At 45.4% G+C, this 112,500-nt stretch overlaps 5 protein-coding genes across 14 annotated transcripts in view; 2 read left to right on the top strand and 3 right to left on the bottom strand.

Annotated features, from left to right (window-relative positions):
• The window catches only part of LOC133409737 (zinc finger protein 135), a 29,321-nt gene extending 23,628 nt beyond the window's left edge, over nucleotides 1–5,693 (bottom strand). The window contains exons 1-2 of one of the 2 annotated variants that reach the window (XM_061690152.1): nucleotides 5,613–5,693; nucleotides 4,188–4,796 (exon numbers count right to left, since the gene is read on the bottom strand). In XM_061690152.1, the coding sequence (XP_061546136.1) occupies nucleotides 4,188–4,765 (578 nt within the window). In that variant the 5' untranslated portion in view covers nucleotides 4,766–4,796; nucleotides 5,613–5,693. Of the gene's footprint in view, nucleotides 1–4,187; nucleotides 4,822–5,612 lie in introns of both variants that reach the window. The other variant, XM_061690153.1, reaches the window with a different exon arrangement.
• Nucleotides 5,694–15,369: 9,676 nt separating this feature from the next.
• On the bottom strand, nucleotides 15,370–29,640 carry ncoa4 (nuclear receptor coactivator 4). 3 transcript variants are annotated; one of them, XM_061689716.1, is made up of 10 exons: nucleotides 29,457–29,640; nucleotides 28,258–28,372; nucleotides 24,275–24,415; nucleotides 22,570–22,661; nucleotides 22,047–22,155; nucleotides 21,492–21,569; nucleotides 20,677–21,411; nucleotides 18,822–18,986; nucleotides 18,641–18,736; nucleotides 15,370–15,744 (listed from the first exon to the last, which is right to left on the bottom strand). In XM_061689716.1, exons 2-10 carry the CDS (start codon nucleotides 28,369–28,371, stop codon nucleotides 15,739–15,741), a joined length of 1,536 nt encoding a protein of 511 aa, XP_061545700.1. In that variant the 5' UTR covers nucleotide 28,372; nucleotides 29,457–29,640; the 3' UTR covers nucleotides 15,370–15,738. The 3 variants fall into 3 exon arrangements, with proteins under 3 accessions (XP_061545700.1, XP_061545698.1, XP_061545697.1); XM_061689714.1 differs by lacking the exon at nucleotides 15,370–15,744 and adding an exon at nucleotides 15,751–16,937; XM_061689713.1 differs by lacking the exon at nucleotides 15,370–15,744 and adding an exon at nucleotides 16,945–17,183.
• Nucleotides 29,641–30,636: 996 nt separating this feature from the next.
• On the top strand, nucleotides 30,637–40,102 carry yipf3 (Yip1 domain family, member 3). Its single transcript, XM_061690041.1, has 9 exons — nucleotides 30,637–30,896; nucleotides 36,581–36,790; nucleotides 36,874–36,980; nucleotides 37,057–37,102; nucleotides 37,179–37,271; nucleotides 37,346–37,477; nucleotides 37,773–37,886; nucleotides 37,978–38,101; nucleotides 39,538–40,102. Exons 1-9 carry the CDS (start codon nucleotides 30,825–30,827, stop codon nucleotides 39,642–39,644), a joined length of 1,005 nt encoding a protein of 334 aa, XP_061546025.1. The 5' UTR covers nucleotides 30,637–30,824; the 3' UTR covers nucleotides 39,645–40,102.
• Nucleotides 40,103–44,158: 4,056 nt separating this feature from the next.
• On the top strand, nucleotides 44,159–53,872 carry dnph1 (2'-deoxynucleoside 5'-phosphate N-hydrolase 1). Of its 3 annotated transcripts, none has more exons than XM_061690312.1 (4): nucleotides 44,159–44,367; nucleotides 52,618–52,680; nucleotides 52,771–52,858; nucleotides 52,933–53,872. In XM_061690312.1, the coding sequence occupies exons 1-4, from the start codon at nucleotides 44,232–44,234 to the stop codon at nucleotides 53,024–53,026; spliced, it is 381 nt and encodes a 126-aa protein (XP_061546296.1). In that variant the 5' UTR covers nucleotides 44,159–44,231; the 3' UTR covers nucleotides 53,027–53,872. The 3 variants fall into 3 exon arrangements, with proteins under 3 accessions (XP_061546296.1, XP_061546295.1, XP_061546294.1); XM_061690311.1 differs by having other exon boundaries at nucleotides 52,748–52,858; XM_061690310.1 differs by having other exon boundaries at nucleotides 52,618–52,858.
• Nucleotides 53,873–54,449: 577 nt separating this feature from the next.
• Nucleotides 54,450–90,922, bottom strand: tjap1 (tight junction associated protein 1 (peripheral)). 5 transcript variants are annotated; one of them, XM_061689307.1, is made up of 11 exons: nucleotides 88,394–90,922; nucleotides 79,961–80,210; nucleotides 75,565–75,725; nucleotides 71,551–71,579; nucleotides 70,096–70,257; nucleotides 63,199–63,265; nucleotides 61,846–61,875; nucleotides 61,301–61,408; nucleotides 60,682–60,765; nucleotides 57,481–58,104; nucleotides 54,450–56,203 (listed from the first exon to the last, which is right to left on the bottom strand). In XM_061689307.1, the coding sequence occupies exons 3-11, from the start codon at nucleotides 75,685–75,687 to the stop codon at nucleotides 55,739–55,741; spliced, it is 1,692 nt and encodes a 563-aa protein (XP_061545291.1). In that variant the 5' UTR covers nucleotides 75,688–75,725; nucleotides 79,961–80,210; nucleotides 88,394–90,922; the 3' UTR covers nucleotides 54,450–55,738. The 5 variants fall into 5 exon arrangements, with proteins under 5 accessions (XP_061545291.1, XP_061545290.1, XP_061545292.1 ...); XM_061689306.1 differs by lacking the exons at nucleotides 79,961–80,210; nucleotides 88,394–90,922 and adding an exon at nucleotides 78,744–78,966; XM_061689308.1 differs by lacking the exons at nucleotides 61,846–61,875; nucleotides 79,961–80,210; nucleotides 88,394–90,922 and adding an exon at nucleotides 78,744–78,966.
• Between the last annotated feature and the right edge of the window lie 21,578 nt (nucleotides 90,923–112,500).

The following is a 112,500-nucleotide window of genomic DNA, read 5'->3' as shown; positions in this document are numbered from 1 at the left end:
GAAGGCTAACCGTTTAACAAAGACTGATTGTCATTGTCTCAAATTCTGTACAAAGTTTAAACCGTACACTCAGGACCAACATTTGCAGTTTAAAGATAGAAGTCCTGCCCACATAGATAGGGTTATACACACACCGGCCGGGCCCCATGGGTGCAGGCCCGGGCACCAGGCGCTTGCCTTCGAGCCCCACCTCCAGGCCTGGCTCCAGAGGGGGGCCCTGGTGACTCGCGTCCGGGTCAGGGAAACTGATGTATATTATTCATCATAAGGCTTCATTTGAGCCGTGCTTTGTCCGATCCCTCACCTAGTGCCTTTTTGTCATGGGTGACCCTGCCAGGGTCATAAAGCCCCTGACAACTTAGCTCCTAGGATCATTGGGACACACAAACCCCTCCACCACGATAAGGTGACGGCTCAAGGAGGGGATCTATAGGATAATTGATTCTAAAAAGATTCGATAGTGACAGCCCTAGTTACAAATACCAAAAAGCCTGAAGAATTCAATCTCATAAGAGGGACTCGTCAGGGATGTCCCCTCAGCCCGCTACTATTTGTTTCTGCAATGTAGTCTATTGCACTCAAATTGTCATTGTTAATGAAGGGGATTTACAGAGGAGCACCAATTATATCTATTTGCGGACCATATGTTATATGTCAGTTACGGTTAACAATGTAACATATTGTTCATATGCTGAGAATATTTATGGAATTTGTGGGGTGCAAACCATCTGGGAAAAATAAAACGTTACTCTAACAATGAGCTGGCATATTTGATAACAAACAATTCACTCCCAATTAAGGTTTCCAAATCTGGGCATTAATATTGTAAGAGACATGGGGAGGAAACTCAACCAAGCAAAGTTCTCTAATTTGTTAGGGAAAAAAAGGTTTTATTTGGAAAAATGGACAATACTGCAGTTATCTCTGGCAGGGAAAGTCAACTGTATTAAAATATTCCCCAAATTCCTCTCTTTTTCAATGTCTCCCTTTATATACATCATATTTTTTAAGAATATCATTAAAGCGTTCTCTTTTATTTGGAACGGTAAAAAAAATTTGGAAGGCGGCTTAGCTCTTCCTAGTCTTTGCCACGACTACTGGGCAACCAACATTCAAAAAGTCCTTTAATGGCTTAAAGCCCCTGAAAGAGACTCGTGTCACCTGGGGGAAACTCATGCACAGCAACAACCCTTTCTGATCTGATCACTTCAGGTCTCTTTCCCTTCCAACATTGAAGTGAACAAAAAAAAAAAAAATCGACTTCTTATCCACACGTTGAAAATCTGGGCTCATTTCAGGTAAAAGTATGGATTCAAAAATAATCTTACCACTATCCCAATATGCAACAACCATAACTTTATCCCAGCTAGCTTAGATCCTATATTCACATTATAGGAGAGATGGGGCATTTCTACATTTAAAGATATCAACGGTACTTCAACTTTTGAGGAAACAAACAAATTTGGCCTCTCTAAATCTTGTTTATTTCTGTATTTTAAAATTAGTCACCTCATCTAACATCAATATTCAAAATTTCCAGGCGTACCCCAAACCTCAGGTTAAGATGACAAAGGTTTCGGACAAATCAAATAAATAGATTTCACAAATTAGAAACCATATACTGGGTCTTAAAAATACACATTTGGTTAAAATCAGGACACACTGTGAGGAGGACCTAGGAAGAGCAATAGGAGGAGCAATCTTGAAACATGCACTTCAAAGGCTTAATGACAGTATCTCATGTACAAAACATGGCATTTTCCAATTAAAAATCTCACCTGCCCAAAGGCAGACTGGCAAAAATGTATGCCAATATTGAAGAAAATTGTGACAGTTGCAGCAACGTCTCTGCCCTAACAGCCATTTTTGGGGTCATCGATAAAACACCTCTTTTAGGTACAGCATAAAAACAACTGCATTTACGAAACTGCTTGCACGTATACAGATTCCACTACGAAGTCAACAAAAACTCACCCAAAGCTTCATACCAATTGTAAAAAAAAAAAAAATATTTTCTTTGAGGGAGTCAGATAATAACAATCATTTGGGATCCCCATTTTGAAGTATCAGAAATCACTCACGAAACTGCCTGACTTGACAATTATTATTAATGTTTCTCTTATTTTTTTTCTGGATTATGAACAAGACAACACCTCCCCAAGTTTAAAAATGTTGCTTCTGGACTCTGCTACGTATTTTCTGAACCCTGTCACATTTGCATCTGTAATTAAGAATTGTGCTGTAACACTGAGGACAATCTGGTTGTACTTGTTGTTGGTTGCGCTTTTTATTTACCGTTTGAAATAATAAATAAATAAATAATGTGGATATTGTTGTACGTATGCATGTGCTTGAAATAATAAATAAATAAATAAACTACAGAAACTGGCTCTAGGGACGTGGAATGTCACCTCTCTGGCAGGGAAGGAGCCCGAGCTGGTGTGTGAGGTCGAGAAGTTCAGACTAGATATGGTCGGACTCGCCTCCACGCACAGTTTGGGCTCTGGTACCAGTCCTCTCGAGAGGGGTTGGACTCTCAGACGAGGTGGCTGGGGCATCTGATTCGGATGCCTCCCGGACGCCTCCCTGGTGAGGTGTTCCGGGCACGTCCCACCGGGAGGAGACCCCGGGGACGACCAAGGACACGCTGGACAGACTACGTCCTTCGGCTGGCCTGGGAACGCCTCGGGATCCCCCCGGAAGAGCTGGATGAAGTGGCTGGGGAGAGGGAAGTCTGGGCTTCCCTGCTACTGCCCCCGCGACCCGACCTCGGCTAAGTGGTAGAAAATGGCTGGCTGGATGGATGGAAAGTGCTTCACATCGATTAACCCCACCCCCCGCGCCACTTGTCCACAATGACAGACAGGAAGGTTGAAATAAAAATAATACCGTAATTAAACTGAGGCCGAGTACAGAGGAGCCAGGTGACGCAAACCCATCTCAGGGAGCCGTCTGCACCAGGACCGGCCCGCAGGTCGCCACCAAGGAGCCTCCGGTGCAGCGGCGCAGCGAGAGCCGACGCACGATGACCAAGGACCTCGTGAGACACAACCACGGCCACGGCCCACCACAGCTCCTGGTGCGGAGGCTGCTCTCTGAGGAAGCACTGAAACTGTCAAATATCAGGAGCTATCTACTCAAAGATAGGAAACAAACCTAAAAACTGGATAGACTATAATGGTAAAAACATACATAACAGCCCTAAAAAATATAAAAGAAAGTAGATAAGATACCAAAAAAAAAAAGTTTGGGAATTTTCTAAAAAAGCATGGAACGAGCACTTCAAACACCTCTAAAATCCTCCAGAACAAATAAAACTTGAAGAAACAATTTGCTGATAGACGTACACGAGCTCTTCTGCCACTCTTCTCACCAATAATTTTCCATTAGTGCTCTTCAAGTCGACTTCTTAGGGCAAGTGGCACCGTTTGAAACGTCACGTTTACTTTGACGCATCCATTTTCCATACCGCTTATGCACGCAGACGTGCTGGCGCAACCCTGGACTGGTCGCCACCCAATTGCAGGGCACATATAGACAGACAATCGTTCACACTCACATTCACACCTGCGGGTAATTTAGATTATTCAATTAACCTACCATGACTGTTTTTGTAATGTGGGAGGTAACCAGAGTCCCCGGAGGAAACCCACACAGGCACGGGGAGAACATGCAAACCACCACTCAAATTCGGCTGGTTTTTGGACCAGGTTTTCTTCAGGGAATATCACTCCAAAAACTTCCCCAAAAAGGCAATTTTTTTTTCCATCTCAATTTCTTTTCTAGACAATCATCCAATTTTCAAAATTATTGATGCACTGCACTCGGGTGGAAGTGGCCAATCCAACCAGACTCACCATTTTGACGCACTGTCATTTTTGGTAAATCTCGTCACATTGCTAATTGTAGTGATCGTGAGTTGAGAGTCAAAGGCAGTCGCAATCATTTACTCATTCCTTGCTCCCTAATCACTCCAAAGGGTTTTTTAGTTGACATTTTGGGGAACTAAGAGGTCCACAAGTTGCAGAGGCCAATTCAACCACACTCAGCATTTTGACACGCTGTCATTTTTGGCAAATCTCATCACGTTGCTAGTATTAGTACATGGACCTTAAACTGGATACCTAGGCAATGGAAGAAATATTTTCCATAGGGCGGGAATCAGGTGGGGAAAGAAATACACCAACCTGCTGCCCTTGAAGGTCATGCCGCAGTGTTGGCACGCGTATCGCGCGTCCTGGTGCGCGGGCTCCAGGGCACGCTTAGCGGACGGCGGCGCGGGTGCTGCAGCCATCTTGGCGGCGTGCGTCTGCTGGTGACGGTACAGGCTGGAGGCGTGGCTGTAGCACTTGCCGCAGTAGCCGCAGCGGTACTGCCGCCCGTCGGGCTCCGGGTCGGCCCGGTCCGAGTCGGCGTCGCCGTCCGGCTGAGCGCCGCCCACCTCCACCAGGATCTGGTGGTGGTGGTCGTCGTCGTCGTCGGACTCCATCTTGATCTCCACGCTCTGCTCGGTAACCTCGCAGGGGTAAACCTCCTCGTAAGGCACAAAGAAGGCCTCGTCCGTCTCCATCTTCAGCTGCTCGCCGCCGCTCAGCTCCGACGGCTCGTCCGAGTCCTTCTTGACGCACGAGATGGTAAACTTGGAGCCCACCTCGGCCCACTTGACCACATACTCGATGGGCTGCGTGTCCAACTCCACCGTGATGAAGTCGGCGCCCAGAGCGTCTGCCTCCGACACCGTCAGCTGTGCCTCAGAGTCCTCCATCGTCAGGCGGCGAGGCTGGCGATCCCAGGGGCTGAAACAGAGACAGCGAGTCGCCCCTCACCGTCAGGAAAAAGAGACCGTTGATTGGTCGCCACGTACTGGCACAGCACTATGGACAGGTCACCACTCAAAGTCAGACCACATACAGACAAACTGAGATTCCCGCTCACATTCATACCTATGGACAATTTAGACTTTTCACTGCATCTAACGTGCCTGTTTTTGTCCGTATTCGAATGTGTTGATGGTAGGTTTGTATTTACTCATCATAAAGAAGCTTCTCGAGATGCACAGCAGCAAACGTCCACCATTCGACACTCTGCTTCAAATCTCTTTTTTTCGAGCTGCCGGCCTCTGAAAGCTTTCCATCGTGAAAGCTTTGTTACCCTTTTTGCGCTCGGAGCCCAAACGACACACTTGTCATCAAGTACTGCTGAGAAGGCTTCTCGGACTAAGTGATCGCCGCCGTGATGTCACCATAAAGCCCCGCCGCGAACAGGCAGGCAGCGAACAGCGCATCCATTCTTCAAATCGCTCTCATTCACAACTTATTCAAGGTTATATCGAGCGCCGAACATTCCAGAAACCCGGCCAAATTCACAACAAACGTTAACGCGCGTCGGGAATGTCGGCGTTGTCGCCGTAGCGAGAGGCGAGACCAAAATGTCTCTTTTGCCAATGAAGTTCCGGGGCTCGGCCGGGCTCGGCGGCAGTGACGAGGGACACGGCGGAAGAATTTTTTTCTTCTTCAATTTGTGGCTTGTGGCGGCTCGTCAAGCGACCGAAAAAGTCGCCAAGAGCAGCGCGCCGATGCACTTTAACAAACTTTGGCCTTTTGGGAACTCACCGAGCAGTAAAACGTCAAATGAGAACCTTAAGGTTGCCGGCGGAGACGATCACAATAAACAGGAAGAAGCGGACGTGGACACAAAGCATTGTGGGAAACGATTAAATGGTTCCCAGTACCGGAAGCGCCCGTCAAAGTAAAAGTATTCTCTCAAGTGGGAAGTACAGTATCCATATCAATGCCATAAACACTGCACGATTTCTGAGCAAGTAAATGCAACAAGATCGACGTGCGGACATGATTAGTAACTCATGAGGTGTTGACATTGGCGCAGGGAGAGACCGTCGACAGATGAGTGCTCCACATATGCTAATAAGCGCGATACTCGATGTAACATTGGCTGAAGGTGTCCCGCATGTCTTGAAGTCGACAGCGGATTTCAGCCAATAGTTTTTTGGTGTTAATTCGGAAACAAATGACACTCGTGAAGCGGCACGGCAGACGACTGGTTAACACATCTGCCTCACAGTTCCGAGGACCCAGGTTCAAATCAGGCCTCGCCTGTGTGGAGTTTGCATGTTCTCTCCGTGTCTGTAAGGGTTTTTTGTCCGGGTACTCCCGTTTCCTCCCACATCCCCAAAACATGCGTCTAAATTGCCCATAGGTGTGAGTGCGAGTGGTTGTTTGTTTCTATGTGCCCTGCGATTGGCTGGCGACCAGTTCAGGGTGTAACCCGAAGATAGCTGGGATAGGCTCCAGCACGCCCGCAACCCTCGTGTGGAGAAGCGGTACAGAAAATGGATGGATGGTTTTACAGTGTCAACGTGAAGAAGTCACATGAAGCTCATCAAGCTTCTCTCCAACCAATCACAGAACTCCATACATTCATACATGACTTTTATTTTAGATTTTTTTTGAGGGTGGGGGTTGGGGGGGCAAACAGGAAAAATGATGAATAGGAGTTTTTTGGGCGGAATAAATGGTGAACAGAACTTTTTTGGGGAAGGGCATGATGTCGAACAGGACCTCCTGGAAAATGTTATCTGTGTGTCCCGCGACCCTCGTGAGGAGAAGGGGGTCAGAAAATGGATGGATGGATGGTTATTTGTATGCTAGTGCTCATACCTTTTGGTGGCTTCCATTTGATAGCTGCCGCTAAATCACGCAGTTGATTTGGAAGCTTACAATTCCAACCGGGATGCTAATACTTGGGTCCTGAACGGGAAAGTGGGGCCCCGGACTAGCAAAGCCAGGCCACGTGAGTCCAGTCAATGCTGGCAGGACTGGACGAACCCCTGCAGGATGTGCACCGCCTCTGATTGAAGCAGCTCCCGCATAGCCTGCGCCAACGTCACTTGTGATTGGCTGGTGGTGAAGACAAACTACTGGTGCGACGCTTTGGGCGTGTCTCAATTTAGGGTCTATGTTGTCAGGGGCCCGGCCTACGCGGTGGACGCAGGCCACGCCGTAGACATCGATAGACGCTGCGCTGGGTGCCTGTGTCCGCCCCCTCCTCCGATATGTCAGAGTGCCCGCCGCACTGTGGCAGTCATTACCGTCGTGTCGAACAGTCCAAGTCAGCCTGGTGGCTGTCAAGAATCCAGCTATCCATTTTCAATAGCGCTAATCCCGTTCAGTGTCTCAGGGCGCTGTACCCTATCCGGCTGACTTCGGGTCGCCAGTCAGTCGCAGGGCACATATCGAGACTGGCAAGCATTCACACTCACCTTCACACAGTCACTGAGTGGGAACGGAATCCATGCCACCTACATACAAGTCGCGCAAATGTGCCACTACGACACCATCATTGACTGCTGTCAAAAATCATTGGATACAATATTGACGTAGCATACTTATAGCAGCACACTTTTCAGCAAATTGATTGGTGACACTGCAGTACAGTGACCATTTGGAGCGTTGATATACAACAACATATGTGCATTAGTGCAAAAGTTACAATCGTAAAAATACAGCTACACACACAGACACACACACATTGTATCTATATCTATATAGATATAGATATATATATTATATATATCGACTTTACACCCATCTGATCGGTCTGATTGGTATCGGCCGATAATTAGCATTTTATGCTGATCGGCTTTCATGTCATAATTCGCTGAGCCGATCAATGACGTCGAGCAATATCAGAAAAAAGGAACACGAAAAGCTGGAGAAATACTTAGGACTGAAGGAAGAAGTACAGAAAATGTGGAGGGTGAAGGCAATAGTGGTCCCCGTAGTGATCGGGGCACTAACCCCCATGCTGGGAGGATGGCTCCGGCAGATACCGGGAACAACATCTCCATCCAGAGGAGCGCAATACTGGGAACAGCTAAGATCCTGCGCAGAACACGCAAGCGCCCAGGCCTCTGGTAGAGGGCCTGAGCTTGAAAGAGAAAGGGTTTGGATGGGTCAGAAAACGATTAATCAGAATCAGACTTAGCTTTATTGGCCAAGTATGTTACAAGACACACAAGGAATTTGTCTGCGGTAGTTGGAGCCACTCTAGCATGACAACGAACAGCCACTATGACAAAATATACATTTCCATCCATCCATTTTCTGTTCCGCTTTTCCTCACTAGAGTCGCGGGCATGCTGGAGCCTATCCCAGCTATCTTCAGGCGAGAGGCGGGGTACACCCTGAACTGGTCGCCAGCCAATTGCAGGGCACATATAAACAAACAACCATTCGCACTCACATTCACGCCTACATTTAGGACATAAAAAACACATATATGGAGAGTCATTGAACAATTAATGTGTATCACTAGTGTGGTGAGGCAGATATAATGGCATTGTGCACGATGCATAGTCCTCAAGCAATTTAGAGCAATTTAAAGTGACTCATAGTGCTATGATCTGGAAATGGTGCAAAGAGTTCTCAAACACATAAATGGGCAGTAGTAATCAACAACAGTATGCAAATAGTGCAGCGTGATGAAACAGTGAGTGTACAAATAATGTAGACGTGTCCGACAGAGTTGTGGAAAATTGTCAGTCATGTCAATCAACTGAGGGAAGAAGCTGTTGGAATGTCCACTGGTTTTAGTTTGCATTGTTCGATAGTGCCTACCTGAGGGAACGAGCTGGAATAGGTGGTGACCATGATGTGGAGGGTCCAAGAGGATTTTGCATGCCCTTGTCATAGTTCTCAAGAGTGGGTAAGTACATGCTGATAGTTTTTGGCAGCCTTCACTGTCCGTTGCAGTCCGATTTTGCCCTTCTTTGTGGCAGCACCAAACCAGACTGTGATAGATGAATACAGAACCGATTCAATGACTGCTCTGTAGAACTGCCTCAACAGCTCCTGTGCCAGGCCGTGCTTCCTCAGAAGCCGCAGGAAGTACATCCTTTGCCGGGTCTTTTTGAGGATGGATTTGATATTGGGCTCCCACTTCAGGTCCTGAGAGACTGTAATTCCCAGGAACTTGAAGGTCTCGACAGTTAAGACAGGGCAGTTGGACAGTGTGAGGGGCACCTGTGGCGAAGGATGTTTGCTGAAGTCCACAATCATTTCTACAACCTTGAGCGTGTTGAGCTCCAGATTGTGTCGGCCGCACCAAAGCTCCAGCCGCTCCATTTCCTGTCGATACGCAGACTCGTCACCATCTTTGACGAGGCAGATGACTGTGGTGTCATCTGCAAACTCCAGGAGTTTGACAGACGGGTATGTTGAGGTGTAGTTATTCGTGTAGAGAGAGAAGAGCAGCGGTGAGAGGAAACATCCTTGGGGGGCCCCAGTGCTGATGGTGCGCGTGGATGAGATGGTGTCTCCCAGCCTCACCTGCTGTGTCCTGCCCGTCAGGAAGCTGTAAATCCACTCACATATGGCAGGCGAGACGTTGAGCTGGAGGGGAGGAGTTGAGAGATGCTGGTGTTGAACGCAGAACTGAAGTCCACGAACAGGATCCTCACGTAGGTCCCTGTGCCGTTGAGGTTTTCCAGGATGAAGTGCAATCGCGTGTCGACTGCGTCATCCACAGACCTGTTTGCATGATAGGAAAATTGCAGGGGGTCGAGCAGGGGTCCTGTGACATTCTTGAGGTTATCTAGCACAAGGTGTTCAAAGGACTTCATGACCACAGATATCAGGGCTCCAGGCCTGTAGTCATTCAGTCCTGAAATTACAGGTTTCGTAGAGATTGGGATGTTTGAGGCAGGATGGAATGTCACACAGTTGCAAAGATCTATTGAAGAACTGTCTAAAAACTAAATATATATATATATATATATATATACACACACACACACACCAGAGGCGTGAAGTGGGGGCCTTCAAAGCCTTCTCTGTTGGCCTAACCCTAATCAAAAACACTGACCTGCATTTACAACTTACATAAAATTGTATTAATTTATTTCCCACCGTCTCTTGTGTTAATTTCATAGCGTGTGTGCGGGCTGAGCAGCCTTCAGTCGTTTAAGGGTTTAAGTTAAATTTTTTTTGCTTCCAATCAGATTTCAGCTTCTATTTGTGTTGCCATGTGAATGTAGGGTTCCTGGCCCTTCAGACTGAAGATTGCTGACCGATCCCAAATAAACACAATAAAAATCTTCTTCTTTTCCTTTGGGCTTTTCCCTTTAGGGGTCGCCACAGCGTGTCATCTTTTTCCACGCAAGCCTATCTCCTGCATCCTCCTCTCGAACACCAACTGCCCTCATATCTTCCCTCACAACATCCATCAACCTCTGGACGTTTCCAAACCATCGAAGTCTGCTCCCTCTAACTTTGTCTCCAAAACATCGAACCTCGGCTGTCCCTCTGCTGAGCTCATTTCTAATTTTATCCGACCTGGTCACTCCGACAGCGAACCTCAACATCTTCATTTCCGCCACCTCCAGCTCTGCTTCCTGTCGTCTCTTCAGTGCCACTGTCTCTAATCTGTCCATCATGGCTGGCCTCGCCACTGTTTTATAAACTTTGCCCTTCATCCTGGCAGAGACTCTTCTGTCACATAACACACCTGACACCTTCCTCCAGCCGTTCTAACCTGCTTGGATCAGTTTCTTCACTTCCTGACCACACACATAAATTGATCGTGTGGCTCATCAACTTTATTCCTCTTTAGTTCCCACAACTCTGCACATCACCCTTGTTCTTAAAAATGGGCACCAGCACACTTTTTCCTCAATTCTTCAGGCATCTTCTCACCCTCTAGAATTCTATTGAACAAGCTGGTCAAAAACTCCGCAGCCACCTCTCCTAGATGCTTCCATACTTCTACAGGAATGTCATCAGGACCAACTGCCTTTCCATTTTTCATCCTCTTTGATGCCTTTCTAACTTCCCCCTTACTAATCATTGCCACTTCCTGGTCCACCACACTTGGGTCCTCTACTCTTCCTTCGCTCTCATTTTCCTCATTCATCAACTCCTCAAAGTATTCTTTGCATCTATCGAGCACACTACGGGCACCAGTCAATCCAATTCCATCTCTTTCCTTAATCACCCTAACCTGCTGCACACCCTTCCCATCTCTATCCCTCTGTCTGGCCAACCTGTAGAGATCCTTTTCTCCTTCTTTAGTGTCCAATCTGGCATACATGTCATCATATGCCTCTTGTTTGGCCTTTGCCACCTCTCCCTTTGCCCTACGTCGCATCTCAATGTATTCCTTTTTCGTCTCGATTGTGCAAATGCTGCAGATGCCACTCAGGCACATGAGTGGCCAGTATTAATCAACAGCAGATATGCAAATAGTGCAGCGTGGCGAGACTACTACAGTGAGTGCACAAGTAATGTATAATTGGCATTGGTATAACAGTTCCCGTGGCAGGCCTTGCATCCTCAGAAGCCGCAGGAAGTACATCCTCTGCTGGGCCTTTTTGAGGATGGAGTTGATGTTGAACTCCCACTTCAGGTCCTGAGAGACTGTAATTCCCAGGAACTTGAAGGTCTCGATGGTTGACACAATTGCAGTTGGACAGCGTGAGGGGCAGCTGTGGCGAAGGATGCCTCCTGAAGTCCACGATCATCTCTACAGTCTTGAGCGTGTTCAGCTCCAGGTTGTGTCGGGCGCACCGCAGCTCCAGCCGCTCCACTTCCTGTCGATACACAGACTCGTCACCGTCTTTGATGAGACCGATGACTGTGGTGTCATCTGCAAACTTCAGGTGTTTGACTGCCAGGTGCGTTGAAGTGCAGTCATTTGTGTCGAGAGAGAAGAGCAGCGGAGAGAGGACACAACCTTGGGGGGCCCCGGTGCTGGTGGTGCGTGGAAATGAGGTGGTGTCCCCCAGCCTCACCTGCTGTGTCCTGCCCATCAGGAAGCTGTAAATCCACTGGCCGATCGTTAGGAAAGTCGTTTGACCATGTCCCTCGGGAAGTCCTGTTGGGGGTGCTTCGGGAGTATGGGTTACTTAACCAGATGATACGGGCTGTTCGGTCCCTGTACGACCAGTGTCAGAGTTTGGTCCGCATTGCTGGCAGTAAGTTGGATTCGTTTCCGGTGAGGGTTGGACCCCGCCAAGGCTCCCCTTTTTCACCAATTCTGTGCATAACTTTTATGGACAGAATTTCTAAGCGCAGCCGAGGCGTAGAGGGGGTCCGGTTTGGTGGCCTCAGTATCACATCGCTGCTTTTTGCAGACGATGTGGTTCTGTTGGCTTCATCAAGCCGTGATCTCCAGCTCTCACTGAAGTGGTTTGCAGACGAGTGTGAAGCAGTTGATATGAAAATCAGCATCTCCAAATCTAAGACCATGGTCCTCAGTCGGAAAAGGGTGAAGTGCCCTCTCCGGGTCAGGGATGAGATCCTGCCCTTAGTGGAGGAGTTCAAGTATCTTGTGGTCTTGTTCACGAGTAAGGGAAAAATGGAACGGGAGATCGACAGGCAGATCGGTGCAGCATCTGCAGTGATGCAGACTTTGTATCAATCCGTTGTGGTGAAGAAGTGGCTCTGCTGAGGCTGTTGCTACTTAGTGATGGGCACGGCAGTTCTTTTGAGTGTACTGAATCATTCAAATCGGTTCTTTAAAAGCCTTCGTTCAAAAGGTTCGTAGACCGAATCGTTCAGTTCTTTTTCACAAAATCATTCAAGTGCTTCCTCATTCAGTTAATGATTCACCCCTGAGGTTCACGTTCACCGAGGGACTTTGCGTTGGTGTCACGTATTGAAGACTAGGAAATAATAATACTAATAATCTAAATGATCACCTACCGACAGTATCTCTCTCTCAGCGAGGCCTCGAACACCCGGCTTCGGTTGTGAGTCGTGAACATGCGTTCGGCGAGCTCAGCTAGTCGACATCCTGGCGCGGATCCGGCGTGACTTTTCTGCATTCCACCGCCGTGGACGGCGTCGCTGACACCGGCACCCGCCACCCGGCCTTCCTGCTCACTCACATTTGTTATTGTCATCAGATTAGTGGAAAGCATCTTTCCGTGTCTTGAGAAGCGGTGTAGAAGTTTCATGTCTTATTATTATTCGGAAATAAAAATAATTTATAATCGCATTAGAGACACAGAGGGAATGATATGTATGTGTACGTATATACATTTATTTACATTTATTTTAAATATGTGTCCTTGTTTTCATGTGCTTGACTGACTCAACATTAGCCGTTAGCTTGGCGAAACTGCTGCTAGTGAAATCTATCCTCATGACCTCGTAGTAAGTCATTCCTTGCGCAAACGAATCACTCATCGTACTGGTACATCGCGCCTTAGGGGATCACAAACGAAAAACTTCAACGAACGATTCACTCTTCAGTACACCAGTACATTCGTTCAATTAAGTCCCTCCCCTGACTGCACGTGCTGCCTGACGCTGGCTGCGCATTGGTCATTCGCCGAAGTGAGTGACAACGCTGGCGAATCGCAAATCACATGGCAGGCAGTTTAATGAAGTCCCGCCGCCGCCTGCACGCTGGCTGCTCATTGGTCATTCGCCGAGGATTCAGAAGTGAGTGACAGAAGCGGTTCCGACTTCAGCGGTTCCGTTTCCGACCCCGGCCGACTCTCTCGGCTCACGGCGGCCAAGCTAAAAGAACGAATCTTTTCATAAACTGATTGAGTTCAGCTCGTTCACTAAAAAGAGTCGTTCTTCTGAACGAAACAACACTAGTTGCTGTATGGATTCCCAGACAGAAAGCCAGCCACCCCGATATCCCCAGTAGTTTTTTTCACGGCGAAAAATGTTGATCAGCCCCCGGTCGATGATTGGCTTTGGCCACGCCGCCAAATCATTTCTGGCTGCGTCCCCACAGGCGATGTCGTCAATCTTTGTCAACTGTGGGCGTGTGAAGCCCTTGAGAATCTTGTGATTAGGGGCTATCCAAATAAACGTGACTCGCTGCACTTTGGTCTTCCACGCGGTCTGGTCCTTGTGCAGAGCGCACCATGAACTGCGGTTTCCTTAGGTGCATTGGTCATTACGTGGGTATTTCCAACTTGTGTCGGTGCTGCGTCTGAGGCGCCTCCGTGGCTTGGGTACGTCAAATCGGACGCCATATTGCTGCAGACGGTCATGAACACGAGTTATGTATGCATGGCAGGGTTTACGTGAAGGTTTGAGATCTTACTCTCAGAAAGTAGATTAGGACGAACGGTGTCACAAGCTTCAAACAGTATTCGGGCTTAAGCCTTATCGGACGGTGTCACATTTAGCAGCGGCGGCCTGCGAGCCTCTCGACGCAAACTGCAAGGGATGAAGGAAGCACACACTCCACATTACACTCTCAAACGCGATCATTAACGTAAACAAATAAACATAGTTAAACTTTGGTTTTTGTCATTCGTTGCCGTTTTTTTTATTTTACTTTAAATATATATTGAACCTTTAATTATCCAAGTAAGGCAATTGAGAACATTTGCAATGCCAACCAGGGTGCCACGGCAGAGTAAAACAAAGCAGAATAAAAGCAAATACTGTACAAATACATAAACTGCACAATGTGATGTAGACTAAACTATGCAAAATAATTATTCATATTGTTCTGTCTCTCTTACATTTTACGCAGTATTTAATACCAAAATTACTTAATTACACTGGCTCATAAGTACTACGCAATGATATTTTGGATTTCATTTCATCAAATGCATTTGGCCACATCAACAAAAAAAACACAACATCTTGATGGTTCCCCACTGTTTTTGCATTCCACGTAATACAAAAGCAACATTAACAACACTACATATTTACAGCTTTAATCACTGCAATAAATGTGCTGCCAGCGGGCACGTGGTGAAGGGCTGGAGAAGGAAGCAAGCCCACTCGCGATGGGAGTTGTGAAGACTGTGTGGATCATATTTAACTTTTTATTCCCATTTGATAAAAAATAAAAGCATAATAGAAATGAGCTGTGATGGGAATAACTCAGATGATTGAGGCAGTCATTCTTCCAGTTGTTCCAACTTAAAGGACTTTTTGTGTTAAGAGCATAGTATGCTCCATGGGCCACACCATCCCATCAAAAGTCCTTGAAGATTGGGACATTAACACCGAATATTCATTAAAACGTGTTTTCTTTATTTACCTCATTAAACGGATGAACAAATATTAGCAACACATAATTTAGGTGTACATTTCACTTTTTGGTCACTTAGCCCTGGGACTTCCAAATGTAATCTTGGAAGTCCACAAATACTGCAATCATCTATGCAAAGCTGTCAATCACATGACTGACACAGTAAATTTGTGTCGATGTTTTGGTCTTTCCAAGCAGTCCAGTGTAACTTAACATATTTTGAAAGTTCTGATTCTCCAAATGTTTCGTGCAAGCTTGGGTTAACAGTGAAGACAAGTTGACACATTCAAATGCAGTGAAAGTACTTTCATTGCTAAGGACACAAAGTAGCTAGTCCATGAACCCAGATGTCAACATGTTTTATTAGGGTTAGAAGAGCACTGATCACCCCCCCACACACACACCCTTGGAAAAAGTCATCCAGGTAGGTAAATTAAAAGCATTTGTTGATTTTACAATAAAATATTTCTAGGAGCAAAATTTTTACTTCATTGTATCAGAAAGTCATGTAGGATGAAAAGTTTGAGCCTCAATTGGCAAGGATAGCATTCAATTGCAAAAATAAATGTTTCGTAAAAATATTTCTGTTAAAATAAGTCAGCCTGTAAGAGTAAATAGTTGTTGACTGAGTGATCGATAGATGCATTCAATTAACTTCCTGTTTGCGATCAAACCATGTCACAGGATTTTAAGTGAAGATCCTCCTCTTCATCAAACCTGTAATAAAAAAATAAATAATAAGAGCTGGCGAGCTTCGCATGATCACTAACAAGTCACAGAGCTATCTTAGCATGATTGCACGCAAGGTGCGAGGCATTATGAGGATTCCCACATAGCTTCCGGGCAGGACATGCGCTGCTCCAATATTACTGGCTACAGGACACGCGCCGCTGCACTATGATTGGCTGCTTTATCCCGGTAGACCAGGCCCTACTGCTTCCGGGCGGGAAAATAAATGTGTGACTTAAGTTTGGCGGCGTTAATATGTTTCACACTAACCATAACCTAACCTAACCCACCTTAGCACCAACCCTAACACTAAACCAAACCATAACAAACTTATTTGTTTTTATTTTGTACAAATGTGCTACGTTTGGGAAGCTCATCTCGTTAAATCTGCGTAGCCTGCCTCTCCCACGACGCAGGAGCCAATCATGTTGCCGTGGGGCGTGTCCTGCCTGGAAACTACGTGGGAATCCTTATAACACACCCGGGAGACGATATCATAGCATTTTGTTGTTGCTGCTGCACACACCTTCTTTCCCAGTCTTGTTCCCCAAATACTTCAGTGCAGGTGCGCTTTAACGAACCACAGCCCCTGCTAATTACTTCGTGTTTGGTTGACACTGGAGCCCAACGACGGCGGCACTATCAACTGCCAGTTGAACTTGCTCTGTGACAGAGCTCTAACTCATTATACTCCGATATCAAATCGAAGAAAAAATATCTCCGTGAGGAAAAGGAAAATGTCAAGGAATGCAATGGTTCCGTACTACAAGTATTTGTCTGCTATTTGTTGTGTGCATTTAATGAGCGACGTCTGGATCGGACGTAGTTTATTTTCGGCCATTTTTTGTTGCGTGATTTTAATTAAGAAAAATAACTGCATTGTATATAAAAATAACCAAGAGAATGTCAAGAAAAACTGGTCTTTGTTAAGATTAATTAATGTACGCACTCTCGTATTCGTATGGCATGAGTGCCTTTAAGGGGCGTGGCCTACTGTGTAATGTCAGGAGCTTGTTGGCCAGTTAGTCTGCGTGAGCGTCTGGGTGTGAGTTGTGGCCTAGAGCAGCTCGTTGCGACTGTTAGTTTTGTCCCTTTCAACAAATCGGTGACTGCGGCTCTTTTTTTCTTCTTCTTCACTTCACTTCACTTCACTTCACTTCACTTGAGCGGCAGTGGCGTATCTGAAGTTCGTAATACAAAGAAAAAAAACACTCAAAATGAAAATCGACATCTCCGCTTGAACGTTACGTGCTCTTAAGTGAAAGTCTGGCTGAACGTAGAGTGGTTGCTGGGAAGGTTGATGAGCGATCTAACGGGAAGGGGCAGACGGATGAGGAGCGATGCCGTCTTACACTAAGTCGCAGTTCTCAACTGGTAGGTTGACGATCCGAAAGGCGCTCGTGTGTGCGGCGCGTAAAGCGTGCGACCTAAGAAACAAAAGCTACTCACGTCATCTCCCGCGTTCAGGGTGATCGCAAGCAAGTCGCAATCTTTGAGAATATTATTGCATTTTATATGGGTCAGGTCCATATCATTTGAGCAATAATGCAAAAGACATACCCCACTGAATTTAACTTTGAAAATCGATTACATTTTTTTTAAGGAAAAACTTAATGAAAAAATGTCTTTACTATTCGGTGTGCCAAATGAAGTTTCATGATGTTTTGTAAAGATGCTAATGACAGTTTTGGATATATGGAATTTTTCTCCCATTGCTTAACACAAATGCATCTTAAGTGTCCCGAGAGTTCCTTTTTTGGCCTTATTATGTTGTTGCAATACACCAGATCGATTTGTGAGCCAAAGTGCCAGGATGAGGGAGCCATTTTGCATTCACACAATAAAGAAAATACAATGCTAAATGCTGTTATTTCTGAGATATGAATGCATGTGTATGAATGAGTGAAACTGTGGAAACTATGTCTTTACTGTTACTCTGGACTGTATAAAGAATGTGATGGGTAGTTAGGATTATTTATGCACTTTTAAGGTCCTACCTGGAGGAAACAAGTTATTTCGTAACCATTGGATGTTTTCAATCCGATCGAATGGCAATGACATATGGGGTCTCTCAAGGGTCAGTTCTTGGACCTCTTTTTTCAGCCTGAATATGCTTCCCTTGGGTCAAATTCTTCACCACTTTAATTTGCATATCATAGCAATGCAGATGACACAGTTATATCTAGCAGTGTCTCCAGATGACTACAGTTCAATTGAGGTGTTGTGTCACTGTCCAGAACAAATAACTGGATGAACCAAATTTTCCTTTTTTCTTCATAAATTAAGAATTTAGTTCAAAAGTTTGTTTGATGATGATTTTTCCCACAATCTTGTTGAGACTGCATCTAGATTGGACTGCCATACAATTAGCATATATATCTTTTTATTGTCGTCCAAGATGGCGGCATTGGCTGGCCAAAATTCTTTGCCTACAACGTCAAAATTAGAAAAAAACATCCACAGCAAATCAGCATATGATCACCAGCACTTGCGATTTATTTACTACCCGGTAATTGTTAGCAACAACTCAGGAGTGTCAACTCGCCTCGGAGTGCTTAGCTGGAAAGACCCGGCGGCCTGCACAACCCGACAGAGGAGCACGCGGAGGCGCTTACCAGAGGAGGAAACACGGCTGTTGGGGTGGTCTAGGGATCGAAGGATTGCCTTTACTGTGAATGCCTCCAATTTTAAATCACTAATATGTGTCTAAAAAAATAAGACTAAGTGTGTTTTTTTCAGCATGGAAGACATTTAACAATCTAAAAACCAAGGCAGCATAAAAAAAAAAATGGAAAAATGAGAACATGAAAGTCTCCTGACCGTTATTGATCAAATTATATGAAAATGACCCATAAATGGTAATCTTCCAATGGTTGCTGCTCACCTGAATTGGACGAGGCTTGTGGAGCCATTTCTCTTGGTCGCCGCCCACTTTCATGGCGGAGAAGGATTCACAGACAGAGGGCAAGGTCCCACGTTCCTGTGGCGAGTCAGCACATGCGTGGCGTCACGTCAGCACGCGCCTGGCGTCACGTCACACCGTTCGTTCGATTCGTCTTTGCTACCTGACACCTGTTCTTTAACAGCAACTTGTCATCCTGCTGAGCTGCTGCCGCCCACTTCTCCGGAAGCATCCAAGATTCTGCATCTAAAGGCTTCTGAAAGAAGGAGGTGGAGGTGCTGGAGGAAGGTTTGGAAGGGTGAAGCCACGCCTCCAGGATGGCCTGAACCTGTGGAGACCACACCCATAGTCTGTCAGCAAGAAGACTGTGTCGTCAGAGAAGCGTGCGAGTACCGGCCCTCGCTATTGATGGGGGTGAGAGAGCGAGACCTGTCGCCAATACTAAACATTTGCGTGTAATTAAGAAAATGTTTGTAATTGCCTACAGTAGCAGTTGAATCCCGAAATATAATAGCAACTCAGAATAATAGCTTAGGTTTTTATCATGCGGTTGCGTAACAATAACTCATGGGCGGAGTTCAAATGTCGAGTCTATGAGTAGGCCGGCTTGAGAGTCAACGGCGGCTGGATGGCCAAGGTGGTAAACTTCTCAAGACGATGCAGAAAAAGGTCCGGATCGCTATTGGCACTTGGCAGTAGTGCAAGTTAACAGCTGATCAGCTACGCAACATACAGTAATGTACAGGAAGTGGCCAATTAAAAGGTAAGTCCTTTGGATATATGGATTAAAATATAAATAATATCTCCAAGTCAAAAAAGTGCTAGAATGGCTAATAGGAAAGCAGTAATTGGTCACTGTAATGGTTGCAATCACCCTTGCTTTCCACAACTTTAAAAAAAAAAATCATTTCTATATAAACTGCTTTTACCATTAAGTTCTTAATGGCTATATTGGAATAAAATGATCTTTGAGAATGTTTTATTTTATTTTTTTTTTTTTTTTTTTTTTAATCTGCAGATTTTCAGGCCCATTTTACAGCGAATAATTTCACACAGAAATGTCCACAAATCGGAGGCTTGGCTGTTGCTATCGGTCTTATCGTTACTAGACTTTACACCGGTCTGATCGGCGTTATCGGTATCGGCCGATAATTAGCATTTTATCCTGATCGCCTTTCATGTCAAAAGTCGCCGATCCGATCAATGACGTCATCGATCGGCTCCGTACAAGTAATTTAACTGCGTCTTCGTCGCGCATTAATCCAAAAGCTAGTTTAGTTTTAGCCTTGTCACGTGTCTTGTTGCACAGTACTGTAACTATCTGACGGCCAATAAAGTTTTTCAATCTTGTCGGTGTCTCGACAAACAACACGCAAGTTATTTGCAGTCTGTGCACAACTGAAGTACGTTGTGGGGAACGTCATCTAAATGCTTCAACACAACAAATTTGATCGAGCACTGGAATAATGTACATGAGGAGCATGCCGCGTTCAAGCAACGCAGCGTGGGGTGGGGGGGAAGAAAAGTGTCAAATGGACTCAAACTCTGGACACCTATCCATATAGCTGGGACAGTGAGAAAGTTAAAGTAAGCATGTCATAAACAGTATTTAGTAAAGTAATTTAATTGCAATAAAGTAATTGAATTACAGTAAGTTAGGAACCATTATTTCTGTCTGTTCTAATGTTGATTTGACCTAAACTTATGTCAGTGGCCAATCCTTGAATGCCCCCTATTAGTCATTGGTGTTTTACCTTTTGTTTAAAACGCTAAGAGAATAATTTGAGATGGGACGGGCTCCAGCACGCCCGCAACCCTTCTGAGGATAAGCTGTAAAGAAAATGGATGGATGGATACAGTACACAAGTATATACAATAAATGAAGAAGTCATGTAAATAGACACATTGCTCCATCTTGTGATGGGATCGGTGATTGTTTTTTTTTTTTTTTTTTTTTTTAAACTTGCTGATCGGTGATTGGCCCCAGATATACTGATCGTGTAAACCCTAATCGTTACCTTCTGTTCTTGCTGTCTGTGCTGCAAAGTAGGTGGGAAATCCTTGGCAGCTGGCAGGACATAGTTAGCGGCCACAAGCGGGGCTTCAGCGGAAACAGGGACGCAGAGGGGTACGCCGTTCTTGTCTCGTGCGCTGCGCTGCAGCAGCCAGGCGTTCAGAGCTTCTTTGCCGCAGTTTTCGTCGCAGACGCACTCAGAGTAGCTGGAGCACGGCTCGTTGGCTCGGCAGGTTTGTGGCAGCGGCGCTGCCCACTGAAGCCACGTCTGAAGGCCGGGGATGGCAGTGGGCGCAGCGGCAGTGGGCGCAGCGGCAGTCGGCGCAGCGGGTCCAGCGGCGGCAGCAGACGGCAGGGTCTTGAGGCACTTGAGCTGGCCCAGGTTCTCGATCTCCAGCGCTTGGGCACCTTGGTGGCAGCAGGAGGAGCAGCCGGAGCCCACAAGCCAGTCTTCCCAGGACCGGCGCTCAGAAAACGGCTTCAAGAGCGAACGCCAATGCTCGCCGCCTGACTCGGCGGTGGTGGCGGGCGGGTCCTGCAGCCATTTGCTCAGGTCGTCGTCCCGGAGGGCATCACGCGAGTTGGACTCGTCGATCTTCTCGATGGAGGAGGAGGAGGCAGAAGAGGTGCCGCGCTTCTGATCGTCGGCCTTCTGGTCCCGGAGTAGCCACATCTCCAGGTCTCGTAGCTGGCCCCAGGCCTTGAGAAAATCCACCGATTCCGGGGCGAGACAGGAACCCTGGACATCGGTGGGACAGTCAGTGTTGGGCGAGTGACTGCCGCTCACAAAACATCAGAAAACATCACAGCTTGCCCTACTTTGTCTTTGTCGGCTTCAAATCCGAGTCCAGAACGACATTCCAGCAGCCAGTCGCCCAGAACCGCGCCCTGGACTTTCTGCACACAGGAGCATAAACAAACATCTCAACGTCTCTGCTAGTGCGTCAGTAGGCGGAAAGCGACATTCTGCCTCTGGAGGTACACAACGAGTGTTGGGACACACTTCTTAGAGTTCTTTCAAATTATTACCAACTCAGTTGTGAACACAGTAAAGCAGCTCATCAACTGGTGGGAGCAGACGCTACTTTTGCGCTGCTGTCTTTGCTTATCGCTCAACTCCACACAGCAACCCTTCTCCCACTTTCATTCTTGGGAGCAAAAAGAGAAGAGTGATGCCACATACGGTTCGTTGCCATGCCTTTTGCTTCTTTGGAATTTTGACTGTGTGAACACAAAGCGAACCTGGGCGGGCAGGTGGTGGCGGGGGGATTGAACAGGGTTTACAAACAATCAACTCATCGGGACTAGTGAAAGCCAATAACAGGCGTGAAAGCAGACTCGGTTAATCACTTAATCAATCAAGAGTGCGCGTACCTGGGCGGTGATGCTGCCGAACGAGGTGATGGCGTCCCTCAGGGAGCGCAAGTCGGCAGTAAATATCATCTCGGGCGTTTCCTCTGGCATAAGACTCAGAGACGACAACCTGGGGAGAGACAGACACACGCACACACATGAATGGTGACGCACCAGCGCCTCTGGTTGCAGGCGATGTGCTCACTTATGAGGCGCACGCATCTCCTGGTGACACACATGTTGCGGATCCAACAAATAGCCTTTGACTTAGCGGCCTTCGGTGAAGGTAAACAACAGCAGCAGCTTGTTTCTTAGCAGTTGGTAAACTACCTGCCAGCGCTACAACAACCGCAAGGGAAAGACAAACAAATACGAAGAGGAGCGCGCACGGCTCGCGCTTTATTTTGTAGAGCGACACGTTTTCACGCTTCGATTGGGCTGACGTCAGCGTGTTTACATCGAGCTCATTCTATTCCCACGAGAAACACAAAGTCTCATGTGAGAAGTCATAGAGTCCCGCAGCGTCAATCGATAACGTTCTTACTTGTCCATGCAGCCGGTCAGCTGGTTGCTGAGGTCGCTGCTGCTGTTGGCACTCCGCAGCTGCTGAGAGATGGCGTCTAACTGCCCGTGCATCTGAAACACATCAACACGCTCGCACGCACACACACACACGCAGGCACACACACACACACACACACACACACACACACACGAGAGTCAAGACTACATTGGAAGTTGCCAGTCACATTCTGTGAAATCTGCAGCATCTTCCTCATGGAACAATCTTTAGCAACAGCTGAAACTGAAGGGATCCGGTCTCATTGAACCTTTCAAAGGCGAAACATCAGGCAGTCCATGTTTCACTGAATTTGGTTTACAAGAGTTTGGATGATGGTGAGGAAAACTGTTGATTGCTGGGTTATGAGATTGTTTTTCTGAATGTTTTTAGCTTGTCCTGTCAAACGTGGTTTACGTGTCTGCTGCCCGTCTCGACTACGTGTCTGCTGCCCGTCTCGACTTAGACACTCGTGTATGAGAACTGCAGAACAAAGAGCGTCATGAAACACTCACACATAGACACAGTAGTGACGGCGCACACCGAGCGAGCGGCCAAACGGGACCCCAAATTAAAATGTTATCATGAGTAGCGGACCAAACGCAATTTGTTTCGCTTCCATTCCAAATTTGGATCGCAGGCAACCGGTGTCACATCATCACTGAAGTAATGGCCAATCAAAATGCAATTTTGTATATCACATGACCTATCGCACCAAAAATGACATTTACAGGTACAAGGCGAGATCCTGCCGACCAACAGTGCGCCTGTCTTCAACAAAGGTCTGTGGGCTAAACATGGACCTTGGCCAAATGGTTCCAGGTGGCGCAAATATGCTTTTATTAATATTTTTTTACTGCCGCGAGCCAGACAGTTTTGCGTCAACCCATTTTTGAGGTCGACATAGCCAATTTGTTCCCCCTCCCCCAGCCCTATCCATCCATCCAATTTTCTGAGCCGCTTCTCTTCACTAGGGTCGCGGGCGTGCTGGAGCCAATCCCAGCTGCCATCGGGCAGGAGGCGGGGTACACCCTGAACTGGTTGCCAGCCAATCGCAGGGCACATACAAACAAACAACCATTCGGACTCACAGTCACACCTACGGGTAATTTAGATTCTCCAATTAATGCATGTTTTTGGGATGTGGGAGGAAACCGGAGTGCCCGTAGAAAATCCAGGCAGGCACGGGGAGAACATGCAAACTCCACACAGGCGGGGCCGGGGACTGAACCCGGGTCCTAAGAACTGTGAGGCTGGCGCTCGAACCAGTCGGCCGCCGTGCCGCCACAGCCCTATCCACTTTCCCAAATTCGTGCCGCGTTGTACTATGGTTGACTTATTTTTGGGAAATCTTGTTATGTTGCTACTATGAGACCAACGGCGTTTCCCCATTTCCTTTCCTTGTATTCTTACAAAAAAGCTACAGCAGTCAGGACAATTAGGCTTTTCTTTTTGGGACAATCCCACAATGATGTTGTTTGTGGTTTAAAAAAGTAACTGTAAAACGCTGTTTACGGACAACAACATCAGGAGTTGCGTTTTTTCTGTGGAAGTCAGCGGGACCTTTGTCGGCGACTGACCCTTGTAGAGCTCAGTGTGCGCCGGCGGGCCTCAGAACCGATCTAAAGAAGCAAGACTGAAGAGTGGCATGTTAGTCAAGAATGACGCCTAAGGCGCAAAGGGTGCTCACCCGATGGAGTTGATGTAACTGCTGCTGTAGCGTTTCAGCCTTGACGTGTTCCAGGAGCTCGATCTGGCCCAGAAGATGCACCTCCCTACAGCGCAGCGCCTCCTGCTGGCGACTCACGCTGCTCTGCAGCTGCCAGCGTACCTGGCAGACACAAACACGTGCGTGTGCGCAACATGGGACAATGACAATGGAAGCCAATAAAAGAAAAGCTTGAGGCGTGCCGTGAGCACACACGCATCTGTGAAGTCGACCAACTGCTCTAAGTGCTAGAGGACTCTGCATCTTTTTGCACAATTGTCAAAAAAAATAAAGTACCGGCATTACCAGATAACTATCCATTCATCCATTTTCTGAACCGCTTCTCCTCACTAGGGTCGCGGGCCACCAGATAACTAGCAAACCTTTATTGCTCAGTGACTGTTTTTTTTTTTTTTTTGTCAATGTCTTTATGTCTCCAAAGTGTTCTCTGTCAATTGACTGTCTGTTGTCGTACTAGAGCGGCTCCAATTACCAGAGACAAATTCCTTGTGTGTTTTTTGGACATACTTGGCAAATAGAGATGATTCTGAACTTTGACTCGTTTGGCTCGTCACGCGAGCTGCAGCAAGCCGATAGTTTTACGATTGATGAATTGAATAATCAGACTTTTTTTTTTTAATTTTGCATTAAAGTTTATTGGAAAATAATTTTTACCGTCTATTAACCAATTATTGTTTATTTGCTATTGTTTAATGATGAAAAAAATAATGAACAACAACAAAGCAATATGACACGAGAGGGCGTGCCGCTGTCCTCACCAACCTTTCTGAAAGCGAGCAGTACGTACTTCTTGGCTACTGATTCATGCGAACCTAAGGGCTACTAGTTTGAAATACAATTCAGAGGCTTCAACTATGTCAATTTCAAGTTGTTCACACTACAGCTGCAAAAAAATATATGTATATTTTAGCAATACATTCAATCATATTTTCCCTAAATTGATGATTGAGTTCCTGGTTTGGTCCAAAACACCCGTCTCAAAATCAGCAAAAACGCTGATAATTGTTTCAAAAAAAAAAAAAAGTGTCTTATTTGGGAAAAACACAATCTAGCTGGTCTCTTAGAGGACAACAGAAATCAGATATTATTTACTGTCGACAGGTTGAAATTTTGAGGATTTGGCCAGTTCTAAGTCAAACAAAGTCTCTAAATTATTAATTGATTATCAAAAAAGTCAATAATGGATTAGTTATCAGTTAATTGATTGTCACACCTTTAATCTCCAGTTGTGCTACTAAGTTTATATTTATCCCCACGTAACTTCAGACTTGAAGGAATGGCTACGATAAATTCCAATTTCTTTCTTTGAATCCTTTTTTTTGGGGGGGTGGGGGGTGGAATCGCATCCCTGCTGACATGCACTGCTTGCACTAACAACATGGCTGTGAGCAGAGTGGAGATGGTTTACAGTAGTGCTGGGCGATATGGCCTAAATTTTATATAAAAAAAATTTCCCCTTAATGTCGATATTCAATATGACTCGATATTTGTTTATAAATTTATAAAACCAGACCACACCACATGTATTTACATTATAAAGCTGAAGGTTTATTTAACAATTATAAACATCACAGAGAAATAGATTACTTTTTTTTCCTTTTGACTTAAAATTGCATTTATGGCTATGACTACAGAGCTGCAAACCTACAGAAATTAGATTCCATAACAATCTGTCTGACTTTCCATATTTTCCACAGTTATGGTTACATTATATAACGTATAACATTTACATTATGTCAAGAACAGTACAGCGGGACAGTTATTGCAGTACATTAGATAATATGTTAAAATAATTCTGCATAACATAATCATCAGACTATTATCGTAATCGTTAATTAACTATGGCTTCAATATTTGTTATTTGGATGCATTTCTTAGTGCTTGGCTGTTGTAGGTGTTAAATCACTTTCTAAACCAGTCTAAACAGTTTAAGCTTAACCATTGGGCAGCCGTGGCCCAATGGTTAATATCATCGCCTGCCACCGTGGTAGATCTAGGTTCAAGACCCCGACTGGACCATCCGCCAACATCCCCCGAACTCACGGCTGTGGTGTCCTTGAGCAAGACACTGATACCCCGAAATGCTCCCCGGGTGCTTCGGCTGCCCCCTGCTCCAGTGTGTTCCACTAACGTGTGTATGTGTTCACTGTGATGGGTTAAATGCAGAGAACAAATTTCGTGTGCATGCATGCATGTTCATGACAATAACAAATGGTGATTCTTCTGCTGCTTCTTTAAACCAGTCTGCCAGAATCAAGAAGAAGAAGAAACGTGACAGCATGTCAAATGCATACAATGCAGTGATCTGTATATAAAGTGAATGAAAAAAGAAACGCAAGCTCGATTCTTGAGAATGCCACATTGAGCACGTGCCACTGTCCGGAACTGATAGCTCAGACAGCGACAGCGGACCACTATGAAACTATTTGTGTGATCGCTCACGCAACAAAGCTCTCTATGCTAACGTAAACATGTCCCTGAAGCACTTTCCGTGATGGGCAAACTGCTATCTATCCTGCCCCTTTCACGGAGTGAACACAAACACAGAAGCGCTTCAACTGCCACCACGAACGATCACAGCGTTGTTTGGTTTATGTTACAGGAGCTGCAGTCTTTAGCGTTAGAAGTACATTACTACACGCATGCACTCCATAACGTGCTTCATCTTCAGGAGATTTTTTGACAACTTATTTCCAAATGTTAGACATTATATGCCCCTTTTCTGGACTATTTCTTGCTCGCTAGTTGCTAGCATGTGCGTCATGTTGTCTCCATGCAACAAGAGATGCCTCGGGGCAACGAAATCTCACGGGCGAGCAAAAAAACTCTATCGATGATCTCTGTTTTCCATATCGAGCATTAATAAAATAAAATCGAATTGAGCATCACAATATATCACCCAGATCTAGTTTACAAAAGTGCAGTCAGTGTCAACAACTCGGCCCTTTGGTCGTTATGTTAAACGACTTTTCTAACTCCCCTGGCAACTATTTTGCAAAAAAGGGGCGACCAACATCAATTCCTACTAAGAAATAGAGAACATAAGAAAATATTTTTTGTTTTGAAAGAACGGAGCCTGCTGGAAGGCAATCACAGTGTCAACATTGCCAAAGACATGGTGCCCATGTACACACAACCCCAATTCCAATGAAGTGAAGACGTTGTGTTAAACATAAATAACTTTTTTGGAACTGTGTTCCAGCCATAAAATTCTAAGTTAATGATTATTTGCTAAAAACAATAAAGTTGATCAGTTTGAACATTAAATATCTTGTCTTTGTTGTGTATTCAATTCAACATAGGTTGAACATGATTTTCAAATCATTGTATTCTGTTTTTATTTATGTTCAACACAACGTCCCAACTTCATTGGAATTGGGGCTTTACGTCACACAAAAGCAGTCACGTAAACACATGGCTGGCACACAGCGGCAAATATGCTGTGAGGTTGCCTTGCCTCCCCTGTACAGGCCAGCAACAGGCCGAGCGAGCGAGCCATACAGTTCCGTAGGTCGTTTTGTCACATGAAAACAAGAGAAAGAGAAAACAAATGGTAGTAAATAGGAGTCACTATAAACTGCATACATTTCTCTAAGTCTCGGCGCCCTTTGCACAATGGTGATTGCACCGGACTCTTGCTCTATTCGTCATTCAAACTCCTCTAATTGCTTGAGGACTGTACACCTTGTCAAAAAAAAATAAACTAAATAAATATTGTACCGGCATTACCAGATTACTAGCACCATTTTATTGCTCAGTGACTGTTTTTCTCAATTCAATGTCTTTGTGTCTCAAAAGTATTCTCTGTCAATTGACTGTCTGTTGTCGTACTAGAGCGGAGACAAATTCCTTGTGTTTTTTTTTACCTTCTTGGCAAAATAAAGATGATTCTGATTCTTTAAAGCTTGCTTGGTATCAGGTATTATGAGAATGGGACCTCTGACCTCTCTAGCGTTGTCCCTCAGCTGCTGCTCTGTCTTTAGCACAGCGTTGATGGCCTGCTCCAGCTGATCCTGAGCCAGCAGGCACTGCTTCAGCTTGCTGCCTGCTGTGGGCATCCTGGACAGGAAGCAGAAAAAACATGTGCAATTTATTCTTATTGCATGCTCACTCGAGCTCGGAGGAAGGAGGAGGGGGGGAAAAAAAAAAGTGTTCATTTTGTGCAGGAAGACGATCCTCATCGCCACAGAAATGACGGCTTCTTTCAAGCAGCAAAATCAGATTAGTCTCCCACTTGAATATGAATCCATCACATAAGCTAACAAAGCTTGATACACACACACATATATATATTAGACTTTACACCGATCAGACTTTAAGGACTAAATAAAAATATTGAGTTCATAAACAGTCATTGAGAAAAAATATTTTGCAATACAATTTTATGCAAAATGAATTTTAATCCAATTCAACTAATCGATGGACTAATCAATAGACAACATGTCAACTTGTTTGTGTTCTACAACATGACTTGCACTAATGCAAGACATCGTGGAATAGCAGAAAAGTGGTCGCGAGAAGCCATTTCCACGGTTTGTGTCTATTTGACAACATTTTAAAGTCCAACCATTGAGCGAGCAATGGGCGTCTCTTATCAGCTGTGAACACATAGCTGATAACAACCTTGGCTCAAAACAAACTGTGATCTTTCAACTTTGTGTTTACAAGCATACTCCTGACATGCAGGATCACGTTGAATGTATACATTCTGTTTTTGAGACATCTCGTTAACTTAAACCTCGCCTAAATTAGTCCTTAAAGTATGCCGTTTCTATTTCATTTCATTGTCTATGAAGCCTTCTTTCATCAAGTAACACGCATCAGAATAAGAAAATAGCAATAATATTGATGACAATTCTAATCGATCGGTTATTCGTATGTGGACGAGCAGTGTTCTTTTGTTAGTCGGCCGCCATGTTGGCGTGTGGAGGTTGCACGTCGTCCTCACGGCCTCCAAAACCTTCCTCTCTAGCACGAATGTACTCCGGTAAAACGGAAGGCCTCCACTCGCGTCGTGTCCCGGTCGACGAGCGAAGCGAACAGGGCGTCAACGCTAAATTTTGGATTGAATTCGTATTTTATACCACATACGAGCCCCGCTCGGCGATGTTGTCGCTCGCAATTCGAGACGAGTCGAAGTCACCTTTTGCTTTGGTTTCTTCGCCTTTCCTGTGGACGCCCGACCTCAAAGTCGCCAATTTTCCAAATTGCTTGGACAAGTGGTCGTCACTGGGAAAAGTGAAGTTAGTTGCTCGCTCTCTCTTTCTTGCTTTCGTTCCTCCCCTCTCGAGCAAGTCATTCACGGTTGTGGAGGTGGGGGGAGAGGGTTTTCTTCTTCGTTTTGTTGCTTGTGGCGGATGGCAGCTAAGGTTTTAGGGTGCATTATCGCCATCTACTGTGCTGGAATATGCGTCACAGTACTCTATGTATGTGGTTGCATATAAACATTAGCCTATAAGCTTTGGCTGTATTTTGTGCGATTGTGATATTGAATTTTACTCTATTTATTTGTACATGCAGTTGTCATGTTTATATGCATACAGTACTCTACAAAAATGCATTGAGATGACTTACCTAAATAAATTATGCAACAGTAGCTTGCAGATCAGAATCAGAATCATCTTTATTTGCCAAGTATGTCAAAAACACGCAAGGAATTTGTCTCCGGTCGTTGGAGCCGCTCTAGTACGACAACAGACAGTCAATTGACAGAGAACACTTTGGAGACATAAAGACGTAAAAAACAGTCGCTGAGAAATAAAAGGTACTGTATGATGATAACTATAGATGTGATTTATTGTAATCAAATTTGTAGTGGAGCTGTGTGAGGCTTCAGGCTATGTCCCGTTTGCATTTTCTAGCTAATAAATCACTGCCCAAACATCAGAATAATAAAACAATTGAAAAATAAGCAGAGGGAGTATTTCAAACACCCCTGTTGCACAGCAAAACTGTTGCAGCACAAAAGAGAGGCATACAGATCCACCATTCCGGATGGCCATGCAGCTGAACAGGACAGGTTAAAAAAAACAAACAGAACTGTGGTTTATCATACCTGAGTTCAATTTCTCTAGCCACCCCCAGCCCTGATACTGGCACACCTGTAATCAAACAAGAAATCACCGAAATAGGATCTGCTTGACAAAGTTGACCAAAAGATCCTCAAACTCTAGACTGAGATCTAAAGAAATTCAGGAACAATTGAGAAAGAAAGTAATTGCGATCCAGACACTATAGATAGATACTTTTAATTATATTGTCCTATCAGGGATATGAGCCGCACTCCAACACCGTAGATGGCGGTAATGCCTCTTAAACGTTAGATGCCAACGGCCACAAAGCAAAAATATTTTTTTTTACTGTTCAGGAGGCCGACTTGTCCCATTTGAGCGCTTTTGTTTTTTGTTTTTGTGTGTGTAAAAGAACGAGGGATCAATTAGGGCTGCAGCCGCCGCCACGAGGAAACAAAATCGTGTATACGAACGAACGAGAACTTCGCAAAATACACAACATGTCTGCGGGCCCCGGGCGCACTAACACGAACACGGAACCGTGGGGAAGCTTCGACGACCACCTCGTACAGGTAAGCTAACGTGCTAACTTCATTAGCCACTGTCGAGCACACTCTTCCTGTCCGCCTGACTACTGGCGCGGTGTCCATGAGCAAGGCCATCTAGAGTTCCAGCTAACCTCAGCTGGCTGCCTGGAGTGAATGTGGCTCAGATTGTAGAGCGGGTTGTCGAGTGAACGAAGGGTTAGCGGTTCGAATCCCGTGGTCTGGTGTTGAACTGAACCCAAAATTGCTTCTGCAGCAGCCGCCCGTTGGTGCGTGAATGGCTCAATAAATGTGCGCTTCTGTTAAGCGTTTTGGGCACCGTGATGGTGTAGAGCAGGAGTGTCAAACTCATGTTTGTCGCGGGCCACATTGTTGCTACGGTCCCTCAGTGTGCCGTTATGACCGTGAGACCTTAGAAATGTTTCATCCACTGATCATAGTATTGTATACAACAAAATGATGTATAACCAGTTTTCAAATCAGAAGCCAAGGATAATTGTTTGTTCAAGTTACTGTTGTACGGGACAGCCGTGGACCAATGGTTACGCTCATCGCCTGCCACCGTGGGGGACCTAGGTTCAAGACCCCGACTGGACCATCCGCCAACATCCCCCGGACTTACGGCTGTGGTGTCCTTGAGCAAGACACTGATACCCCGAAATGCTCCCCGGGCGCTTCAGCTGCTCCAGTGTGTTCCACTAATGTGTATGTGTTCACTGTGATGGGTAAAATGCAGAGAACAAATTTCGTGTGCATGCATGCATGCATGTTCATGACAATAAAAGGTGATTCTTCTTCTTCTGTAAAAAGGGGTTTGGTAACAGCAACAAAAAATGCTTGCAATACCTCAATGTTATTATTTATTGCAAATTACGATGGCAGTTGATGCCACTGATTTGCTTTCGCCGGCCACATCAATTGATGTGGCAGGACGGACGTGGCCCCCAGGCTACCAGTTTCACATGCCTGCTATGTGGTTTGACGATATCCACTTGAAACTCTTTTCTGGGGATGTCCAGAACCAACTTTTTCACTTCTGATCCAATACCAATATTGCAACTGTTAGAGGTTAGGAAAAGAGAACAAAGAAAAGTCACGGCCCGGGTATAAGCTGCCGCCCGTACAAACCTCTATTGACGGTTCTTTCATGCTGGTCGAGGTAGAACTTCAATGATTAGGCCGGATAAAAAGTTTAACAATTTATTTGAAAATACAAAGTCAAACAATAAGGTTGGTGAAAGTTCAGCGCTGGGCTCCCCCCCACGTGGCTCAGACCAGCGTGCGTGTTGAAGAGACCGCAGAAGTTGTTGTCCGTTTGTTTTGTGGCCAAAACTGCTTCCCGTCGTGATGTCATGCAGCCGTCGACTTTGGGGTCCGTTCGGAAATTCAGTCCGATGTTCCCACCGCGCCACGAGACTGCGGCAGTCAGAGACAGAGGGTGCTCCATTTTTTATAACTTTGCTACTGAACGTGTTGGCTATTGCTAGGGATGTGTCAGTACATCTGCCATATTGAATGTGTCAGTTTTACTTATATTGAGTGGCACACACACTACCAACGCTCTGAGTTACCGAACGTTCCGGGTTGCGGTGAGCGCCCCCGGAGTGAACTTCCCAACGCACCCTAGTTGATATGGCGTGCGTTTGTTGTGTCGGTGCGAGTAAGTGGAATCAGAATGCAATTATATTTATAAGGATATCTGGATGTGTATCTGCAATGGGATGTATTAAATAAAAGTGTATGCAGTGTTGTGTCAGCATTCACCCAGAAATTTCTAAAACAACCTTGAGTTTTGGTCAATACTGGTATTGGCCCGATCCAATATCGGATCATACATAATTCACTTATTTTGAAATATGGAATGTGAGAAAAGGCTTGATCAAGTGATATTACTCAAGCAGAGAAAAGTAATCAGCAACAGTAGGTATGAGAAAAACTGACCCATTTATTATTCACCAATGTGTTATATAAAGTAACTGTGCTGTGCACGTCTTGACCTCTGAGGGGCAGTGTGGTGCACACAATGAGATATACACTTGCAGTGAGAAAAGAGATCCGGCGAGTTGGCTGGCATGCTGTAACAACGGAAGAGTGCGTGATTTTCGAAGGCAAAAAACATGGCGGCGCCCCTTGCACAGTCTTGGGGAAAAAAAACAGCTACTACAAGAAAAAAAATATTTTTTCATCAGTCTTTTTCAACGGAGGAGAGCGCCTGGTGGCCAGGCCTGCATCCAAGGGCCCGGGCGGGCATAGCCCGAAAGGGTAACGTGGGTCACCCTTCCCATGGGCTCACCACCTCGGGTACAGTGCGAGCTGGGCGGTGGCCGAAAGCGGGGACCTTGGCGATCCGATCCCCGGCTACAGAAGCTGGCTCTAGGGACGTGCAATGTCACCTCTCTGGCAGGGTAGGAGCCCGAGCTGGTGTGTGAGGTCGAGAAGTTCCGACTAGATGTAGTCGGACTCTCCTCCACACACAGCTTGGGCTCTGGTACCAGTCCTCTCGAGAGGGGTTGGACTCTCTTCCACTCTGGAGTCGCCCACGGTGAGAGGCGCCGAGCAGGTGTGGGTATACTTATTGCCTCCCCGGCTCGGCGCCTGTACGTTGGGGTTCACCCCGGTGGAGGAGAGGATAGCCTCCCTCCGCCTTTGGGTGGGGGGACGGGTCCTGACTGTTGTTCGTGCCTATGCACCAAACAACAGTTCAGAGTACCCACCCTTTTTGGAGTCCTTGGAGGGGGTGCTGGAGAGCGCTCTCGCTGGGGACTCCATTGTTCTGCTGGCTTGTATGACCGGAGTCATAGTTTGGTCAGCGTATCCGGCAGTAGGTCTGACTCGTTTCCGGTGAGGGTTGGACTCCGCACAGGTTGCCCTTTGTCACTGATTCTGTTCATAACTTTTATGGAGAGAATTTCAAGGCGCAGCTGAGGCATAGAGGGGGTCCGGTTTGGTGGCCTCAGTATTGCATCTCTGCTTTTTGCAGACTATGTGGTTCTATTGGCTTCATCAAGCCGTGATCGCCAACTCTCACTGGAGCGGTTGGCAGGAGAGTGTGAAGCGGCTGGGATGAGAATCAGCACCTCCAAATCTGAGACCGTGGTCGTCGGTCGGAAAAGTGTGGCGTGCCCTCTCCGGGTCGGGGATGAGATCCTGCCCAAAGTGGAGGAGTTAAAGTATCTTGGGGTCTTGTTCACAAGTGAGGGAAGAATGGAACGGGAGATCGACAGGCAGATCGGTCTGCAGTGATGCGGACTTTGTATCGGTCAGTTGTGGTCAAGAAGGAGCTAAGCCAAAAGGCAACGGACTATTGTAATATTAGTCATTCGAACTGCTCTAAGTGCTAGAGGACTCTGCATCTCGACAGTGCAGGGACCTATGCGAGGATCCTGTTCGTGGACTTCAGCTCAGCGTTCAAGACCATCATCCCTGAACTCCTTTCATCCAAGCTTCTCCAGCTCAGCGTCTCACCTGCCATCTGCCAGTGGATTTACAGCTTTCTGACGGGCAGGACACAGCAGGTCAGGCTGGGGGAGGCCACCTCTTCCACACGCAGCATCAGCACTGGGGCGCCCCAAGGTTGTGTCCTCTCTCTCTACACGAACGACTGCACCTCAGCGCACCAGACTGTCAAACTCCTGAAGTTTACAGATGACACCACTGTCATCGGCCTCATCGAGGACGGTGACAAGTCTGCATATCGACAGGAAGCGGTGCGGCCGACACAACCTGGAGCTGAAATCGCTCAAGACTGTAGAGATGATTGTGGACTTCAGGAGGCATCCTTCGCCACAGCTTCCCCTTACGTTGTCCAGCTGCCTTGTCAACCGTCGAGACCTTCAAGTTCCTGGGAATTACAGTCTGTCAGGACCAGAAGTGGGCGACCGACATCAACTCCGTCCTCAAAAAGGCCCAGCGGAGGATGTACTTCCTGCGGCTTCTGAGAAAGCACGGCCTGCCAACGGAGCTGCTGAGGCAGTTCTACACAGCGGTCATCGAATTGGTCCTGTGTTCTTCCATCACAGTCTGGTTTGGTGCAGCTACAAAAAAGGACAAACTCCGACTGCAACGGACAATCAAAACTGCTGAAAGGATTTTCAGTACCCCCCTACCCACCCTTGAGGACTTGCACGCTGCCAGAACTAAGACAAGAGTGTGCAAAATCCTCTCGGACCCTCCACATCCCGGTCACCGAACAATGCAAACTAAAACTAGCAGACATTCCAACAGCTTCTTCCCTCTTGCAATCAACTTCTTAAACACCTAACCTACAATTCCATTACAACATGCTGGCAATTTTTTGACTTGAGTTCGTTGTCACATTTCTGTGCGGCCAATTATCCATTACTCGTGCACTCACTGTAGCTGTTTCGCCACGCTGCACTATTTGCATATCTGTTGTTGACCAATACTGGCCACTCATGCCAGAGTAGCATCTGTTCCATTTGCACACTGTTTGAGGAGTATCTGCAACATTTGCACAATCGACATTGTCCCAGATTATCGCACGACTCGTCACTTTAAACCGCATCCACTCCTTGAAGTCTCGGTGCCCTTTGCACAATGGTCATTGCACCGGACTATTGCAATATGAGTCATTCGAACTGCTCCAAGTGCTAGAGGACTCTGCATCTTTTTGCACAATTCTCAAAAAAAAAAAGTACCGGCATTACCAAATAACTAGCAACCCTTTACTGCTCAGTGACTGTTTTTATTTGTATTTTTTTTTTTTTTCAATGTCTTTATGTCTCCAAAGTGTTCTCTGTCAATTGACTGTTGTCGTACTAGAGCGGCTCCAACTACCGGAGACAAATTCCTTGTGTGTTTTTTGGACATACTTGGCAAATAAAGATGATTCTGATTTACCTGTCAATCTATGTTCCTTTCCTCACCTATGGTCACGAGCTGTGGGTCGTGACCGAAAGAACGAGATCCCGGATACAAGCGGCCGAAATGAGTTTCCTCCGCAGGGTGGCCGGGCTCTCCCTTAGAGAGAGGGTGAGAAGCTCAGCCATCAGGGAGGATCTCAGAGTAGAGCCGCTGCTTCTCCACATCGAGAGGAGCCAGATGAGGTGGCTGGGGCATCTGATTAGGATGCTTCCCCGATGAGGTGTTCCGGGTATGTCCCACTGGGAGGAGACCCCGGGGATGACCCAGGACTACGTCTTTCGGCTAGCCTGGGGACGCCTCGGGATCCCCCCGGAAGAGCTGGATGAAGTGGCTGGGAAGAGGGAAGTCTGGGCGTCCCTGCTAAAGCTACTGACCCCGCGACCCGACCTCTGATAAGCGGTAGAAAATGGATTGATGGATGGATGTCTTCTTTTTCTTTTAATGATCTATAGGAAGGCAGCACGGTGGACAACTGGTTAGAGCGTCAGCCTCACAGTTCTGAGGACCCGGGTTCAATCCCCGGCCCCGCCTGTGTGGAGTTTCTCCCACATCCCAAAAACATGCATGAATTGGAGACTCTAAATTGCCCCTAGGTGTGAATGTGAGTGCGAATGGTTGTTTGCTTGTATGTGCCCTGCGATTGGCTGGCAACCAGTTCAGGGTGTACCCCGCCTCCTGCCCGATGATAGCTGGGATAGGCTCCCGCTCGCCTGCGACCCTAGTGAGGAGAAGCGGCTCAGAAAATGGATGGATGGATGGATCTATAAGAATGCTAAAACCATTCACGTTATTCTATATTTATTTTTCTGATTCTTTTTCCACCCCAGGGCGGCGGTGGCGGCTCAGCAGTCATCGACATGGAAAACATGGACGACACGTCTGGCTCCAGCTTCGAGGATGTGGGGGAGATGCATCAGAGGATGAAGGAAGAGGAGGAAGTGGCAGCAGAGGCGGCGGATGCCGATGACGAGCAGGGAGACGACTTCTTGGGCATGAAGGGCTTCAAGGGGCAGCTGGGCAGGCAGGTGGCGGACGAAGTGAGTCCACGTGACGCTTTTATTCTTACCCCGCATTTGGGTGTCTTGCTAAAGTCGGACATCTTGTCGCGTGTTTTCTTCAGGTGTGGCAGGCGGGAAAGCGGCAGGCTTCACGAGCCTTCAATCTGTACGCCAACATCGACATCCTGAGGCCCTACTTTGATGTGGAACCTGTTCAGGTGCGCAGCAGGTAGGAGCCGCCACCACTTCCTGTCTGCTGACGGCCACTTTCTGTCAGCTCCTGGTTGATTGTTGTGCGCGCGCAGGTTAATGGAGTCAGTCATTCCCGTCCGCATGATCAACTTCCCCCAGGTACGCGTGCTTCCGGTCTCAAGAGCCTTGCTTGTATCACTCTGCTCTCACTGTGTGTGTGGGGATGTCTGTGTAGAAGATTGCTGGCGAGCTATATGGACCACTCATGCTTGTCTTCACACTGGTTGCCATCTTGTTGCACGGCATGAAGACATCGGGGACCGTCATTGTGAGAACGCTCGCACACACACACACACACCAAGCAGCGGTAGCATGGTGACGTTGTATGTGTGCGTGTTTCAGAGAGAGGGCACACTGATGGGAACGGCCATCGGAACGTGTTTCGGGTACTGGCTGGGAGTTTCATCTTTGATCTACTTCCTGGCATATCTCGTCAATGCGCAGATCACCATGTTGCAAATTCTCTCCCTGCTGGTGATCCACCTCACACGTGCACCTTGACTTCTGGGTGCCCCAACTTACGAGCCTGTGTTACGATTGACATTTTTTTTTAAATATGTATTTATTTATTTTATTATTATTATTATTATTTTTTTTTATATATATATAAACGTAACATTTGAGGTAGGAGTGAGCTTCAGATACGCCACCGCTTGAGTGGAGGGGAAAAATGTGTTTGCATTACATGTGCAACAATGAATCGATTAATCGACCATGAATATTATTAGATTTTTCCTGTGACCTGACTTCCTGTTTGCTTATGCGTCAGGGTTACGGGTTGTTCGGCCACTGCGTAGTTCTACTGGTCAGCTACAACGTGCACTTCCACCTGCTCTTCTACACCCTCTGGCTGCTGCTCGGAGGACTGTCTACCCTACGGATGGTGAGTCTCCGTCGGCGTCCTATATCCACGCAGTGGCGGCCGTTCTAGCGAGCGAGCGCCTCTCATGCCGGCATCTTGTTTGATCTTTCAGGTGTCAGCTCTGATGTCTCGCACGGTGGGTCCGACTCCTCGCCTGCTGCTGTGCGGTACTGTGTCATTCCTGCACATGCTCTTCCTGCTCTACCTTCACTTTGCCTACCACAAGATGCTGGAAGGTAGGCTTGCAAAATTTAAACTTGCTAAAAATATTGAAGGTTGGCTCTTCAAAGGGAACTTGAGTGTATTTGAGCATAATACTGACTGAAACAAGCAGGATCTGAATCATCTTTATTGGTTAAGTATGTTACAACAAGGAATTTGGAAAGAAGCCACTACAAAAAAATATAAATATAGGACATTAGCGCAAAAGTACAGACTGTCATGAAGCATCAAAGTGTTCACTAGTAGTGCGTTAATGTCTACCAGGCAGTCTACATGTGTTTTGTGGACTCGGAGAAGGCGTTCGACCGTGTCCCTCTGGGAGTCCTGTGGGATGTGCTTTGGCAGTATAGGGTACAGAACCCCCTGATACGTGCTGTTCGATCCCTGTACGACCAGTGTCGGAGTTTGGTCCGCATTCCTGCCCTTTGTCACCGATTCTGTTCATAATTTTTATAGACAGAATTTCTAGGCAGAGCCGAGGCGTAGAGGGGGTCCGGTTTTGGTGGCCTCAGTATTGCATTTCTGCTTCTCACCGGAGCGGCTCGCGGCTGGGATGAGAATCAGCACCTCCAAATCTGAGACAGTGGTCCTCAGTCGGAAAAGGGTGGCGTGCCCTCTCCAGGTTGGGGATGAGATTCTGCCCCAAGTGGAGGAGTTCAAGTATCCTGGGGTCTTGTTTACGAGTGAGGGAAAAAGGGAACGTGAGATCGACAGGCGGATCGGTGCAGCGTCTGCAGTTATGTGTACTTTGTATCGGTTCGTTACGGTGAAGAAAGAGATAAGGCGAAGCTCTCCATTTACCGGTCGATCTACGTTCCTACCCTAACCTATGGTCACAAGCTGTGGGTCGTGACCGAAAGAACAAGATCCCGGTTACAAGCGGCCGAAGTGAGTTTCCTCTGCAGGGTGTCCGGGCTCTCCCTGAGAAAGAGTGTGAGAAGCTCTGGGAGGGGCTCATAGTAGAGCCACTGCTCCTCTGCATTGAGTGGAGCCAGATGAGGTGGCTCGGGCATCTGATTAGGGTGCCTCCTGGACGCCTCCCCGGTGAGGTGTTCTGGGCATGTCCCACCGGGAGGAGACCCCGGGTATGACCCAGGACACGCTGGAGAGACTAAGTCTCTCGGGTGGCCTGAGAACACCTCTGGATCCCCTCGGCTGGATGAAGTGGCTGGGGAGAGGGAAGTCTGGACCTCCCTGCTAAAGCTACTGCCCCGGATAAGCGGAAGAAAATGGATGGATGGATGAATGAAACTTGATCAAGATTTCAAATAAAAATGCCATGAAATTTCTGTAAATTCCCAGTTCATCCCCCTGGAAAGTTTCCAAAATTCTCTAGTTAATTTTCCCATGGAAATTTACTCGCCATAAACCCACCACCTTTCCTAACCCCCCGCCTTCATCCTCTCGCTCGCACCCTGGCCTTTGACTTCTCCCGTTTTTCTGCTTTCAGGGCTTCTGGACTCCCTAGAAGGATCTAACATGGCGGCCATGCAGCGGGTGGCCAGAGACGTGGATGACCGTGTGAGGCTGAATGCCACAGTCGCCCTCGCCCTTTGACCCCCGCGTGCACATCTTCGTGTTCAAATGATTCCCTTTTCAAAGCTTTTGCCTTTGTTGTCATGATTACCATTGTGTTCATACAGTGTAAATATGCTATTTATCAGTCCTAAGTTTATGGAAAATGCTTTATTTGGCCTCACAGACAGACAATGTGCGTGTGTGAATGCCAAAGGGGTGTTTTGCAATTATTAAATATGTGATAAATCCATCATTTACAGAGATTAATAGATAGGTAAATAGAATTCAAATGGATTTTCCTGTCCCCCGAAAACCTGCCAGTGTTATCATCATTCATGGCTATTAGAGGAGCCTGTTCATCCTTATTGAATGGAAATGAGCAAATATCGGCGGGAATAATCGTCGTGCTAATACTGCATTTGAAGCACACAAGCGCCGTGGAAATCCGGTTTGTGATTAGGAGAAAGCCAAATAAAAAGTTTTTTGCTTTATTTTAATCAGAATCATCTTTATTTGCCAAGTATGTCCAAAAAAACACACAAGGAATTTGTCTCCGGTAATTGGAGCCGCTCTAGTACGACAACAGTCAGTCAATTGACAGAGAACACTTTTGAGACGTAAAGACATTGACCAAAAAAAAAAAAAAAACAGTCACTGAGCTGTAAAGGTTTGCTAGTTATCTGGTAATGCATTATTATTAACATTATTATTATTATTAGTTTTCTCTCTCTCTCTCTCTCTCTCTCCTTGACAATTGTGCAAAAGTAATGAAGGAAAGTGGCTGTGTTGGAGTCCTTCACTGTAAAAATCCTTGCGTAGTGGTCAGAGAGTCGGAATGAGTGAATGACTGCGTTCAGAATCATTCACTACTTCCATATCAACTGCTAGATGGTGCCTTGAGATAAGTTAGTATCAGTTGGTGGTGCTAATGCACCATTAAGCTGGTTTGCCAGCCACCAGTAAACACCACAGAAGAACAACAACAAAGAAGGACAGTACATTAGGTACAGTCTAGTTTTGGGCTCGCATTTTCCATATTCTGCTCACGTGGAGCGCAAAAGTTGTTTTATATGTAACAATACTTTCGAGTGCAATTTTTCCTGGGGTGAAAAACGCATTTAATAAAAACTTGGGGTGTGTTTTGGGGCGTTGGAATAGATCAATTAGACTTCATTCAGTTCAATGGGAAAAGATGATTTGAGAGAGTATTTTCTGATTCTGGTCACGAACAAATTCAACTCTTATCTCAAGGCAACACTTGTATGGTTGACTCATAAGCCAAATGAAAACTAGTTTGGAACATGGGTCGGCCGTCGTCAAAATTACGTAACAGCAACGACATCATTGACTACGCCGGCTACGATGGGCGGCATTGCTGTTGCGAAATTTCGACCCTCGCTTATAATGAGTCATCAGCGGACAGTCTGAGCCAGGACTCGAACCAGCTACCCTTCAATTATTCAATTACTGGACAACCCGGCCTACCTACTGAGCCACAACCGCCCACATAGATAGAAGGGAAGATATTAACGCCTTCCTGAGTAGTCGTCGCCACAATCGGAATTGTCATTCAAGATGTGTGTAAGGACAAGTCGAAATGACTGATACGGTAGCTGTCATTCAGTCGTGCAAGTCAAAAGTCGTCATCAGGGCTCTGCTAGTGAATTGCACATATATGCACTGGAATTGCAGACATCTCTAACTCCTGTCTGAGATATCTACAGTTTGATTCTGACTAGTCATAATTGCAGTTACAAATATACCCAACTTTGTTTCGATTTAAGATATCTGAAAATGGGCGGAGATATCTTAAATTGAGGTGAATTAAAGATATCTGCAACTGGAATTATGACATGTAAGAATAAAATTTTAGATATCTCCAAGTGGAGTTAAATATTTCTACAATTCTGTAAATTACATCGTGGATATCTGCAACTGATAGTATGTATATGTGTTGGATTTATCTTACCCAACATTATAATGAATAGACACAAAAGGAATGAAGACGCTGGTCTCTTTCTCATGAGGAGGGCGCATGGGAGATTGTTCAGGTTACAGCCTCTCAACACGCTCTAAACAATCTCTCCCGTCGCTCCTGCATTTATTTGAAAATAGGGAGGTTTCTAAGTTTCCAAGACACAACACACTAAGGGGAGGGTTTCAAGGTGAAAACATGGCACCAACACCTGCCACGTCCCGGCCACGTCCTTCTCTCTGATGATTCCTGCTGAGTCGTCTTCTTGAAGGCGAGACATCTTTCTTTCTAAAAATTGTCCATAATACTCATGCAAGCTAAGCAAATAAATGATAACGTCTACGATATATCTCACAATATGTCATGACTAACCCCATACGCTTCAATCGCAAGCGTGATGTCAATCCAATAAATTGACAAAAGTATTCGCTCACCAGCCTTGACTCAGAAACGAATTTAAGTGACATCCCATTCTTAATCCCTAGGGTTCAATATGACCTCGGTGCACCCGCTGCAGTTATAGAAGCTTAAACGATTCTTGCAAGGTTTTCCACAAGGTTTAGGAGTGAGTCTACGACCATTTTTGACCATTCTTTCAGAAGCTCATTTGTGAGGTTACACAGTGATGTAGACGAGAAGGCCTGGCTCTCAGTCTCCAGTAATTCATCCAAAAGTGTTCCATAGTATTGAGGTCAGGATTGTGCAGGCCAGTCAAGTTCATCCACATCAAACTCTCTCATCCGTGTCTTTATGAACCTTGCTTTTTGCACTGGTGTACAGTCATGTTGGAACAGGAAGGGGCCATCGCCAAACTGTTCCCACAAAGTTGGAAATGTCCAAAATATTTGCCCCTGAGTTCCAGTGAAAGGAACTGAATGCTTCAGCATACCAAGAGATTTTGGACAGTCAAACAATTTGGGGATTACCCCTTCCTGTTCCAACATCACCGTGCACCGGTGCACAAAGTAATGTCCATAGACACAGCTAAGAGAATTTGGTATTGATGAACTTGACTGGCCTGCACAGAGTCCTGCCCTCAACCTGAGAGAACACCTTTGGGTTCATTTTGAAGAAACAGTGAGTCAGGCCTTCTGGTCCAACATCAGTGTGTGACCTCACAAATATGCTCCTGGAAGAATGGGCAAAAATAAGCATAAACTCACCCCTAAACCTTGTTGAAAGCCCTCCCACAAGAGTTGAAGCTGTTATAGCTGCAAAAGGACCAATATCACATGGGCCATATGGATTTAGAATGGGATATCACTTCAAACCTTACATGAGTCAAGGCAGGTGAGCAACTACTTTTGGCAATTGTGGATAGGGGGAAGGACTTGCGGATATGTGAAATGTTCTTTTTGACGAGGAAAAGTGAATCCGCTATATGCGGAACGTTACGTGGCCAACACGGAATCGCTGACTTCCTGTGTTTGCTTTGCTAACAAACAGCTAGGAATAATGACATGATTGTTTGAAGCCGATGTCTTCGGACAGAGTTAAATACATCACATACAAACGGTCGCCTTCCAAATTCTAACGAACGAGGCGGAAGTGCTTTTACCTGATTTGCCGAATGCGGAAGTAGTTTGCGCGTATACATGCTTTCACATACATTGGGTACGGAAATTATTCAGACCCACTTAAATTTTTCAATTTGTTATGTTGCAGCCATTTGCTAAAATCATTTAAGTTAATATTTTCCCTCAATGTACACACAGCACCCCAAATTGACAGAAAAAAACTGAATTGTTGAAACTTTTGCAGATTCATTAAAAAAGAAAAACTGAAATATCACACCCATAAGTATTCAGACCCTTTGCTGTGACACTCATATATTTAAAGGTCAGAGGACAAAGATGTTCAAAATGTTCTTGATAACACTAGAACCCCTTTAGAAACCACATCTGCCATTTCGAAGTGATTATATAGCAGATATACATCAGTTAAATCAATAAATGTGATTCGGAATGCTTCGGCTTCCGGTCTTCGGCTCTATCCGGCACTGAGACGTCACACGAGCCAAACATCCTGTTCATTTGGTGTTGTACGCTACTGTTCCATGCTGTCGTTCCCGTCCTTGTATATTTGTCGTCGTATTATTTAGCTATGTCACAATGGTTTATTGTGTGGCGTTTGGTGGTACAAATGGTTCAGTGGTAAGAGGTTTTTTTGGCTGTCCAAGTGAAAAAGGAATACGTGACTAGTGGATAAGCAAAGTCAATCGACAGGGCAAGAAGCGTGGTCGGCTATGGGTGCGTAGCAAGCATTCCAAACTCTGTGCTGATCACTTCGAACTGGTGTGTTTTGAGAAACACTTAGCTGAAAGCATTGGATACAGAGGTGGAGTTAGGCAGAGGCTGAAACCAGTTGCGGTGCCAACTATTTTTCCTACGGCCATCGGGACCTACAATATAAGAGTGAAAAATGTATTGGGGTCTGAATACTTTCCGTACCCACTGTATGTGCAACACAGACAGGCAAACTGGGCTTGCCTGCCATCTCGGTTCTATAGGTGTCTATGGGGCACGATCCAGTGGGAACTGTGATTTGATATGGAATACGTCACTCCGGATGTGACGACACCACTCCTAACGCCGGGCTGGTGAGCGGGCAAAGCGTGTTGCGTGTCTGTCTCAATTTGTGCAAGTTTTAAGATGAAGATTTATTTCTGCGGAAGCATCCGCGGCGGCAGGGACGACGCGTGCGTTTACGAGCACGTGGTCAAGACCCTCGGAAAGTTCGGGAAGGTTCTAACGGAGCACGTGGGCGACAGCGAGCTCACCGATACAGGTGAGCGGTCACGCCGTACTTGACTGTCGTCTCCTACACTGAGCACTGAAATTCGGAAGTGTTGTGGAGCAGCCGTATGTATACGTAGACGCCCCATGCAACGGTCGCCATATTAGATGTGGCAGATTCAATACAAGTCAATGAGTGAGGCAAGTTAATGCCTCTCATTCATTATTTATGTAATAGACCTTGATCTGTTTAGAGCATGTAGAGATGTTACTTTCGGCCGGACGTCTTAAGGAGGCAACAGTAAATTAAAAAAATAATTTTCGACAATTTTATGTGATACACAAACAACTAGCAGGTGGCAACGCTACATTCATAACTCTGCGGTACAGGCACAGAAAACATCAGTATGGCAATTGGCAGCCGTTGCCACTGCAAACACAGTAACTCAAGCTATTTCAGAATTCCCACTTAGTTTCCAGGTAGGACACGCCCCGCTGCAAAATGATTGGTTCCTGCTTCGCGCACAGGGCAGGCTACGCATATAGAACGAGATGACCATCCCAAACGTGTATCACATTTGTCCGAAATAAAAAAACAATGTTTGTTATGGCTAGGGTTGGCTCTTAAAGTGGTTTAGGATGGTTGAATGTTAGGATTAGGGTGGGTTTGGGTTAGTGGGAATCATGCTAACGCCGCCAAACTTAAGTCACATATTTTCTTGGATGGAAAGAGTAGGGCGTGTTCTATTGAGATACAGTAGCCAATCAGTGCAGCGGCGCGTGTCCTGGAGCCAGTAATATTGGAGCAGGGGGTGAGTGAGAAAATGAATGGCAATCCTAATAACGCGCCAGGAGCGCGCCATCCCACCACGTGATCAGGACCCTGCTGAGAAGTGCTCTCCAGTATCGGCGGCAGAGCGCGTCCAATGGGTGGGCATTTGGTCAGCGTGGGGGGGGGGGGGGGTTACATTTTAACGCTCAAAAAAGGGTGCGTGCACAGACATTGAAGCCTCATAATGTACGTATGCCACAGCGACGCGCAAGGTGCACACATATTGGAGCCTTAAAATACATTGCCACGGAACACACACACGTACTCAAAGCCTTATAAAATATGTTTGACACGGCAGGCGCACGCACAGTCACACAACATTAAAACAGGTATGTGCCACTCACACACCTACGCGCATGCATGCACACGCACACACATGCGACATTAACTGGGGAACCCACGGGGTCAAATTTGGCCTTGTGACAAGATGGCTGACCACATTCTGTTTTGTTCAGCTGGAAACCTACCCAAAACAAAATCGTCTTCTCAGCAAACCAGTGGTTGGTAAAATTGTGTATTTTTTGATAATCTATTTAGTATTTGCTTGCAGAATGCCTAGAAGTACGTTTTATATTATTTTTCGATAAATTAGCGACTCTGAGCTAATTCAAAAAACGATGGGCCAAAAATGACCCACTGCGTGTATAGGTAAAAAATGTCAAGTCAAAAATAACTCTTCGGTTCGTCGAGTGACTTTGTAGATGTAGAATGGTGACAATACTGTATTTGTCTCAAGCCTTAAAATAAATTCATTTTTGTATAATATATTTTATTAAGTTACCTCGGTAGTACAGTCCAAATCGGCCTGTCAAGGAGGACACTCGCCATCGATGTGCTGTGTGCAAGGCCCTCAAAACTGAAATTGACTGAAAAATGTGCAGTTCCTCTCTGCATTAAAAAAAAAAAAAAAAAAAGTTTCAAAGACTACCACAATGCCTACTGTGAGTTCCTCTCTCGAGCAGAACAGATTTTTGGAAAAGCAAAGCTCCATGGTGTTTATTTTTTTCAGTCGTGATTTTGGCCTTGTGTTCTTGTTTCTATTGGCCAAAGAGTGTTTGTACATTTGAAATCCAGTCCTAACATGGAACAAATGAAGCAAAAAAAAAAAAAAAAAAAATGTTAAATGTAGCTGTGTGGTTGACTGATTATTTTTCTAAATTTGAAATACTTTGCATTGACAGTGTTTGTTATTGTGATTCTTTGAGAGGATACGGCTAAAGACCAATGGCTCAAATTTGGCCCTAATCCTAAAGTAGGGAATAAAGGGTTAAAATTGAAAAAGTGGATATTTTGGTGTTCCGTGAATTTATAGCAGTCATTTAATGCATGGTTCATAATTTTCCAAAGAAAAGGGTTCTTGGGTTCTCCAGGGTTAAGCTGAACCAACATGGGCCTTTTATATGATTGAATATTGTGCGCTTGTAGTCTGAAAACGCATTTCTCAAAGTGGAGAATGAATTTCTCATGGGCTACTGGTGCGGAGGCGCCAAAGGCTGGGCTAGTTTGAAAGCTGTCGTTCACTGATGAGACGCGCGATACTTGCACAGGAAGTGACCGTGCTATATGCAAATGATCGACAGTTTTTCCTATTTTCCTTTTGTTTTCTCTTTTAATCTTTAGCAATGTTGGTGGCTGAAATAAATCAATTTAGACATTGAATAAATTCTATATACAGATTTGCACAAAAAGGCGACACTGCAGGGACCTTTGGCAGGGCACAACTCATTTGGGGGGCGTGGCCCGCACATGCCCACCTGACGCCGACACTGGTGCCTGCAAGAGAGTGACGGCCCAACCCAAGTATCTAAGCTGTATTTAAAATAAAATAAAAAAACATGCGACACGACATGCATACAATTTCTCTTAACAGGTTAGAACAGTGTACTTAACTCTCCCTAAGTTCGAGAACCTCCCCGTGGTCACAGCTCTCTGTGGCGCTGGTCCGGCCACAGGAATGATTGTTGGGGCAAACCGCCAGTCCAGCGCAGGGAGGCACCTCCACAGACCACAGGAGGTCCTCCAGACTGGGCTGAAGAGCAGAACGCAGCACTCCTAATTTTTCCCACCCTCGCTCTAACTTGCCCTGCTGTAGCAGGAAGTATATTGATGGATCCAGCAACACAAATGCGTCGACGCATGTAGCGAGCCCATAGAACGAAACCCCATGCGTATCGTTTTCAGAAAGTCACGTGACCGATGCTGCCGCTGTATCGCTCGTACCTGTCACAGCAAACGCTGTGCCAAACTGTGTTTATAAGGAAGTGCACCTGCCAAAAAAGAATCACGCATCTTTTGAAGTACAGTTAAGTACTTTCAAGCCATTGTGATTCAGAGCCCAAAAGAAAAAGAACCTTTTCCACCGTGTGGGACCATTTGATCTCATACCCCCCCCAATAGTATCGGCAAATAAGGTATTTGTTTTCATTTCCTTGTTTCATCCTGTTCCTCTCAGTTTCCGCTTGAGCCGTCAGAATTAATATCCATTTCAAAGTACGGTAACTGTAATTTAAATCTTCTTTTCCTTTGGGCTTGTCCAGTTAGGGGTTGCCGCAGCGTGTCATCCTTTTCCATGTCAGCCTATCTCCTGCATCCTCCTCTCGAACACCAACTGCCCTCATGTCTTCCCTCACGACATCCATCAACCTTCTCTTTGGTCTTCCTTTCGCTCTCTTGCCTGGCAGCTCCATCCTCATCATCCTTTTACCAATATACTCACTATTTCTCCTCTGGATGTGTCCAAACCATCCAAGTCTGCTCCCTCTAACTTTGTCTCCAAAACATCGAACCTCGGCTGTCCCTATGATGACCTCATTTCTAATTTTATCCAACCTGGTCACCCCGAGAGCGAAACTCAACATCTTCATTTCCGCCACCTCCAGCTCTGCTTCCTGTCGTCTCTTCAGTGCCTTCAGTGTCTCTAATCCGTCCATCATGGCCGGCCTCACCACTGTTTTATAAACTTTGCCCTTCATCCTAGCAGACTCTTCTGTCACATAACACACCTGACACCTTCCTCCACCCGTTCCAACCTGCTTGGATCCGTTTCTTCACTTCCTGACCACACTCACCATTGCTCTGGACTGTTGACCCCAAGTATTTCAAGTCCTCCACCCTTGTTCTCTCTTCTCCCTGGATTCTCACACTTCCCCCACCACCCCTCTCATTCATGCACATATATATCGGCTAATCTTAATTTCCTCTCCTTTCCAGTGCATGCCTCCATCTTTCTATCTTTTCCTCCACCTGCTCCCTGCTTTCACTGCAGATCACAATGTCATCTGCAAACATCACGGTCCAGGGGGATTCCAGTCTAACCTCATCTGTCAGCCTATCCATCACCACTGCAAACATGAAGGGGCTCGGGGCTGATCCCTGATGCAGTCCCATCTCCACCTTAAATTCGTCTGTCACACCTACAGCACACCTCACCGCTCTTCTGCTGCCCTCGTACATGTCCTGTATTATTCTAACATACTTCTCTGCCACTCCAGACTTCCGCATGCATTACCACAGTTCCTCTTTGGGTACTCTGTCATAGGCTTTCTCTAGATCCACAAAGACATAATGTAGCTCCTTCTGACCTTCTCTGTACTTTTCCATCAACATCCTCAAGGCAAATAATGCGTCTGTGGTCCTCTTTCTCGGCATGAAACCATACTGTTGCTTGCAAATGCTCACTTCTGTCCTGAATCTAGCCTCCACTACTCTTTCCCATAACTTCATTGTGTGGCTCATCAACTTTATTCCTCTATAGTTCTCACAGCTCTGCACATCACCCTTGTTCTTAAAAATGGGCACCAGCACACCTTTCCTCCATTCCTCAGGCATCTTCTCACATGCTAGAATTCTATTGAACAAGCTGGTCAAAAACTCCACAGCCACCTCTCCTAGATGCTTCCATACCTCCACAGGAATGTCATCAGGACCAACTGCCTTTCCATTTTTCATTCTCTTTAATGCCTTTCTAACTTCCCCCTTACTAATAATTGCCACTTCCTGGTCCACCACACTTGCCTCTTCTACTCTCCCCTCATTTTCCTCATTCATCAACTCCTCAAAGTATTCTTTCCATCGATCTAGCACACTACTTACGGCCATACTACCCTGAGAAAGCCTGATCTCGGAAGCTAAGCAGGGGCGGGTCTGGTTAGTAGTTTGATGGGAGACCGCCTGGGAATGGTACATAGCCGTGGCCCAATGGTTAAGATCATCGCCTGCCACAGTGGAGGAAACCAAGGTTCAAAACCCAGACCGGACCATCCGCCAACATCCCCGTACTCATGGCTGTGGTGTCCTTGAGCAAGACACTGATACCTGCACTGCTCCCCAGGTGCTTCAGCTGCCCCCTTCTCCAGTGTGTTCCACTAACAAGTGTGTGTGTTCACTGTGATGGGTAAAATGCAGAGAACAAATTTTATGTGCATGCATGCATGTTCATGACAATAAAAGGTGATTCTTCTTCTTCTACTGGCACCAGTCAACATATTTCCATATCTATCCTTAATCACCCTAACCTGCTGCACATCCTTCCCATCTCTATCCCTCTGTCTGGCCAACCTCTATAGATCTTTTTTCTCCTTCTTTAGTGTCCAACCTGGCATACATGTCATCATATGCCTCTTGTTTGGCCTTTGCCACCACTACTTTTGCCCTATGTCACATCTCAATGTATTCCTTTCTCCTCTGCTCGGTCCTCTCAGTGTCCCACTTCTTCTTGGCTAACCCCTTGTATGATTTCCTGTACTGTGAGGTTCCAACACCAAGTCTCGTTCTCTTCTTTCCTGCCAGAAGATACACCAAGTACTGTCCTGCCTATCTCTCTGATCACCCTGGCTGTAGTGGACCAGTCTTCTGGAAGCTCCTCCTGTCCTCCGACAGCCTGTCTCACCTCTTCCCGAAAAGCCGCACAACACTCCTTCCTGTCTCAGCTTCCACCACATGGTTCTCTGCTCTGTCTTTGTCTTCCTAATCTTCCTCCCCACCACCAGAATCATCTTACACACCACCATCCTATGCTGCCACACTCTCCGCTACCACTACCTTATAGTCGGTAACCTCCTTCAGATTACATCGTCTGCACAAGATGTAATCCACCTCCGTGCTTCTATCTCCGCTCTTGTAGGTCACCCTATGTTCCTGCCTCTTCTGGAAAAAAGTGTTCACCACAAACACCTATCTCTGGGGGGTGGTGGGTCGTGGGTGGGTGGGGGTTTGGCTGTTAGGCAGTAGTGCCTGGCAGCCCTGTGAGGCCCCCCTTGGCTCACTGATCAGATTTTAATGCAGCACACCACTGGAGGGGGGGGGGGGTCACTGATACACGGGGTAGGGCCAATGACTGCTAGTCGGGGACCTGGCAGTCATAGTAAAAGGGGGGGAGGTGGGTCTCACTTACTTGTATGGTGGTGTTCCCAAGGCCGGGCCCCCCGGGCTGGATGACTGCTTGGTGTTGGGGCTGACCGCTCATGGCCCGGGGCTGCTCCTTGGGTTCCCCCGCCCTCTCATCGTTCCCTCGTTGGCTGCCCCTATCCGCCCTCCTTTACAACAAACAAGGGACACTCTCCTGCCCTCGGGCTGGGCGGGGACTGGCCGCATCGCGGGCCCTGGGGGCGTCTGGCTCTCCTGGGGTTGGAGGGGGGGCATTGGGTCCCTGCGGCCCCCACTGGGTGGCCGGCTGTCGGGGCGCCTCGGTGGAGCCGGCGGACCGCCCCGGGTCCCTCGGTGTGGGACGTGTCCTGTCCGCCGGGCTGCTCTTGGGTGGACCCCTGGGCCAGATCCCGCCCCTCGATTGATTGGGTGGGGTCCTCGGCCGCCGCAGTGCAGCCACAGCAATTACAGGACACTTCTGTCAGTCTTTGAGCATGTAAAATGGTATCAATTCACTTGCATGTATCCGCAGGCACACACCCCTTACTGCACGGTGGCGACTGGTTAGAGCGTCAGCCTCACAGTTCTGAGGTGCAGGGTTCAATCCCCGTCCCCGCCTGTGTGGAGTTTGCATGTTCTCCCCGTGCCTGCGTGGGTTTTCTCCGGGCACTCCGGTTTCCTCCCACATCCCAAAAACATGCATAAATTGGCGACTCTAAATTGCCCGTAGGTGTGACTGTGAGTGCGAATGGTTGTTTGTTTGTATGTGCTCTGCGATTGGCTGGCAACCAGTTCAGGGTGTACCCCGCCTCCTGCCCGATGACAGCTGGGATAGGCTCCAGCACGCCCGCGACCCTAGTGAGGAGAAGCGGCTCAGAAAATGGATGGATGCCTCCCCACTCAAGTTGTACAGCGGGGTTCACGACCCTGGTCCTGCATGCTTCTTCTCCTGTCCTTGTCCTGTTCTATTTTGTCCTGTCCTTCCCTCACAGGGTATAGCACTACAGCCCCATGCAACACTCAGATTTAACGTTTCATAATGATTGATAATGATTTACTTCACTCATTCTGTTTACAATTAGTGCTTTGTCTTTTGTCCCTTCTAGAAACTTTGTTCTGTTCAACTGATCAAGTCTGATTGTCAATAAACCTCAATTATAATACCACAGCGGAAGCTTAAAAACTCCACTGTGACACAGTAAAACTGTTTCGGCATAAAAGGGATACAGATTTTCCATTCTGCTTGACCTAACAGCTGTGTTCACTCCAGCCGTTTCCATCCTTTTTGCAAAGTCTACCACCATCTGTCCCTCCAAGTTCCTTTCCTGGATGCCGTACTTACCCATCACTTCTTCATCACCACTTCCTGACGCAACCCTCTGCATTAATCCGGGCTTGGGACCGGACTACAGTTTGCACTGGCTTGTGCCTCCCATAGGGCTGCATTAAAGTAACTATAAATGATTCTTTTTAGTTTTGGAAGGTTAAATGTCGCATTTGTTCAACTTAACCGTCCTAAGTAAATCAAAGCACCTCTTTGCACAAAGCGATTACACTAATAAACACAGGTGTACAGACATTTTACAAATTTGCTTTATTAATTATATACACACACACACACACACACAGTGGGGCAAAAAAGTGTTTACTGTAATTTCTCATGTATTAATGTTCATTTTCCCCCCCAAAAAATTGTCAAAAGTCAATAGTGCGCATTATACATGGGTATAGAAAACAAAAATCAGCTAAGCAACTGACAACAATCAGCGTAGTTCGGGGCAGATTGGTTCAATAGGGTTTGTTTGGAGGTCGGTTTCATCGTGGGAATTTACAGCATTCTGCACATATGGGACTTCATAGCAGTAGCCACAAAGTCAGAAAATTCAAAATGATGTTCTAGTGGCCAAATACAGTCAAGAGTGATGGATTGTTAAATCTAAATCCCATCAGATGTGGCTTTGACTGTAAAACACTTGCTACATGACAAATAAGGCACCTTTTCATATCGCTCCGCTTTGCTACTTCAATACGGTGTCTATGTATGTCCATATCTACGTACGTATCCGTTTATCTGTTTACATATTTGATGTGTGTGTGTGTTTACAGGGGAGGAGTCGCAGGATGTAGCCATTCACGATCGCGACATGGAGTGGCTCAGACAAGCAGACGGTGAGCCCCTCTTAATTTGTCCATATGCAATAATCAATCAAATTGACGTCAACGGGTCACGTGACAGTCGTCGTTGCCGAGGTGACGCAGCCGTCACTGGGCGTGGGCTACGAACTCGGCCATGCCTACCTGATGAGGAAGAGGATGTTGTGTCTCTTTCGACCATCAGCTGGACGCAGTGAGTGCTTCTCTTTTCTCGTTATTTGAAAATTTGAAGAAAATAAAAAAGACATCGCTCCCTTCTTGTCGCAGCGTTGTCGGCCATGATCCGAGGAGCGGCGGATGGGGAGCGGATGTTGGTGATGGACTACAACGGCGAGGACGATGTGGACAACATCCTGGATAACTTCTTCAAAATAAAGCCTCACTGAATTCTAATTCATGCTCTCTCATTAAACGCACAAACTGGGGCACTTCCTCCAAACAAAACCGCATTTGGATATTTGTTTGATGGTCTTAAAAATTAAAGTGGGGAAACTATGAACAAATATCAGAATTAGAGAAGGGGGCCAATACTTTTTCATGGCAATGTACTCATGCATACTGGAATGAATGTATATATTTGTGGGCACTCTCGGGTGGAAATGTGTACACTGTACAGTGATGCAGGGTGTAGAAAATTGTGCACTGAATGCACAGTGTGTGTTTTTTACCAGTTTTGTTTTCTGGACCCAGGAAGGTCTACCCCAGTAAGATTAGCTCTTCTATGTTGCAAAAGGGCGGCACGGTGGACGACTGGTTATCACATCAGCCTCACAGTTCTGGGGAGCGGGGTTCAATCCCCGGCCCCGCCTGTGTGGAGTTTGCATGTTCTCCCCGTGCCTGCGTGGGTTTTCTCCGGGCCCTCCGGTTTCCTCCCACATCCCAAAAACATGCATGGCAGGTTAATTGACAATTCTAAATTGCCCGTAGGTGTGAATGTGAGTGAGAATGGTTGCTTGTTTGTATGTACCCTGCGATTGGCTGGCAACCAGTTCAGGGTGTACCTGCCTCTTGCCCTATGATAGCTGGGATGGGCTCCAGCACGCCCGCGACTCGTGTGAGGAGAAGCGGCTCAGAAAATGGATGGATGTTGCAAAAGCTAATGGGGATCCAATAAAACAATTCCTAGTTGGAGGTCTTCTAACGGCTCTTTTGTGCGAGGGATGCTTCCCATCAGGCAAATTTTTCTTGGGAACAGAAAACTCAAAACTGGTGCATGTTTTTTTTTTTTACAGGGCAAGGCTGCTGTAACCAAGACTTCCAATCTCGTCACATTAATTGACTTGACTCTGGGTTGGGTGACTCCTGACTCCGATTAGCTGTTGGCATTCACATACAGGTGCATCTGAACAAATTTGAACACTATAGGAGAGTTCATTGTATTTCAGGATCGCAATTCCAAAAGTGAAACCGTTTCTCATGTAACATTCTAATTTCCTGGGAATGGTAAAATGTGGTTTCTCGTTAGCTGTAAGCTAAAATCATCCAAATAACAAATAAAATCATAATTTAGTTTTTAAAAATTTAACTACAGAAATACAATACGTTTTCTCCTTCTAATTTATTGAGATGCACCAGTACTTTTTCCACCGTGGTGTGCACTGTGAATGTTACCCTAGTGTGCCCAATAAAACCATCATCATCGTTTTTGTGCTATTAATTAGGATGTCTGTTGTTAGGGAAAATCAGATCGCATTTTAGGCAGAAATCCAACTCATTCCAAATGGTTCACTGTTTTGCAACTGCAAACTGTAATTAGAAGAGACAACTGTTTTTTTTTATTTTTATTATTATTAATTTGAAAATATACATCAGTTTACATATCAATCATCAGGCGAAGTTCATGGAACCTCAAAGATCACAGACTGTGCGAGCACCTGTTGACGAGGAGGCAGCGGCGGCCGAGTTGCTGACATTTTGGTGAACGGCGGAGATGTTGAACTGAACGTAGTCGCCAGATGAGCTCATCGCTAATTGCTCATCACAGAAACGCAAACTTGTGACGAGTTCGCTAATGTTGCATTCATTAATGCCGTCTAACCTTCCATTTACTCACCTAAACCATGTGACAAATAAGTTGACAGGTGTAAATGTTTCAAGAAGATGCCGAGCGGTCATTGCCACTTCCTGTGAGCTTTCCTGATGCATCGTGGGACATGCTTGGCCACTTCAAAAAAACATTTCTCCGCTTCTACTTTAGGTTGAATCGAATGAGCAAACTGGCTTATTGTACGTACGACCTCAAAAGTTATGATGACTAGAAATAAAATGTCTAGATAGAAAAGGAGAAATGGACCAAATCTTCGTCAAAGTCAAGCGGGCCGAAGGTCGGAGGAGGAGAGCGCGAAGATAAAAACGAAGAAAAGGACGACGGCCGACGACTCATTCCAGCGACACGTCAAATCTATTGGGACTCGGACCGCTCGCCACTCTGATGAAATATGAAAACGCTCGGCAGCCCTTTTGAAGCCGAATACAAACAAGTTGTCCTCCTGCCAACCACATGCCACAACACAACAAAGCACCTCTTTATTTTCAATACTGACATTCGTCGTCACGTGATCGTCATTTGATCCCATCGCGCGTCATCCATTAATGAGATGATACTCATTGATACTGGGGCGATACGACAGATATCTTGACCCGATCAATCGTTGTGCTCAGTGGTGGGTCACATTCAGCGGAATCGACAACAATCACAATCGCGCCCAAAAAAAAAAAAAAAAAAAAGTGTTGACCGACAAGAAAAATCGACAACAATCAAACATCGTGAATAAAACATGCTAACGTGTGGCCCGGCGTGGTCATTGTTTTCACATAGCTCAAAGTAGAAAAATATTATTCCACAATTTGGATCCACTTTGTTGTTATATGTACAACCTGCCGAAGTCATCTTGCCACGACATCAGTTTGATTTGAATGCTAAGTGAAATGCGAACGAAAGAAATGGGAGACGCGACGTTACTGAGGCACCGAGAGAACGTCCTTCCCTTCAAAAGAAAACTTCCAAGGTTCACACACGCACGCACGACAGACAAGTATGGCTGGATCCTGGTTGTGTGTGTGTGTGTGTTTGTTATTGCTGGTGTCTGTGCAGGTGGTGCACCCCCATCCTCTTGGGGCTCCTGTGAGGTCGTGGCAGCGCCGCTGCGGCGAAGGCGGAGTCATAGTCCAAGAGGCTGGGGGAAATGACAGGCAAATCTCGGGCGAGGCTGCCCGGCTCCTCCTCCTCTTCCTCCTCCTCTTCCTCCTCCTCTCGGGTGTGCGCCGTCACCATGACGACCGTCGCGCCATCTCGGTCCGGGTCCGAGTTCATCAGGAGCCGCTCCCCTCTGGCATTGGGCCGGGGCTCGGCGTCCGTGTCTGTGTCGACGCTGGAGGCGTGACTGGGGGTGGAGCCCTCCTCGCCGTCCGAGTATGCCACCCTTGAGGGGGCCCCACCGCCCGCCACTGAGGGCGCCATCTTGTCCACAAACAACCGCTGCCAGTTGGCCAAGAGGTCCTCGGAAGAACTGGCAGAACTGGCCCCCATGCTGGGTGCCTGTATAAGCATCAAGTCACATTTAAACAACTTGCTGTTTTTCTAACTTCCTGTCTTCAAAGAACTTCCAATCATCGTAACTTCTTTCCTGTTCTAGGCTGTGACAAACGATTATTTTGATAGTCAACTAGTCACCGATTAGTTTTTGCGGTTAGTCGACTTTCCGGATCATATTCAAATTGCAGTTTATGGCGCTGCTCTTATACAACCATCCTTAGCTTCCAGCTTGAAGTGTTTAAGCTAAGTGCAAAAGATAATAGTAGACTGAACTTTTAAAAACGTTTCAGTTTGTACCAGCATTCCTGACATGTTTATATATGATAGTGCAAACTAAAATGAAGTCAATACTCTGGGCTTTAAACATTTTTAGCTGCAAATGTTTAGTGCACTTTAAAATGGAACCAAAAATCATGTACAATCACAACAAGGGAATTGGGAAAAACCTCTCATAGGTACAATTTTTTGGGTTCTTTTTCAAATGTTCTGTATTAATAAATGAAAGAACAAAAGGGACATGTTTGGTGTCAAGCCTTCTCATCTCACTTTTCTGGGGTTTTGCTTTCAGGGAGATGCACTAGGACCATATTCCCTCATGACAATTCCCAGAAGTCGCTGGCTGCCTGGAGACGGGTCGCCCTCAGTGACCGAACTGACTCGAACCTCGGTACCGTGAGTATCCGAGAATTTGTATGGATTCTTTTCTTGTATTTACAGCAAGTGAGAGAGACACTGATTGTGCCCTGTAAGGTTTATTTATTTATTGTATGTTATACCCTGCGAGAGACACTGACTTTGCCCTGTGAGGTTAATTTTTGTTTTTGGTCATAGTGTCTGCGGTAAAGCCCATACTGGATTCCTCCTTTGTATTAAAATTCTTGTGTTTTCTGGATGGAGCTCCCTTCCCCTCTCCCTTAAAGAACTCTACACACACGCACGTACAGACACACATGCCATTACTTTAAGGTAGTGTAAAGTGTTTCTTTCATTTGAATATATACATTGGAAAGGTTATTTGTGTTTTGTTAATTGTGAATGATATATTTTTTTTTATTGTATGAATTAATTGCAAGCATTTATTTACGAACTACTCAGACGTAGCGCTCAGGCGTAGCGCTGACTGGTACCCCTCTTCTCCCCCCAAAATCCGTTACAATGTCTTATTCAAAGTAAGGTGGTCACTCAGTACTGAGTGGTGGGGGTGGCAACCTGGCGCCCTCTATTGACCAGCCGCCACTAGGAGACTATGTATGCATGAATGATGTTTGGGTTGTACTGACCTGTGGCGGGCTGCTGAAGGGGCTGGACTGGCTGGAGGGCGTGTCTGCGACACCACTGTGATGCTGGAGTGCAGTACGCGAGGGCGCGGGGCTGGGCGGCGGAGGCGGCTGCTCGCCTTGCAGACTGAGCGAGATGGCCTGGCGGGTGGCATACGTGCAGTTGGGAAGCGGACTGTTCTTGGGAATCTTCACTTTGTCGTCCGAGGAAAACTCGATGACCTTGCGTCCCGGGTAGAGCGGGTTGGGCGGCGGGGGCGGCGGGTATGGGTTGAGCTTGTCGAAGGACGGCGCGCCACCCACCTCCTCTACGGCATCCGGGCAATCGGGGTTCCGACACGAACCGTTGCGGGGCACGGCGTCCTCGGCACCTCGCCCTTCAGCCGTCATGTCCACGTGCACAAAGACGTCCTCGGCGGCCGGCCAGCCGCGGCTGCTGGACTGCGCCGAGTTCAGGAGCAGCGGCTCGGGTTTCTCTAGGACGCGAGCGATCATGGAGGTCGGGACCACGTCGGAAGGAGTCAGACTCAGCGTGTCCGGGTCCTGACTGCGGGGGCCGGGGCTTCGCTCAGGCAGGCTGCTGCTCTTCATGTGTTTGTTCAACATATCTTGAAGTTCACACGGCAGCTGCACCACCGCAAAGCGGACGCTCGGTGAGGGGGGAGCCCTCGCTCACAACGCATCCACGCACACACATACCTTGACTCATGAGTGTCCCTCATTTAGCAGTTTTTTTTGTTATGAGAATTTGCTAAGTCAAAATTGGAATTAGTAATAATAAGAGCAAGTTTCGGATACGCCGCTGCCCAAGTGGGAAGAAAATGGAGCAGATAAGGTACTGTAAAGGCCTTTTTACAGCGTACTTGGCAACGTGCCGTTGACTTTCCCATTCATTGTGTATTCACTGTGGCAAGTGCAGAGGGCTTTTGACCAGAGGCGCCCTCGAATAGAAAAATGTTCTACTGGAGAGCAGTGGGGTGGGGACACCAGAAAGCTCCTCCAATAGGAGAGGGGCTGGCGGAGTGATTTCTGAGTGCTATTCTAGTGGACCTGTACTGTAAACTGCAAGGGGGGAAAGAAGGAAGTCCTAATAAATGCGGTGTCCCACTATCCCGAGCTTTGGGACAGTAGAAAAATGATATAACTGCTTCCTGCTCAGCCTGAAATACACCACGAAGCACTCTTCGTGGAACTGCAGCTCACCAAAGCAAAGCCAGGGCTTTCTGTTGCAACAATGACAAATACGTAATTGCCAAGGTCTACTCATCTACAGCGGGGAAAGCCCCCCATTACTTCAGCACTTTCAAATATAGGCACGGTCGGCAGTGGTCGCACCGGGGTGCCATCGTCCTTGCGTGCTGCCGCATAGACCTTTCATACTCAGCAAGTGCACTGTGAAAAGGCCTTAATGCCCTGGCACGTAGGCAAAGAGAGCCGCCGTCGCCGATGCACTTTCAGTCGTTTATTGAATGGGACAAACAATCCAATGCATAAATACAAAGTGAATACACTGGGAGGGAGCATGAAGAAGACTCTAACCCTGAAGGAAATTCCACGGTGATGGGCCAACAGGAGCTCCTGATGTCACACTCAAGGTCACACCCCCTTTAAAGGCACAGGTCAACACACGTGTGTGTACGTGTCTTTGGCTTAACTCATTCCCTGCCGATGCCGTCCAAAGACATCATTCAGAATCGAGCTATTCACTGCCAATGCCGTCTAAAGACATCAATGACGTTTTTTAGGGGATGGGTGGCGGAGGGTCTTGTGCAGTTTGTGTGTGATCGTCAAGGCTCTGGGTAACTGCAATGAGGACTGGCACCCTGTAGAGGGCAACAATGCCTTGAGGTGAACATCCCTCCTTCAGATTGAAGAAGAGGAAGAAAAGATGAGTGAACTCCCTCTGGATCGCCTGGAAGCAGCCGAGCTTCATCCCGAGCTTCCTCCGGATGATATGGAGACGAAGGTAACTCGTTTCCAGCTCGCGTTAGCTACATTAGCGAGCAAACACGCTCCTTCAATCCTTGTTTCATAAACATAATTTAGTCCCACTAGTTCAAATTACAATGTAACATCTGTTGCCAGTACTGATTTAAATTTTCCATTTCCAGCTCGTCCATCTTGCAGTATTTCAACACCCGCGAGTCGAACATCTTTTAGAATTGCGACGAAGAAAAGTAATGTTTTGTTTTTTTTACCCTTGCAAAACACGTCATCAATAAAAAGTATTCTCCAGTAATTGTATGTATTTTTGTTAAACTTACAGGTTATGCGTCCAGGAGATGTTCGACTCCAATTCCAGTAAGCAGGTCAAACAAAAAAGGTAATTGACAGATTTTCTCCACGTCCCATTACAGCAATTTTAATGTATTTTTATAGTCATATTTATATTCCTAAACTGCACAGGTTGTGCTTCGAGCAGAAGCAGGCACTGGCTTCAAGGACAATGCTAACCACACGAGATCCCATTCACCGCCACCAACGAATAAAATTCAGATGTGGATAAATCCTTGCTAGATTTTATGCGCAAGGTAATAAAAACCTGGACTATTGAGCAAACAGTAGAGGAGGGGAATTAGGAGGAAGAAAGTGTGGAAGCCCCATTTGTCCATGCATTTTTATCGAATGTAAATTCTGCACATAGTTATACTTGTAAATAAATAATTTTTCTGTCAAAAGTACTTTCTCAGTGTTGTTTTATGTTCAGATGTTTGTGATTTTCACAAGAGAAAACAAATATTGGTGTCAAAGTCATTGTTTTGCTTGATCTGTCTGCTTTCACAAAAAGGCTGTTCTCAGTTTTTTTCCTTCAGAAACAGATTTTGCTGAAACTAGCCTGTATTTGACTCCTGATTACTAAAGAACAGTATAAACTAGAAAAAAAAATTTCTGATGAAAGAGGAGAGTCTGATCTTTCTTTTGGTATTTTTGGTGTTTACAGAGTCATAGCACACAATATTCTGTGGGGCTTGAAAAATGAGTGAAGTTGCTTGAAAATGCCTGGCAGTCTGGGGGGGGGGTTCCCTGCTCAGGAAACAGCTGGCAGTGAATGAGTTAATTATATTTATGAAGCCGCAGATTAATAGCATTTCAATTCAATGGAGAACACTGTTTTGATGTATGAGTAAATTGAGTTAAAAGCTTGGTCTCCTAAGTCAAGGTAACACTGTACACAGCAGGACACAAACGGCTGGCCGTACTTACATCAGCAAACTTGTGGTTCCTGAAATGCGACTTGTTGCATTTAAGCAGCTGCACGGCGAGGTTGCAGTCCAGTCGATAACGCTCCTGACGGACACAAAGACAGTCAGTAACGTTCCTGACGGACACAAAGGAAGTTGGTAACGTTCCTGATGGACACAGTTGGTAACATTCCTGACGGACAAAGCCAGTCGGTAACGTTCCTGACAGACACAAAGACACAGGGCTTAGCAAAGCTTTGTTGGGAGGAAAGGCTAACAGTGAACCAAGAGGGGGCAGCATTTTAGGACAACAGAACCTCGGGTCACACACACCTGGTTTTACAAACAAAATTTTCCAAGAAATATTGTCTGGATTCATGAACAGTATTATAATGGATTTTAGCAGAAACGTCTGCTTCAGCTTCGTGGTGAGTGAAATAAAGATTCACTTCTCCAGTGCTAACACTAAAATTAGCGTGTTTTTTACCAAACAAAAATGTCACTATTTATTTTCTCGTTTTTTATATGATAAAAAAGGGCCTGTTTATTTGATACAGATGTCACAAAAACATCTGACAAACCAGATGCTTGCTTGAAGTACTTTAGCTGGAGTGCTAATTGTCAACACTGGTAAAGCTCACGTTAAGCTCCTCGAGGCGGTCGATGGTGTTCTTGGCCTCCAGCAGCTTGTTGGTGAGCTCTACCATCTCCTGGTCCATTGTCTTCTTGTCTCGCTCCACCGTCCGCAGCTGCGGGACAACCAATGACAACGCGTTACACGTCGGCCAATTGGCAGCCTTCTCTCAAAGGAGGCGGACTTTCACAAGAAGAAAATTATATCAACTTCAACAGAGCAAAGTTAGATGAGGAAGAGGGCTACAAATTGGAAGATGAAGGTTTTGATGAGGAAGAGGAGGTTTACGACGGGGAAGAGGAGGGTTATGATGAGGAAGGTGGTTAAGGTGAGGAAGAGAACGGTTACAACGGGGAAGATGAAGGTTGCGATGCGGAAGATGAAAGTTTAGATGAGAAAGAGGAGGGTTACGATGATGGTTTAGATGAGGAAGACCAGGGTTACGATGAGGAAGATGGTTTCAATGAGGAAGAGGAGGGTTAAGATGAGGAAAATCAAGGTTTAGATGAGGAAAAGGAGGGTTACAATGAGGTAGATGAAGTATAACCCAACTGCATGGACCCAAGTCTGACTGACAGCAGCCTGATGAAGATGATGATGGTTCCATTACAGTGCAGCGTGAAAGATTAAAAAAAGGGGGTTTTTTTTTGGTGGGGGAGAGGGGCATCATCCATTGATGGATTAAAAAACATGCCGCCTGAACGATTTCCCGATTTCTGACAAATATTGCAATTTCAATTCCATTAACGATTTTCTTCCAATCAAGCTTCAGTGCAGTATGTTCATTTACAATATTTTTTTAATACCCATATACAGTCTTCTTCTTTTCGTTTGGGCTTGTCCTGTTAGGGGTCACCACCGCGTGTCATCCTTTTCCATGTAAGCCTATCTCCTGCATCCTCCTCTCGAACACCAACTGCCCTCATGTCTTCCCTCACGACATCCATCAACCTTCTCTTTGGTCTTCCTCTAGCTCTCTTGCCTGGCTGCTCCATCCTCATCATCCTTCTACCAATATACTCACTATCTCTCCTCTGGATGTGTCCAACCATCCAAGACTGCTCTCTCAAACTTTGTCTCCAAAACATCTAACCTTGGCTGTCCCTCTGATGAGCTCATTTCTAATCCTCTCCAACCTGCTCACTCCTAGAGAGGACCTCAACATCTTCATTTGCTCTGCTTCCTGTTGTCTCTTCAGCGCCAGTGCCTCTAATCCGTACATCATGGCTGGCCTCACCACTGTCCATAACAGCAGAACATATGGCAAGCGCCTGTGACAAAATACGAAAAATTGGAACACTTGGCAGCCTCAAACCCAAAATACTGCCAAATGACAGACATGCCGTTTTTTGTGGGGATCAAATCCCCAAAGTATGCTTGTGGTTCTGCTGAAGCCGTTTCAAAACACTTCAGGTAAACTTACAGAAATAGTTCGGCCCTTCATGCTGCATTATCGATCAAGATGTTTACTTGTCATCTTTTTTATTTAAGGGTCTTTTAATTGGAAGTCAAAGTTTTGGAAACCATGGTAACCTATTCTGTCTGGTAACCATCCATTCCTTTTCCACCGTTAGTTAGCCAGTGTGCTTGCATCCGGTCATAGATCGCTTCTGTTAGGTGGCTTGTGCGTGTGCGTGTGTGCTCAGTGTGTGTTCTGCTGCTGATGGCTACACGTAGTACAATGGCAGCTGGTGTTATGGAGACAGCCTGAGGTTGCCATGATCACTGCTTTCATCCAAATGAAATACAAAGTCAATCAATGCCATCCAAAGGAGGACAAAAAACACTGATAAATATTGTATCTTTAAAAATAAGAAACTGAAACTGATTGATTGGCTGGCATGGACCCCCCGCCCCTTCCCCCCTTGTCCATTTTGAACCAGTCAAAGAAGGTCAAAAGGTTACCAGAGCATGAAGTTTCTCTTCTAAGTCCTGATTGGCCCTCTGAGACGCTGTGTAACTGTTCTGGAGTCTGTGGAGGGAAACGCCAGTCTGCAGTCAGATCAAAAGGAACAACAAAAGTGCTCTTTCCCCACCCCAAAATAAATCAAGTGTTGTCATGACGACCACAAACTGTGTTCTCCAACACTTCGGCGGTCCAAGTCCGAGTCCAAACTGGATTGAAACTCTCAAGTGAAAATAGGTTCCTGAAGTGCAACAAGACCATCCGGAACCACATACTGTATGATTTTCATATTCCATTTCAATTAAAAATGTCATGAACATCAAAGCAGCTTCACTAAATCACGCCAGGGATTTAGATTTTCGCCTTTTGGGTGGCCTCACGTCCTACATAATAATGCTTTCAATGAATAGATTTCTACCATGATTCAGAGGGTTTGATGACCTCTTAAAGTGGCACTAAGCAAAAATCTGTTTTGTTTCTAAATACATTATAAATTTTTGAAGATAAGAAAATGAAAACATTGTGTTGAATTGTTGAGAGAAAGCTTAAGCATCTTCACCGTTTGAATTTTCCTGATTTTGTGGGCGGGGCTAAAACACAGCCCCTGTGAAATCACCGGGCTGGGACGTATACTTTCTAGCGCGAGTTCCCTCTTCCACTTTAAAAGGACAAAGTGACGTCGTTTCGTTTGGCTATGCTTCTCAGTTGTGACTTAGCGGTGCTTAGCTCCCATTTACCAGTCCATTGTGCAGTTAGCAAGGTAATGATGGCTACACCCCGAAAATGCGTCTTCGCTGGATGCCTACATGTATAGAACAGCTCGTTGATGTTATTTAAGCTACCAAAAAAAGGAGGAAATAAAAAAAGCGATGGATTGACTTTTTGAAGACGCGCGCAGATGGCGAGCTGAACATCAACACCACCGGCCGACTTTGCAGTGCGCATTTTAAAACGGATAGTTTTGTCAACTGTCACCAGCGGCAACATGGCTTCGTGGGTAACTTGATACTAGTGAACGGGGCAGAGCCGACCGTCTGACGACCCGGGCTTCCTCCTGCCGTGCCGCTGTCGTCAGGTGCCGCGTTCGGCTGTGACGTTATGTCACCGACGACGAGGGTAAGTTGACTCGTTTCCTTATTTTTATGATTATGGTCCACAATAACCATTCTATTTTGAAGTTGAGCCTCCTAACGTGATTTTACGTCATATAAGCTATCACCCCGTCAGTATGTTTGATTCCTTTTGACGCATCCATTCGACACGCCCACAACGTCTGAGAGCTGAGGTGGCCTTTATTATTCAAGTTTTGAAGCCTGATTTTATATACTTAGCGATTTCTTTTTATTCATTCAAATTTGGCAGGCTGATTAACATTACTCTTCTCTGTGGTGTGTCGAATTTACATGACATTTTTTGGGCCTGTTTAGTGCCACTTTAACTGTAGAGCCTAAACCTACTCAGTCGGTGTCTACATTGGCCTAATATACGCTACTAATAGACAAATCAGAAAACAATACATGGTATAATATACAAACTCAAATTGCACTGAAGTCAATAAAAGCAGAATACAATGATTTGCAAAACTTTTCAACCTATATTCAATTCAATACACTACAAAGGCAATATAATTCATGTTCAAACTGATGAATGTTATTGTTTTTTGCAAATATTTTCTGATTTTGAATTTGATGTCTGCAACACATTCCCAAAAAGCTAGGACAGGGGCAACAAAAGACTTGGAAAGTTGAGCAATGTTCAAAATACACCAGTTTGGATCATTCCACAGGTAAAGATTTTAATTGGAAACAGGTAAGTGTAATGAGTGGGTATAAAAGGAGCATCCCCGATAGGCTCAGTTGTTCACAAGAAAGGATGGGGCGAGGTTCACCACTTTGTCAACAAGTGCATGAGCAAATAGTTAAACAGTTTAAGAATGTATTTTATCCAACCTGGTCACTCCAAGAGCGAACCTCAACATCTTCATTTCCGCCACCTCCAGCTCTGCTTCCTGTTGTCTCTTCAGTGCCACTGTCTCTAATCCATACATCATGGCTGGCCTCACTACTGTTTTATAAACTTTGCCCTTCATCCTAGCAGAGACTCTTCTGTCACATAACACACCTGACACCTTCCTCCACCCGTTCCAACCTGCTTTGACCCGTTTCTTCACTTCCTGACCACACTCACCATTGCTCTGGACGGTTGACCCCAAGTATTTAAAGTCCTCCACCCTTGCTATCGCTTCTCCCTGTAGCCTCATTCTTCCCCCACCACCCCTCTCATTCATGCAAATATATTCTGTTTTACTTCGGCTAATCTTCATTCCTCTTCTTTCCAGTGCATGCCTCCATCTTTCTAACTGTTCCTCCAGCTGCTCCCTGCTTTCACTGCAGATCACAATGTCATCTGCAAACATCATGGTCCACGGGGATTCCAGTCTAAACTCATCTGTCAGCCTATCCATCACCACTGCAAAAAGGAAAACAATATAGTGTTTATTTCATAGAATTCTTGTAGGAAATTTGCGTCATGGTGGTCAGACACAGCGCCGTACTGGCTGCTAACGGTGGAGGCTGGATTTCTTTCCCCCCCATATCCAGAACAATTGGTGACACGGCTGTAATGAGTCAGCGTTCAGTGATTTCCATAACAAAATACGGACATCCCATACCACCTGACGGCTCTGTACAGTCCATAATATCTTCAAAAGATTCTGAGAATCTGGAGAAATCGCTGCACGCAAGGGGCAAGGCCGAAAACCAACACTGAATGCCCGTGACCTCCGATCCCTTAGGTGGCACTCTATTAAAAACCGGCTTCATTGTGTAAGTGATACTACCTGCACCTGGGCTCAGGAACACTTCAGAAAACCACTGTCAGTTAACACAGTCGGTTGTTACATGTACAAATACAAATTAAAACTGTACCGTGCAAAGCGAAAGCCACATGTCAACAACAGCTAGAAATGCCGCCTGCCGGCTTCTCTGGGCCGGAGGTCATCTGAGATGGACTGACGCAAAGTGGAAAAGTGTGCTGTGGTCTGACGAGTCCACATGTCAATTTTTTTGTATCCTCCGGGCCATAGAGGAAAAGAACCATCCAGAGTGTTAGCGCAAAGTTCAAAAGCCAGCATCTGCGATAGTTTGGGGAGGGGGGGGTTAGTGCCAGTGGTGGGAAGTAATAGCACATTTACTCAAGCAACATTTTGGACAAATTGTACCTGTCTGAGTAGTTTAAATGCACCATACTTTTTACTTTTACTTGAGTATTTCTCTTCAGAAGAATTGACACTTCTCCGTTACCAAGAGCAACATGCTGCTCGCTACTTTTATTTATCCATTATTACGTGCGCGATCTATTTTTAGACTTTATTGACATAACGTCTTGCATTACAGTGGGGCAAAAAAGTATTTAGTCAGCTACCAATTGTTAGGTTCTCCCACTTAAAAAGATGAGAGAGGCCTGTAATTTTCATCATAGGTATACCTCACCTATGAGAGACAAAAAGTGAGAACAAAAATTAAAATCCAGAAAATCACATTGTATGATTTTTAAAGAATTTATTAGCAAATGATGGTGGAAAATAAGTATTTGGTCACCTACAAACAAGCAAGATTTCTGGCTCTCACAGTTCAATACTTTTTCCCTGTGTCATTTCACATTTTTACACACAACTTAATTAAAACTTAATTTCTGATCTTATTTGTTCCACTTTCTTCGTATCTATGGATTGTTTGGGTTGTCCCCACCATCTGGTGAAATTTTCAGGCCAATAGCACATTTGGAAGTATATTTAGTGAGAAAAATGCTGACGTGTTAAATAATTATTTCAGCCGCTATATATGTATATCATTGTGTGGTGTTATTTAATAAATTAAAGACAATGTCAGAATCATAATCATCTATATTTGCCAAGTATGTCAAAAACACAAGGTATTTGTCTCTGGTAGTTGGAGCTGCTCTAGTAAAACAACAGACAGTCAATTGAAAGAGAATACTTTTGAGACAAAGAAACATAAAAACACAGTCACTGATCAATAAAAGGTTACTAGTAATGTGGTAATGCCGGTACAATTTTTTTATTTTTTAACAATTGTGCAAAATGATGCAGAGTCCTCTAGCAATTTAGAACAGTTTGAAATGACTAATAGAGCAATAGTCTGGTCCAGTGACCATTATGCAAATGGCGCAGAGACTTCAAGACAATTCTGCAGTTTAAAGTGACTAGTAGTGCGATAATCTGGAACAATGTCAATTGTGCAAATGGTACAGATACTTCTCAAGCACATGAGTGCCAGTATTGGTCAACAACAGATAAGTAGTGGAGAGTGGAGAGACTATTACTGTCAGTGCAGGAATAATGTATAATTGGCCCTACAAGACAAAATTGGCAGCATGTTACAATGGAATTTTAAGTTAACTGTTTAAGAAGTTAATGGCAAGAGGGAAGGAATGTCTGCTAGTTTTAGTTTGCCTTGTTCAGTCGCGCCTAACCTGAGGGAAGGAGCTGGAAGAGCTGGTGACCAGGATGTGGAGGGTCCAAGAGGATTTTGTATGCGCTTGTCTTAGTTCTGGCAGCGTGCAAGTCCTCAAGGGTGGGTAGGGGGGTACCGACAATCTTTTCAGCAGCTTTGATTGTCCGTTGCAGTCGGAGTCGGTCCTTTTTCGTAGCGGCACCAAACCAGACTGTGATGGAAGAACGCAGGACTGATTCGATGACCGCTGTATAGAACTGCTTCAACAGCTCCTGTGCTAGGCCGTGCTTCCTCAGAAGCCGCAGGAAATACATCCTCTGCTGGGCCTTTTTGACGATGGAGTTGATGTTGTTCTCCCACTTCAGGTCCTGAGTGACTGTAATTCCCAGGAATTTGAAGGTTTCGACGGTTGACACAGGGCAGTTGGACAGCGTGAGGGGCAGCTGTGGCGAAGGATGGTTCCTGAAGTCCACGATCATCTCTACAGTCTTGAGAGTGTTCAGCTCCAGGTTGTGTCGGCCGCACCGCAGCTCCAGCCGCTCCACTTCCTGTTGATACGCAGACTCGCCACAGTCTTTAACGAGGCTGATGACTGTGGTGTCGTAAGCAAACTTGAGGAGTTAGACAGCCGGGTACGTTGAGCTGCAGTCGTTCGTGTAGAGCAGTGATTCTCAACCAGTGTGCCAGGGCACATTAGTGTGCCATGAGCGCTCTTCATGTGTGCCGTGGGAAATTATAAAATTTTACAAGAAATAATGTATCTTTGGGCGGCACGGTGGGGACTGGTTAGAGCGTCAGCCTCACAGTTCTGAGGACCCGGGTTCAATCCCCGGCCCCGACTGTGTGGAGTTTGCATGTTCTCCCCGTGCCTGCGTGGGTTTTCTCCGGGCACTCCGGTTTCCTCCCACATCCCAAAAACATGCATAAATTGGAGACTCTAAATTGCCCGCAGGTGTGACTGTGAGTGCGAATGGTTGTCTGTTTGTATGTGCCCTGCGATTGGCTGGCAGCCAGTTGAGGGTGTACCCCGCCTCCTGCCCGATGACAGCTGGGATAGGCTCCAGCACGCCCGCGACCCGCGTGAGGAGAAGCGGCTCAGAAAATGGATGGACGGATAATGTATCTTTGTTCATCTATTTATGCCAGTGAGGCATAAACAGAACAAATAAATGATCTTCTATTAGCTGGCAGAAGTACATACAGTAATTCATGTATCCACTTTTTGTGACATTTTTGTTTGTTGGTGTGCCGTGAGATTTTTCAATTGTAAAATATGTGCCTTTGCTCCATAAAGGTTGGAAATCACTTGTGTAGAGAGAGAAGAGCAGCGTAGAGAGGACTCATCCCTGGGGCGCCCCGGTGCTGGTGGTGGGTGTAGATGAGGTGGTGTCCAACAATGCTATTCGATTTCTTTTGTAAGCGTATGTAAATCACAAAAGCAGCACACTACGAAGACAAGTGGTTAGCACATCTGCCTCACAGTTCAGAAGTCGCAAGTTCAAATCCAAGCTCTGGCCTTCCTGTGAGGAGTTTGCATGTTCTCCCTGTGCTGTGTGGGTTTTCTCCAGGTACTCAGGTTTGCTCAGACACCCTTCAAAAAGTAATTGAAGACTAAATTGTCCGTAGTTGTGAATGTGAATGCTTGTTTTTCTGTATGTGCCCTGCGATTGGCTGGTGACCAGCCCAGGGTGTACCCTGCGGCTCGCCCAAAGTCAGCTCGGGTAGGCACCAGCACACCCTAAAGCGGCCCTTCAGAAGGACAAGCGCTACAGAGAATGGATGGATGTAATTTGCAAATGAAAGGGGGCGCCATATAAAATCTCGCCTATAGCCGAGTGATGTCCCGTGATCAGCCAGTGCCAAGTGGAGTGTAATGTCACCAATTGTACAAGTGGACTGAACGTGCACACACACACGCAACCATTGCTGAACTCCTGAAAATGACTCACTGAACCCCTGGGTTCATTCGAACCAACACAGGTTAAGAACCACTGTGTTAAAACGAAATTATATGGTTTGGTTGAACATTTTGGCCATTAAATATGCAATGTTTCATTCATTATTGGTTCACTGACTACTTTTACAGTAAACTTCAACTAGGAGTGACAAATAAACAGCTTGAAGAAAGCACGCCTTGCCTCTCATTTGGAGAGTTGTGCAAGCCAGAGTCCCAGCTGCGCACGCGCACACACACGCGCGCGCACACACACACAATATGCAGACACGGCGCACAAGAGGGTATTTTCTATCCATTTTACACTCTCCCTACATCATGGGTTTTCACTGATCGCGGCCAGGTGTGGAACATATCCCTTGTGAAAAATGGGGTCAGCTCACTGTACTCCACACAAAATCCTCCAGTCCACACGTGAGAATTGTGTTGTTTGTAAATAGGAATGAACGAACATAAGAAGGCCTCACCGGCGAAACTTGTCCCTCATCTTGTCAAGGTCATCCCTGGTGTGGCTTAGCTCCGCCTCCATGTAATGGCGGTTACCGTCAAACTCCACCTCCATGGCGTCCATTTTGTGGCTGGAGAGGGACAGGCGTCGCCGCAGATCCTCATTCTGCTGCTGCAGGATTCTGTAGAACAACAAATGCTCTGAATCCTCATTCATGTCTTTTTGCCAGACATGCACATGTAGTACGTGCTTACTGTACATTTTTCATGTATCTGTAAATCTTTATATTTCTGACCATGTTTGACTTCGACTTCCTAGATTTGAAAATGGACACAGTCCCCTCCAAAAGTATTGGAACAGCAAGGTCAATTCCTTTGTTTTTGTTGTATACTGAAGCCTTTTGGGTTTCAGATCCAAAGATGAATATGAGACAAAAGTGCAGAATTCCAGCTTTCATTTCATGGTATTTACATCTAGATGTTCACCTTTTGTTTGAAGCCACCCATATGTCAAGTGAGCAAAAGTATTGGAACAGACATGATTAAGGTGAATAACATTTAATATTTGGTGGCATAACCCTTTACTTGCAATAACTACATCAAGGCTGCGACCCATTGACTTCACCAGACTGTTGCATTCTTCATTTGAAATGCTTTCCCAGGCCTTTACTGCAGCCTATTTCAGTTCTTGTTTTTTTCTGGGGGTTTCTCCCTTCAGTCTCCTCTTCAGGACATAAAATGCATGCTCTATTGCCACACCCCGCTGTCTTGAGCTTCGGGTATGTTCGAGGAGTGCGCAATACGCGTAATAAAAACCTCATTTTTAGCTAAACTACAGTTGACAACTTGCTGGAAGTGACGTGCATGTATTACGTAACATATAAAAAATGCAAATATGAATTTTAACTGACCCCATTACATCTTTGTCCTCTGACCTTTAAGCAATCACCTGAGCAACTAGAAACACCCATCAGTCACATGTTCCAATACTTTTGCTGACTTGAAAACAAAAGGTGCTCTGTCCTGAGTTGTTTAACACATCTAGATGTAAATACCATGAAATAAAAGCTGGAATTCTGCACTTTTGTCTCATATTCATCTTTTGATCTGAAACACAAATGTCTTCAGTATACAACAAAAACAAAGCAATTGACCTTGCCGTTCCAATACCTTTGGAGGGGATTGTATCTGCACATCTGCTTAAGTAACCAGTGTGAGTACTTTTGCTACCTTGCTCATGCTATGATACTGTGTTGTTTAATTACTATGACATATTAATGATCTTACAAAATTCAGTCATATATGTTTTTTTGAATGTAGTCAAAGCTTTTACTAGTTGATGTTGCTCTTATCCATCACATATATTTTCTTGACTCTCTGTAAGGCAAGAGTCATGGTGGGTGCCTTCAAATGAAAGATACGATAACCGTGAATGTGAAATCTAATAAACAGATAGAAGCAGAAGGTCATCTCACCTGATACGGTCCGAGTCGGACAAAACCTCCTGAAAGATGACAAAGAAAAAAGAGAACTCATAAACAATCCAATCATGAACATGGTGAAAACATCCAAACATTCTTTTTCGTTTTAGCTGACAAGTGAGAGCATTGCCAATTGATCCAAATGACACACGTGACAGATTATGGAAAAGGGACATTTGAATGATTTGTATACAAATAGTTACATAGTGAGCACCTGCCCATGCATCCATGGTGGAATTCAACAAGCCAATGAAACTTTTCTTTCCTATTCTGCCATTTCTGAAGCGGTGAAGACGCAAGGTAACACAGCGAGGAACCATGCGGCGAGTTTCACAGCCAATGACTTGGCAGCTAGGCTGGACCAAGTCATTGGCTGGTCCAGCACAGAAGAACCACTTTGGCACGAAGCACTGCAGTGTCATGTCAAAGCCAAAAGATAAGCAGTGCAGTGTCAATAATAATAGCTGACAATACTCTTACAATAATGTTAGGATGTGAAGGTGAGGGCGACACAGTGATCGAGTGGTACGCACATCTTCCTCACAGTTCTGAGGACCCAAGTTCAAATCCAGCCTCCCCTGTGTGGAGTTTGCATGTTCTCCCCGTGCCTGCCTTGGTTTTAGGTGTGAATGTGAGTGCAAATGGTTGTTTGTTTATATGTGCCATGGCTGGCGACCAATTCAGGGTGTACCCTGCCTCTCGCCCAAAGACAGCTGGGATAGGCTCTAGCACGCCCGCGACCCCAGTGTGGAGAAGCGGTACAGAAATGGATGGATGGATGTGGAGGTGAGGGCCACCAGCGGGTGTGTGGACAAGTGTATAGTTTGGAACAAAGGGATCACACCCACCCAGAAAGGTGTGTAATTGCTTATAGATGCCGAAACATGGCTGCAAAGTACTTTTTCTATTAGACATCCTGTCCGCACTTGAACATAGTTTCTTGCCCTCAAAATGGCACCAATGTACGACCTTAACCAAGGAGTGGGGCTGCACGATATAGGAAAAAATGACATTGCGATTATTATTTTTAACCCTGTGATATATATTGCCAGACTTGGTGAGTAATTAAGTGTAATCTGTTCTGACATGCACCCGTTCCATTCTGGAGAGTTACATTCAAAGCAGGCATGTAATAGTTTCTCTTGTCCTCATTAATAGTTATCATACAAGATGTCTATAACCATAGATATGAACAGTAGGTAGATACAAAAACACTCTTTTGAGCTGTGTGCCTCCGACAACGCCAAGTCAGTGGGAGCAAAGGTAACACATTCCATGCGTGTGGCCGCAACTAAAACTGAATACAGACATGCTCGTTTGGGCAGACAGTACCAGACAAATACAACAATACATGAAAGCTGTTGTTTTTGTTCATCTAAATGTAAACAAGAGTCGCGCGCCTTTCCCTTCATGGTAACGACAACCTTCCCAAAATGGTGGTCACGTAGGCACGACGATCAGCCGGACTGGCTTATCTAGTATTAATACCTATGCCCGGGAAGTCCAATAGAAGACGTCGTGTGAGGTCATGTGACTTTCTTGTGTCGTTTGATTGGTGAACTAGACTTAACCGTCACTAGCGCTTAAATTGGATTGGCGCAAACAGCGCCCAATGCGGAAGTCGAAGTCGTAGTCTCGCGCATGAAATAGTTGATCAGCAATAATTGATAAATAAAAGTAGCGAGCCACATTAAGATCACTATAACGGAGTAAAGGTAGCTTTACTTCTTAACAGCAGAAGCGGCGGAAGTGTTTTTTGTGGTCTCCTCAACTCCTGTGACTTATCCAAAGCATGTCCCGAGCGCACAGGGAGAACCTCAGGCCAATGTGCACGCATATCAGTCCTCTGCGTAGTAATATTCACAATTACATCTGTGTGTGATGGTGGATGTCTGGAATGGATCTAGCTGCCAGTGTTCAAGGAGTACGTAACAGCCTATGACGAGTCCGACGGCGATCCCTCCAACCCCCAGGAAAAACTCATCGGATTTATACAAGTCACGTAAATGGCTTATTTTGAGTTAAAAAACAGCGAATTTCGCCGAAAGGCAACGGATTTGCATGGATGTGAATAACAAGTATGCCTGTACATTGGCGCTGCATAAGGTTGCGTACCACGCCATACAATCACAACAAGAGAACTGGGAATGCCCTTTCATAGGTAATATTTGTAGTTGTTTTTTTTCTTTTTTTTTTTAAATGTTCTGCAATGATGGCACATACTTTGGCATTGACATGAAAATAAACCTCATGGCAAATCATTTGAGAAATGAACATTACAACTTTACTACAATGTTTATGTATTGCTAACATCAACCCTCCCAACATGGCCGCCACATGAGCATGTCTGTTCGCCGGCAGCTTCAGCACCCTGGTGTATGTTGCCTTCTCTTCACATCTGTCTATACAACACTCTGAGCTGCTCCATGTGTGTTGTTTGAAGGATTATAATGTACCGTAACATCAGTGTTAAAGTTATTAGCATGTCCAACCAGGTCCCTTTGCTGGTCACTTATTAATATTACAGTTGATTCACTGCATATCAATACACCAACATCAATCCCAATTGCACACAATATATTGTGTTACCCTAGAGGATAGGTTCCGCCCAAATTGGCGAATGCCCAACTGCAAACACGTGAATCAGGCGGCTCAGTTTGGTGGTGACATCGAGTGTTGACAGATGCGCAGATTGGTGTCGACAGATGCGCACACTGGCTTCAGGACGGCGTCGGTGAATAGGAGGGGAGCGGGACTTTGTGCTGGCCGAATTCTCCGGTCGCGATGCACAAGAAGTCAATTGCTGCCTCTGCCGATTCGAGCACTCGCGTCACTCTGAAGCTTTTAAGGCCACTGGCTTTTTTCCACACCCCAGGTGGGCCCGCTTGTGCAAGTAAATGTGACCCACTGGCCGAGCAAGCAGATCCGACCCACTGGTTGTCAATCTAACGAAAGCCGGCTCGTTATTTGCCCACCAGGATGCGGGGCGGCACGAAGGCCGACTCACACGCACGGGAGCCCCAATCCATAAAACCGCTTCATTTTTGCAAGACAGGAAATATGCGGACAAAAATGGGACACGATTATCGATTGTTGGGGGTTTTGATGAAAGCATGCCATAGACTTGTTATTAGGGCACATGGGAAAAAGCAATACCATGTCTCATTGAATCAGCTGAAAACACAAACATGACCCCAAACCCACCTTAATGTGTGACACAACTTCCTGTTCCGTAAGAGGAAGTCCACGTTTGTCTCCTCTATTTACCTTCAGCACTTCCTCTCTATAACCCGCCCCCTCGGACCGCCGCAGCGCTGCCACCCAACTGTCCCAACGCCGCTTGCGGTCTGCGGACTCGCCGTCCGACGTCCGCTTCCTCGGGTGGCGGTCCCGGGGTCGAGGAGTGGGGCTTCCGTGGCATCGGGAGCCCCCCCTGACGATTGGCATGAGGTGGGGCGGGTTTATGACGCGACAGGTAATTTCATCCAGAAAGTTGGAGAAGCGGACCTTCTCCTCCAGGAAGTGCATTGTCCTCCACGCCAAGTGCTTCCTGTGCGGAGAGGGCAGGCTGGAGGAAACCTGCTGGTGCGGGGGCGGCTCGCGCTCGAAAGTGGACGTCGCCAAAAAGTGGGCGCCCCGCCCCGTACAGCCGTCCAACAGCTCCGCAGACCCGGACTTCCTGACGACATCGTAGGCACGCTCCTCACCCCGAGAAGCGCCTTTCTTCAGGATGCTCCTTGGGGGAGCGGCGGCTCCTCTTTGGACCAGTTGCTCCATGCGGCATCTCCCAGCGCTTAGGTGCCGCGTGTGGGAATGCTCTCTCTTGTTGCTGAAATGGCACGGGGCCGGAATGCAAAATTCCAAGCTCGACGGGCTGGATACTTCCGGCTCGCTGCCGGGCGGCAAGGGTGGCGCATCAGGGATGCCGTGCGGCGTACACTGCCGTTTATAGGCAGCGGGACGCGGCTGAATGGGTGTTGGAGGTGAGTTTAAAGTTTGGAGTTTTACCTGACTGTCATCCAGTTGAGGAGGCGGTGTCGGCATCGGTGCGGCGGGAATGGCGTGACGCGCTTCACGATGCTGTGGCGGAGCTTTCCGGTACGGCTTCTTGGACGGTGCCGCGCTAGTCATTCTGGGCCTCTGTCCTTCTTTCCTTCCTTTCGTCCTTCCTGTCAGTCGTGTCATAAAAAATAAGTCACAAAAACACAAGCGCCCACCACAAGCACAAACAGCCCCAGCCCGCCTCAAACGCCAAGTGATGGGGCAGTAGCTATTGCTTGGTCGCTCGCTCGTTTGCTCTCTAGGTCGAAGCTTGTCACAGCTTATCAGCATCTAATGTGCCTGTGCGTGTGTGCGCCTCAGGCTGCACATTGATCTTAGCATGTTTCCAGAACAGGAAGTGGAGCTCCATTGATCAGACTGAGGCTAACATTAGCATAGGCACGCACTGACCTTTTAACCTTCAAGTGGATTCTTTGTTTATTCGATGACTGCTTATGCACTTGTGGTTCGACACGATCGGCATTTCATTGCCTTGTATTTGTGACGTGTGAAATGACAAAATTCAATCTAATCGAATTTGCTGTCTTATACATTTGATTAGAAGATGAGCACAAAAACTGGCATGTGGTATGGACGCTGTGACGTTTTATGTTCTTAGCTTAAAAGAGGAAAAATGTTGAGGCATAAGCGGTTAAGAGAAGGGAAGGATGGATGGGTGGATGGATAAGAAAAACAATGAGCATTTTGCCATATCCTACTAGTGTGCTGAGTTGACCATGTAGCCTATTAGTTGGCTCTTTGTCCTCACTAGTAAGACAATCCAGTGCATTAGTAGAGCAATTTCATGTTACTGTGCACTAGTTGGCATCTGTGTGCCATTAGTACTACTGGTGACTCAATAAAAGTTTATATGTTAGAGATGACCTGACCCAACTCTTTCACTTCCGAACTGATACTGATATTGCCGCCTTGAATTTTGGCCGATATTGATATCGGTCTGATCCAATATCAGAATCAGAATAATCTTTATTTTGCCAAGTATGTCAAAAACACACAAGGAATTTGTCTCCGGTAGTTGGAGCCGCTCTAGTACGACAACAGACAGTGAATACTTTTGAGACATAAAGACATTGAGAAAAACAGTCACTGAGCAATAAAAGGTCGCTAGTAATCTGGTAATGCTGGTACAATTTTTATTTTTATTTTTCAGCAATAATCATACTTACTTATTTTTTTTTAAATATGGAATGTTAGATAAGGCAGCGGCACGGGGGTCGACTGGTTAGAGCGTCAGCCTCACAGTTCTGAGGACCCGGATTCAATCCCCGGCCCCGCCTGTGTGGAGTTTGTATGTTCTCCCCGTCCGTGCCTGCGTGGGTTTTCTCCCGTAGCTGTGAATGTGTGTGCGAATGGTTGTTTGTGTGTATGTGCTCTGCGATTGGCTGGCAACCAGTTCAGGGTTTACCCCGCCTCCTGCCCGATGACAGCTGGGATAGGCTCCAGCATGCCCGCGACCCTTGTGAGGATAAGCGGCTCAGAAAATGGATGCATGGATGGAATATGTACATAATTAAATATAGAAATATATATGAAAATATATTTTTGTCAAAATGACTCGAAAGGACTTGAAACTCAAGGTGTAGGACTTGTGACTTGAGTCGGGACTTGCCTGTCTTGACTTGGGACGTCAGATAAATAAATAGCTGTAAACAAGTGAAAAATTGTCTAAAAACAAGGTAATGAGTCTTCTTTTTTTAAGATTGAGTTTTTACAGTGTGGTTGTTTATTTTCATTTTTTTTTTTAAATATACTGGCAGTCTCAGGTCACCGCCATTGCCAAAACTACATGTGTTATATGCAGTTAAATGATAGTTTACGACAGGACACCTGAGTAAACACTTTTGAAATGTCTGCTTTTCAATAGCTGGACATAAGCTATTTTTTTAAGAGACTGTTAAAAAAATAATAATAATAATTTGTCTTCATTTCTTAGTTTTCTTGTAGTTGTTATACTGTATATACTACATTTCCAACTGGGTTGTCTGTTACTCAAATCAAAACGTGACCTTATAAACAATTTATTTCTTCTTTAATGGAGCTAGAGACTAGCCAAAATGTTTTAATATTCCTTGCATATACTGGCCACTCATGCCAGAGTAGCATCTGCTCCATTTGCACACTGATTGAGGAGTATCTGTAACATTTGCACAACAAACATTGTCCCAGATGATCGCACTACTCGTCACTTTAAACCGCATCCACTCCTTGAAGTCTCGGCGCCCTTTGCACAATGGTCATTGCACCGGACTATTGCAATATTAGTCATTCGAACTGCTCTAAGTGCTCGAGGACTCTGCATCTTTTTGCACAATTGTTTTTGTCAATGTCTTTATGTCTCCAAAGTGTTCTGTAAATTGACTGTCTGGTTCCAACTACCGGAGACAAATTCCCTGTGTGTTTTGGACATACTTGGCAAATAATTGATTCTAATTCTGATTCTGATTCCTATGAGATGAAACACTTATCTTGTCAAACTCATATTGTTACAATAGGTCTGTGCCTTTCTGACAATAAACAAGACTTTTATAATGTATTGAACAAACAGATATAATAATAATTATTATTAAATATTACAATTTTTATTATTATCTATTCATGGTGATGCTAACACTATTGAGGGTGATGGGTCGTCCACCAAATGGGCTTTTACAAGGTCTAAAAAGTTGGATCAAATTTCAGAAGGGTACTTTCCAAAATGAAGTGATGGGCTCAGCCCACCCACAGTACTCGACCTAGACTCGCCCCTGGAATCCAATAATGTGAGCTCAAACTGCAATTCTATAAAACAACTTGGTGCTACACTCCAGTGTGTGTGCGGGGGGCGTGAGGGTTAGGCTTTTGGGGGCCCATCAGGTCAAGTGTAAACCCTCGATTATGATGTGTGTGCGTGTTTGTGTCGAATGTGCTGCCATGGCAACACAAGCGCTCCAACGAGACGACTATTTGTTCCTCTTTTTAAGTTTGAGCGCCACCTTCAGTCTCTTTCGCTTGTTGTCCAAACGCACGCACGCACGCGATAAACCGAGGTGAAGGGGGCTGGGCCACGGCCTAATCTACCAACCCGATCTCGATCTAGCGGCCGCACCGGGGCGAATGTAGTGATCGGAACACCCGATCCGACTCACCTCGGCTCCAGGCCAGTCGGCCCGCCGGCTGCCCTAAAGTTGAGCCGAAGCTGCGTCCTCTCGAGCGGCTGCGGAGCGATCCGAAGCCGGGAGCGAGCGACGATACTCAGCCGCCAATGAGGTCGCCGAGCGGGGCGGCAGCCGCTCGACAGCTGCTCGAGCGAGCCACGAAAATCACTCGGAGAAAGTTGACAAGCTCTTAGCTTCAGCTGTCGCCATCTTTGCCCGCCCGCGGGGCATTATGGGTAATCCCCCCTCCCTTCATCGTAGTGACGTCATAGACTCAGCGCGAGCGAATGTTTGAACGAAGAAACAAACAAACAAACAAAACTTTGAACCAAAAGGTACATTCCACAGTAAAAAAATAAAAATTACATCCACATTCACAACATTCACATTTCCACCTGCAAATAAATATGTGTGTCTGATTTATTCTATTCATTTAGTCTTGAGACTTTTTGGGCTAGTCTGGGACTGTTTTGGATATCAAATTTAATATTTCGTATCATCTGTAAATGTGTGTTGGTATGAAAATATAAGTCATTGAATCCTCAAAAGGAAAAAAGTAAATTAAAGATCAATGAGCAATCAAGGAACTGTCATGAACGGAACATAGGATAGGACCCAAAAATGCACGACTCCAAAACAAATGGACAGTTTCAAAAAGAGAGGTTTAATATACGGGCAGAGGTCGGGACACAGGCAGGCAATCCAAAAAAAGGCAACAGTATCCAAAAACATGAGGCAAAAAGGCGAGGTCGATAATCGGAACAGGGTCAAGTCTTACTGTGAGTCTGTGACGTGGAAACAAGGAATACTGGAACGCGACGACAAGGTACAACGAACAGGTGCCGAGAGAGAATGATACACGAGGTTAAACGCAAGGGGTAATTAGGGTGAACGAGGCACAGGTGGTGAAGATGGTCTCAGGAGCAGGTGTGTGTGAAACAGGGGGAAGACAAAAACCGGAACACACACCCATGACAGGAACTATCAGTTTCATCTAAGTGCGCAGCTGTGTGGCCACCCACGTACGTGCACAATAGCCGTGGAGTGTTTTTTTTTTCTTTATTTTGCCTGACCAAAGTGTTTTTGTTTTCCAGGCCAGTCGCCACTTGACAGAGGAGGATAGGAGGAGGGTGGCGAAAAGCATGTGTCACCATGCGAACACTGCTGACAAATTTTATGTTGCTCTGCTGGATGAAAGGGAAGAATACCTCATACGTGAACTCGAGCTCACAGCCCTCCAGCGTGGTCTGGATCAGCCTGCACACGTGCAGGATGAGTACTGCGCTTCCACTGAGGACGATGATGACCAAGAGGAGGAGGCGTACGACGTGGACAACTGAGAGGAGGCCTTTGATGGGGATTTCCCACTGCAGGTAGGGCGCAACATGCCTTCAGACGTGCCGATTCAGTCGTCCACAAAGTCCAAACTCTCTCATAGAAAAGATGTGCCGAAGTATTCTGGGAAGTGTGAGACAAGACAAAAGCAGAAACGGACATGTTTCAACAAATCCCGCCCACCACGAGGCAAGATCCAATTCACCAAGACTGTGCCCCTTGCTGGAATTACAAAAACAGAAGAACAACAATGGCTCTGACCTGACTAAAGTTAGCCCTTTCCACAAGCTCAGTCTGCTCTTTTGGCAGAGTTAGGACGAGGATGAAGAGCCCCCCCCTCCCGTTGTATTGGGAGGAGGTGAATGCACGGTCCTTCCCCCAGTGTTCCCGTCCCCCCCGGTACCAAGGTGGCTGGTCCCCGACTCCATATCTCCTGGCTTTGGGGTCAGTCCGGACGTGTCTTCGCCCATAGCGAACCACTGTCCATTCATCATTCCCAAGCATGGTTTGTTATGTATTTGTTCAGCACGTTTTCTTTTTTTGAGTCACCTCCTTCGTTAAGGCTTTTGTTAGATTTGTTTATCAATTTTTTTTGTTTTTCTTTTTTTTAATAGAAAAAGAAACAATGTTTTTGTATTTAATTATTTGTAACTTTCTTTGAATTTGTTTTTTTACTTTTTTGGTTGTGTATTCTATTATCTGAATTTATTTTTATTACTTTTATCCAATTTTCTTGTCTTGCATTTTTTTTTTAAAAACAAGAACGGTAGGTTGTATTTATGTGTGTCGTGTATTGTGTGGGGCTGTATTGCCCTCTAGTGGTGAGATGAGGAAATGAGCTAATTGAAAAACGAAAAAAAGGAAAGAGCCCAAAAGAAATGCGACACAGAGCGAGAGAGATATAGAGTGCCCGTCGCGACGTTTCGACTTTATAGGGTCTTCCTCAAGCGTGGGCACCAAGGAAGAGAATAAAATAGAGAAAATAATTGACAGTAAAGTGGTTAATTAACCGGCTTACTGTTTGAATTGGGTTAGGGTTTAGGTGAGGGGAACCGAACCCTCCCTCTCCCAGTATAGGGGAAATAATTCCCCTTCCGGGTTAGGGGGGGAGATGCACGGTCCATCCCCCTACGCCATCTCCCGTCTCCATTTCCCCATTCCTGGCGACGTGCCTGCTGGCCCCGCCGGTCATAGTGGACCACTTTTCACTCTCCACCAGTCATCCTTGTTTTAATTTTCTTTTTTGCATTTCCAAATGAATTGTATAGAGTCGCCGTTGTTATTTATGTAATATTTTTTATTTTAGATGTGCTATTAACAGTTATGAATTTGTAATATATCTAATTATAAAAACAAAAAATCCCCCCAAAAAACAATTTTTGTCGACCAAACGGTGTGCCTCGACAACGTTTCGGCTCTAAGGAGCCTTCCTCAGGTCTTGGCACACGGAATTAAATAAATGCACTTGTACAAATAAGTGATGTTAACTGTCCAAACTCCCAAACCAAGCTGAGTCAGTGCAAACGTTCTCTCCTTTTATACCTGCTGTTTTTTTGTCAAAAAAGATCTTTTAAAAGAATATGTGCAAAGTAAAACCCACTTTAAATTAACCCCATAATTGCCAATCCTTCTGTATCATTGATATCTTGACTATAAAAATACTAAATGTAATTGAACCTTTGTATCCCATGTATTGATATTTAAACCTTATAACTCGTTTTAATACCATTTTTAATAATTGTATAGTTTATTTTTTATTTTTTAGGGTTAGGGGAATGAAACCGATCCCTCCCTCTCCCGGGTTAGGAAAAGAGAGCTGAACCCTTCCTCTCCGAGGGTGATAGGCCTCTGCCCGACCCCCGGTAAGAAAAAATCTATGGAATGATGATTTGTTTCTGTTTTCAGTTGAATGGAGGGATCATGCGAATTTAGTGTTTGCACATATAAGTCAAATTCCTTTTCAGTGCCAAACCATATTCCGAATATATCATCTAAGTACCGTAAATGACATGCTGGTTTTTGTTTACATTTTGTCAATGCTTCATCCTCCCAATTGGCCATAAATATATTTGCGTAGGCAGGGGCAAACTTTTTGCCCATGGCTGTGCCTTTAATTTGTAGGTAATATTCCTCATTAAACACAAAGTCATTTCTTGTGAGTTTGATCGCCAATAATTCCAACAGTTCACTGTCCGGTCGTTTCGGATCTGGGTACTTATCAAAAATCTTTTTTACCGCTTGCATTCCAGTCTCAGTTGGGATATTCGTATACAAACTCTCCACATCCATTGAGAAAAAGAAAAATTCAGTCTCAACCCGTATCGTTTTAACCATCTCTAGAAACTGATAGGTGTCCCGGACATAAGACGGATGCTTAGTAGACAGCGGGTTCATGAAAAAATCCAAAAACTCCGCCGTAGCATACGTATCGCTACCGCAGTCCGACACAATGGGCCTGCCCGGAGGGACCTCGAACGGCACCGTCCGTTTTTCGGGGTCCTTGTGAATTTTCGGGAGTACATAAAATCTGCGTTCCCGAGGTTCTGTATTTCCAATTAAATATTGTTGTTGTTTGCCCGTTATGAATTTCTTCTTTTTTTAATCTTTTTACAATTTCCAATATCATCGGAATAGTATCCCAGAATATTGGTTTCTGTAATTTTTGATAGTACGTTTTATCATTTAGCTGCCTTGTCACTTCCATGATGTATTGGTCCCTGCTCATGACGACAACTGCAGACCCTTTGTCTGCAGGCTTGATGACAATCTGCTTGGCATGCATGAGATCCCGCAGTGCTTTGACTTCATCAACCGATAAATTATATTTCTCTTTTTGTGGTATGTAGTACTTTTTAAATGTTTCCAAATCTTCTATCAACCGTATAATTTCCTCAGGCAAACCGCTCTTCGGAGGCACCCAGGTCGAAGGGCCGACAAAGGGGAGCGGTTCCCTCCTACCTGAGTTCCCAAAATAGGTGGCCAATTTGACTTTGCGGTGAAAATTTTGTAGATCAAACTGGAATTGCATCTTTTGATTCTTATCTAGGTCTAGAGATGGTACAAACGACAATCCTTTGCTCGGCAGGGTATGTTGTGGTTTGGTCAACTTGAAGTTTTTTGCAAGCACCACCACCTCTTGGGCAACCAAGGATTTCGATCCCTTGACGCCCTCCTTATGCGGGCTCAGAGGGCGGTCAGGTTTACCAAGCTGGTCCAATGAGACAACATTTCAGCCCCTGTTTCCCGAGTCCAGTGAATATCGTCCGCTTGCACTTCAAAGCGGCTCTCCGGTAGCACTGGCAGATGACCCATATTTTTCAGAATATGCTCATTGAGTATCCCCAGGTTCTCCTTTTCCTCCGCTGGGAGGTTGTCGGAAAAATTGATCAGCGGGACCCAAATCTCAGCGTAGGGAAATTTTCTTTTGGCTGCCCTAATGGCACCCTGTAGGTTCTTGATTGTCATCTCCCTGGACTTGTTGACCCTACTGTTGATCCCAAACGAGAGAACCAGTTTCTCGACCACAAAGTCCTCCGGAGCCTTCATCTTTTCAAGCAACGCTTGTCCGTGCCGAAAATGGCTGCCCGGAAAGCTATCTATTTGCAAATTTTTGTTGAAATAGGCTGGGATCATACTGAGATTTGAATCCCCTATGATCAACCACTTTTTCTTCGCCACCAAATCCCAATCACTCAGCTTCCTTTGAGTGTTATCGTGCCTGATAACACTGTACCGCCTGGGTTCCGGGTCGGTGAAGCGGTCCGGGGAGTCTTGAAAGACCTCTTCGTTGTTCTTTTCCCCGTGGACCTGGTCCTGGTCCGAGGAATCCAAAAAGAACTCCCCATCGTCTTCCTCGTTATGGACCTGTATCTGTTCCGGTCCCAGAACAACACTGGCTCCTTCCCCTTCATCCGACTGTGGCTCTTCCAAAAATTGCTCCCGTTCTATGTGAGAAGAGGATTGGGCGGGAGATTCCAGGGCCTCAATTTCCTCCGGATCCTCTGCTTGAGGTCTCCGCAATTCCTCTTCCGCATTAACTTCGGTTAAGACAACCCCTCTGGTGCGTGGGGTTTCCATCTGCCCCTCCGTTTGAGGCAGCTGTATAGAGACCGGCGGTTTCGCTGTCACCACCTTGGGTCTCATTTGGAAGCGCTGAATCACCCTCCGCTCCCGTGGAGCCTCCAGGTTGGTCAAGGGTGGATTCTCCTCCACCCGCGCCCTGGTGGTCGTAGCAGGTCGATCTGGCAGTAGCGCCCTGGTGGTCGGAGCCGGTGGATCCGGCGGCACCGCCCTTTTCAGTGTGGGGCGGGCCCTACTTCCCCCAGAATCCCACAGGTCAACCACCAATGCCTCTGCATGGTCAATGACATCCTGACCAATCCAAAAAAAATTCCTTTTGGCCCATCTGGCCGGGACCTCAAAGGCCGCCTCCCAGTCAGAGGTTAGGGTTAGGTTTGGGGAACTGAACACTTCCCCACCAGGAATTGGGGGCATTGCCCCCTCTTCCTGTAGGAAAGGATGGTGCACGGTCCATCCACCCTTGGTTACGCCTCCCGTAACCCTGGTTCCAATCCCTGGGGTATGTAGGCTGGTGGCCCCGCCCATAGCGGACCTCTGTCCAACCCCCACCCTCCATGATATTTACTTCCTTAATTTGAGTTTGCCTTGGCTATTTACGTAATCTTTATTTTTGTTGTTTCTTATTTATTAGTTTCGGTATCAATTTATAATGTATTAGAATGAAAGAAACAAAACCAAAAGTCAATAAAACAAAAAAACAAAAAAATCCGCAATTCAAAGCAAAATACCTGTAACAACCTATTATGCGTGTGCCCTGACAACGTTTCGGCCTGTAAGGGCCTTCTTCAGGTCGTTAGGGTTAGGGTTAGGTGAGGGGAACCGAGCCCTCCCTCTCCCGGACACAGGGACGTAATCCCCCTTCCAGGATCGGGAGGGGGGTGCACGGTCCTTCCCCCAACGCTCCCCTCCGTCCTCCTGTTCCCGTTCCTGGTGACGCGCCTGTTGGCGTCGTCGTCCATAGTGGACTTGGGTCCACTGTCCATTCCACATCTTTTTGTTTTTTTAATTTATGTGTATATTTATCTTTTATCCAGTAATATTTATTTATTTATTTATTGTGGTGGATTCGCCTTTGCTATATAAATAATAATGGTTGTTTTCAATTATGCTATCTATTAGGCTAGATCTGTATTGATAATGTATTTTTATATAATTGCAAAAAAAACCCCAAAAAACATTTTTTACAAAACCCAAAAATAACAAAAAAATGGCCAAATCTGAAATAAGCTGTGACTTCCGGTCCAATTCTGTGTGCCCAGACAACGTTTCGGCTCCTTGAGCCTTCCTCAGGTCTAATGGCACACAGTCACAGCACAGCAGGTTTGCGATGTTCGCACTCCGGTGAACCAACTCGAACTGAGCCAAAATGAGTGCACATCCTTATATAACCTCTGCTGTCTTTGTATTTGCTGTTCTTTTTACAACACTCCCATTTAGTTTCACTTTAGAAATTAACCCCATAATGGCCAAATGTTTTGCAATGTCCCTATAAATGACTTTATGTCCAACTAAATGATGTATTAATTTGACCTAACCTTGTTTTTATTGTAACATTTGATTATTAATTAGGTTTAATAGTATTAATATTGTTTTTATATATTTTTTTGGTTGTTTTGTAGTTTTTTTGTAGTTTTAGGGTTAGGAAATTGAGGCTGAACCCTTCCACCCCGATGGTCAAAGGCCTCCGGCCGACCGTCGGAGCGAAAGGGAGGTGCACTGGCCTTCCACCCCTGGAATCTCCCTCCACCTTGATTCCCAACTCCTGTCTGATATTTATTTTGGCCTCGGCGACCATACCGGGCCACTGTCCATCCCTCATCCATCATTTTGTTGTAAATTTGTGTAATTTGTATTTTTATGAACACTTTTTTTGTTTTTTTATACTTTTAGTTTTTTAATTGTTTTTGTTGTTTTAGTATATATTTTTGTAATGTTTTTGTATGTTTTGTTGTATTTTTTCAGTTTTTATTGTTTTTGTATCTGTTTCTTAGTTTTCTGTCTTTGTCATTCATTTACGGATTTTCCTGTCGCCTTTGCTATATAATTAATAAATGTTCTATTGTCTAGTTTATAAATTGTATGTTCTACAATGAATTATCAGGTATAGTATTGCTAATGTATGGATTGTTATTGTAAAGATGCCAAAAAATGTTTTTTCAAAAAAAATTTAATAAAAAAATAAAAAATAATAAAGAAACTATCAAACAAAGTTGTTTTTATTCAATTATATTTGTCTTTATCCAATTCTGTCTTTGTGTGTGCCAACAACGTTTCGGCTTATGTCAAGCCTTCTTCAGGTTTTAGCACACAATTTCTACTATCCTACTGTTATATCAAGAGCTGTTGCTCGTTCGAAAGCAAAAGTGAAAGTGAAGTCTTTTAGCAAAAGTGAAAGTGAAGTGACAAGATTTAGCTGGTTCCCCTTTTTTAGTGACTCATTTTTAGTTTTTACCAGTGTATTTATTCCAATGTCTTTTCTTCACCAGTCTTATTCTTATATGTAATTAGTGTAAATAGTGTATATATATGTTTTTAATTAATTAATTAATTAATTAAATCCTGTATATTGTGTATATAGTAGGTTAGCAATTATTATTTTGTTTTTAATTCTGTAAATGTAGAACTCCTTAAATAATCAAATTTATAACTAATTAATTATGGAATTAGGGTTAATTAGGGTTAATTGATAATTAGGTTGCGTAAATTAGGGTGGGATCAAATGGTTAAGGTTAGGGTAAGGTTAAAATTAGGATTAATCCAATTAGGGTTGAGTGTGATTGGGGTTAATTTAAAATTAGGGTTAACAAATGGTTAAGGTTAGGGTTAAATCAAAGTTAAGGTTAATAAATCTAGGGTTGGGATTAATTTAACATTGGGTAAACTAGGGTTACTTACAATTAGGGTTAACAAATTAAGGGTTAACTAAAATTAGGGTTGGATGAAATGGTTAAGGTTAGGGTAAGGTTAAAATTAGGATTAATCCAATTAGGGTTGAGTGTGATTGGGGTTAATAGGGTTAGGGTTAGGGTTTAGGGTTAGGGTTAGTTAGGTTAGTTAGTTTGTTAGGTTAGGGTTAGGGTTAGGGTTAGTTAGGGTTAGGGTTAGGGTTTAGGGTTAGGGTTAGGGTTAGGGTTTAGGGTTAGGGTTAGGGTTAGTAGGGTTAGGGTTAGGGTTAGGGTTAGGGTTAGGGTTAGGGTTAGGGTTAGGTTAGGGGAGGGAATCCGAGCCTCCCCCTCTGGGGACGCGAGCGCCCCCCAGAGAGGAAGGAATGCACTGTCCATCCCCCAAGCTCCACACTACGCAACCGCCCGGCCCCACCACTGAGACACGCGGGAGAATTCCCCTTTTAATGTACTCCGATTTGAGTTACTGCTTTAATTTGATGTTTGTTTTGACCTTTTTGTTGTCTTATTTGACTTCAATTGTTCCGTATTTGGTTTTATGTTTGTTTTGACCTTTTTGTCTTGTTTGACTTCAATTTGTCTTTTGTTATCACCCTGTGTCCTTATTTGACTTTATTTTTTGTCTTGTTTGACTTCCATTTGTTTTTTTGTTAATAAAATTGCTTTTAATCACTCTGTGTCCTTATTTGACTTTGTGTTTGTGACTTTTTTGTCTTGTTTTTCTTAGTTTTCTAAATTTAGACTTTTCATTTTGTTTTTCTTCTAATTAGCCGAATTTGGCGTGCCAACCTCCTTCCATTAGTTACATTATGTTCCGTCCATCCTCCAAAGTTAGTAAAATTGCTTTTGATCACTCTGTGTCCTTATTTGACTTTGTGTTTGTGACTTTTTTGTCTTTATTTTGTTTTTCTTAGTTTTCTAAATTTAGACTTTTCCTTTTGTTTTTCTTCTAATTGGCCGAATTTGGCGTGCCAACCTCCTTCCATTAGTTACATTATGTTCCGTCCATCCTCCTAATTTAGGTTTTAAGTTTGTCTGTCCTAATTTTGACTTTGTTATCCTTAATTTAGGTTCAATTCCTCCTTAATTTAGGTTCAATTTATTTTAGTTCCACCTCTTTCTTTGTCTTTTCACCATTCCCCTAACCAAATTTGGCGCCCCCTGTCCATCAAATAAAAAATGGCATGTCCGCCCCAAAATAAATACATACACATATACAATTAATGGCACCCCCCACATCAGTCCAGCATCATTCCCCCGAGTAAGCTTTTCGCGCGCGACGTTTCGGCTTGGTTTAGCCTTCTTCAGGCACTGCTTACTCACTGTGTCTGTTGGACTTCTTGTCCTTCCGTTTGTCGTTTCCCCAAGATGCTTTTCTTTCAAACAAAATCTTCTCTTGTTTATTCTGTCTCGTAGCTGTTCCTCTTTCCGTTGCTTTTCTTCAATTGTGGTTTGTTTTGGTTCCTCTGTTGGTCTTTTGGTTCCTCTTCTGTGTTTGTGTTTCCCGCTTGGTCATCTCCACTCCACTTCCTTGTTTGTGTTTTCCGCTTAGTCATTTCCTGTCTGCGTTCCACTCTTTTCCGTCCCCTCTTGTTGGGCTTGTTTTTTGGTTCCGCTTGTTTTTGGTTCCGCTTCTGTTCTTTACTCTTTTAGTGTTTGAGTGATTTCTCTTTTCTTTTTTGAGTTATTTTACTTCTGTTCTTTACTCTTTTAGTGTTTGAGTGATTTCTCTTTTCTTTTTTGAGTTATTTTGCTTCTGTTCTTGACTCTTTTAGTGTTTGAGTGATTTCTCCTTTATTTTTTGAGTTATTTTGCTTCTGTTCTTTACTCTTGTAGTCTTTGAGTGATTTCTCCTTTCATTTTTGAGTTATTTTGATTTTCTTTTGGTGTTAATTTTTCGCCCCATTGGGAGAGGCCCTAGGGTTCGGGTTATCCCCCGAATTTAATGGCGTAACTGGGGTTGCGCAGATCCAAATTTAAGGTTAGGGCTGGACCCCTCTGGGGTTATGGTTAGGATCCGGAGTGGGTGAGGCATCCGGTCCTCCAAGGAGGAGCCGGCAGGAATCCCCCCACAACGCGACCCCCCCCACTGACGCCAACTCCAGCCACACTCATTCCACCAACCTGACTAAGGTCCAATTTGTTGGTTCACGTGCTCGTCCGGCATCACCTCCTCTGTTGCGGATGGATCCCTCGGATCCCAGCTACGACTCCAGCTCACGCGGCTTACGGCTCTCTGGCGGCGCGACTCCATTCACGCGTCTTACGGCTCCCTGGCGGCGCGACTCCACTCACGCGGCTTACGGCTCTCCGGCGGCGCGACTCCACTCACGCGGCTTAGGCTCTCTGGCGGCGCGACTCCAATAGGTAAGGTCCGGAAGGCGGGACAAGGCGACCAGGGCCAGGGTCGGGGGACGAGCACGCAGGCGAGGGACCCCACCGAATCCAGGCCAATGGCGCGGAATCCAAGGGAGGGGTTCGGGCAGAAGAGAGCAAGGGGGAGGCACTGGCGAGGTTAGGGGAGGGAATCCGAGCCTCCCCCTCTGGGGACGCGAGCGCCCCCCAGAGAGGAAGGAATGCACTGTCCATCCCCCAAGCTCCACACTACGCAACCGCCCGGCCCCACCACTGAGACACGCGGGAGAATTCCCCTTTTAATGTACTCCGATTTGAGTTACTGCTTTAATTTGATGTTTGTTTTGACCTTTTTGTTGTCTTATTTGACTTCAATTGTTCCGTATTTGGTTTTATGTTTGTTTTGACCTTTTTGTCTTGTTTGACTTCAATTTGTCTTTTGTTATCACCCTGTGTCCTTATTTGACTTTATTTTTTGTCTTGTTTGACTTCCATTTGTTTTTTTGTTAATAAAATTGCTTTTAATCACTCTGTGTCCTTATTTGACTTTGTGTTTGTGACTTTTTTGTCTTGTTTTTCTTAGTTTTCTAAATTTAGACTTTTCATTTTGTTTTTCTTCTAATTAGCCGAATTTGGCGTGCCAACCTCCTTCCATTAGTTACATTATGTTCCGTCCATCCTCCAAAGTTAGTAAAATTGCTTTTGATCACTCTGTGTCCTTATTTGACTTTGTGTTTGTGACTTTTTTGTCTTTATTTTGTTTTTCTTAGTTTTCTAAATTTAGACTTTTCCTTTTGTTTTTCTTCTAATTGGCCGAATTTGGCGTGCCAACCTCCTTCCATTAGTTACATTATGTTCCGTCCATCCTCCTAATTTAGGTTTTAAGTTTGTCTGTCCTAATTTTGACTTTGTTATCCTTAATTTAGGTTCAATTCCTCCTTAATTTAGGTTCAATTTATTTTAGTTCCACCTCTTTCTTTGTCTTTTCACCATTCCCCTAACCAAATTTGGCGCCCCCTGTCCATCAAATAAAAAATGGCATGTCCGCCCCAAAATAAATACATACACATATACAATTAATGGCACCCCCCACATCAGTCCAGCATCATTCCCCCGAGTAAGCTTTTCGCGCGCGACGTTTCGGCTTGGTTTAGCCTTCTTCAGGCACTGCTTACTCACTGTGTCTGTTGGACTTCTTGTCCTTCCGTTTGTCGTTTCCCCAAGATGCTTTTCTTTCAAACAAAATCTTCTCTTGTTTATTCTGTCTCGTAGCTGTTCCTCTTTCCGTTGCTTTTCTTCAATTGTGGTTTGTTTTGGTTCCTCTGTTGGTCTTTTGGTTCCTCTTCTGTGTTTGTGTTTCCCGCTTGGTCATCTCCACTCCACTTCCTTGTTTGTGTTTTCCGCTTAGTCATTTCCTGTCTGCGTTCCACTCTTTTCCGTCCCCTCTTGTTGGGCTTGTTTTTTGGTTCCGCTTGTTTTTGGTTCCGCTTCTGTTCTTTACTCTTTTAGTGTTTGAGTGATTTCTCTTTTCTTTTTGAGTTATTTTACTTCTGTTCTTTACTCTTTTAGTGTTTGAGTGATTTCTCTTTTCTTTTTTGAGTTATTTTGCTTCTGTTCTTGACTCTTTTAGTGTTTGAGTGATTTCTCCTTTATTTTTTGAGTTATTTTGCTTCTGTTCTTTACTCTTGTAGTCTTTGAGTGATTTCTCCTTTCATTTTTGAGTTATTTTGATTTTCTTTTGGTGTTAATTTTTCGCCCCATTGGGAGAGGCCCTAGGGTTCGGGTTATCCCCCGAATTTAATGGCGTAACTGGGGTTGCGCAGATCCAAATTTAAGGTTAGGGCTGGACCCCTCTGGGGTTATGGTTAGGATCCGGAGTGGGTGAGGCATCCGGTCCTCCAAGGAGGAGCCGGCAGGAATCCCCCCACAACGCGACCCCCCCCACTGACGCCAACTCCAGCCACACTCATTCCACCAACCTGACTAAGGTCCAATTTGTTGGTTCACGTGCTCGTCCGGCATCACCTCCTCTGTTGCGGATGGATCCCTCGGATCCCAGCTACGACTCCAGCTCACGCGGCTTACGGCTCTCTGGCGGCGCGACTCCATTCACGCGTCTTACGGCTCCCTGGCGGCGCGACTCCACTCACGCGGCTTACGGCTCTCCGGCGGCGCGACTCCACTCACGCGGCTTAGGCTCTCTGGCGGCGCGACTCCAATAGGTAAGGTCCGGAAGGCGGGACAAGGCGACCAGGGCCAGGGTCGGGGGACGAGCACGCAGGCGAGGGACCCCACCGAATCCAGGCCAATGGCGCGGAATCCAAGGGAGGGGTTCGGGCAGAAGAGAGCAAGGGGGAGGCACTGGCGAGGTTAGGGGAGGGAATCCGAGCCTCCCCCTCTGGGGACGCGAGCGCCCCCCAGAGAGGAAGGAATGCACTGTCCATCCCCCAAGCTCCACACTACGCAACCGCCCGGCCCCACCACTGAGACACGCGGGAGAATTCCCCTTTTAATGTACTCCGATTTGAGTTACTGCTTTAATTTGATGTTTGTTTTGACCTTTTTGTTGTCTTATTTGACTTCAATTGTTCCGTATTTGGTTTTATGTTTGTTTTGACCTTTTTGTCTTGTTTGACTTCAATTTGTCTTTTGTTATCACCCTGTGTCCTTATTTGACTTTATTTTTTGTCTTGTTTGACTTCCATTTGTTTTTTTGTTAATAAAATTGCTTTTAATCACTCTGTGTCCTTATTTGACTTTGTGTTTGTGACTTTTTTGTCTTGTTTTCTTAGTTTTCTAAATTTAGACTTTTCATTTTGTTTTTCTTCTAATTAGCCGAATTTGGCGTGCCAACCTCCTTCCATTAGTTACATTATGTTCCGTCCATCCTCCAAAGTTAGTAAAATTGCTTTTGATCACTCTGTGTCCTTATTTGACTTTGTGTTTGTGACTTTTTTGTCTTTATTTTGTTTTTCTTAGTTTTCTAAATTTAGACTTTTCCTTTTGTTTTTCTTCTAATTGGCCGAATTTGGCGTGCCAACCTCCTTCCATTAGTTACATTATGTTCCGTCCATCCTCCTAATTTAGGTTTTAAGTTTGTCTGTCCTAATTTTGACTTTGTTATCCTTAATTTAGGTTCAATTCCTCCTTAATTTAGGTTCAATTTATTTTAGTTCCACCTCTTTCTTTGTCTTTTCACCATTCCCCTAACCAAATTTGGCGCCCCCTGTCCATCAAATAAAAAATGGCATGTCCGCCCCAAAATAAATACATACACATATACAATTAATGGCACCCCCCACATCAGTCCAGCATCATTCCCCCGAGTAAGCTTTTCGCGCGCGACGTTTCGGCTTGGTTTAGCCTTCTTCAGGCACTGCTTACTCACTGTGTCTGTTGGACTTCTTGTCCTTCCGTTTGTCGTTTCCCCAAGATGCTTTTCTTTCAAACAAAATCTTCTCTTGTTTATTCTGTCTCGTAGCTGTTCCTCTTTCCGTTGCTTTTCTTCAATTGTGGTTTGTTTTGGTTCCTCTGTTGGTCTTTTGGTTCCTCTTCTGTGTTTGTGTTTCCCGCTTGGTCATCTCCACTCCACTTCCTTGTTTGTGTTTTCCGCTTAGTCATTTCCTGTCTGCGTTCCACTCTTTTCCGTCCCCTCTTGTTGGGCTTGTTTTTTGGTTCCGCTTGTTTTTGGTTCCGCTTCTGTTCTTTACTCTTTTAGTGTTTGAGTGATTTCTCTTTTCTTTTTTGAGTTATTTTACTTCTGTTCTTTACTCTTTTAGTGTTTGAGTGATTTCTCTTTTCTTTTTTGAGTTATTTTGCTTCTGTTCTTGACTCTTTTAGTGTTTGAGTGATTTCTCCTTTATTTTTTGAGTTATTTTGCTTCTGTTCTTTACTCTTGTAGTCTTTGAGTGATTTCTCCTTTCATTTTTGAGTTATTTTGATTTTCTTTTGGTGTTAATTTTTCGCCCCATTGGGAGAGGCCCTAGGGTTCGGGTTATCCCCCGAATTTAATGGCGTAACTGGGGTTGCGCAGATCCAAATTTAAGGTTAGGGCTGGACCCCTCTGGGGTTATGGTTAGGATCCGGAGTGGGTGAGGCATCCGGTCCTCCAAGGAGGAGCCGGCAGGAATCCCCCCACAACGCGACCCCCCCCACTGACGCCAACTCCAGCCACACTCATTCCACCAACCTGACTAAGGTCCAATTTGTTGGTTCACGTGCTCGTCCGGCATCACCTCCTCTGTTGCGGATGGATCCCTCGGATCCCAGCTACGACTCCAGCTCACGCGGCTTACGGCTCTCTGGCGGCGCGACTCCATTCACGCGTCTTACGGCTCCCTGGCGGCGCGACTCCACTCACGCGGCTTACGGCTCTCCGGCGGCGCGACTCCACTCACGCGGCTTAGGCTCTCTGGCGGCGCGACTCCAATAGGTAAGGTCCGGAAGGCGGGACAAGGCGACCAGGGCCAGGGTCGGGGGACGAGCACGCAGGCGAGGGACCCCACCGAATCCAGGCCAATGGCGCGGAATCCAAGGGAGGGGTTCGGGCAGAAGAGAGCAAGGGGGAGGCACTGGCGAGGTTAGGGGAGGGAATCCGAGCCTCCCCCTCTGGGGACGCGAGCGCCCCCCAGAGAGGAAGGAATGCACTGTCCATCCCCCAAGCTCCACACTACGCAACCGCCCGGCCCCACCACTGAGACACGCGGGAGAATTCCCCTTTTAATGTACTCCGATTTGAGTTACTGCTTTAATTTGATGTTTGTTTTGACCTTTTTGTTGTCTTATTTGACTTCAATTGTTCCGTATTTGGTTTTATGTTTGTTTTGACCTTTTTGTCTTGTTTGACTTCAATTTGTCTTTTGTTATCACCCTGTGTCCTTATTTGACTTTATTTTTTGTCTTGTTTGACTTCCATTTGTTTTTTTGTTAATAAAATTGCTTTTAATCACTCTGTGTCCTTATTTGACTTTGTGTTTGTGACTTTTTTGTCTTGTTTTTCTTAGTTTTCTAAATTTAGACTTTTCATTTTGTTTTTCTTCTAATTAGCCGAATTTGGCGTGCCAACCTCCTTCCATTAGTTACATTATGTTCCGTCCATCCTCCAAAGTTAGTAAAATTGCTTTTGATCACTCTGTGTCCTTATTTGACTTTGTGTTTGTGACTTTTTTGTCTTTATTTTGTTTTTCTTAGTTTTCTAAATTTAGACTTTTCCTTTTGTTTTTCTTCTAATTGGCCGAATTTGGCGTGCCAACCTCCTTCCATTAGTTACATTATGTTCCGTCCATCCTCCTAATTTAGGTTTTAAGTTTGTCTGTCCTAATTTTGACTTTGTTATCCTTAATTTAGGTTCAATTCCTCCTTAATTTAGGTTCAATTTATTTTAGTTCCACCTCTTTCTTTGTCTTTTCACCATTCCCCTAACCAAATTTGGCGCCCCCTGTCCATCAAATAAAAAATGGCATGTCCGCCCCAAAATAAATACATACACATATACAATTAATGGCACCCCCCACATCAGTCCAGCATCATTCCCCCGAGTAAGCTTTTCGCGCGCGACGTTTCGGCTTGGTTTAGCCTTCTTCAGGCACTGCTTACTCACTGTGTCTGTTGGACTTCTTGTCCTTCCGTTTGTCGTTTCCCCAAGATGCTTTTCTTTCAAACAAAATCTTCTCTTGTTTATTCTGTCTCGTAGCTGTTCCTCTTTCCGTTGCTTTTCTTCAATTGTGGTTTGTTTTGGTTCCTCTGTTGGTCTTTTGGTTCCTCTTCTGTGTTTGTGTTTCCCGCTTGGTCATCTCCACTCCACTTCCTTGTTTGTGTTTTCCGCTTAGTCATTTCCTGTCTGCGTTCCACTCTTTTCCGTCCCCTCTTGTTGGGCTTGTTTTTTGGTTCCGCTTGTTTTTGGTTCCGCTTCTGTTCTTTACTCTTTTAGTGTTTGAGTGATTTCTCTTTTCTTTTTTGAGTTATTTTACTTCTGTTCTTTACTCTTTTAGTGTTTGAGTGATTTCTCTTTTCTTTTTTGAGTTATTTTGCTTCTGTTCTTGACTCTTTTAGTGTTTGAGTGATTTCTCCTTTATTTTTTGAGTTATTTTGCTTCTGTTCTTTACTCTTGTAGTCTTTGAGTGATTTCTCCTTTCATTTTTGAGTTATTTTGATTTTCTTTTGGTGTTAATTTTTCGCCCCATTGGGAGAGGCCCTAGGGTTCGGGTTATCCCCCGAATTTAATGGCGTAACTGGGGTTGCGCAGATCCAAATTTAAGGTTAGGGCTGGACCCCTCTGGGGTTATGGTTAGGATCCGGAGTGGGTGAGGCATCCGGTCCTCCAAGGAGGAGCCGGCAGGAATCCCCCCACAACGCGACCCCCCCCACTGACGCCAACTCCAGCCACACTCATTCCACCAACCTGACTAAGGTCCAATTTGTTGGTTCACGTGCTCGTCCGGCATCACCTCCTCTGTTGCGGATGGATCCCTCGGATCCCAGCTACGACTCCAGCTCACGCGGCTTACGGCTCTCTGGCGGCGCGACTCCATTCACGCGTCTTACGGCTCCCTGGCGGCGCGACTCCACTCACGCGGCTTACGGCTCTCCGGCGGCGCGACTCCACTCACGCGGCTTAGGCTCTCTGGCGGCGCGACTCCAATAGGTAAGGTCCGGAAGGCGGGACAAGGCGACCAGGGCCAGGGTCGGGGGACGAGCACGCAGGCGAGGGACCCCACCGAATCCAGGCCAATGGCGCGGAATCCAAGGGAGGGGTTCGGGCAGAAGAGAGCAAGGGGGAGGCACTGGCGAGGTTAGGGGAGGGAATCCGAGCCTCCCCCTCTGGGGACGCGAGCGCCCCCCAGAGAGGAAGGAATGCACTGTCCATCCCCCAAGCTCCACACTACGCAACCGCCCGGCCCCACCACTGAGACACGCGGGAGAATTCCCCTTTTAATGTACTCCGATTTGAGTTACTGCTTTAATTTGATGTTTGTTTTGACCTTTTTGTTGTCTTATTTGACTTCAATTGTTCCGTATTTGGTTTTATGTTTGTTTTGACCTTTTTGTCTTGTTTGACTTCAATTTGTCTTTTGTTATCACCCTGTGTCCTTATTTGACTTTATTTTTTGTCTTGTTTGACTTCCATTTGTTTTTTTGTTAATAAAATTGCTTTTAATCACCCTGTGTCCTTATTTGACTTTATTTTTTGTCTTGTTTGACTTAGTTTTCTAAATTTAGACTTTTCATTTTGTTTTTCTTCTAATTAGCCGAATTTGGCGTGCCAACCTCCTTCCATTAGTTACATTATGTTCCGTCCATCCTCCAAAGTTAGTAAAATTGCTTTTGATCACTCTGTGTCCTTATTTGACTTTGTGTTTGTGACTTTTTTGTCTTTATTTTGTTTTTCTTAGTTTTCTAAATTTAGACTTTTCCTTTTGTTTTTCTTCTAATTGGCCGAATTTGGCGTGCCAACCTCCTTCCATTAGTTACATTATGTTCCGTCCATCCTCCTAATTTAGGTTTTAAGTTTGTCTGTCCTAATTTTGACTTTGTTATCCTTAATTTAGGTTCAATTCCTCCTTAATTTAGGTTCAATTTATTTTAGTTCCACCTCTTTCTTTGTCTTTTCACCATTCCCCTAACCAAATTTGGCGCCCCCTGTCCATCAAATAAAAAATGGCATGTCCGCCCCAAAATAAATACATACACATATACAATTAATGGCACCCCCCACATCAGTCCAGCATCATTCCCCCGAGTAAGCTTTTCGCGCGCGACGTTTCGGCTTGGTTTAGCCTTCTTCAGGCACTGCTTACTCACTGTGTCTGTTGGACTTCTTGTCCTTCCGTTTGTCGTTTCCCCAAGATGCTTTTCTTTCAAACAAAATCTTCTCTTGTTTATTCTGTCTCGTAGCTGTTCCTCTTTCCGTTGCTTTTCTTCAATTGTGGTTTGTTTTGGTTCCTCTGTTGGTCTTTTGGTTCCTCTTCTGTGTTTGTGTTTCCCGCTTGGTCATCTCCACTCCACTTCCTTGTTTGTGTTTTCCGCTTAGTCATTTCCTGTCTGCGTTCCACTCTTTTCCGTCCCCTCTTGTTGGGCTTGTTTTTTGGTTCCGCTTGTTTTTGGTTCCGCTTCTGTTCTTTACTCTTTTAGTGTTTGAGTGATTTCTCTTTTCTTTTTTGAGTTATTTTACTTCTGTTCTTTACTCTTTTAGTGTTTGAGTGATTTCTCTTTTCTTTTTTGAGTTATTTTGCTTCTGTTCTTGACTCTTTTAGTGTTTGAGTGATTTCTCCTTTATTTTTTGAGTTATTTTGCTTCTGTTCTTTACTCTTGTAGTCTTTGAGTGATTTCTCCTTTCATTTTTGAGTTATTTTGATTTTCTTTTGGTGTTAATTTTTCGCCCCATTGGGAGAGGCCCTAGGGTTCGGGTTATCCCCCGAATTTAATGGCGTAACTGGGGTTGCGCAGATCCAAATTTAAGGTTAGGGCTGGACCCCTCTGGGGTTATGGTTAGGATCCGGAGTGGGTGAGGCATCCGGTCCTCCAAGGAGGAGCCGGCAGGAATCCCCCCACAACGCGACCCCCCCCACTGACGCCAACTCCAGCCACACTCATTCCACCAACCTGACTAAGGTCCAATTTGTTGGTTCACGTGCTCGTCCGGCATCACCTCCTCTGTTGCGGATGGATCCCTCGGATCCCAGCTACGACTCCAGCTCACGCGGCTTACGGCTCTCTGGCGGCGCGACTCCATTCACGCGTCTTACGGCTCCCTGGCGGCGCGACTCCACTCACGCGGCTTACGGCTCTCCGGCGGCGCGACTCCACTCACGCGGCTTAGGCTCTCTGGCGGCGCGACTCCAATAGGTAAGGTCCGGAAGGCGGGACAAGGCGACCAGGGCCAGGGTCGGGGGACGAGCACGCAGGCGAGGGACCCCACCGAATCCAGGCCAATGGCGCGGAATCCAAGGGAGGGGTTCGGGCAGAAGAGAGCAAGGGGGAGGCACTGGCGAGGTTAGGGGAGGGAATCCGAGCCTCCCCCTCTGGGGACGCGAGCGCCCCCCAGAGAGGAAGGAATGCACTGTCCATCCCCCAAGCTCCACACTACGCAACCGCCCGGCCCCACCACTGAGACACGCGGGAGAATTCCCCTTTTAATGTACTCCGATTTGAGTTACTGCTTTAATTTGATGTTTGTTTTGACCTTTTTGTTGTCTTATTTGACTTCAATTGTTCCGTATTTGGTTTTATGTTTGTTTTGACCTTTTTGTCTTGTTTGACTTCAATTTGTCTTTTGTTATCACCCTGTGTCCTTATTTGACTTTATTTTTTGTCTTGTTTGACTTCCATTTGTTTTTTTGTTAATAAAATTGCTTTTAATCACTCTGTGTCCTTATTTGACTTTGTGTTTGTGACTTTTTTGTCTTGTTTTTCTTAGTTTTCTAAATTTAGACTTTTCATTTTGTTTTTCTTCTAATTAGCCGAATTTGGCGTGCCAACCTCCTTCCATTAGTTACATTATGTTCCGTCCATCCTCCAAAGTTAGTAAAATTGCTTTTGATCACTCTGTGTCCTTATTTGACTTTGTGTTTGTGACTTTTTTGTCTTTATTTTGTTTTTCTTAGTTTTCTAAATTTAGACTTTTCCTTTTGTTTTTCTTCTAATTGGCCGAATTTGGCGTGCCAACCTCCTTCCATTAGTTACATTATGTTCCGTCCATCCTCCTAATTTAGGTTTTAAGTTTGTCTGTCCTAATTTTGACTTTGTTATCCTTAATTTAGGTTCAATTCCTCCTTAATTTAGGTTCAATTTATTTTAGTTCCACCTCTTTCTTTGTCTTTTCACCATTCCCCTAACCAAATTTGGCGCCCCCTGTCCATCAAATAAAAAATGGCATGTCCGCCCCAAAATAAATACATACACATATACAATTAATGGCACCCCCCCACATCAGTCCAGCATCATTCCCCCGAGTAAGCTTTTCGCGCGCGACGTTTCGGCTTGGTTTAGCCTTCTTCAGGCACTGCTTACTCACTGTGTCTGTTGGACTTCTTGTCCTTCCGTTTGTCGTTTCCCCAAGATGCTTTTCTTTCAAACAAAATCTTCTCTTGTTTATTCTGTCTCGTAGCTGTTCCTCTTTCCGTTGCTTTTCTTCAATTGTGGTTTGTTTTGGTTCCTCTGTTGGTCTTTTGGTTCCTCTTCTGTGTTTGTGTTTCCCGCTTGGTCATCTCCACTCCACTTCCTTGTTTGTGTTTTCCGCTTAGTCATTTCCTGTCTGCGTTCCACTCTTTTCCGTCCCCTCTTGTTGGGCTTGTTTTTTGGTTCCGCTTGTTTTTGGTTCCGCTTCTGTTCTTTACTCTTTTAGTGTTTGAGTGATTTCTCTTTTCTTTTTTGAGTTATTTTACTTCTGTTCTTTACTCTTTTAGTGTTTGAGTGATTTCTCTTTTCTTTTTTGAGTTATTTTGCTTCTGTTCTTGACTCTTTTAGTGTTTGAGTGATTTCTCCTTTATTTTTTGAGTTATTTTGCTTCTGTTCTTTACTCTTGTAGTCTTTGAGTGATTTCTCCTTTCATTTTTGAGTTATTTTGATTTTCTTTTGGTGTTAATTTTTCGCCCCATTGGGAGAGGCCCTAGGGTTCGGGTTATCCCCCGAATTTAATGGCGTAACTGGGGTTGCGCAGATCCAAATTTAAGGTTAGGGCTGGACCCCTCTGGGGTTATGGTTAGGATCCGGAGTGGGTGAGGCATCCGGTCCTCCAAGGAGGAGCCGGCAGGAATCCCCCCACAACGCGACCCCCCCCCACTGACGCCAACTCCAGCCACACTCATTCCACCAACCTGACTAAGGTCCAATTTGTTGGTTCACGTGCTCGTCCGGCATCACCTCCTCTGTTGCGGATGGATCCCTCGGATCCCAGCTACGACTCCAGCTCACGCGGCTTACGGCTCTCTGGCGGCGCGACTCCATTCACGCGTCTTACGGCTCCCTGGCGGCGCGACTCCACTCACGCGGCTTACGGCTCTCCGGCGGCGCGACTCCACTCACGCGGCTTAGGCTCTCTGGCGGCGCGACTCCAATAGGTAAGGTCCGGAAGGCGGGACAAGGCGACCAGGGCCAGGGTCGGGGGACGAGCACGCAGGCGAGGGACCCCACCGAATCCAGGCCAATGGCGCGGAATCCAAGGGAGGGGTTCGGGCAGAAGAGAGCAAGGGGGAGGCACTGGCGAGGTTAGGGGAGGGAATCCGAGCCTCCCCCTCTGGGGACGCGAGCGCCCCCCAGAGAGGAAGGAATGCACTGTCCATCCCCCAAGCTCCACACTACGCAACCGCCCGGCCCCACCACTGAGACACGCGGGAGAATTCCCCTTTTAATGTACTCCGATTTGAGTTACTGCTTTAATTTGATGTTTGTTTTGACCTTTTTGTTGTCTTATTTGACTTCAATTGTTCCGTATTTGGTTTTATGTTTGTTTTGACCTTTTTGTCTTGTTTGACTTCAATTTGTCTTTTGTTATCACCCTGTGTCCTTATTTGACTTTATTTTTTGTCTTGTTTGACTTCCATTTGTTTTTTTGTTAATAAAATTGCTTTTAATCACTCTGTGTCCTTATTTGACTTTGTGTTTGTGACTTTTTTGTCTTGTTTTTCTTAGTTTTCTAAATTTAGACTTTTCATTTTGTTTTTCTTCTAATTAGCCGAATTTGGCGTGCCAACCTCCTTCCATTAGTTACATTATGTTCCGTCCATCCTCCAAAGTTAGTAAAATTGCTTTTGATCACTCTGTGTCCTTATTTGACTTTGTGTTTGTGACTTTTTTGTCTTTATTTTGTTTTTCTTAGTTTTCTAAATTTAGACTTTTCCTTTTGTTTTTCTTCTAATTGGCCGAATTTGGCGTGCCAACCTCCTTCCATTAGTTACATTATGTTCCGTCCATCCTCCTAATTTAGGTTTTAAGTTTGTCTGTCCTAATTTTGACTTTGTTATCCTTAATTTAGGTTCAATTCCTCCTTAATTTAGGTTCAATTTATTTTAGTTCCACCTCTTTCTTTGTCTTTTCACCATTCCCCTAACCAAATTTGGCGCCCCCTGTCCATCAAATAAAAAATGGCATGTCCGCCCCAAAATAAATACATACACATATACAATTAATGGCACCCCCCACATCAGTCCAGCATCATTCCCCCGAGTAAGCTTTTCGCGCGCGACGTTTCGGCTTGGTTTAGCCTTCTTCAGGCACTGCTTACTCACTGTGTCTGTTGGACTTCTTGTCCTTCCGTTTGTCGTTTCCCCAAGATGCTTTTCTTTCAAACAAAATCTTCTCTTGTTTATTCTGTCTCGTAGCTGTTCCTCTTTCCGTTGCTTTTCTTCAATTGTGGTTTGTTTTGGTTCCTCTGTTGGTCTTTTGGTTCCTCTTCTGTGTTTGTGTTTCCCGCTTGGTCATCTCCACTCCACTTCCTTGTTTGTGTTTTCCGCTTAGTCATTTCCTGTCTGCGTTCCACTCTTTTCCGTCCCCTCTTGTTGGGCTTGTTTTTTGGTTCCGCTTGTTTTTGGTTCCGCTTCTGTTCTTTACTCTTTTAGTGTTTGAGTGATTTCTCTTTTCTTTTTTGAGTTATTTTACTTCTGTTCTTTACTCTTTTAGTGTTTGAGTGATTTCTCTTTTCTTTTTGAGTTATTTTGCTTCTGTTCTTGACTCTTTTAGTGTTTGAGTGATTTCTCCTTTATTTTTTGAGTTATTTTGCTTCTGTTCTTTACTCTTGTAGTCTTTGAGTGATTTCTCCTTTCATTTTTGAGTTATTTTGATTTTCTTTTGGTGTTAATTTTTCGCCCCATTGGGAGAGGCCCTAGGGTTCGGGTTATCCCCCGAATTTAATGGCGTAACTGGGGTTGCGCAGATCCAAATTTAAGGTTAGGGCTGGACCCCTCTGGGGTTATGGTTAGGATCCGGAGTGGGTGAGGCATCCGGTCCTCCAAGGAGGAGCCGGCAGGAATCCCCCCACAACGCGACCCCCCCCACTGACGCCAACTCCAGCCACACTCATTCCACCAACCTGACTAAGGTCCAATTTGTTGGTTCACGTGCTCGTCCGGCATCACCTCCTCTGTTGCGGATGGATCCCTCGGATCCCAGCTACGACTCCAGCTCACGCGGCTTACGGCTCTCTGGCGGCGCGACTCCATTCACGCGTCTTACGGCTCCCTGGCGGCGCGACTCCACTCACGCGGCTTACGGCTCTCCGGCGGCGCGACTCCACTCACGCGGCTTAGGCTCTCTGGCGGCGCGACTCCAATAGGTAAGGTCCGGAAGGCGGGACAAGGCGACCAGGGCCAGGGTCGGGGGACGAGCACGCAGGCGAGGGACCCCACCGAATCCAGGCCAATGGCGCGGAATCCAAGGGAGGGGTTCGGGCAGAAGAGAGCAAGGGGGAGGCACTGGCGAGGTTAGGGGAGGGAATCCGAGCCTCCCCCTCTGGGGACGCGAGCGCCCCCCAGAGAGGAAGGAATGCACTGTCCATCCCCCAAGCTCCACACTACGCAACCGCCCGGCCCCACCACTGAGACACGCGGGAGAATTCCCCTTTTAATGTACTCCGATTTGAGTTACTGCTTTAATTTGATGTTTGTTTTGACCTTTTTGTTGTCTATTTGACTTCAATTGTTCCGTATTTGGTTTTATGTTTGTTTTGACCTTTTTGTCTTGTTTGACTTCAATTTGTCTTTTGTTATCACCCTGTGTCCTTATTTGACTTTATTTTTTGTCTTGTTTGACTTCCATTTGTTTTTTTGTTAATAAAATTGCTTTTAATCACTCTGTGTCCTTATTTGACTTTGTGTTTGTGACTTTTTTGTCTTGTTTTTCTTAGTTTTCTAAATTTAGACTTTTCATTTTGTTTTTCTTCTAATTAGCCGAATTTGGCGTGCCAACCTCCTTCCATTAGTTACATTATGTTCCGTCCATCCTCCAAAGTTAGTAAAATTGCTTTTGATCACTCTGTGTCCTTATTTGACTTTGTGTTTGTGACTTTTTTGTCTTTATTTTGTTTTTCTTAGTTTTCTAAATTTAGACTTTTCCTTTTGTTTTTCTTCTAATTGGCCGAATTTGGCGTGCCAACCTCCTTCCATTAGTTACATTATGTTCCGTCCATCCTCCTAATTTAGGTTTTAAGTTTGTCTGTCCTAATTTTGACTTTGTTATCCTTAATTTAGGTTCAATTCCTCCTTAATTTAGGTTCAATTTATTTTAGTTCCACCTCTTTCTTTGTCTTTTCACCATTCCCCTAACCAAATTTGGCGCCCCCTGTCCATCAAATAAAAAATGGCATGTCCGCCCCAAAATAAATACATACACATATACAATTAATGGCACCCCCCACATCAGTCCAGCATCATTCCCCCGAGTAAGCTTTTCGCGCGCGACGTTTCGGCTTGGTTTAGCCTTCTTCAGGCACTGCTTACTCACTGTGTCTGTTGGACTTCTTGTCCTTCCGTTTGTCGTTTCCCCAAGATGCTTTTCTTTCAAACAAAATCTTCTCTTGTTTATTCTGTCTCGTAGCTGTTCCTCTTTCCGTTGCTTTTCTTCAATTGTGGTTTGTTTTGGTTCCTCTGTTGGTCTTTTGGTTCCTCTTCTGTGTTTGTGTTTCCCGCTTGGTCATCTCCACTCCACTTCCTTGTTTGTGTTTTCCGCTTAGTCATTTCCTGTCTGCGTTCCACTCTTTTCCGTCCCCTCTTGTTGGGCTTGTTTTTTGGTTCCGCTTGTTTTTGGTTCCGCTTCTGTTCTTTACTCTTTTAGTGTTTGAGTGATTTCTCTTTTCTTTTTTGAGTTATTTTACTTCTGTTCTTTACTCTTTTAGTGTTTGAGTGATTTCTCTTTTCTTTTTTGAGTTATTTTGCTTCTGTTCTTGACTCTTTTAGTGTTTGAGTGATTTCTCCTTTATTTTTTGAGTTATTTTGCTTCTGTTCTTTACTCTTGTAGTCCTTTGAGTGATTTCTCCTTTCATTTTTGAGTTATTTTGATTTTCTTTTGGTGTTAATTTTTCGCCCCATTGGGAGAGGCCCTAGGGTTCGGGTTATCCCCCGAATTTAATGGCGTAACTGGGGTTGCGCAGATCCAAATTTAAGGTTAGGGCTGGACCCCTCTGGGGTTATGGTTAGGATCCGGAGTGGGTGAGGCATCCGGTCCTCCAAGGAGGAGCCGGCAGGAATCCCCCCACAACGCGACCCCCCCCACTGACGCCAACTCCAGCCACACTCATTCCACCAACCTGACTAAGGTCCAATTTGTTGGTTCACGTGCTCGTCCGGCATCACCTCCTCTGTTGCGGATGGATCCCTCGGATCCCAGCTACGACTCCAGCTCACGCGGCTTACGGCTCTCTGGCGGCGCGACTCCATTCACCGCGTCTTACGGCTCCCTGGCGGCGCGACTCCACTCACGCGGCTTACGGCTCTCCGGCGGCGCGACTCCACTCACGCGGCTTAGGCTCTCTGGCGGCGCGACTCCAATAGGTAAGGTCCGGAAGGCGGGACAAGGCGACCAGGGCCAGGGTCGGGGGACGAGCACGCAGGCGAGGGACCCCACCGAATCCAGGCCAATGGCGCGGAATCCAAGGGAGGGGTTCGGGCAGAAGAGAGCAAGGGGGAGGCACTGGCGAGGTTAGGGGAGGGAATCCGAGCCTCCCCCTCTGGGGACGCGAGCGCCCCCAGAGAGGAAGGAATGCACTGTCCATCCCCCAAGCTCCACACTACGCAACCGCCCGGCCCCACCACTGAGACACGCGGGAGAATTCCCCTTTTAATGTACTCCGATTTGAGTTACTGCTTTAATTTGATGTTTGTTTTGACCTTTTTGTTGTCTTATTTGACTTCAATTGTTCCGTATTTGGTTTTATGTTTGTTTTGACCTTTTTGTCTTGTTTGACTTCAATTTGTCTTTTGTTATCACCCTGTGTCCTTATTTGACTTTATTTTTTGTCTTGTTTGACTTCCATTTGTTTTTTTGTTAATAAAATTGCTTTTAATCACTCTGTGTCCTTATTTGACTTTGTGTTTGTGACTTTTTTGTCTTGTTTTTCTTAGTTTTCTAAATTTAGACTTTTCATTTTGTTTTTCTTCTAATTAGCCGAATTTGGCGTGCCAACCTCCTTCCATTAGTTACATTATGTTCCGTCCATCCTCCAAAGTTAGTAAAATTGCTTTTGATCACTCTGTGTCCTTATTTGACTTTGTGTTTGTGACTTTTTTGTCTTTATTTTGTTTTTCTTAGTTTTCTAAATTTAGACTTTTCCTTTTGTTTTTCTTCTAATTGGCCGAATTTGGCGTGCCAACCTCCTTCCATTAGTTACATTATGTTCCGTCCATCCTCCTAATTTAGGTTTTAAGTTGTCTGTCCTAATTTTGACTTTGTTATCCTTAATTTAGGTTCAATTCCTCCTTAATTTAGGTTCAATTTATTTTAGTTCCACCTCTTTCTTTGTCTTTTCACCATTCCCCTAACCAAATTTGGCGCCCCCTGTCCATCAAATAAAAAATGGCATGTCCGCCCCAAAATAAATACATACACATATACAATTAATGGCACCCCCCACATCAGTCCAGCATCATTCCCCCGAGTAAGCTTTTCGCGCGCGACGTTTCGGCTTGGTTTAGCCTTCTTCAGGCACTGCTTACTCACTGTGTCTGTTGGACTTCTGTCCTTCCGTTTGTCGTTTCCCCAAGATGCTTTTCTTTCAAACAAAATCTTCTCTTGTTTATTCTGTCTCGTAGCTGTTCCTCTTTCCGTTGCTTTTCTTCAATTGTGGTTTGTTTTGGTTCCTCTGTTGGTCTTTTGGTTCCTCTTCTGTGTTTGTGTTTCCCGCTTGGTCATCTCCACTCCACTTCCTTGTTTGTGTTTTCCGCTTAGTCATTTCCTGTCTGCGTTCCACTCTTTTCCGTCCCCTCTTGTTGGGCTTGTTTTTTTGGTTCCGCTTGTTTTTGGTTCCGCTTCTGTTCTTTACTCTTTTAGTGTTTGAGTGATTTCTCTTTTCTTTTTTGAGTTATTTTACTTCTGTTCTTTACTCTTTTAGTGTTTGAGTGATTTCTCTTTTCTTTTTTGAGTTATTTTGCTTCTGTTCTTGACTCTTTTAGTGTTTGAGTGATTTCTCCTTTATTTTTTGAGTTATTTTGCTTCTGTTCTTTACTCTTGTAGTCTTTGAGTGATTTCTCCTTTCATTTTGAGTTATTTTGATTTTCTTTTGGTGTTAATTTTTCGCCCCATTGGGAGAGGCCCTAGGGTTCGGGTTATCCCCCGAATTTAATGGCGTAACTGGGGTTGCGCAGATCCAAATTTAAGGTTAGGGCTGGACCCCTCTGGGGTTATGGTTAGGATCCGGAGTGGGTGAGGCATCCGGTCCTCCAAGGAGGAGCCGGCAGGAATCCCCCCACAACGCGACCCCCCCCACTGACGCCAACTCCAGCCACACTCATTCCACCAACCTGACTAAGGTCCAATTTGTTGGTTCACGTGCTCGTCCGGCATCACCTCCTCTGTTGCGGATGGATCCCTCGGATCCCAGCTACGACTCCAGCTCACGCGGCTTACGGCTCTCTGGCGGCGCGACTCCATTCACGCGTCTTACGGCTCCCTGGCGGCGCGACTCCACTCACGCGGCTTACGGCTCTCCGGCGGCGCGACTCCACTCACGCGGCTTAGGCTCTCTGGCGGCGCGACTCCAATAGGTAAGGTCCGGAAGGCGGGACAAGGCGACCAGGGCCAGGGTCGGGGGACGAGCACGCAGGCGAGGGACCCCACCGAATCCAGGCCAATGGCGCGGAATCCAAGGGAGGGGTTCGGGCAGAAGAGAGCAAGGGGGAGGCACTGGCGAGGTTAGGGGAGGGAATCCGAGCCTCCCCCTCTGGGGACGCGAGCGCCCCCCAGAGAGGAAGGAATGCACTGTCCATCCCCCAAGCTCCACACTACGCAACCGCCCGGCCCCACCACTGAGACACGCGGGAGAAATTCCCCTTTTAATGTACTCCGATTTGAGTTACTGCTTTAATTTGATGTTTGTTTTGACCTTTTGTTGTCTTATTTGACTTCAATTGTTCCGTATTTGGTTTTATGTTTGTTTTGACCTTTTGTCTTGTTTGACTTCAATTTGTCTTTTGTTATCACCCTGTGTCCTTATTTGACTTTATTTTTTGTCTGTTTGACTTCCATTTGTTTTTTTTGTTAATAAAATTGCTTTTAATCACTCTGTGTCCTTATTTGACTTTGTGTTTGTGACTTTTTGTCTTGTTTTTCTTAGTTTTCTAAATTTAGACTTTTCATTTTGTTTTTCTTCTAATTAGCCGAATTTGGCGTGCCAACCTCCTTCCATTAGTTACATTATGTTCCGTCCATCCTCCAAAGTTAGTAAAATTGCTTTTGATCACTCTGTGTCCTTATTTGACTTTGTGTTTGTGACTTTTTTGTCTTTATTTGTTTTTCTTAGTTTTCTAAATTTAGACTTTTCCTTTTGTTTTTCTTCTAATTGGCCGAATTTGGCGTGCCAACCTCCTTCCATTAGTTACATTATGTTCCGTCCATCCTCCTAATTTAGGTTTTAAGTTTGTCTGTCCTAATTTTGACTTTGTTATCCTTAATTTAGGTTCAATTCCTCCTTAATTTAGGTTCAATTTATTTTAGTTCCACCTCTTTCTTTGTCTTTTCACCATTCCCCTAACCAAATTGGCGCCCCCTGTCCATCAAATAAAAAATGGCATGTCCGCCCCAAAATAAATACATACACATATACAATTAATGGCACCCCCCACATCAGTCCAGCATCATTCCCCCGAGTAAGCTTTTCGCGCGCGACGTTTCGGCTTGGTTTAGCCTTCTTCAGGCACTGCTTACTCACTGTGTCTGTTGGACTTCTTGTCCTTCGTTTGTCGTTTCCCCAAGATGCTTTTCTTTCAAACAAAATCTTCTCTTGTTTATTCTGTCTCGTAGCTGTTCCTCTTTCCGTTGCTTTTCTTCAATTGTGGTTTGTTTTGGTTCCTCTGTTGGTCTTTTGGTTCCTCTTCTGTGTTTGTGTTTCCCGCTTGGTCATCTCCACTCCACTTCCTTGTTTGTGTTTTCCGCTTAGTCATTTCCTGTCTGCGTTCCACTCTTTTCCGTTCCCCTCTTGTTGGGCTTGTTTTTTGGTTCCGCTTGTTTTTGGTTCCGCTTCTGTTCTTTACTCTTTTAGTGTTTGAGTGATTTCTCTTTTCTTTTTGAGTTATTTTACTTCTGTTCTTTACTCTTTTAGTGTTTGAGTGATTTCTCTTTTCTTTTTTGAGTTATTTTGCTTCTGTTCTTGACTCTTTTAGTGTTTTGAGTGATTTCTCCTTTATTTTTTGAGTTATTTTGCTTCTGTTCTTTACTCTTGTAGTCTTTGAGTGATTTCTCCTTTCATTTTTGAGTTATTTTGATTTTCTTTTGGTGTTAATTTTTTCGCCCCATTGGGAGAGGCCCTAGGGTTCGGGTTATCCCCCGAATTTAATGGCGTAAACTGGGGTTGCGCAGATCCAAATTTAAGGTTAGGGCTGGACCCCTCTGGGGTTATGGTTAGGATCCGGAGTGGGTGAGGCATCCGGTCCTCCAAGGAGGAGCCGGCAGGAATCCCCCCACAACGCGACCCCCCCCACTGACGCCAACTCCAGCCACACTCATTCCACCAACCTGACTAAGGTCCAATTTGTTGGTTCACGTGCTCGTCCGGCATCACCTCCTCTGTTGCGGATGGATCCCTCGGATCCCAGCTACGACTCCAGCTCACGCGGCTTACGGCTCTCTGGCGGCGCGACTCCATTCACGCGTCTTACGGCTCCCTGGCGGCGCGACTCCACTCACGCGGCTTACGGCTCTCCGGCGGCGCGACTCCACTCACGCGGCTTAGGCTCTCTGGCGGCGCGACTCCAATAGTAGGTCCGAAGGCGGGACAAGGCGACCAGGGCCAGGGTCGGGGCGACGAGCACGCAGGCGAGGGACCCCACCGAATCCAGGCCAATGGCGCGGAATCCAAGGGAGGGGTTCGGGCAGAAGAGAGCAAGGGCGGAGGCACTGGCGAGGTTAGGAGAATCCGAGCCTCCCCCTCTGGGGACGCGAGCGCCCCCCAGAGAGGAGGAATGCACTGTCCATCCCCCAAGCTCCACACTACGAACCGCCCGGCCCCAACCACTGAGACACGCGGGAGAATTCCCCTTTTAATGTACTCCCGATTTGAGTTACTGCTTTAATGATGTTGTTTTGACCTTTTTGTTGTCTTATTTGACTTCATTGTTCCGTATTTGGTTTTTATGTTTGTTTTGACCTTTTGTCTTGTTTGACTTCAATTTGTCTTTTGTTATCACCCTGTGTCCCTTATTTGACTTTATTTTTTGTCTTGTTGACTTCCATTTGTTTTTTTTGTTAATAAAATTGCTTTTAATCACTCTGTGTCCTTATTTGACTTTGTGTTTGTGACTTTTTTGTCTTGTTTTTCCTTAGTTTTCTAAATTTAGACTTTTCATTTTGTTTTTCTTCTAATTAGCCGAATTTGGCGTGCCAACCTCCTTCCATTAGTTACATTATGTTCCCGTCCATCCTCCAAAGTTAGTAAAATTGCTTTTGATCACTCTGTGTCCTTATTTGACTTTGTGTTTGTGACTTTTTTGTCTTTATTTTGTTTTTCTTAGTTTCTAAATTTAGACTTTTCCTTTTGTTTTTCTTCTAATTGGCCGAATTTGCGTGCCAACCTCCTTCCCATTAGTTTACATATGTTCCGTCCATCCTCCTAATTAGGTTTTAAGTTTGTCTGTCCTAATTTTGACTTTGTTATCCTTAATTTAGGTTCAATTCTCCTTAATTAGGTTCAATTTATTTTAGGTTCCACCTCTTTCTTGTCTTTTCAACCATTCCATGCTAACCCAATTTGGCGCATGTCATCGCAATAATAAAATGGCATGGTCCGCTCCAAAGGATAAATAGCTACACATATACAATATAATGCACATCAGTCAGCGATCATTCCCTCCGAGTAAGCGTATTCGCAGCAGCGACGTTTCGGCTTGGTTTATGCCTTCTTCAGCACTGCTTACTGCACTGGTCGTGTTGGACTTCTTGTCCTTCCGTTTGTCGTTTCCCCAAGATGCTTTCTTTCAAACAAATCTTCTCTTGTTTCTTCTGTCTGTAGCTGTTCCCTCGCTGCCGTGCTTTTCTTCAATTGTGGTTTGTTTTGGGTTCCTCTGTTGGTCTTTTGGTTCATCTTATGTGTTTGTGTTTTCCCTGCTTGGTCATCCCACTACACTTCCTTGTTTGCGTTTTTACGCTTAGTCATTCATGTCCTGCGTCCAATCTTCGTACCATCTGTGGGCTTGTTTTTTGGTTCCGCTTGTTTTGTTGTCCCGCTTTGTTCTTTACTCTTTTAGTGTGAGGATTTCTCTTTTCTTTTTGAGTTATTTACTTCTGTTCTTTACTCTTTTAGTGTTTGGAGTGATTTTCTTTTTCTTTTTTGAGTTATTTTGCTTCTGTTCTTGACCTACTTTTAGTGTTTGAGTGATTTCTACTTTATTTTTTGAGTTAGTTTTGCTTCTGTTCTTTACTCTGTAGTCTTTGACGTGATATTCTCCTTTCATTTAATTGAGTTATTTGATTTTCTTTTGGTGTGTTAATTTTTCGCCCATTGGGAGCGGCCCTGGGTTGGGTTATCCCGAATTAATGGCTTAAATGGGGTTGCGCAGATCAAATTTAAGGTTAGGGCTGGAACCTTCTGGGTGTATGGTTAGGATCCGGACAGGGGTGAGGCATCCGGTCCTGCCAAGGAGGAAAGCCGGCAGGAAATCCCCCACAACTGCGACCCCCCCCACTTGACGCCAAGCTCCAGCTCACACTCTATTCCAGCCCAACCTACTAAGGCTCACATGTGTTGGGTGCACGGGGCTTCGTCCGGCATTCACCTCCTCTGTTGCTGGGATGGATCCTGGATCCCAGCTTAACGACTCCAGCTTAACGCGGCTTACGCTCTCTGGCGGCGCGGACTCCATTCACGCGTTCTTAAGGCTCCACTGGCAGAGCGCGACTCACTCACGCGGCTTACGGCTCTCCGCGCGCGACTACCACTCACGTGGCTTAGGCTCTCTGGCGCGCGCGACTCCAATAGGTAAGTTCCGGAAAGGGGGACCAAGGCGACCAGGGCAGGGTCGGGGGGGGACGAGTGCACGCAGGCGAGGGAGCGCCCGACCGAACCAGGCAATGGCGCGTAATCCAAGGGAGGGGTTCGGGCCAGAAAGAGAGAAAGGGGGAAGGCATGGCGCGGTTAGGGGCGGTGGAATCCGAGCCTCCCCCTCTGGGACGCGAGACAGCCCCCCAGAGAGGAAGGAATGCACTGTCCATCCCCCAAGACTCCACACTACGCACGCCGCGCCGCCGCCCCACCACGTGAGACTACGAGGGGAGACTTCCATTTTAATGTAATGTTGTCGATTTGAGGTTACTGCTTTACATTTGATGTTTGTTTTGACCTTTTTTTGGTCTTACGTGAACTTCAATGTTCCGTCTTGGTTATGTTTGTTTGACCTTTTGTCTTGTTTGACTTCAATTTGTCTTTTGTTATCACCCTCGTGTGTCCTATTATGACTTTATTTTTTGTCTGTTTGACTTCCATTTGTTTTTTTGTTAATGAAATTGATTTTAATCACTCTGTGTCCTTATTTGACTTTGTGTTTGTGACTTTTTTGTCTTGTCTTTTCTTAGTTCTAATTTTAGACTTTTTCATTTGGTTTTCTTCTAATTAGACCGGAATTTGGCGTGCCAACCTCCTTCCATAGGTACATTATGTCAGTCCATAATCCAAAGTTAGAAAAATTGCTTTTGAATACTCTGTGCCTTCATGTGACTTTGGGTTTGTGACTTTTTTGTCTTTATTTTGTTTTTCTTAGTTTTCTAAATTTAGACGTTTCTTTTGTTTTTGTATAAATTGACGAATTTGGCGTGCCAACCCTCCCTTCCATCTAGTTACATTATGTTCCCGTCCATCCTACCTAATTTAGGTATTTTGAAGTTGGTACTGTCATAATTTGAACTTTGTTATCTTAATTTAGGTTCAATTCCTCCTTAATTTAGGT

This window comes from Phycodurus eques, chromosome 11, assembly GCF_024500275.1.
Source record: "Phycodurus eques isolate BA_2022a chromosome 11, UOR_Pequ_1.1, whole genome shotgun sequence".
Lineage (NCBI taxonomy): Eukaryota > Metazoa > Chordata > Actinopteri > Syngnathiformes > Syngnathidae > Phycodurus > Phycodurus eques.
Note: the sequence above shows the minus strand (reverse complement) of the source record. Positions and strands in the feature narration are given on the sequence as shown.

What these genes read in the sequence shown, in the direction of transcription:
- ncoa4 (XM_061689713.1), bottom strand. Translation starts at nt 28,371, where the DNA reads ATGCCCACAGCAGGCAGCAAGCTGAAGCAGTGCCTGCTGGCTCAGGAT. An exon ending in TGTTAAAGAACAGGTGTCAG is followed by an intron (nt 18,737 to 18,821) that starts GTAGCAAAGACG and finishes GACTCGCCACAG; the next exon opens with GAACGTGGGACCTTGCCCTC. An exon ending in ACAAGCCTCGTCCAATTCAG is followed by an intron (nt 17,184 to 18,640) that starts GTGAGCAGCAAC and finishes TTTGTTTCTTAG; the next exon opens with GTCGCACGCTTTACGCGCCG.
- yipf3 (XM_061690041.1), top strand. Translation starts at nt 30,825, where the DNA reads ATGTCTGCGGGCCCCGGGCGCACTAACACGAACACGGAACCGTGGGGA. An exon ending in GCATGATCAACTTCCCCCAG is followed by an intron (nt 37,103 to 37,178) that starts GTACGCGTGCTT and finishes ATGTCTGTGTAG; the next exon opens with AAGATTGCTGGCGAGCTATA. An exon ending in CTACCACAAGATGCTGGAAG is followed by an intron (nt 38,102 to 39,537) that starts GTAGGCTTGCAA and finishes TTCTGCTTTCAG; the next exon opens with GGCTTCTGGACTCCCTAGAA.
- dnph1 (XM_061690310.1), top strand. Translation starts at nt 44,232, where the DNA reads ATGAAGATTTATTTCTGCGGAAGCATCCGCGGCGGCAGGGACGACGCG. An exon ending in CAGCGAGCTCACCGATACAG is followed by an intron (nt 44,368 to 52,617) that starts GTGAGCGGTCAC and finishes GTGTGTTTACAG; the next exon opens with GGGAGGAGTCGCAGGATGTA. An exon ending in TCGACCATCAGCTGGACGCA is followed by an intron (nt 52,859 to 52,932) that starts GTGAGTGCTTCT and finishes TTCTTGTCGCAG; the next exon opens with CGTTGTCGGCCATGATCCGA.
- tjap1 (XM_061689303.1), bottom strand. Translation starts at nt 75,333, where the DNA reads ATGGAGCAACTGGTCCAAAGAGGAGCCGCCGCTCCCCCAAGGAGCATC. An exon ending in TCCGACTCGGACCGTATCAG is followed by an intron (nt 70,258 to 71,550) that starts GTGAGATGACCT and finishes GTTGTTCTACAG; the next exon opens with AATCCTGCAGCAGCAGAATG. An exon ending in ATGAGGGACAAGTTTCGCCG is followed by an intron (nt 63,266 to 70,095) that starts GTGAGGCCTTCT and finishes TTCCCTCCACAG; the next exon opens with ACTCCAGAACAGTTACACAG.